Source organism: Electrona antarctica (genome assembly GCF_951216825.1).
Source record: "Electrona antarctica genome assembly, chromosome: 16".
Taxonomy (NCBI): domain Eukaryota; kingdom Metazoa; phylum Chordata; class Actinopteri; order Myctophiformes; family Myctophidae; genus Electrona; species Electrona antarctica.
The window spans coordinates 6426242-6553250 of record NC_136797.1 but is presented as its reverse complement, the minus strand read 5'-3'; the positions used below and the strand labels follow the sequence as shown (position 1 = coordinate 6553250).

The window sequence follows — 127009 nt, the reverse complement described above, 5'->3', positions numbered from 1 at the left end:
GAAAATGTTTTGAAATAATAATTAATTAAAAGACAAATGTAGGAAACTAAAACTAAGGGGACCCATAACAATGTGTCCGCGACCCACAAAAGGGTCCCGAGCCACTGTTTGGGAAACCATGATCTAGAATAAGGTCATCTGCATTGAGAGCTTGCAGATCTACAGTAGATCTGCATTGAGAGCTTGTAGATCTACAGTAGATCTGCATTGAGAGCTTGTAGATCGGCATATTTTATCGCTACTTTTCGGAAAAAGTGAAAGTGGTTAATAAGAATGTGTGTGTGGGTTGTTAAATCAATATTTAACCAATGAAGTGTTTAGCCTTATTTATTTATCATCATGATGTGCATACTGTAACAGTACTCTAACAGCCTACATGTATTTTTGTATTATATTTAACCTTTATTTAACCAGTAAAAAACACTTTTACAAGTGTGAACTGGCCCAGCAAAGAGGCAAATAATGTTACACAGCTCTGCCAGTATACCAACAAATACAGGACAATTTATCAGCACGATCTGCATATTGTTTGTAACAGTACTGTAACAGTCTACATGTATGTGTCATCTGCATATCACCTGCATACTGTAAACATACTGTGAATCTACATGCATTTATCATCATGATCTGCATATCATCTGCATACGGTAACATACTGTAACGTCTACTGTATGTGTTTAAAACCTACTTGTATGTACAGTAGCTACAGCAAATAAATTACATAACTGTGTATGTGTGTCGTTTTATAGTCCAATTTGACTTAAATGTTTAAAATGACAAGCTCCTTTTCCCTGAACATGTCCTCTTTTTTTTGGGGGGGGGGGGGGGTCCGGGGGAGGGGGGGGGGCTGTCCGGGGGAGGGGTTCTAAAATCCTTCAAAACGTCTAGTGTTTTGACTTTCGGTAGCGTCAAAGTGTAGAGTAGGAGAGTAGCTTTGATCTCGCTGCAAAGCGGGTGCCTATGGGCTATAGTTCCAAACATTGCTCCTATGGCTGGAACTCTCCCATTGAGATAGAATGAGCACTTCCGCATTCCATTGTTACAATGGGAATCAACTCTAGTGTTGCCACTCTCTTACTATATTACTCAGGGTAGCGTGTACTGTGATATCTGTGTATCACTCACCTGACTGACAGACCAGCATTGTATTTACAATGCTGAAAAATGCTGAAACTTCACAGATGATGTGGAAAACGTATCCTTGTCAAAGTTGTCAAAGTCGGCAACAGCAGGAGACGCCATCAGAAAAAGAAGTCGTCAAAGTCGGCTTCGGCAGGTAATTTAAAAAAGGCATTCAACAAACAAAAGCGAGATTAAAAAAAATTGCACCAGTGATTAGAAATTGATAATTCAAATTATGCTCCTCATTGACTTACATTGTACACTGAAACTGCTCTCAAAGTCACTATTTTAGTACGTAAACAATTCAGACAATAGAGCATCACCAAACCTGGTACTGTTTTTAGTTTTTCTTTCTTTTTTCTGTGGATCCGGATCCAGATCTTCAAATAGTAAAAAATAAAGCAATGTACTGACCTCATGTTTCCTTCTATGCATGAGGAATCCAAGCTGCTTCTTATCACCTGACAGGGAGGAGTTTGCCCGGTTGGACGTATAGCGTACGGAAGGAAAATGTTATTCCAACCAGTTCCTTTCCCCTCCATCAGGTGCCCGGATGGCCAGGAGGAGGTAGCATAGAGACCAGGAATCCGGATTACTGCATGTTTTTTGTGAGGGTACCTACCCTAGGAGGACACAGGGAGAACATGTGAGGGTACCTACCCTAGGAGGACACAGGGAGAACATGTGAGGGTATACCTACCCTAGGGGACACAGAGAGAACATGTGAGGGTACCTACCCTAGGAGGACACAGGGAGAACATGTGAGGGTACCTACCCTAGGAGGACACAGAGAGAACATGTGAGGGTATACCTACCCTAGGGGACACAGAGAGAACATGTGAGGGTACCTACCCTAGGGGACACAGAGAGAACATGTGAGGGTACCTACCCTAGGAGGACACAGGGAGAACATGTGAGGGTACCTACCCTAGGAGGACACAGGGAGAACATGTTAGGGTACCTACCATAGGAGGACACAGGGAGAACATGTGAGGGTACCTACCCTAGGGGACACAGAGAGAACATGTAAGGGTATACCTACCCTAGGGGACACAGAGAGAACATGTGAGGGTACCTACCCTAGGAGGACACAGGGAGAACATGTGAGGGTACCTACCCTAGGGGACACAGGGAGAACATGTGAGGGTACCTACCCTAGGAGGACACAGGGAGAACATGTGAGGGTACCTACCCTAGGGGACACAGAGAGAACATGTGAGGGTACCTACCCTAGGGGACACAGAGAGAACATGTAAGGGTATACCTACCCTAGGGGACACAGAGAGAACATATGAGGGTACCTACCCTAGGAGGACACAGGGAGAACATGTGAGGGTACCTACCCTAGGGGACACAGGGAGAACATGTGAGGGTACCTACCCTAAGGGACACAGAGAGAACATGTAAGGGTATACCTACCCTAGGGGACACAGAGAGAACATGTGAGGGTACCTACCCTAGGAGGACACAGGGAGAACATGTGAGGGTACCTACCCTAGGGGACACAGGGAGAACATGTGAGGGTACCTACCCTAGGAGGACACAGGGAGAACATGTGAGGGTACCTACCCTAGGGGACACAGAGAGAACATGTGAGGGTACCTACCCTAGGGGACACAGAGAGAACATGTGAGGGTATACCTACCCTAGGAGGACACAGGGAGAACATGTGAGGGTACCTACCCTAGGGGACACAGGGAGAACATGTGAGGGTACCTACCCTAGGGGACACAGAGAGAACATGTGAGGGTACCTACCCTAGGGGACACAGGGAGAACATGTGAGGGTATACCTACCCCAGGGGGACACGGGGAGAACATGTGAGGGTACCTACCCTAGGAGGACACAGAGTGAACATGTGAGGGTACCTACCCTAGGAGGACACAGGGAGAACATGTGAGGGTATACCTACCCTAGGGGACACGGGGAGAACATGTGAGGGTACCTACCCTAGGGGACACAGAGAGAACATGTGAGGGTACCTACCCTAGGGGACACGGGGAGAACATGTGAGGGTACCTACCCTAGGGGACACAGAGAGAACATGTGAGGGTATACCTACCCTAGGGGACACAGAGAGAACATGTGAGGGTACCTACCCTAGGGGACACGGGGAGAACATGTGAGGGTACCTACCCTAGGGGACACGGGGAGAACATGTGAGGGTACCTACCCTAGGAGGACACAGGGAGAACATGTGAGGGTATACCTACCCTACTGGACACAGAGAGAACATGTGAGGGTACCTACCCTAGGAGGACACAGAGAGAACATGTGAGGGTACCTGCCCTAGGAGGACACAGGGAGAACATGTGAGGGTATACCTACCCTAGGGGACACAGAGAGAACATGTGAGGGTATACCTACCCTAGGGGACACAGAGAGAACATGTGAGGGTACCTACCCTAGGGGACACAGGGAGAACATGTGAGGGTACCTACCCTAGGAGGACACAGAGAGAACATGTGAGGGTACCTGCCCTAGGAGGACACAGAGAGAACATGTGAGGGTACCTGCCCTAGGAGGACACAGGGAGAACATGTGAGGGTACCTGCCCTAGGAGGACACAGGGAGAACATGTGAGGGTACCTGCCCTAGGAGGACACGGGGAGAACAGGTGAGGGTACCTGCCCTAGGAGGACACAGGGAGAACATGTGAGGGTACCTGCCCTAGGAGGACACGGGGAGAACATGTGAGGGTACCTGCCCTAGGATGACACAGAGAGAACATGTGAGGGTACCTGCCCTAGGAGGACACAGGGAGAACATGTGAGGGTACCTACCCTAGGGGACACAGAGAGAACATGTGAGGGTACCTGCCCTAGGAGGACACAGGGAGAACATGTGAGGGTACCTGCCCTAGGAGGACACTGGGAGAACATGTGAGGGTACCTGCCCTAGGAGGACACAGGGAGAACATGTGAGGGTACCTGCCCTAGGAGGACACAGGGAGAACATGTGAGGGTACCTGCCCTAGGAGGACACAGGGAGAACATGTGAGGGTACCTGCCCTAGGAGGACACAGAGAGAACATGTGAGGGTACCTACCCTAGGAGGACACGGGGAGAACATGTGAGGGTACCTGCCCTAGGAGGACACGGGGAGAACATGTGAGGGTACCTGCCCTAGGAGGACACAGAGAGAACATGTGAGGGTACCTGCCCTAGGAGGACACGGGGAGAACATGTGAGGGTACCTGCCCTAGGAGGACACAGAGAGAACATGTGAGGGTACCTGCCCTAGGATGACACAGAGAGAACATGTGAGGGTACCTGCCCTAGGAGGACACAGGGAGAACATGTGAGGGTACCTGCCCTAGGAGGACACGGGGAGAACATGTGAGGGTACCTACCCTAGGAGGACACAGAGAGAACATGTGAGGGTCCCTGCCCTAGGAGGACACAGAGAGAACATGTGAGGGTACCTGCCCTAGGAGGACACAGAGAGAACATGTGAGGGTACCTGCCCTAGGCCCTAGGCTGGGAACCCCTGCCCTAGGGGACACAGGGAGAACATGCTAACTCCACACAGAAAGGCCCTTGGGAAAACTGTCAATCAAATTCAACCCAAGGTACCCACGCCCCTCCCACAGCATAGCCTACGACCATAATTTACTAAAAAGCACATCATGGGGATTGAAATAACACTTTAAAGTAGTGACTGGAAGCATAAAGTATTTGTGACCATGTTTATTAAGGTTAATAAAATCAGGGTTAAAGTTAAGACAAAAACTAGTCTCACATAGCCAGACAAATATTCCACAATCCCTGAATGTTAATATATAGAATTCTGGAACTACACCTCCTGAAATCTGAGTAAGGAAGCTGCCATTTCCATTCACGAAAATATATTTTAAAATATCTTTAAAAAAAAAATCCCAAGCAACAAGCTATATATATGCGTGAATGATTTCTATTTATATTGGGATAAATGTGCGCGACTGTAAAGATGAAACAGAAGTGGGGAGGAGGCTTCACTTCCGCTTTATCGCTTACTCATGATCAGAGCTTCCGTTGCTCCAGACTGTATGACGGAAGCATTTGAACTTTGCGAGAGGCAACAGTCTGGCAAACGCGAGACTAGCCAAAAACCTTTACACTTGCATAGAGCATTGCCATGTTCTGGGCACAGCACAGCGGCCCCTACAGGCCATTTCATGTGAACTTTCCCGTTAAACCGGTACTTCCGTATTGGCTTTCAGGCAATAACCCAGAGGTCTACCCAGGCCCACCAAAAACCCATAGCTGTGTAAAGGCCCACCCAAAACCCATAGTGTGTACAGGCCCACCCAAAACCCATAGGTGTGTACAGGCCAACCCAAAACCCATAGGTGTGTAGAGGCCAACCCAAAACCCATAGGTGTACAGGCCCACCCAAAACCCATAGGTGTGTACAGGCCCACCCAAAATCCATAGGTGTACAGGCCCACCCAAAATTCATAGTGTGTACAGGCCCACCCAAAACCCATAGGTGTGTACAGGCCCACCCAAAACCCATGTGTGTGTACAGGCCCACCCAAAACCCATAGGTGTGTACAGGCCCACCCAAAATCCATAGGTGTGTAAAGGCCCACCGAAAACCCAGTGTGTACAGGCCCACCCAAAACCCATAGTGTACAGGCCCACCCAAAACCCATAGTGTGTACAGGCCCACCCAAAACCCATAGGTGTGTACAGGCCCACCCAAAACCCATAGGTGTGTACAGGCCCACCCAAAATCCATAGGTGTGTACAGGCCCACCCAAAACCCTGAACGCCACACAGAAGCGGCTTTTATACAAAGAAAAGGGGAAAAGGAAAAAAAATAAAAATAAAACGGGTCTGTTCTGGAACGTCTTTCTGTCAGTTGTCCATCCTAAATTAGACAAAACAATCTTTGATCATGCGGCTTAAAATCCATGACTGTGCGATTAAATATGCTGGGGTTTTAATGTGATTTCATGCGGTGAAATAAGCAGGAAGTTGCAAAATATGCGAAAAGTTGCAAAATATGCAGGATTTTATGAGGTGAAATATCCCTCGCAACAACCCGAGCACTAGTCCTAGTCCACTAGTCCCTAACATTTTAGTCTAGTTTTTATCTTGTTCACAAAATTGTCAGTTTAGTCAATAGTTTTAGTCATCGTAGCCTACTTATCTTTAGTTTCCATTTAGTCTTGTCAGTGTAAAAAAGGTAGTCGACGAACATACTTCGTCATAGTTTTAACCCAAACTAAATTAATGTCTTCTAAATCATGACAGTTTTCTGAAAAACCTATGTTTCTGTCTGTCAGTGGTTCTCAAACTATTTCATGTCAAGGACCCCCAAGAATGATCTGTATTTGGCCGCGGACCCCCATCTGAAAATCTGTTATTCCAGGCAACCCCCCCCCCCCCCCAGAAGCAAATACCGGTATTCGAGTGAAAAACGTTCACTGTGAAAGAATATATATTCAAAGATTTGTGTCACATTTTCACGATTTTTCAAAAAAAAAAAAAGAAGTTGCATATCTACACGCTCTGAGCTTGTAGATCTGCTATTTTCCCCCAACAGCTACAGTTTAAAATAACGGTTAAAAAGCTATAAAGGTGACACAGACGCTTAATGGGTTAAACCTGACGAAACCAACACTGTCTCTCTGTCATGTCTTTATGTCAGTTGTCCACATCCATGTCCATCCTGCGTCGAGCTCTCCACCTCCGCCTCCACATCCTCATGGCCAGCGGGTCCAGCTCCCAGAACCTCCTCTCGTCCTCCCAGAGTCTCCCGCGAGGATCCGGATGAGGAGGAGGAGGTGGTGGAGGCTCCGCTGCTGCCGCCGCGTCTCCGATATCCGGCGACGGCGTCTCTCCCGCGTCCGTAGTGTCCGAAGTGTCGCTACCGCTGACCGCGACGCGTCCGTCCCTCCTCAGCCGGAGAGACACACAGCCGAACCAGCTGCGGCCGCTGGGCATGTCCCCCGCCGCGTCCCACGAGTCCTTGTCCTCGCTGTACCTCTCCATGGTCTGGTGATACCTATACATGAAGAGAGAGACCGACAATATGGTGATATAGCCTGGCCCCACAGACATACAGTATAAAGGTCAGCCTGGCCTAGCCAGCCTGCTGACTGGCAAATTATTTTGCGAGGTCCCCAAATTATTAAAAAAAAACTGAATGGATGGAAAATGGAAATGTAGCGTTTACAATAGGGTAGGATGGGTGACAAATTCCAAATGTACTTTGTCAATGAATTTAGCTTTCTCTCTCCATTCTGTCATAAACTATAGTAAAACCAAACCAAAACAGGGCGGCGGTGGCTCAGGGGTTAGAGTGGCTGGATGGTAACTGCAAGGTTGCCAGTTCGAACCCGGGCTCCCCCAGAGTTGGTGTCGAAGTGTCCTTGCACTATATATTTCTAAAACTATGAAACATTTCAAAGATTCCATTTCAGGCAAACATGTCCACCGTAAGATGAACCTAAATAGGTTTGAATGGGGTTTCTAGGTGTAAGTATGTAGGACTAGTAGCATGCCAAAGTTTGTGCTATTGCCATTGAGAATGCATTGGGCGTTTAAGTTAAATAACTCCGAAACTACAAATCATTTCAAAGTAAGCATGTGTCTCCACAGTAAGCTGAATTATAAAAAGTGTGAATGGAGTTTCTAGGTGAAAGTGCTTTTTTGACGTGCCAATATCTGCCATTGAGCCCCATTGTGAATTTCTCAAATTTGAAAGCACTATATTTCTAAAACTATGAAACATTTCAAAGATTTCTTTTCAGGCAAACATGTCCACCGTAAGATGAACCTAAATAGGTTTGAATGGGGTTTCTAGGTGTAAGTATGTAGGACTAGTAGCATGGCAAAGTTTGTGCTATTGCCATTGAGAATGCATTGGGCATTTAAGTTAAATACGGGGGGGGGACATATTTTGACAGCAGAAACTGCCTGTCATAATTTCTCCCCCCTTCCTATTCCAAACCGCTGGAGAACATTGGTTCACCGATCTGAGCCCCATCCCACCCCGGGATCACGGAGTTGGATCCTATTGGTTCAGCAATCTGAGCATGGGCCTTTTGTGGCGGTTCTGGACAACCGTGGGTCCGACCGACTCAAGGACACTGCACTCCCTGAATCTGAAGTTGGTGGAGCGAACGGTTGTCGGGTTTACGTGGATTACATGGTGCATTTATAGATAGAAGATTAGTATTAGTATTATAATCACTCCAGTACCTGGCCAGGAAGCCCTCCTTGCCTCCCAGGATGTAGATGCTTCCGTCCAGCACGGCGACCCCCGGATGGCAGCGAGGGTTCCTCATGGAGGAACACACGGTCCACACGTTGGTCTGAGGGTCGTAGCACTCCACGGAGTCTGTGGTCTGGGTGGAATGCCACCCACCTGCACGCACGCACGCACACACACACACACGCGCGCACACGCACACACACACACACACACACACACACACACACACAGAGCTCTATTTTTGTATCTGAGTCTATAGCGACAGTGCTACAGACTGAATGGAACCCAGGTCCTTCTAGCCGTGAGGAGACAGACTAAAAACGCCGGGACAACGCTCCACATGTCCCAAACTCTTCTCCCTTCTGGCTCCAAAACTATGGAATGCACTTCCCATTACAATCAGAACTGCAGCCTCACTCCCCAATCTTCCGCCGTAGTCTGAAAACCCACCTTTTCATACTCCATCATGGCCCGTAGCACTTGCCCTAGCCCCTTAGATAGCACTTTATGTAGACTTAGATAGCATTTTATACAGACTTATAGCATGTTACGTAGATGTCATGTAGTCATAGCACTTTATAGCACATGTGAATAGTATAGTATAGTACAGTATGTATAGTTTTATTATATAGATATTCCACTGTTACGTTCTTAGCTTACGCATGTTTCATGATAACTACTTTTTATGTATGTGATGTATTGCCATGCTTTTTGTTCTTGCTTAATGTAAATCGCTCTGGATTCAGAGCGTCTGCTAAATGCCTACATTGTAAATTGAATGGAACCCAGGTCCTTCTAGCCGTGAGGAGACAGACTGAATGGAAGCGCAAGAATTACTGTCACATTATAAAGCTATGCAACACTTAAATCACGTACCCTAGCTTTAAGAACAGGTATAAAGTGTATGTGTAGGTATAATAGTTAGAAGAGGTATCTTAGATATACTGAAGGTAGAACCGGTATCATAGATACACGGCATATAGATCAGGTATTAATGGTGTTACCCATGACGTAGATCTTTCCGTTCAGAGTGGTGGCGGCGGCTCCGAAGCGTGCCACGCTCATGGGAGCGAGCTGCGTCCAGGCGGGGACGGGCTTCATCCTGGGGTCGCAGCGGTACGCCGACGACACGTCTGTGCGGTAGCCGTGCTCCATCACAGACCCTCCTACAGACAGACACATAGAAGACATTGTGGTATTGATTAATAATGTAGCCTACTAGTAGAGAAAACTTGTAACCCCCTGATTATCACCTGTTTGTCCATGCCAAACTTTGATTTGATTAGATTTTTATTAAGGATCCCCATTAGCTGGTGCCATAGCAACCAGCTAGTCTTCCTGGGGTCCACATAAGAATAAACAATACAGTAGACATACAATTACAAATACACGTGTTAAAGTCAGTATTCAACTTACATTAGTTCTGATAAAAAATAAATAAAAAAAACTCATTACAGACTGCCGACTCATGCGAACCCATTTCAAACATGGAGGGAGACACTAGTCTCTCTCTCTGACGTAGAACGTCTACAATTAAAGAATGAAGTTTAAATCTTGACGGTTGAGTCCTGCATCCTTTTGCTCCGTATATGACTGACTTATTGTAACATCAAAAACTTCCATTATCCCATTCAGGCCTGACGTCGAAATTAAAAAAAAAAAGTTTTCTAAATCATGACAATTTCCGGAAAGATTTGAGGCACATTTTAACGATTTTTCAAAAATAGCAGACCTACAAGCTCATAGCGCGCCACTCGGTGGCGCGCTATGAGCTTGTAGATCTGCTATTTTTCAATAGCTAAATTATAACATAATGTTTAAAACACCAAAAGGGGTTCCCGCCCCAAAATGGGTTAATGGTTAATGTGGTTAAACGCTAACGTGACATGGATGCGTTCCAGGTCTCAATGGGTTATACAACACTGTCTTAGTGTATTATTTATAATGTCAAGATATAGTAGTAGTTCTATAATGTCACAATATAAAATATAGTTCTTCTTTCCGGCATCTAAACTACTACCACATACTTTGTGCTAGAGATCTAGTTCAGCTTTATGCATTTATTTATGCTTGTATTTTTTTTCTCCTCTTGGAATGTGTAAACAGTTTTTGCACGACGACGATGTGGTTGCTATAACAACGCAATCAATGGTCGTATATGAGGTACATTTTCTGCTGTACATCCTATACATTATAGCTCACGATGCGTCGCGATGCGCAGTGTTGATTTCGTCGACTAATACTAAGACGAAAAATGTTCGTCGACTACCTTTTTTCACTGACGGAAACTAAATGGAAACTAAATGAAAGCTATGATGACTAAAACTAAGACTAAATATATTGACAATTTAGACTACAATGTTATGAAGGGACTAGTGGAAGAGAGATCCAGTATAGTCATTTTACACTTGGTTGCATGCTGAAAATAGCAGATCTACAAGCTCACAACGCGGAGTGCTGCGACGCGTTGTGAGCTTGTAGATCGGCTATTTTCAGCAAGTGTAAAATCAGCCATTACGACGACGTCAAGGCCCGCCAAAATACATTTTAGTCGACTAAAATCTTATGACATTTAGTCGACAAAAACTAGACAAAAACATTCCAGGTGACTAAAATGTGACTAAAACTAAATGAAAACTATTCAAGAGGACTATGACTAAAAGTAAGAATAGAAATTTGCTGCCAAAAACAACACTATAAAATAAATAATACATACCTATATAATAGAGGAATCCGTCCAAGGCCACCACAGCGGGGGAGTCGCAGTAAGAGAACACGCCCACCGACGCCACAAACTGCCAGGCGTTGGTCTTTGGGTCGTAACGCTCCATCCTCGACTGGCCCTCCCTGCCCCCGACCGCAAACAGACAGCCGTCCAGCGCCACCAGACCTGTACGGATTATTATTATTATTATCCCATTCTGGACGGGAACCCCTTTTGGTGTTTTAAGCATTATGTTATACTTTAGCTATTGAAAAATAGCAGATCTACAAGCTCGTAGCGCGGCACTCTGTGCCGCGCTATGAGCTTGTAGGTCTGCTATTTTTGGAAAAGCGTGAAATTGTGGCGCAAATCTTTGAATAGATATTCTTTCAGAGCGAATGTTTGTAACTCATATCTTTGCTTCTGGAACAACATATTCTCAGATGGTGGGTCGGCGGCCAATTACATTTATTTTTGGGGGTCCTTGACATGAAAATGTTTGAGAACCACTGAAATAGAAACATGGGGTTTTTCAAAAAACTGTCAGGATTTAGAAGACATTTGTAGAATCGTCCTCAGGTCTAAATGGGTTATACGCCCTGAGGCTATTTCAGATCAACATACGGAATACAATATGGAGCGTGTCTTGAGGGTACAGGGTTTGATGAGGTCAGATCAACATACGGAATACAATATGGAGCGTGTCTTGAGTGTACAGGGTTTGATGAGGTCAGATCAACATACGGAATACAATATGGAGCGTGTCTTGAGGGTACAGGGTTTGATGAGGTCAGATCAACATACGGAATACAATATGGAGCGTGTCTTGAGGGTACAGGGTTTGATGAGGTCAGATCAACATACGGAATACAATATGGAGCGTGTCTTGAGTGTACAGGGTTTGATGAGGTCAGATCAACATACGGAATACAATATGGAGCGTGTCTTGAGTGTACAGGGTTTGATGAGGTCAGATCAACATACGGAATACAATATGGAGCGTGTCTTGAGGGTACAGGGTTTGATGAGGTCAGATCAACATACGGAATACAATATGGAGCGTGTCTTGAGGGTACAGGGTTTGATGAGGTCAGATCAACATACGGAATACAATATGGAGCGTGTCTTGAGTGTACAGGGTTTGATGAGGTCAGATCAACATATGGAATGTCAGAACAGAAGATGTCATCTTTACCGAAATCACATCGAGCTTCGTTCATGGGACTCCTCTCCAACCAGGAGTCGCTGGAAGGATCGTATCTCCACGTCTCTCTGCTCACCGAGCCGTCGGCCAGCTCTCCTCCGGCGAGGTACAGAGTGGAACCTGGAATATAGAATCATATTAATGACTAGAAACAACATTCCAGGTACAGACCGGTAGAACCTGAAATATCAAACCATATTAAAACACTTTCCTCGCCGCGTTTAAAAGGTAGATTTTAGTCACTTGTCTCCCGCGCTTTCCAGGGGGTGCATACTTAGTTTAGACTATTCATTGGTTAGACATGGGTTAAGGTTAGTGTTTAGGTGTGCTGCCCCGTGGGAGGTTAGGTTTAGGGTGAGGGTTTGAGATAGGTTGTAGTTGTAGGACTAATGACTGGTCTAACCCAATGAATAAACTAAGTACTGTCTAAACAAAGTACTGCACCCGCTTTCCAGCCGCCATTTCGGTACCGCCCGCCAGCCCCGCCACTGACCTGACACCACCATGCAGTGCCGGCGTACAGCGAAGGGCAGACACGCCAGGGTTTTCCACTGGTTGGTTGTGGGTTCGAAGCTCTCCACGCTGTGCAGCATCTCCTTGTCCTCCTGGCCGCCCACCGCCACGATCACCTCCGTCACTGCAACGAGTGGAAACAAACACAATGAAGTCGGTGGGGCGAACGGTTCTTGAGTTACGTGGATTACAGACGTACAGACATACGTACAGAGACTTGGCGCATTTATAGATATAGACAGCTAGCAGGGTACCTGTGGAGGTCTGCGGTCGGGGTCATTTATAGATATAGATAGCTAGCAAGGTACCTGTGGAGGTCTGCGGTCGGGTTCATTTATAGATATAGATAGCTAGCAGGGTACCTGTGGAGGTCTGCGGTCGGGGTCATTTATAGATATAGATAGCTAGCAGGGTACCTGTGGAGGTCTGCGGTCGGGGTCATTTATAGATATAGATAGCCAGCAGGGTACCTGTGGAGGTCTGCGGTCGGGGTCATTTATAGATATAGATAGCTAGCAGGGTACCTGTGGAGGTCTGCGGTCGGGGTCATTTATAGAAATAGATAGTTAGCAGGGTACCTGTGGAGGTCTGCGGTCGGGGTCATTTATAGATATAGATAGCTAGCAGGGTACCTGTGGAGGTCCGTGGTCGGGGTCTGCCGTCCTTGGCCTCGGAGATGAGTCTCTGACAGCCCTGAGACCGTCTCACCACGTCCACACACTCTATGACATCACGGAGGTAGGTGGGGCTTATGAGAGGCAGGCGGATGTGTTCTAGGACCTGGTTGGACGACAGACGCGACACTCATTACTCTAGGGGCGTAAAACGAATCGTCTGCCAACTCAAGATGGGATTCGATTCTGATTCTTGGGGTCACAATTTGATTAAAATCAATTTTATTTTTTTTAATCAAAATTATTCTCGATTTGATTCAGTTTATTGGGGTCAATTCCGCGCACACACAATCTTTAGTGACTTTAGTGACTTTAGAGGCTTAGATTGAGATTCTATCGCTAGATTAGGGTCCCGGCGGTGATTAGAAAATGGCCGATTACTACTTCCAGTTACTACGGAAGTAGTAACCGAGTGCCGCGCTACGAGCTTGTAGATCTGCTATTTTAGAAAAATCGTAAAAATGTGGCACAATTCTTTGAATATATATTCTTTCAGAACATTTTTAACTCAAATCTTTGCTTCTGGGGGTCCATGGAACAGTATATTTTCAGATGGGGGTCTATTACATATAATTGTTGGGGTCCTTGACATGAAATATTGAGAACCACTGATATATAAACATGAGGTTTTTCAGAAAATTGTCATGATTTAGAAGACATTTTTTTTATTTCGACATCATGCCTAAATTGGCATATATTATGTTGACTGACCTTTTCAAAGATGGGATTGCGGGTAGGACACTTATTCAACCACAACATGGCCGCCTCGAACACCGTCTCCTCCTTGGACACGTTGAGGTCGTCGTCAGAGAGGATCTCCGTCAGCTTGTCCACAGACAGCGACAGGAGTTCCTCCTGTACAAGACAAATATATGTTACCTATTAAAAAGGGTATATTTGAAAAACAATGAAAAGGTCCCGCACACTGTCAGACACTTGCCAAAATGTTGCTCTTTATTAGGTCGATCGAAGGTCTAATCAAAAGCAAAGGTCTAAACAAAGCCAACAATAAACACAATACATTAGAAAGAAGATAAAAAGGGCAGGGTACAACACTTTTGTCGTATCCTGGGTTGAGAACACAACGGAGACAGCACTTCTTTCACCTGACAAATATCACTATGTGATCATTTCTTGTTTTGCAAAGAGGGCGCATAATCATGAAAACATCCTGCATATTTCACCGCATAAAATCACACAAATTCCCAAAAAAATGACATATTTAGCATTTCTAATTTCTCCACATATTTTGCAACTTTCTGCATATTTCACAACTTCCTGGAATTTCACAGCATAAAAATCACATAAAAACCTGCATATTTCATCGCATAATCAAGCATCTTAGCCCATGTTTTTCTGGAGGGTCTGTCTGTCTGTCTGTCTGTCTGCCTGCCTGCCTGCCTGCCTGCCCGTCTGTCTATCTGTCTGCCTGTCTGTCTGCGTGTCTGTCTGTATGCGTGCCTGCCTGCCTGCTTGCCTGCCTGCCTGCCTGTCTGTCTGTGTGCCTGTCTGTCTGTCTACCTACCTGCCGGTAGACAACACCAAAGTGTTCCAGGATGTAGTCCTTGCTGTGTTTCTCCAGTAGGGGGCAGGAGTGAGCCTCGGCGAAGCAGTGGATGCCGACGCAGTTCCTCTCGTCCATGTGGCGCTGCATGTATGAACAACACGACTGGACCACGTTGGTGATGTTCAGCAGGTTCGCTGCAGCCAGCAGACCCTAGAAATACACATTATACAACAGGTCGTTTCGAGGAAGAAATCTGATTGGTTGAAACAGCCTTCTAGCCGTGCTTCAAACCAGAGTAATCTAGTAAGAGAGTGGCGACACTAGCGTTGACTCCCATTGTAACAATGGAATGCGGAAGTGCTCATTCTATCTCAATAGGATAGTTCCAATGTTTGGAACTATAGCCCATAGGCACCCGCTTTGCGGCGAGATCAAAGCGAGATCAAATCTCTTACTAGATTACTCTGCTTCAAACCAGCATCATGGAACACCTAATTAAAACAAATAATTCAGCCATGTTGTTCTCCCAGAGTGCAGAAGACTCGGTGGCTGGGCTAGCTGTTTCTTGGGACATTTGTGGTCGTAGTGGCTTCATCTGTCATTAAAAGAATACTCAAGGGTGTGCGTTACTGTCATTAATGGCACTCCTGCGCTGCTTACAGAACTCGCCTTCGGCTCGTTCCTGCAGCCACGCAGGCATGCCATTAATGACAGTAACGCACACGTCTTGAGTGTAGTATTGATTAAATATATATCAGCGGTGACCACACTATTTTACAATTTACAATTTAGGCATTTAGCAGACGCTCTTAATCCAGAGCGACTTACATTAGGCAGGAACAAAAGTATGGGAATACATCACATATATAAAATGCATTTATCATGAAACATGCGTAAGCTAAGAACGTAACTAGAACATATCTATATAATGACACTATACATATTAACTATACATATATACTATACTATGCGATACATATGTAGGCTACTATGATGTGCTATGACTATATACAATGCAATTATTATTGTGCTGTCTACATGACATGCTATAAGTCTGTTTCAAATGCTATCTAAGTCTAAAAAGTGCTATCTAAGGGGGTAGGATAAGTGCTATGGGCCATGATGGAGTCTGAAAAGGTGGGTCTTCAGACTACGGCGGAAGATTGGGACACCGTCTCCACACCATAGCGCAAAACTTTCTTAAGCTGCGCACTTCTTAAGCTGCGCGCAGCTTAAAGCTTGAGTTTTTAGACAGCTGGTGGATGGAAAAGAAGCTCCACCTCCGCCGAAGACTTGCGCGACGGCCAGATTCCCGGAAACGCTCTCCTCCGCTCAAGTCTTCGGCGGAGGTGGAGCTTAATTTCCATCCACCAGCTGTCTAAAAACTCAAGCTTTAAGCAGCGCGCAGCCGAGAACGTGCGCAGCTCTTTTGGCCGTGTGGCAGCACCTAGAGTGATGCTGCAGTTCTGACTGCAACGGGGAGTGCATTCCACAGTTTTGGGGCCAGAAGGGAGAAGAGTTTGGGACGTGTGGAGCGTTGGCCCGGCGTTCCTGCGTTGGCTTTCCTGCGTTGGCTGATCTGAGTGCGCGGGAGGGTTTGTAGGGTTCAATCATGCTTGCAAGATATGGGGGAGCCATACCTTTGGTTGCTTTGAATGCCAGCATCAGAGTTTTGTATTCTGTGCGGGCAGCGACTTGAGAGCTACAAAATGACCAGCTAAACAAGATCCACCCACCCAAAAAAGGTGTCCAGAACTCTCCGTTAAGGTTTCTGAAGATAAATATTTCACCTGGACATTGGCCGCGGTGATGAGCACCTTCGAGGTGTAGGCGAAGTTCACCAGGAGGTCGACGGCCTGAGCTTCCACTCCGTTGATGGTCACCCTGGTCTGGTGGGACTCCTTCCACTCTGACTCAAACATGGCCTACAGTAGACAATGAAGAGTTTAGGACTACAAACATGGCCTACAGTAGACAATGAAGAGGTTAGGACTACAGACATGGCCTACAGTAGACAATGAAGAGGTTAGGACTACAAACATGGCCTACAGTAGACAATGAAGAGGTTAGGACTACAGACATGGCCTACAGTAGACAATGAAGAGGTTAGGACTACAGACATGGCCTACAGTAGACAATGAAGAGGTTAGGACTACAAACATCTGCCTACAGTAGACAAGTCATATTGTATAGCTATTGCATGTCCATATCGCACAAATTCTCAAGTAAAAATCACACCTGTGTGAAGTGAGTGGCGCTCTTATCATACATCATCATGACGTAACATGTCGATTGGCTCAGACACATATGACATAAAATCTCCATTCATTGTCAATGGAATTTAATGTTTGTGTTAGAACAAAATAGCCGATTTGCTCAGACACATATGACGTAAATTCACCATTCATTGTCAATGGCATTTAATGTTTTCTGTAAACAAGGAAGTGAACGGCAGTGGGCATGAAACACACACAAGCAACGGGAGCTGTCAAAAAAAGGATTACAGTGATCCCCTTATCATTAAAAAGCTTTATAATGGTCAGAGAAGCAGACAACGATTGGATTTGACAAGAGTATTCCGCCATAAGCAATAAATGTGTTAAGTATTACCTCAAAGTAGGAGCTGAAAGCCGCCAGCACGTTGCGGTGACAGGGGAACTCCAGTCCTCCGCAGCACAGGATCACGTCGCAGAACGCCTGCCGCAGTCGCAGGCGGTTCAGGCCTTCCAGCATGCTGTCGGGATGCGCGTTCTCCGCGAACGCAAAGTCGTCGTCGTTGCGGTGGCTCTCCTCCTCCGATGGCGAGGAGGATGAAGCAGCGGGAGCGGTGTGGTGGTGGGTGACATCCATAAGACGGGGAGGAGGGGGCAGACGGGGAGGAGGGGGACGACTGCCGTTGACGTCCATGGGACAGGGGACGGGGGGAGTACCAGCAGTCTGTAGGACAGCAGAATACATGGTCACACAGGGGTTGACTCTTAAGGTCTCAGAGGCACTTGCCCGTCGGGCAAGTACAGGTCATGTTCTACTTGCCCATAGCTCATGGCCACTTGCCTGAAAAGGTAAATCGTCCATTAAGCTATGAGCTTGTAGATTTGCTATTTTTTAATAGCTAAAGTATAACATAATGCTTAAAATACCAAAAAGGGTTCCCCAGGGCAGACCAAGGCGCAGTTGGAGTTAACACATCGACTCACTGGCCTTGGAATGTCTCGGGATCCCCCAGGAGGAAGTCACTAATGTTGCTCTGGAGAGGGAAGTCTGGAGCACTCTGGTGGAGCTGTTGCCCCTGCGACCCGACTACGGATAAGCGGTTGAAGATGAATGGATGGATGGTTCCCACCCAGAATGGGTTAAAAAAAAATTACCATTCAATTTAACACTATTTATTTTTACTTTCTGGGGCTGTGCGCATACCCATATGACTATGGGTTCACACTTCATTTCTTCAGAAGAAGAAAAAAGCAGGGTACAGAACTTTTTTTCCCCCTTCTTTCTAATTCTTTGTTTCGGACCCCAAAATTGTGTTTAGTGCCAAAGAAATGCTATTTGTCTCAATGTGACTGCAAAACAATTGCTGGTATTTGTTTAAAAAAAAGCTTTACCCTGTATAACATGTAATATAACGACACAATGTGACATATCTCTGTTTACAAAATGCTGTACTGTATATACGTTCCCCGTTTTCAACTGTTAATGTAAACGTATGTTTTCTCATGCCAATAAAGCTCCTTTGAATTGAATTGAATAACAACAACAATGAATTGAGCTCCAAGCAGTCACACAGAATAACAGCATCATTTAAACCGCTGGTTGTCAAAGTGGGACCCCCAGGGGGGTCCTTGAGGGAGTTCCAGGGGGTCCCCAGCTAAATGATAGTTCTTATGAACCCTCTGAGAGTGTACAAATGTACCATTTGGTAAGGTTACATCCCACTCCGAGTTAAATTGAATTACTGTAAAAATGTGGGTCCCATAGAAATACCGTTAAATGGGGGTCTGTAGACTAATGCATGTCAAACTGGGGACATATAAGTTGAAATTAAAATGGTTAAGAATCACTGTTAGAGCCGTAAAGGTATTCTCTTATGGGGGTCCCTGGCATATCTATTTCAAATGGGGGTCCGCGGGCTGATAACTGTCAATTTAGAGGTCTTTGACCTGAAAAAAGTTATAGGGAACTGATTTAAAAGAAAGTCTATTATGTTTACTTTCATAAAGCTGCATAAAAACCTCTGTCCTGCTGCTATAAAGTTAACAAACTGCTGTCTTTGCTCAGCTGGTAGATAATTATACTGGCTTCGACCAAGACAAAGAGTTTAAATACAATAGTTAATACAAACATTCACTGTTGTTTAAACATTCACACACAGATGTATATAAAACGTGTACTTTCATAAAAGATAACCTCTTGTTCTGCTGCTGCTAAAAGTTAACAAACGGCTCTGCTTTGCTTACCTTGTAGATAATTATTGGCTTCGACCAAGACAAGACCAAGAGTTTAAATGCGATAGTTAATTATATAATGTTAATAAACATTCACTGTGAACATTCATGATGTTGTGTACATGAGTAGCATCGTGGCTAACTGCTAACAACAGCACAGTGTTGCCAGATTGCGTGGGAGAAATAAGCGTCCAGCTCCAGCCTCCAGCCAACGTGTTGTGAGTTTGTAGATAATGCTATTTTCAAAAAAGATTTTGAAAGGAAAAAGTGAAATATTTGGAATACATTATTTGAACGTTAAACTTGTTCTGCAGATAAATACATTAGGTTTATAATGTCCTTGACATGCAAATGTTTGAGAACTGATTTAAACTATTACATTTTTTGGAAGTAAGTCAAACTATTAACTACACTTTTAAAACAAGCCCAAAAAACAGCAACCAACCAATATTTACAAGCAACTTCACAGAAAAGAACAAGACAAGCTCAAAGTAGCTTATAATAAGCGGACATGGCAACACTGGTTTTAGCTTCTTCTTCATCTTCTTCATTAGGTTTCCTGCAGGCTGTACACTTTCGTGCAATGCTGCCCTCCACAGGCGAGGATTTACACACACACACACACACACACACACACACACACACACACACACACACACACACACACACACACACACACACACACACACAATATATATATAATGTTGATACTAGGGATGCCCCTATCACGTTTTTTAGAAACAAATTAGAAAATGACGTGATCTGACCCGATTTCCGATCACATGATCGAATCGGGACAACCCTAGTAGGTACCCTCACAAAAAACATGCAGTAATCCTGGTCTCTACTGCCTCCCCCTGGCCAGCCGGGGCGCCTGATGGAGGGGCGAGGAGCTGGTCGGAATAACGTGTTCCTTCCACGCGCTTCATCCAACCGGGGAAACTCCCCCCTGTCAGGGGAAAAGAAGCAGCTTGGACTCCTCATGCATTGAAGGAGGTCAGTCCGTTGCTCTCCCCAGGTTGGCAGCGGGAGTATAGCGCCCAGGATTAATTAAAATAATTGACACTTACTTACAGGTTACAAAATCGTTGGATAAAGAAGATTTATTAAAAATAAAACAGACAGCAGAGATATTATGCTCTGTATTTGCTTTTGACACATCAGTGAATCAACTCTTATAGTTCTGAGTTGTTTTTTTGTACATTCAGAAAATACGTATTCTGGTGCTGGGGGGGTGTGCAAGGTGTTGCCTAGCAACCGGTCCAGTTTTAAAAGTTGATTTTCCTGCGAAACCGTTTCATATTTGATATACGAGATCATATCTCGTACTTGGCATCACGCCTGCGTTGCTGCAGGCTGCCATATGCAGCGCAGTAGTCTACTAATATAAAAGTTAAACAGTACGACTTGCACTCTGAGAGTGTACAAACGGAACCAAATGGACCCTTACAGGGTCTGTAACTCTGAGTGTAACAAATGGACCCTTACAGGTCTGTACCTCTGAGAGTGTACAAATGGAATCAAATGGACCCTTACAGGTCTGTACCTCTGAGAGTGTACAAATGGAACCAAATGGACCCTTACAGGTCTGAAACTCTGAGAGTGTACAAACGGAACCAAATGGACCCTTACAGGGTCTGTAACTCTGAGTGTAACAAATGGACCCTTACAGGTCTGTACCTCTGAGAGTGTACAAATGGAACCAAATGGACCCTTACAGGTCTGAAACTCTGAGAGTGTACAAACGGAACCAAATGGACCGTTACAGGGTCTGTAACTCTAAATGGACCCTTACAGGGTCTGTAACTCTAAATGGACCCTTACAGGTCTGTACCTCTGAGAGTGTACAAACGGAACCAAATGGACCCTTACAGGGTCTGTAACTCTAAATGGACCCTTACAGGTCTGTAACTCTGAGAGTGTACAAACGGAACCAAATGGACCCTTACAGGTCTGTAACTCTGAGAGTGTACAAACGGAACCAAATGGACCCTTACAGGTCTGTAACTCTAAATGGACCCTTACAGGTCTGTACCTCTGAGAGTGTACAAATGGAACCAAATGGACCCTTACAGGGTCTGTAACTCTGAGTGTACAAATGGAACCAAATTAACCCCTACATGTCTGTACCTCTGAGAGTGTACAAATGGAACCAAATGGACCCTTACAGGTCTGTAACTCTGAGAGTGTACAAATGGAACCAAATGGACCCTTACAGGTCTGTAACTCTGAGAGTGTACAAATGGAACCAAATGGACCCTTACAGGTCTGTACCTCCGAGAGTGTACAAATGGAACCAAATGGACCCTTACAGGTCTGTAACTCTGAGAGTGTACAAATGGAACCAAATGGACCCTTACAGGTCTGTACCTCTGAGAGTGTACAAATGGAACCAAATGGACCCTTACAGGTCTGTACCTCTGAGAGTGTACAAATGGAACCAAATGGACCCTTACAGGTCTGTACCTCTGAGAGTGTACAAATGGAACCAAATGGACCCTTACAGGTCTGTAACTCTGAGAGTGTACAAATGGAACAAAATGGACCCTTACAGGTCTGTACCTCTGAGAGTGTACAAATGGAACCAAATGGACCCTTACAGGTCTGTAACTCTGAGAGTGTACAAATGGAACAAAATGGACCCTTACAGGTCTGTAACTCTGAGTGTACAAATGGAACAAAATGGACACTTACAGGGTCTGTAACTCTGAGTGTACAAATGGAACAAAATGGACCCTTACAGGTCTGTAACTCTGAGAGTGTACAAACAGAACCAAATGGCCAAAGTTTTCTGAAAAACTTCAGATATTTATATAGCAGCATCACATTTTCTAATAATCTTTTGAATACTGTACAATAGAGGGTATGCGCGTGACATCATCATCAAACCAGGAAGTTATGCAGGAACGCCTACTGAGTGGCAAAAAACTACTTTCTGGCCTTGACAGCCCAGCCATCCTCACAGAAAAGTCTTATCTGATTGCATTAAACAACATTAAACAATGTTAAACTCACTTTGCCTGTTGCTTTGCCACTCGATGTGCCATTCACTTTAAGCATGCGCATACTCTCTATACTGTACAGAACCCCAGAATGGGATAAAACACCAAAAGGGGTTCCCATCTAGCCTGATTATCAGACTGTAGCTTCAGTCCACTCAGAGAGTGGGCGGGGTCTTTGGGCTGGATCCAGGCTAGTTCCCATCCAGAATGGGATAAAATCAGGTGTGGTTTTTAGGTCTTTAGGTTACATAATAGCCTAATCACAATTTTCCATCAATCATTTTCATGTTGAAAAATGTCATTTTTTTACATTTAAAATTTTTTGTAGAAATAGCAGATCTACACGCTTAAAACACGTCACGATCAACTATTTCCACTATTTCGTACATTTAGTTTGGAAATAAAAATATATTAAAAATTATTAAATGTGTCAGTGATTTCTTTGTATATTTAAGTTATCTGCCCTGTGCAATTTGTGATTACGAAGCCTAAAAGACAAACAGAATTACAAATTGTAACATTCCAATGATCAATATAAAAAAAATATTAAAATTAAATTAAAACAGAATTAAATCGTTAATCGCAATTATTTGTGACAATTAGTCATCAACTGGTTGTGGTTTAGTGTGGCCCCTCCCACCAGGTGCATTAGAGGGTGTGGTTTAGTGTGGCCCCTCCCACCAGGTGCATTAGAGGGTGTGGTTTAATGTGGCCCTTCCCACCAGGTGCATTAGGGGGTGTGGTTTAGTGTGGCCCCTCCCACCGGGTGCATTAGGTGGCGTGGTTTAGTCTCGCCCCTCCCACCAGGTGCATTAGGGGGTGTGGTTTAGTGTGCAGAGGCGGGGTCGAGGTGCTTCAGGGCGCCTCCCACCAGGTGCAGGCTTCCAGTGATCAGGACGTGGATCTGCGTCGCCTCGTGCAGCAGGAGAGGCGGAGCTGTGGCCACACCCCTCTCCTCCTCCTCCTGCGAGGAGGAGGCGGGGTCGAGCAGCACGGGGTCGCGACCCTGGCTGAGCCAACGCAGGGCGCTCAGGATACACGGGAACACGGCCGTCGCCTGCTGAGCCCTGCTGCTGCGCTCAGCCATCAGCGGGCGAGACGGAAGAGCCTGCAGGCAGAGAGATTAACACTGTTATGTTATTATATCAGCCATCAGCGGACGAGACGGAAGAGAGAGAGATGACATGCATTTTTATGCAGATGATATAATGATGTTTTTTTTTTTTACACTTTTATTCTATATCTCTGCTGTATATGTACGTAGATGGCAATAAAATAGTTAATTATATGATATACTACATTTATACTTGAACCTTGATTCTTTTCATTTATTTTTTCACAGAATCAAAGGTGTTTCACAGAATCAAATGTGCCCTGGATGGCTTGATTCCAGGCTTAAAAATAATTTATATTAATATTTGTTCTCTGTGGGAAAGAAATGAATGGCAAATTTTCCAGTGGGTCCAGAAGAAAACCATGCCACACCACTGCTATGCCCTATTATGGTCCTAGCTGTAGTAGTACCTGTATGAGAAGCTGTTGCTGGTCCTCTGGCTCCCCCTTGTGGAAGGTGTGGAGGCGCCAGCTGCTCTCGTTGTCCAGGCAACGCGTCAGCATGTTCTCCACGGAGACGTTGTAGTTCTGCAGGTCTGAAGAGAGGGGGCGACAACGTACCATGTAGGCATTTACTATGAAAACCTGCATCTCTCGTCAGTTGGTCGGGCTCCATATATGGTCACGCCTCGTGACATCACGCCTCCATATATGGTCACGCCTTGTGACATCACGCCTCCATATATGGTCACACTAATACAGTACAGTACAATACTCACTCACTTCAGACGTGTCTGATTTACACACGTCTCAAGATTTTGCCATTGACAATAAACAGAGAAATTAGGTCAAAATTTCGCTAAATGTGATGTAAATTAAACATCAAAACATTAAACGCCATTGACATTGAAGGGAAAATGTACGTTATATGTAAACGAGCAAATCAGCTAACCAATCACAGGCAACAGGCCTTCTGATTGGTCAGTATGAGATACTGACCACATGATGATGTATGTATGATGATAAGAGCGCCCCTCACTTCACACAGGTGTGATTTTAAAAAAAAAACTCATTTGGCGCAAACATACATACATTTTAAAACCAGCGATCTTATCGTTTTTAGAAATGAGCCGCAAATCAGGCTTGTTTTGATCCAAAACGCAGCCTGGAAGAAGAATCCGAGATATTAGCATTCTAAAAACTGCGTTCCAATCAAGGCCCCAGTGAGGCTCTCCAACGTTGAAGCACTGGGCCCTAGTGGTAAGAGGAGGGACTGCAGGCGGACCCGTGGAAGTATGACGAGGAAACCCCGTGCAGCTGGGCTTTAACGTTGAGCGCGTTTGTTCTTCCGGGTGCTTCAAAACGCCACTGAGCAACTTCCACTGACATGAATAGCGGGGGTGGCGGGGCTATCGCGCCGGTTCAGTATCCTTCTTTATACTCTATGATTCCGACAGCATAAGCCAGCGGACATTTCACTTTCGTTTTTTCCTGTTTTGTTTTTTCGGAACCCGAGTGTTACAAGCGCGTACAGAACAGAGTCGTGAAGCGTTTACAGTTCTCACCTGCATGAGATGCAACCGTCTCACTGATGTTTGGGCAGAAAACGGCAAAGTCAAAGTGGCACGGCTGAAAAAAATACAAAATAAAATACACTAAACTTTATTTTGAAATGGTGGTCACAAGGAAAGCAAACAGGATATAGTGATACAGAGGTTCCTTCCTATAACAGCATAGCATATGATAATGATTACAATTCACAATGTAGGCATTTATCGGACACGCTTTATCCAGAGTGACTTACCGTAAGCAATTACAACACATTGTAGTAAACTATAGGATCATAGAATGCAGAGAGACAGTGTAGCGTCTCAGTAAACTATAGGATCATAGAATGCAGAGAGACAGTGTAGTGTAGTGTCTCAGTAAACTATAGGATCATAGAATGCAGAGAGACAGTGTAGTGTCTCAGTAAACTATAGGATCATAGAATGCAGAGAGACAGTGTAGTGTCTCAGTAAACTATAGGATCATAGAATGCAGAGAGACAGTGCAGTGTCTCAGTAAACTATAGGATCAAAGAATGCAGAGAGACAGTGTAGTGTAGTGTCTCAGTAAACTATAGGATCATAGAATGCAGAGAGACAGTGTAGCGTCTCAGTAAACTATAGGATCATAGAATGCAGAGAGACAGTGCAGTGTCTCAGTAAACTATGGGATCATAGAATGCAGAGAGACAGTGCAGTGTCTCAGTAAACTATAGGATCATAGAATGCAGAGACAGTGTAGCGTCTCAGTGAACTATAGGATCATAGAATGCAGAGAGACAGTGTAGTGTCTCAGTAAACTATAGGATCATAGCATGCAGAGAGACAGTGTAGCGTCTCAGTAAACTATAGGATCATAGAATGCAGAGAGACAGTGTAGTGTAGTGTCTCAGTAAACTATAGGATCATAGAATGCAGAGAGACAGTGCAGTGTCTCAGTAAACTATAGGATCATAGAATGCAGAGAGACAGTGTAGCGTCTCAGTAAACTATAAGATCATAGAATGCAGAGACAGTGTAGCGTCTCAGTAAACTATATGATCATAGAATGCAGAGAGACAGTGTAGCGTCTCAGTAAACTATAGGATCATAGAATGCAGAGAGACAGTGTAGTGTCTCAGTAAACTATAGGATCATAGAATGTAGAGAGACAGTGCAGTCTCAGTAAACTATAGGATCATAGAATGCAGAGAGACAGTGTCTCAGTAAACTATAGGATCATAGAATGCAGAGAGACAGTGTAGTGTCTCAGAATAGGATCATAGAATACAGAGAGACAGTGTAGTGTCTCAGTAAACTATAGGATCACATAGATATGCGTAACGTAGATCTCACCAACAGTAGTTTCAGCATGGCTGCACAGTCTCTGTCTCCTGTAGCGTTGAACAGCAAAACTCTGGCCACAGGTCCTCTATAATAATAATAATAATAATTATGGATGGAAACAAAACAATCACTCCTATAGTCCTAACACTATGGACCACAGATACCCTGGTTCAGAATACAGCTGCTACGTTGCTGACCAGGTCCAGGAGATCCTGTCATATAACACCCGTCCTTGCCTCCCTACACTGGCTCCCAGTTAATTACAGAATAAGATTTAAGATTCTAGTCATTACACACCGAGCCCTCCATGGCCAGGCACCTCCTTATCTCTCTGACCTGCTCCAACCGTATGTGCCCAGAAGGTCACTGAGATCCACATCACAGGCTTTGCTGGTTGTTCCTCAGACAAAACTAGTAACTAAAGGTGATCGAGCCTTTGCAGGTTTTGCCCCTTGGCTATGGAATGAGCTCCCACTCCACCTAAGAACCTTAGGCCTTTTGCACAAATCGCCGATGTTCGGAGGTCATTTGTGATTATCCGGTGATCATTTGTGATTATCCGGTGATCGCGATTGGAACATTAACGCTAATAAAGAATATTTATGTATTTATTTAAACATACTTACAGAGCATGTATGTATTTATTTATATAAACATACTTACACGGCTTGTCTCTCGTGCTCTACGGCAGTGTCTCTGAACCATTCCACACAGGCCTGAATGGAGGGGGGGGAAAATTGGAGATGGAGAAAAATTCAATATCACAATATTGTTTCAGGCAGTATCACGATACACAATATACATATACACATGCACATATATTTATGGTCTGTAGGGGGCAGTACCTGCATGTTCTGCGTGGTGTGATATTTATATTTATGGCCTGTAGGGGGCAGTACCTGCATGCTCCGTGTGGTGTGCGCTCCGTCCAGGAAGTAGGTCACCGATCCGTGACTCATGGTCTGAGTTCGGCCCGGCCACAACGTCTCTGCCAGACCTGAGCAATGGATGGAGAGATTCATCGGACTTCCCACAACGTCCTGATACGAACAATAATAAGGCCATCACACAGCTAGCACTTTTTTGGACGGGAACCCCTTTTGGTGTTTTAAGCATTATGTTATACTTACAAATAGCAGATATACAAGCTCATAGCGCGGCACCGAGTGTCGCGCTATGAACATGTAGGTCTGCTATTTTTGAAAAATCGTGAAAATGTGCCACAAATCTTTGAATAGACATTATTACAGAGTGAGCGTTTTTAACTCAAATCTTTGTTTCTGGGGGGGGGTCCCTGGAACAACATATTTTCAGATGGGGGTCGGCGGCCAATTACATATCATTTTTGCAGATCTTTGACATGACAATATTTGAGAATGACCGACATAGAAACATAGGGTTTTTCAGAAAACTGTCAGGATTTAGAAGGCATTTGTAGAATCTGTTGTCTATAAATGGGTTAACCTCATGCCATCTGGACAAAGCTTGCCATGAAGATGGCGCCATAACTGAATTATCTAAAAACACAAATTGCTCACATAAAAACCCCAGGAAAGTGTTTCTTCATCATCAAAATAAGACCTGGTGAAGTGGCCCTTTAATATTGTCATTATAGTGTCCTCAAGCTCCGTGTGAGTGCGTGCGTGCGTGCGTGCGTGCGTGCGTGCGTGCGTGCGTGCGTGCGTGCATGAGTGTATGTTTGTGTGTGTGCTGGACAGACCTTTCACCATAACAGGACTTGGGCGGAACCCTTCGGCCGGAGGCACCGATAGGCTGTCAGCGTTGATGAGGCCACACACCCCCTCTGTGAAGCCACGCCCCCTCGGCTCTGTGAAAACACCAGATCTGTGACATCAGTCAATCAATCCATACTTCATTAAAGATGGGGTGCCGTGACTTTGTCCCCCCTAAAACATGATCATCAGGTACTATGATTATACAAGAACAAAGATTGATTTAAAAAAAATGTACAGAAAGAGTTAAAATTATGTTTTTTATGTGGCCACACCCACCAGTTCATTAAGTATGCCTGGTTTGCCTGGTGGGTGGTGATGGGTGGTGATCCACCTGAACTGAAGCAGCACCCACAGCTGTTTTTGTATGATGAAGGGTGTAAGCACACATGGGCGTCAATGCGCGCCGTTGCGCAGCAAGAAGCTGCTCGTGGCAGGCGTCTCTTCCTGGTTTTTAGACAGCTGGTGGATGGAAATTAAGCTCCACCCACACGTGGCAGAATGCCCCGTCGGCCAGATTCCCGGAAACACTTGCTCCCGTGGCAAATGGAAACCGCGCACGAGCTTCATTTTCCATCCACCAGCTGTCTAAAAACCAGGAAGAGACGCCTGTCGCTCGCGGCTTTTGGCATCTCCGTGACGCTAAAGTGACACTGAGCGGGGGAGAGGTTAGGGGAGGGGTTGATATTGTGATGTCACTATATCACTGTATATCACTCCGAGAGGCGGGATGGAAGAACGGCCAAAACTGACGGATTTCTTGGTAACGACTGGAACGGACACAGACAAAGATTCTTGGATTATGAGAAGATGCAGGTGTGGGTGGGAGAAGGTGACCACTTTCAGAGGTTTGCGGATCCACCAGGGAAGGAAAAAGTGCGAAGAGGGAGGCCATCAGCAACATTGCACTGCAACCGCAGGTCAGACAAGAGGAACCCAAAGCCAGGTCGCAAACCACAGCGCTGAGGGATCCACCGTTGCTGAAGAAAGGCAGGTGGAGGACACAGGAGGGCCCTCGGTGGACACCAATGCCTCTGAGAGTGGCACTGGTGAAGACACACACAGAACACAAAGCAACCCCAACAACCAGGAGCAAAGCCAGAGAACAGAGAGGAAAGAACCTGGAAGGAGGCAGCTGGTCAAATGACCTAAAGCAAACGAGGTTGCAGTCTGGCAGAAGCTCGACAAGGACCTCAGCCTTATCCTGGAGCATTCACTGCGTGGCCAGGTGGAAACCAAGCTGAACCGCATTGGAGACATCCTGTATGAGGAATGCAGAGGCAGATTTGGAGTGACTGCTGAAAAGCGGAGATCTTGCCCAATGCAGAAGGGGAGGAGGGAGATAGAGATCGAGCAGTTGGTGAAGAGGCAGCGTCAACTCCGAAAACAGTGGAGGAAGGCAAGCAAAGAGGAGAAGGAGGGCCTGAAGCCACTGTGGGACGAGGTGAGGAAAAATCTTGCCGGCCTACGGAGGGCAGAGCGCATTCGCAAACGCAGAAGGCGGAAGGAGAAAGAGAGGAGCAATTTCTTCAAAAACCCATTCAAGCATGCGAGACAGCTGCTAGAGGACAAGAGGAGCGGAAAACTGGAGATTACCAAATCTGAGCTGGAGAATCACATCAAGGAGCAGTACAGTGACCCAGCGAAGTCAACTCCGCTGGGATCCCCTGGTTATGTTCCTCGCCCAGCTCCACCAGCCGTCCTCTTTAATGCTGCCCTCCCCAAACTCAGCGAGGTAGCAGAAGTGGTCCGGAAGGCAAGAGCAGCCTCAGCCCCAGGCCCTAACGGGATACCATACAAGCTGTACAAGTACTGCCCAGGGGTCCTGAGATACCTCTGGAACCTGCTGAGAGTGGCTTGGAAAAACCAAGTCATCCCTTCAGAGTGGCAAAGAGCTGTCACAGTTTTCATCCCGAAGGAGCAGAACTCCAGTACGATCAGCCAGTTTAGGAGCATTGCTCTCCTGAATGTCGAAGGGAAGATCTTCTTCTCCATCCTGGCCAAGAGGTTGACCAGCTACCTCACAAGCAACGGGTTCATCGACACCAGCTGCCAGAAGGCAGGTGTGCCAGGCTTCCCAGGGTGTGTGGAACACTCTGCAGTAATATGGGAGCAGATCCAAAGGGCGAAAAGAGAGAGAGGTGACCTGCATGTTGTGTGGCTGGACCTTGCCAACGCATACGGGTCTGTCCCCCACCAACTCATCGAGTTCGCCTTGGACTTCTTCCATGTCCCAGTCTGCATTAGAGCCCTGATAGCCAAGTACTTTGGAGACCTCCAGATGTGCTGCACCCATCAGGACTTTACAACAGGCTGGCAACAGCTGGAAGTAGGCATTGCCATGGGATGCTCAATCTCGCCCATCTTGTTTGTTGCAGCCTTTGAGATCATCCTCATAGGGGCTAGGAAGATGGTCGGAGGAGTGAAACTGCCTTCAGGTCAAAGGCTACCAGCAGTGAGAGGCTACATGGACGATATCACCACCATACTCCAGACGGCAGCATGCACAACAAGACTGCTGAAGAGGATAGACGAGCTTGTGGGCTGGGCGAGGATGAAGATCAAACCCCCCAAATCACGCAGTCTGTCTATCAGGAAAGGAGTCAGAAGCGACAAGACCATCTTTGTTGCAGGCGGTGAGAATATCCCATTGCTGGCAGATCAACCTGTTCGTAGCCTGGGTCGTACCTACACAGCAGAGCTCTCTGACAGGCAGATGGGGCAGACAGTGAGGAAGCAGCTCGCAGATGGCCTGGCTAAGATCAATCAAAGCCAACTCCCTGGGAAGTACAAAGTATGGTGTTACCAGTTCATACTGTACCAAAGGGTGATGTGGCCACTGAAGATGAGCGAAATCCCCTCTTCAGTGGTAAGCAAGATGGACGGGCTGGCTAACTCATTCATCAGGAAGTGGCTGGGACTACCAAGATGCCTTTCAGACGTAGGCCTCTTTGGTAGGAACACGCTACAACTACCACTGCGATCCATCAGCATGGGATACAAGCAAGAGAAGGCTCGGCTGGTGCTGGAGCTGAGGGAATCCACTGACCAGCTGGTGAGAGCAGCGGGCACCCAGATAAGAACAGGAAGAAAGTGGAAAGCCCAAGAAGAGGTCGACATGGCAATCGGCAGGCTGAAGCACCGCGAGGTGGTTGGCAGAGTCCAGGAGGGTCGAGCAGGCCTTGGGAGGGGCGACACTCCCTTGTTCTGGTCAAAGGCTTCCAAAGAAGACCGAAGAGCCATGGTGGTGGCAGAAGTGGCAAGAACTGAGCAGGAACGCCTTAACATCAAAGCGGTGTCCCAGGGCCAGCAAGGACGTTGGACGTCATGGGAAGGCCTCACAGACAGATCCATGTCATGGTCTGACCTGTGGAAGATCCCCCAAGCTAGGCTCAGCTTCCTGATCAGAGCAACATATGACACCTTGCCTTGTCCCCGAAACATCCACCAATGGTTCGGTGCCGAAGAGACCTGTCCCCTTTGCAACACCATCAACGCAAGCCTCCAGCACATCCTGTCGGGCTGCAGGACAGCGCTGTCCCAAGGCCGCTACGGATGGCGACACGACCAAGTTCTGAAAAAGCTGGCAGAGGTGTCAGAGTCATGCAGAAAGGAAGCAAACAGCAGACCTTCCGCTCCAGGCAGACATCCCATCCAGTTTGCGAGGGCTGGAGAGGGTGTCAAACCCTCCCGCCAGAGAGATACTGCAAGACTCCTCTCACCGGGAAATGAGTGGACCATGAGGGTCGACCTGGGGAAGCAGCTCCAGTTCCCCAGGGAGATCGTGGAAACATCGCTGCGGCCAGACCTAGTCATGTGGTCAGAGGCTTGCAAGACAGTCCTTCTGGTCGAACTCACCGTCCCATGGGAGGGAGGTTTGGAGGCTGCTTATGAGCGGAAGCGAGCCAAGTACTCAGACCTGGCGGCAGAGTGCAGGGAGGCTGGCTGGAAAGCTGTTATCTGTCCTGTGGAAGTGGGGTGTAGGGGCTTCGTAGGTTCCTCAACTGCTCGCCTACTCCGCGACATGGGATGCACAGGAGCGGGGCATCGGAAAGCCATGAAAGAGCTGGCTGAGGAGGCGGAGAAAGGCAGCTTCTGGCTGTGGCTAAGGAGGAAGCATAGGAGTTGGGGGACAAACACCTAGGGCATCAGCAGGGGGTGGCAGGGAGAGATCCCTGCCACCGCTCCGCCACCATGAGACGTACTGGGGTTAAAGGAGCGAAACGTTGATGAATGGTGGTCCCCAGCTGATGACCCGTTTAGGCCCACAGAGGTGTTCAGTGAGGTGTCACAGCACACCTGTTCAAAAGGCACTGGAGGAGGTGCGTCAGGCAGAAATGCCCAGCAGGAATACCAACACCTGTATCTGATATGTCAAGCCTTGAAGAGACAGACAGACAGACAGACAGACAGACAGACAGACAGACAGACAGACAGACAGACAGACAGACAGACAGACAGACAGACAGGTACCTGTCTCACAGCGTCTGTGTAACCAGCAGGAAGTGAGCTGTAATGCCAGTGATGCGTTGGAGTGTTGGTGTCGTCCCGCCAGACCCACCACTAGGTGGAGCTGTTCATCCGACGCATACTGCCCGAGGTCTGGACACGCCCACAACGGACACTGTAGCATAATCACACATCATTAGCATAAACAAGACACACCCACAACGGACAATGTAGCATCATGACACATCATTAGCATAATGAGGACACGCCCACAACGGACACTGTAGCATCATGACACATCATTAGCATAATGAGGAGTTGTGAATTTTGCTAAAAAGTTGTGAATTTTGCTAAAAAAATTGAAAATTTGCAAAAATATGCAAAAGGTTACAAAAAAATCACACCCGTGTGAACTGAGTGGTGTAAGGTCTTATACAGACTGATCAGCTGTGGTCTGACGTAATGTCTGACGTAATGAAATCACACCTGTGTGAACTGTGACCATAGCAACCATGCTCATTTTTGAGTGGTGTAAACCACTCCTACAACTGGCTTTTGTGTGCATAAAAAAATGACCGTGGTTGCTATGTTCAAAATAATTTCTGACGTAATTAAATCACACCCGGGTGAACTGGATGACCGTAGCAACCGTGGTCATTTTCTCTGCGCAAAAAAAGCCAGTTGTGAAATCACATCCAGGTGTGATACATACATTTATCAAAAATGATAGCTTTTTTTACTTAACATATTTTGTGTGATTTCATTACGTCAGACATTACGTCAGACCACAGCTGATCATGCTATATAAAACCTTACACCACTCAGTTCACACGGGTGTGATTTTTTTTTTGGTACAGACAGACAGACAGACACGTAAACTAACAAAGCCAGTTGTAGGAGTGGTTTACACCACTCAAAAATACTGTCCGAGTTGTGACTGTGCGTGTCCGTGCGTGCGTTTGTGTGTGTATGTGCGTGTGTGTGTGCGTGCGTGCGTGCTCATGCGTGTGTACACTTGCCTGTATCTCTCTAGCTCGCTCTCTCAGAACATTCATGCAGCTTTCTGTCTGTTTGACAGTGAATGCTGTAACTCCACGCTGAAAAAATCACAACAAGTTGTTATTCCTCTGCCGGTCTCCATTTGGGTCGCGGGACGGCAGACCTCACTTTTCTGTCCTCACTTTTTTATGGCATCCCTCTCCCAGCACCGGCACACCTGAACCTCCATGCGCGGCCAAAAGAAGCTGTCTGCCGGGGTCTCTTCCGGGGTTTTTAACCCATTTTGACCTGAGATCAGATTCTAAAAATGTCTTCTACATCCTGACAGTTTTCTGAAAAAGCAGACAGCGGAAAACGGCTGCACCTGTCTGCCCAGGTCTGGAAACACTGTCTCTCTGCCACTTGTGTGGCACACCCCTTATGCGATGCTCAGCCAATCACAACGCAGAATGAAAGCTTCCAGCCAATCGCAAATGACTTTTCCGTCTTCACTTTTCTGCTCATATTTTACTACTAAAATTATTAGTTAAGACATAAGATACATATATTGTAATATATTCTTATTTCTTATATAGAATATAAGATATATAAATATTATATTATTATAATATTACTATTACTATCTGAATATTACTATTATTATCTGAATGTAGAGATGTATAATCTTTTTGTCTGTACCTTGAAGATGCCTCCTTTCTGCCAGGCGATCTTTTCCTCTGTGTCTCCGAGGATCTGAGTGTGATCGATGCCCAGCGACGAGATGCCACACACCCACGGCCTCCTGCAATGTAACGGCACGGGGGGCGGAAATCAGACTCTTCTCCCTTCCCTAAAACACCCTGGACAACGCTCCACACGTCCCAGACTTTACTCCCTTCCTTAAAACACCCTGGACAACGCTCCACACGTCCCAGACACTTCTCCCTTCCTTAAAACACCCTGGACAACGCTCCATACGTCCCAGACTCTTCTCCCTTCCCTAAAACACCCTGGACAACGCTCCATACGTCCCAGACTCTTCTCCCTTCCCTAAAACACCCTGGACAACGCTCCACACGTCCCAGACTCTTCTCCCTTCCCTAAAACACCCTGGACAACGCTCCATACGTCCCAGACTCTTCTCCCTTCCCTAAAACACCCTGGACAACGCTCCACACGTCCAAGACTCTTCTCCCTTCCTTAAAACACCCTGGACAACGCTCCACACGTCCCAGACTCTTCTCCCTTCCCTAAAACACCCTGGACAACGCTCCCCACGTCCCAGACTCTTCTCCCTTCCCTAAAACACCCTGGACAACGCTCCCCACGTCCCAGACTCTACTCCCTTCTCTAAAACACCCTGGACAGCGCTCCCCACGTCCCAGACTCTTCTCCCTTCCCTAAAACACCCTGGACAATGCTCCACACGTCCCAGACTCTTCTCCCTTCTCTAAGACACCCTGGACAACGCTCCACATGTCCCAGACTCTTCTCCCTTCTCTAAAACACCCTGGACAACGCTCCAAACGTCCCAGACTCTTCTCCCTTCTCTAAAACACCCTGGACAACGCTCCACGTGCCCCAGACTCCTCTCCCTTCCCTAAAACACCCTGGACAACGCTCCACACGTCCTAGACTCTTCTCCCTTCCTTAAAACACCCTGGACAACGCTCCCCACGTCCCAGACCCTTCTCCCTTCCCTAAAACACCCTCGGCAACGCTCCACACGTCCCAGACTCTTCTCCCTTCCCTAAAACATCCTGGACAACGCTCCACACGTCCCAGACTCTTCTCCCTTGTCTAAAACACCCTGGACAACGCTCCACACGTCCCAGACTCCTCTCCCTTCCCTAAAACACCCTGGACAACGCTCCACACGTCCTAGACTCTTCTCCCTTCCTTAAAACACCCTGGACAACGCTCCCCACGTCCCAGACTCTTGCCCCTTCTCTAAAACACCCTGGACAACGCTCCATACGTCCCAGACTCTTCTCCCTTCCCTAAAACACCCTGGACAACGCTCCACACGTCCAAGACTCTTCTCCCTTCCTTAAAACACCCTGGACAACGCTCCACACGTCCCAGACTCTTCTCCCTTCCCTAAAACACCCTGGACAACGCTCCCCACGTCCCAGACTCTTCTCCCTTCCCTAAAACACCCTGGACAACGCTCCCCACGTCCCAGACTCTACTCCCTTCTCTAAAACACCCTGGACAGCGCTCCCCACGTCCCAGACTCTTCTCCCTTCCCTAAAACACCCTGGACAATGCTCCACACGTCCCAGACTCTTCTCCCTTCTCTAAGACACCCTGGACAACGCTCCACATGTCCCAGACTCTTCTCCCTTCTCTAAAACACCCTGGACAACGCTCCAAACGTCCCAGACTCTTCTCCCTTCTCTAAAACACCCTGGACAACGCTCCACGTGCCCCAGACTCCTCTCCCTTCCCTAAAACACCCTGGACAACGCTCCACACGTCCTAGACTCTTCTCCCTTCCTTAAAACACCCTGGACAACGCTCCCCACGTCCCAGACCCTTCTCCCTTCCCTAAAACACCCTCGGCAACGCTCCACACGTCCCAGACTCTTCTCCCTTCCCTAAAACATCCTGGACAACGCTCCACACGTCCCAGACTCTTCTCCCTTGTCTAAAACACCCTGGACAACGCTCCACACGTCCCAGACTCCTCTCCCTTCCCTAAAACACCCTGGACAACGCTCCACACGTCCTAGACTCTTCTCCCTTCCTTAAAACACCCTGGACAACGCTCCCCACGTCCCAGACTCTTGCCCCTTCTCTAAAACATCCTGGACAACGCTCCACACGTCCCAGACTCTTCTCCCTTGTCTAAAACATCCTGGACAACGCTCCACACGTCCCAGACTCTTCTCCCTTGTCTAAAACACCCTGGACAACGCTCCACACGTCCCAGACTCTTCTCCCTTGTCTAAAACATCCTGGACAACGCTCCACACATCCCAGACTCTTGCCCCTTCTCTAAAACACCCTGGATACATTTTGTAAATATGTATTAGTGTGATCTTACTGTATAATGTTGGTGCAATCGTAAGCTCCACCGATGCCCACTTCAATGACAGCTACATCCACCTGTTAACACAAAGATATTAATACAAATACATTAACGTATCTCATCATCAACCAATCAGAAGAAGATGTGGGCGGTCCCTAACATATACCTTCTCCTGTAGGAAGACGTGGAAGGCCATGATGGTGAGGAACCTGAAATACGCCGGCATGCTGCCTCCATGAGCCTCCTGTGGGGGGCGACAGAAACACCACATTTACACTACAACATGCTGCCTCCATGAGCCTCCTGTGGGGGCGACAGAGACACCACATTTACACTACAACATGCTGCCTCCATGAGCCTCCTGTGGGGGGCGACAGAAACACCACATTAACACTACAACATGCTGCCTCCATGAGCCTCCTGTGGGGGGCGACAGAAACACCACATTTACACTACAACATGCTGCCTCCATGAGCCTCCTGTGGGGGCGACAGAGACACCACATTTACACTACAACATGCTGCCTCCATGAGCCTCCTGTGGGGGGCGACAGAAACACCACATTAACACTACAACATGCTGCCTCCATGAGCCTCCTGTGGGGGGCGACAGAAACACCACATTTACACTACAACATGCTGCCTCCATGAGCCTCCTGTGGGGGCGACAGAGACACCACATTTACACTACAACATGCTGCCTCCATGAGCCTCCTGTGGGGGGCGACAGAAACACCACATTTACACTACAACATGCTGCCTCCATGAGCCTCCTGTGGGGGGCGACAGAGACACCACATTTACACTACAACATGCTGCCTCCATGAGCCTCCTGTGGGGGGCGACAGAAACACCACATTTACACTACAACATGCTGCCTCCATGAGCCTCCTGTGGGGGGCGACAGAAACACCACATTTACACTACAACATGCTGCCTCCATGAGCCTCCTGTGGGGGGCGACAGAAACACCACATTTACACTACAACATGCTGCCTCCATGAGCCTCCTGTGGGGGCGACAGAGACACCACATTTACACTACAACATGCTGCCTCCATGAGCCTCCTGTGGGGGGCGACAGAGACACCACATTTACACTACAACATGCTGCCTCCATGAGCCTCCTGTGGGGGGCGACAGAGACACCACATTTACACTACAACATGCTGCCTCCATGAGCCTCCTGTGGGGGGCGACAGAGACACCACATTTACACTACAACATGCTGCCTCCATGAGCCTCCTCCTATTTTTCAATAGCTAAAGTATAACATAATGCTTTAAAACACCAAAAGGGGTTCCCGCTCAGAATGAGTTAAATACCTTGGTGTCATTTAGGCGTCCGTAGACGTGCCAGAAGGATGAGGTGAACAGGGCTCGGCTGATGGGTTTCCCGTTGATCCTGATCCTCTCTCTGACCTGGACCAGATGGGGAGAGCTGGGGGCAAAGGTCACGGCAAGGTCACAGCAAGGTCACATGCATCACTTTAAACCCATTCTACAAGTCTTCTACAATTGAGTCTAAATCGATAATTTATTCTGACTCCTCCCCGAAAAGGCCGATCTGTCTGAAACCTTATCTATAATTTATACATTGTGGATAATTAGTATGGACTTAGACTGTTATTCTGCTCAATTTACAATTTAAGGTACAATTCTGTAAGGTCGTCGAGGCTAGAGAGTTTTCTGACATACTTTGGGTAAGTCATATCCCTGAACGGATATGGATTAGTCATATTATTTATTATCTATGTATTATTAGTAATACTAATTATAATAATTATTATTATAATGTGATTTATTCGTACCTGTAGAATCCTGTTCGGAAGCCGTAACTCCTGAGGATCTGTTCGGTGAACGCACACGTTGACCCCTGAAAACACATGACCTTTAATGACCCTTGACCCCTGAAAACACATGTCCCTTGATTCAAAATTGCATCTTTGTGTAAGACATATATACAGATTTGCTCAGACACATATGACGTAAATTCTCCATTCATTGTCGATGGGGATTTAATGTTTGTGTAAGACGAAAATGTACACTAATAGCTGAATATAGGAGGGGCTAGCATCCCTCAAAAAACAATAAGGGACCAAGAAGCCTCTTCGGGCTTGGTCCTTTAATAATTGAAAAAATCACACCCTTGTGAACTGAGTGGTGTAAGGTCTTATATAGACTGATCAGCTGTGGTCTGACGTAATGTCTGACGTAATGAAATCACACCCGTGTGAACTGGGTGACCATAGCAACCATGCTCATTTTTTGGTACGAACAGACACGTAAAGTAACAAAGCCAGTTGTAGGAGTGGTTTACACCACTCAACAAAAAGTAATTATAAGTATGATGTAATGCACAGTTTTATACCAGTATAATGTAGGAAAACAATGACAGGCACACGCAGGCAGAGCGTGACTTCCACACAGCTGTGCTCAGAGAACATATCATCTACATCTGGGGGGGATTTGATGATAACATGACATACTGCAATGTGCTTTATGCATTTGATGCCGACTCCCACAGATGGTTTAAACCCAAGGTTTCCGGTATTGTTCCAGAGGGGAGGGGGGGCCACTCGGCCTGTGTCTTGGGGAAGGACATGTACATCTATGGAGGTCAGAACAATACTGGACACACTGATACCATCTACAAGTTGGACACCTCTACAATGGTCTGGTCCTTAGTGAACACATGGGGCACTTCGGCGCCTGCTTCAACACGTCACACCGCCACAATCATCTGGAAAAAGATGTATGTGTTTGGGGGTACAGCGGGGTATGTGTTTGGGGGTATAGCGGGGCCCTACTACAACAACGTCAGAGTGTTTGACACAGAGACCAACCTCTGGCTGAGCCTGCCGCCTTCTATAGCGCCTCCAGGAGTACGCTTGAGTTACTGTGCCTTTTCCTACAATCGAGAGCTATACATACTTGGTGATGATCTGTGGAGATTTAATGCCGTAAACTTCTCCTGGAAGAAGTTTGAGCCCAATGGGAAAGATCCGGGTTCCCTGCGTCTGATGTGCTGCTGTGTGGTGGGAGATCGTATCGTCGTCTTTAGAGGATTCGACAACCAATGGGCTGATCTGTACATCTTGGACTTGAGTCCTAGTCTGAAGACGTTATGCAAGCTGGCAGCTATTCGGTATGGCCTGGAGCAGTCGGGACTCACGCGTGACGTCAGGTGGGAATTGGCAGCCATGACTACGGACACCGGGGCGTTACTAGCGTGACGCAGACAACGCGACTGCGTGGGGGCCCAGAGGCAAGGGGGGCACACGGCGTGGGGGCCCAGAGGCAAGGGGGGCACACGGCGTGGGGGCCCAGAGGCAAGGGGGGCACACGGCGTGGGGGCCCAGAGGCAAGGGGGGCACACGGCGTGGGGGCCCAGAGGCAAGGGGGGCACACGGCCGGTCGCCCACCCGTGCCGTCTGTAAAATAAAATTATAAATACATACAGAGATGCAATGACAGTTGAGTTGAACAATGTTTGGCGGAGCCTGGTGGTGCAGGCTGCTGCTAGCGCACACACACGCATACATTACATTACATTACATTACATTACATTACATTACATTACAGTCATTTAGCAGACGCTTTTATCCAAAGCGACTTACAATAAGTGTATTCAACATAGGTAGGGAACAAAAACTACTAATCACCAGAAGTCTTTAGTGCATTTTCTGCAAAAACAAGCAACCAAGAGTATACCTAGCGCTAAGGTAAAAGTGCAATATATCAGCTACCTATTTCCTTAAACAGATGAGACAAAATAGCTAAATCAAATGAGCATGAGCTAAAACAATTAAGTGTATCGACTAAACAAGATCCAATAAACAATACAACAATAGAAAACAAGCGTTCGTACAACTAGTTAACAACAAGTAGGTCAGGCAGAGAGGAAGGGTAGTGTTTCCTGAAGAGGTGGGTTTTCAACCTGCGGCGAAATATGGGCAGTGACTCTGCTGTCCTAACATCAGTGGGAAGTTCATTCCACCACTGTGGGGCCAGAACAGAAAAGAGTCGTGACCGTGTGGATCGGCCAGAAGGACCCTTGAGTGACGAGGCAATCAGTCGCCCCGAGGTGGCAGACCGAAGTGGTCGGGCAGGGGTGTAGGCATCGACCATAGCCCGGAGGTAGGAAGGAGCTGTTCCTTTCACTGCCCTATAGGCTAACACCAGGGTTTTGAACTGGATGCGAGCCGCTACGGGGAGCCAGTGTAGAGAACGGAGAAGGATGGTTGTGTGGGAGAACTTGGGGCGGTTGAACACCAGACGAGCCGCAGCTTTCTGAACAAGCTCCAGAGGTCTGATGGCAGATGCCGGAGCACCAGCAAGGAGGGAGTTGCAGTAGTCCAGGCGGGAGATGACGAGAGCCTGGATGAGCACCTGGGCTGCCTTCTCCGTGAGGAAGGGGCGAATCCTCCTGATGTTGTAGAGGAGGAATCTGCAGGACCTTGTCACTGATGCGATGTTTGCCGAGAACGTCAGTTGATCGTCCAGGGTCACACCCAGATTCTTCGCAGTCCGAGTTGAGGTCACCACAGCATTATCAATGGTGATGGCCATGTCTCGGTGCGGACAGCCCTTCCCCGGGAGGAACATCAGCTCGGTCTTGTCCAGGTTGAGCTTCAGGTGGTTTGTCGACATCCACTCCGAGATGTCAGCCAGACAAGCAGCAATGCGTGCCTCCACTTGGGTATCAGAGGGGGGGAATGAGAGGATCAGCTGGGTGTCATCGGCATAGCAGTGGTAGGAAAAGCCATGGGAGCACATAGGCACACACATAGGCCCCGCCTCCCAGGCTAAGAGAAGAAGGCTGTAGGCTAATAACGTGAAGGAAGTCAGAAGTGTCTGTGGCGAGTGTGCAGTGGGCTTTCCCAGTCTCGAGTCCCGACAGCCAGGTGCATGCACAAATCACAACTACAACTGTACAGTGCCCCACTGTTTATAATCGGGGGCACTTGCTGATCAGCCTGCTCGCGCAAAATCCGTTGCGGTGGATGTTGAAGATGAAATTGAAGTGTCTGGTCATTATTGTGTACAATGTATGCAATAATTTCTCCACACGGCAAAAACATTACTATCTATTTTATCATGTGTAAGATGATGATAATACCCGTGTGAAGTGAGGGGCACTCTTATCATTATACATCATCATACATCAACTACATGAACAACTGAATTCATGTGATTGGTTAGCCGACTTGCTCGTCTACATATGACGTACATTTTCCCTTCATTGTCAATGGCATTTAATGTTTGTATGTGTTGCCACAAATTTATGTCGTATTTGGCGGACATTTGACCTAATTTCTCCTTTCTTTTTTTTTCTTTAATTTTTATCCCACAATTTTGTAACCCATTTTTCACCCCTGTGTCAATTATCTAATGTGATCCTGGGCTCTACACACACCCTCCGCCAACCTAGCCCCCATATATGGGGGACATGGGGAGAGCAACGGACTTGAACTCATGCTTCCTTCATGCCTGAGTGTCCAAGTTGCTCCTTTACACCTGACAGGAGGGGAGTTTCGCTGGTTGGACGTAGCGCGTGGAAGGAACACGTTATTCCAACCAGTTCCTTTCCCCTTCTCCTTTCATTGTCAATGGCAAATATTGAGACGTGTGAGGACAAAAGCTGTATATGTGATGTACATTTTCCCTTCATTGTCAATGGCATTTAATGTTTGTATGTGTTGCCACATATTTACGTCGTATTTGGCGGACGTTTGACCTAATTTCTCCTTTCATTGTCGATGGCAAATATGAGACATGTGTGGACAAAATGGTGTACATTTTCCCTTCATTGTCAATGGCATTTAATGTCGTCTGTGTTGCGGACATTTTGGGGGGACAAAAGCTGTATATAGGCCCCTCAAAAACATGCAGTAATCCTGGTCTCTATACTGCTTCCCTGTGTGTGTGTGTGTGTGTGTGTGTGTGTGTGTGTGTGTGTGTGTGTGTGTGTGTGTGTAACCCTCACCTTGCCCTTGGTTCCGGTCACATGAATGATATTGAGCTGGTCCAGTTGTTCCACCTTAGACACACACACACACACACACACACACACACACACACACACACACACACACACACACACACACACACACACACACACACACACACACACACACACACACACACACACACACACACACACACACACACACACACACACACACGCCAGTCATGCAAAGCAACGATAATAATCCTTTACATATAACACAGACATTTGATATTGGCCCGGGACCCAAACTAGTGAAAATAGCAGATCTACAAGCTCACAACGTGGTGCGAAGCTACTTCTACTTCACTACTTCCTAAATGTTTGTTCTAACTTATGGAATTTCTTACATGTTTCTTTCAATTCTTCATGGCATTACTGAAGAAAAGGAAATCACTAGAATTTGTTATTAATTCATGAAAAGTGTTGCTTTTTTAACAGTGGAATATCTATCTAAAGGAAACTATATGTGTATACACTATAGAGTGCTATGTCTACATAAAGAGCTATTTAAGTTACGTAAATTGAGCCTATGCATACGCCTGTAGGAGGTCGAGGTTAGGGAAAGTACTACGGCAAGTTCTATGTGCTAATTAAGATGGAGTCTGAAGAGGTGCGTTTTCCGTTTTCCGGAAGTGCCATGTTTTCATTTCCGTGATAGTCAGTGTGCCGTATATAATTATTTCAAGGGAAAAGGCCCGCTCTACTCAGACAGTTTCATATAGTTCCAAAAGGCCCGCTCTACTCAGACAGTTTCATATAGTTCCAAAAGGCCCGCTCTACTCAGACAGTTTCATATAGTTCCAGGGAAAAGGCCCGCTCTACTCAGACAGTTTCATATAGTTCCAAAAGGCCCGCTCTACTCAGACAGTTTCATATAGTTCCAGGGAAAAGGCCCGCTCTACTCAGACAGTTTCATATAGTTCCAGGGAAAAGGCCCGCTCTACTCAGACAGTTTCATATAGTTCCAAAAGGCCCGCTCTACTCAGACAGTTTCATATAGTTCCAAAAGGCCCGCTCTACTCAGACAGTTTCATATAGTTCTACTAAAGGCCCGCTCTACTCAGACAGTTTCATATAGTTCAAGGGAAAAGGCCCGCTCTACTCAGACAGTTTCATATAGTTCCAGGGAAAAGGCCCGCTCTACTCAGACAGTTTCATATAGTTCCAAAAGGCCCGCTCTACTCAGACAGTTTCATATAGTTTCAGGGAAAAGGCCCGCTCTACTCAGACAGTTTCATATAGTTCCAGGGAAAAGGCCCGCTCTACTCAGACAGTTTCATATAGTTCAAGGGAAAAGGCCCGCTCTACTCAGACAGTTTCATATAGTTCCAAAAGGCCCGCTCTACTCAGACAGTTTCATATAGTTCCAAAAGGCCCGCTCTACTCAGACAGTTTCATATAGTTCCAGGGAAAAGGCCCGCTCTACTCAGACAGTTTCATATAGTTCAAGGGAAAAGGCCCGCTCTACTCAGACAGTTTCATATAGTTCCAGGGAAAAGGCCCGCTCTACTCAGACAGTTTCATATAGTTCCAAAAGGCCCGCTCTACTCAGACAGTTTCATATAGTTCCAAAAGGCCCGCTCTACTCAGACAGTTTCATATAGTTCAAGGGAAAAGGCCCGCTCTACTCAGACAGTTTCATATAGTTCCAGGGAAAAGGCCCGCTCTACTCAGACAGTTTCATATAGTTCCAAAAGGCCCGCTCTACTCAGACAGTTTCATATAGTTTCAGGGAAAAGGCCCGCTCTACTCAGACAGTTTCATATAGTTCCAGGGAAAAGGCCCGCTCTACTCAGACAGTTTCATATAGTTCCAAAAGGCCCGCTCTACTCAGACAGTTTCATATAGTTCCAAAAGGCCCGCTCTACTCAGACAGTTTCATATAGTTCAAGGGAAAAGGCCCGCTCTACTCAGACAGTTTCATATAGTTCAAGGGAAAAGGCCCGCTCTACTCAGACAGTTTCATATAGTTCCAAAAGGCCCGCTCTACTCAGACAGTTTCATACAGTTCCAAAAGGCCCGCTCTACTCAGACAGTTTCATATAGTTCTACTAAAGGCCCGCTCTACTCAGACAGTTTCATATAGTTCCAAAAGGCCCGCTCTACTCAGACAGTTTCATATAGTTCTACTAAAGGCCCGCTCTACTCAGACAGTTTCATATAGTTCTACTAAAGGCCCGCTCTACTCAGACAGTTTCATATAGTTCTACTAAAGGCCCGCTCTACTCAGACAGTTTCATATAGTTCTACTAAAGGCCCGCTCTACTCAGACAGTTTCATATAGTTCTACTAAAGGCCCGCTCTACTCAGACAGTTTCATATAGTTCTACTAAAGGCCCGCTCTACTCAGACAGTTTCATATAGTTCCAAAAGGCCCGCTCTACTCAGACAGTTTCATATAGTTCTACTAAAGGCCCGCTCTACTCAGACAGTTTCATATAGTTCCAAAAGGCCCGCTCTACTCAGACAGTTTCATATAGTTCCAAAAGGCCCGCTCTACTCAGACAGTTTCATATAGTTCCAGGGAAAAGGCCCGCTCTACTCAGACAGTTTCATATAGTTCCAAAAGGCCCGCTCTACTCAGACAGTTTCATATAGTTCCAAAAGGCCCGCTCTACTCAGACAGTTTCATATAGTTCTACTAAAGGCCCGCTCTACTCAGACAGTTTCATATAGTTCCAAAAGGCCCGCTCTACTCAGACAGTTTCATATAGTTCCAGGGAAAAGGCCCGCTCTACTCAGACAGTTTCATATAGTTCCAGGGAAAAGGCCCGCTCTACTCAGACAGTTTCATATAGTTCAAGGGAAAAGGCCCGCTCTACTCAGACAGTTTCATATAGTTCCAGGGAAAAGGCCCGCTCTACTCAGACAGTTTCATATAGTTCCAAAAGGCCCGCTCTACTCAGACAGTTTCATATAGTTCCAAAAGGCCCGCTCTACTCAGACAGTTTCATATAGTTCCAGGGAAAAGGCCCGCTCTACTCAGACAGTTTCATATAGTTCCAAAAGGCCCGCTCTACTCAGACAGTTTCATATAGTTCCAGGGAAAAGGCCCGCTCTACTCAGACAGTTTCATATAGTTCCAGGGAAAAGGCCCGCTCTACTCAGACAGTTTCATATAGTTCAAGGGAAAAGGCCCGCTCTACTCAGACAGTTTCATATAGTTCAAGGGAAAAGGCCCGCTCTACTCAGACAGTTTCATATAGTTCCAAAAGGCCCGCTCTACTCAGACAGTTTCATATAGTTCCAAAAGGCCCGCTCTACTCAGACAGTTTCATATAGTTCCAGGGAAAAGGCCCGCTCTACTCAGACAGTTTCATATAGTTCCAAAAGGCCCGCTCTACTCAGACAGTTTCATATAGTTCCAAAAGGCCCGCTCTACTCAGACAGTTTCATATAGTTCAAGGGAAAAGGCCCGCTCTACTCAGACAGTTTCATATAGTTGAAGGGAAAAGGCCCGCTCTACTCAGACAGTTTCATATAGTTCAAGGGAAAAGGCCCGCTCTACTCAGACAGTTTCATATAGTTCCAAAAGGCCCGCTCTACTCAGACAGTTTCATATAGTTCCAAAAGGCCCGCTCTACTCAGACAGTTTCATATAGTTCCAAAAGGCCCGCTCTACTCAGACAGTTTCATATAGTTCTACTAAAGGCCCGCTCTACTCAGACAGTTTCATATAGTTCTACTAAAGGCCCGCTCTACTCAGACAGTTTCATATAGTTCCAAAAGGCCCGCTCTACTCAGACAGTTTCATATAGTTCCAGGCGTGTGCTGGGTGCAGATTCAAAATTAACATATAGAAAATGAATGAAATCCGCACATCCAGTCGAGTAACGGCCGGGCTCCACCGGGCGCGTCAGCGTCGCGTCTCCGTCACCGTCAGGGAATGTTCCCTTTTTAATCAATGAAGGGTGGCTCCACTGCCCGCGTTGACGGAGACGCGACGCGTGCATTAAAATTGAACCGGTGCGTTTTTTGACGCGACGCGAGGGAGACGCAACGCGTCCGGTGGAGCCCTGGCGTAAGAGTCAAAATTGCAATTTTGACACTGACGAAGGCCTGCGCGCCGAAACGCGTTTGTCTGTCTGGTATGACTGCTGCTGCGGAGCACTATGATCATTAAACAAAGACTCTTACTCGACTGGATGTGCGGATTTCATTCATTTTCCACATCAAACTTAAATATTCCCAGATGATTTTGATTGTCCATAGGATGCACATAACAAATATTTTCTTTCACATCAGGATGTAATGATCATTAAACAATGAGCCACCTGTCTCCCCGAATCCCTGCCCCAGATCATGAGTTAGGAGTTTGAATGAATGTACAATTATGTTCAGGATGTAATTTGTAGATGTGAGTGGATTCAATTTAACTATAAACTTTTCTTTTTTTTAAACTTCTCTGTCTCACACTTATGCCAGTGTGCCAGTGATCACCCTCCCCTGTGCCTAAGGTTGCCTACCCCTGGTATATGGAACACTGACCCCCCCTCCCCCCCCCCCCCCCCAGGGGTCAGGGGTCAGGTAGAATACTGACCGTCAGTCCAGATCTCTCCAGGAATCCCCTCATAGCGCTGAGTTGGAGCTGAGGGTTCAGCCTCTCTCTTCTCACCTGATCAGAAAATATTATTATTACTCTTATGATTATGATTATTATGATTATTATTATTAGGGGTCAAGCCGAAAGGGCCTAGGCCCCATTTGTTATCGTGAAAATTCCGCCGTTTTAGCAGTTCTGTGATATCGTTCTTCACGAAATTCTGCAATAATATGGCAGAGGGCTGTGGGGATCCCTCAGGAACCAGACCAACAGGAACGCACCCAGGGTGCCGGCCCGATTCCGGCGAGCCGCCCCGCCTCCGAAACAGTTGAGAAATGACAGAGTTACCGTGTGGGGGTCCCTTTACTGTACCCTCCACTGTACTGTACTGTACTGTACTGTACTGTACTGTACTGTACTGTACTGTACTGTACTGTACTGTACTGTCACACCTGAAATCACCATATATACAGTTAATATGTGCGTGTGTTTGTGTGTGTGTTAGGTTGCGCACAGGTGGTGAAAAACAACCACGCTGTTTTCGTGCTCAGACACACCCAGCCAGCCAGCCACCCACCCAGCCAGCCAGCCACCCACCCACCCACCTACACATAGTCACTTAAGGCAGGGGTTCTCAACCCGTGGGTCGCGACCCCTCGGGGGGTCGCCAAATTATTTTAGGGGGTCCCCAAATTATTTATTATTTTTTTGTCTGCTATTTCAAAAATAGCAGACCTACAAGCTCGTAGCACGCCACTCGGTGGCGCGCTATGAGCTTGTAGATCTGCTATTTTTCAATAGCTAAATTATAACAATGCTTAAAACACCAAAAGGGGTTCCCGCCCAAAATGGTTTAAGGTTATTGTAGCAGTCAATTTATATTGGGGGTCGGGAGGGGGCGGGGCGGGGGTCCCGAGACATTGCCAAAGCATTTCCGGGGGTCCCCGGCCAAAAACGTTGAGAACCCCTGATTTAAGGAAGTGGTTGCACCACTTAAAAAACTGATGTCATCTCCAGTTGACTGATGTCAACCACACAGAAATGAGCAGGTTTCGGGCTGACCTACAGTCAGTATAGGGCATGGTTAGAATCAAATTAAAACCCACATGGGCAAGCCCAATTAGGGTCCACTTGGTTGTCGCATAACAACAGGCTATTTATTGTGCCTTTCAAGCCTTTATGTTTCGTGTCGTATTAATTTATAGATATTAGATAAACATCTTAAAAACATATATAGAGATATAGATAGACCCGAGTCAAGATAGAAGTGAGAGAGCAGATATCGAAGCAAAGCTAATTCTACCATTGTTTTTGAAGGAAAGTGATTCGCAAACAAGGGAAAGTAAAGTACCCATTAGGGAAAGTATAGGCTTTCGTCGCTACAAACAAGATAGACGAAGTTTGTATTTATTTACCGGTAACCTTTATTTAACCAGTAAAAAAAACACACTCTCTTTTACAAGTGGGAACTGGCCAAGAGGCGGAAATAAAATTACACTTCAATACTACATGGTACATGTCTGTCACATCAAATAAACAGCAAATAAAACATCCATGCTACACCTCAACGTGCCTATGAAATAAATACAACTCTTCCTAAGACCTTAGAAGACCTTTTGATATACAGGTGTGTTAACCCATTTTGACAGTTTTCTGAAAAACCCATGTTTCTATGTCAGTGGTATGGAAAAATTTTCATGTCAAGGACCCCCAAGATTATACGTAATAAGCCTATCTCACAGAATTTCCCGCCCCCTTTTTACGCCCCCTTTCGGGACTAGTGGTGATAGCGTGACGTCACTCCATAGACACTACATGTTAACAGACGTTATTTAAGAAGTCTACAACTTTTGTTTTCTCAAGGTAAGGTTTGTTCTATCTGTTCGAGCTGATTTACCATCTTGTTTGCTTCATAATAATATTGGTCTGTCACATTTTTACATTAGGAAATGTACTTAGATTCTCCAGAGAAAAAAACGTGTAAATGCTAATGTTAAATGACACCACTATCTACCGGAAGTGGGCGTGGAAAGTGGGCTGTGAGATAGGCCTATTGGCCTCCGACCCCCATCTGAAAATAGGTTGTTCCAGGGACCCCCCCCAGAAGCAAAGATTTGAGTTAAAAACGTTCGCTCTGAAATAATATACTGTATACTATATTCAAAGATTTGTGCCACAGTTTCACGATTTAAAACAAATAGCAGACCTACAAGCTCGTAGCGCGGCACTCGGTGCCGTGCTATGAGCTTGTAGATCTGCTATTTTTCAATGGCTAAAGTATAACAATGCTTAAAACACCAAAAGGGGTTCCCGCCCAAAATGGGTTAAAGACGTGGGAGACAAACGTGAGGGATATCAGACAGGCTAATTATTGTGCTTTTCAAGCCATTATATATTTTTTTCAAGCCATTATATTTCGCCATTATATTTCGTGTTGTAATTAAACTAATTATTTATAGATAAACATCTTAAAAAACTCACCTGATCCAACAGACTGGCGTTGGTCTGGAGCGTGTTGAGAGCACACACTGCTTCCTGTGGAGAGAAAACACAAACAAATAAAGAAAAAACATTAGTATTGTTTTGTTGAAAAGTACGTTTGTACTTTTACTCAAGTAAATTTAGAATTCCAAAGTATTACTTGAGAACAGAGTAGTTCTACATTTGCAGTATTGATACTTTTACTTAAGTATAAACATGTAAGTATTTTTTCCACCACAATGAAGCAAGGTGTTTGCATGCGTGACCTTAGAATGACATGCCAGTGACCTTTGCTCTACTTTCCATTCATCACTGAACAGAATAATAGTTAATAAAACAACAACACATTAAATCATGTGACCTATAACTGTCACAGTACTATGCCCAATTAATCATTAACACATGCACACACACACACACACACACACACACACACACACACACACACACACCCAAGCAGCCACGCACACATACATACATGTGCGCACACACAGTGAAAGTGTGCGCACACTACTGGAAAGTAGCAGATCTACAAGCTTACAATGTGCGCGCACGCATGCACGCATGCACGCATGCACGCACGCACGCACGCACAGACACACAGTTACTGAGACAGAAGAATGGTATCCATTTGTTTTAGCTTACATTACTAGTGTCTGACAGGATAACAAAATGTAACCAAATGGACCCATTTCAGAGTTAAAGTGACAACAGACAGAGCGTCACAGTCCCGACCAGGAAATAATTCCCCATTCATTTTCCCAATAGACGTTTCAAAAAGTATGTATTCAAAGACCTTGAAAGCCTCTGACGAGGCCAACTCGGACCGTGACAACTCATGACAATAAATAAACACATGTTTTTGGGGCCGAACAAATAATTAGAAAGAAGAAAAACAACAACAACAAAGTGTTGTACTCTGCCCTTTTAGGCTGAATCAACATTGCAATTGCAGATTGATTAGGTCTGATTAGATTTATTGAGTGCTGTTCAGAGGTAAACAGCCACCGCCCCCCCATCGCCACCGGGGGGGGCGATGGGGCTCAAGAGGATAAATACTAGGCCTACGGTCGAATATGACATCAAGTCCATTTTATTTATATTATAGCACATTTAAAAACAACAGCAGTGAGTTGACCCAAAGTCAAAGTCAAAGTCGTACGATTAGTCACAGACGTTACCGCAGTGAAATTTGTTCTCCACATTTGACCCATCTCTTGGAACGGTGAGCCGCAGCGTGCGCCGCGCTCGGGAATCATTAGTTGATTTGATCCCCAATCCAACCCATTGATGCTGAGTGCCAAGCAGGGAGGCATTGGGTCCCATTTGTACAGTCTTTGGTATGTCCCGGCCGGGGATCGAACCCCGACCTCCCAGTTTCCGGGGCGGACACTCTAACCACAAGGCCACTGTCTGGCAAAGTGCTTCCCAGAACAAATAGGCCGTAGTCTATCCACCAGTGTAGTAATAAAAGCATATAACACAATAATAAAACCATACAAGCAAAATAAAATAACAACCACAAAAACAGCAAATAAACAAACACATAATAACTTCAAACTGTGTTATTCTTCTGTCATATTATCTATCCTACGGAACGTTTTGCCAGAGAAAGAAGGGCAGTGGGTTAAGTATAGGCTTAATTTGGCAAAAAAGTGGGTTTTCAAGTTGGATTTAATAGCAACTCAAGTAATAAGTTGCTAATGCTAACCCAGCCCCCCGTGATGCGACACACTGTGGGCTTGTAGATCGGCTATTTTCAAGTAAAGTACAAATACCTCAAAATTGTACTGATGAAAACTTTGATAAACTCTATAATCCATCCATCCATCCATCTTCAACCGCTTATCCGTAGTCGGGTCGCGGGGGGCAACCACTCCACCAGAGAGCTCCAGACTTCCCTCTCCAGAGCAACATTAGTGACTTCCTCCTGGGGGATCCCGAGACGTTCCAAGGCCAGTGAGTCGATGTAATGTAATCCCTCCATCTGCGCCTTGGTCTGCCCCGGGGTCTCCTCCCAGTGGGACGTGCGTCGAGGACCTCCCTAGGGAGACGCCCAAAAGGCATCCTAACCAGATGCCCGAACCACCTAAGGTGGCTCCTTTCCAGGTGAACAAGCAGCGGCTCTATTTCGAGTCTCTCTCGTGTGACTGAACTTCTCGCCCTATCTCTAAGGGAGATGCCAGCCATTCCGTCCGCTTGTATTCCGCAACCTTATTCTTTCGGTCATGATCCACACTTCATGACCATATAGGTACTACTATCTTGATGAATTGAAAAGCCAGCATCACAATGGAAACCAACAAACAACACACTGAACAACCACTGCAACATTATTTAACAAACTCTGTGAGGCTACAGTACCAAGTCGGCCAAACCACCCATGACCAAAATTAGCATTTTAAAAACAAAATGTGAGACACCAGAGGAGGGGTTTAATATGGTCAAATATGACATCAAGTCAAGTCACTTTGATTTATATAGCACATTTAAAACAACAGCAGTTGACCCAAAGTGCTTTCCAGAGCACAGGTAGACCGTAGTCTATCCACAGTGCAGTAACAAAAGCATATAACGCAATAATAAAACAAACAAGCCAAGCAAAAACAACAAATATCGAAGCAAGCTAATTCTACCATTGATCTTGAAGGAAAGTAATTCGCAAACAAGGGAAAGTAAAGTACCCATTAGGGAAAGTAGGCTTACGCCGCTACAAAACAAGATAGACAACCCTTTTTATTTATCTAACCTTTACTTAACCAGTAAAAAACACTGCCTCTCTTTTACAAGTGGGAACTGGCCAAGAGGCAGACATAAAATCAATACTATTACAAATGCAATACTACATCTTACATGTCAATAAAACAAGCCAAGCTAAATAACAAAATAGCAACAACAAAAACAGCAAACAACAAACGATAACTTCAAACTGTGTTAAAAAAGCCAGACTAAATAGGTGGGGTTTCAAGTTGGATTGAATAGCAAGTTAGCAACTCAAGTAATAAGTTGCTAACCCAGCCCAGCCCCCCTGATGTCCCACTTGTCCCACACAAGCTTACAGTTTGGATCTGGTGGTCTGGTCTCCCTATTTTCCTGAATTTAACTTGTAACTGTATTTCTACAGTGCGATATTGATACTTTTACTCAAGTAAATGTTGTATTCCTGACTTATTAGCAACTTATGTAACAAGTTGCTAACCATAAACCCAGCCCCCCCTGTCCTGTCCCCCTTGTCCCACACAAGCGATAGTTCTGTCCCTCAAATGAACGAATTACCAAATGAACAGTCTGTCACATGCTCTGATCCCCCTGCTGTTACAAGTTACTAGTAAAGTAAGTCAAGTATTAAGGCAAGGGGTTCCACACATTTTGTGGAATGAACTTCCTTTGGAAGTTAGACACTTGCTAAAACTCTCCTAAACACTCTCTTCTATAGTATGGCTTTTTTAATAGAGGTGTGTAAGTTAGACATGACACTTGTTACAACATGCACATGCTCTGACTGACTACCACCCCTTCTGTTACGAGTTAGTAAAGTAGGCCTATATCTAGTTAGTAGCCTATAGCAGGCCTATCGGATTCCTACCTGGTAGTCCATGTCTGTAGGCTGTGTGTAGTTTGTCTGTAGTTTGTCTGTAGGCTGCATTAGCTTGTTGTAGTTTGTCTGTAGTGTAGACAGTGGCAGGCTGCATTCATCAGGCAGGCTGTGGCACCATGGGAGCTGCTGCGCCTGCGTCCGCACTGGCAGCAGCAGCCAGCGCGCCAACAGCTCGCGGGAGAAGCGCGCCATCGTGTGGGGGCGGGGCGGCTGCACTGGAGGGAGGGAGGGAGGGAGGGGGAGACCCAACAATAAATTTCATAATTTTCTTTCCGACTGTATTTTGTCCCCTCCAATCCTCCGGGGCGCAGCATCGAGTCTATCAGCAGGGAAATCTGAATTTCTCCAGCAGAGAGAAGAAGACAAACGTAAACATCAGCAGCAGAAGCAGTAGCAGTCAGATGGAAGTGTACTTGTGAAGGTTAATATCACGTTAATAGCACGCTTTATGAATATGTAATGAATTAATATAATGGTGTTATTGATATGCAATGACGATGCGTTGTACAGAGAATAGTATGGTGTTACGAGTGGTTTACTGGACGAGTGCGGTAGAGTTCACAATCATCCATGACCATGATCACAACAACCTCCTGACCTATAGAACATCTAAATAGTAGAATACTGATCTATCTCTAGACAGACAGTCTAGAGTACAGACAGCAGCAAAGCTTTCCTACATTGTAGGAGAGACAGACAAAGGAGGAAAGACAGACAGATTAATTGATTGAACAAGGTGGACCCTCTTGTGTAATGCAGTTTATTGGGTCGTCCACTCACAGTTAACAGTCTTTGTATTGAGTTGTGCTTGAAATGTACTGTAATTCTGCAAACTGTTAATACATATTTAAATCAATCAAAAACAGTTGTTAAGCTGAGAGGGAGACTGTTTAGGAGGGTCACATTGTACCTATAGTTCTAAGACAAACTCAATGAAAAACAACAAAAAACTGTTATTTATAGAGCTATAGTTTATTGGAATAATTTACCACTTGACATTCGTCTAATAAAAACATAAATCAGCCTTCATGGAAAAAGTGCAGGGGAATTGACTTATTAGTGGAAGGAATAACATTAGGCTAAATTAATTTGCATGTTATTTCGTACCTGTTTGTTCTGTTTTATATTGATATTGATTGTAACTGTAATGTGAATTAATGCAATTTAATATCGTCTTTATTTGACAGTGTAGGAGAGACAGACAGGAAGGAAGCTGAGAGGAAGACAGTATAGGTGTGTGTGTGTGTGTGTGTGTGTGTGTGTGTGTGTGTGTGTGTGTGTGTGTGTGTGTGTGTGTGTGTGTGTGTGTGTGGAGTTATTCATACCATTTGATGCCTTTTGCCATAGGTTGCATGCATCAGATTAACCATGGCACCCTATAGAGCCATGAGTTCCCAAATTAGCTAGCCTGAAACCGACCCCCTGAGCAGGTCCGCCTCTCAGGGGTTATATGGCAGGAAAAAGCTATTTTCTGTCTCTTTTCTGTAACAACCTACTGGGGAAACATCCCACAGTGATGAGACCAGGCTTTGCAACCACAAGATTTGAGCCGTGTAAACACACGATCTGACTTCTAAATGGACTAACGGTATGAAACATTCTATTTCTGTATTAACATTGTATCATTGCATATTAGTACAATGCCAGTTAAATAGCTGTAAACATAATGTTTCTTTGTCATCCTTACAGGTTTTAATTACCTAACTAACTAACTGTTTAGACCACAGTCTAACTAACTATTTAGACCACAGTCTACCAACAGTCTACCAACTATTACTGTCTTGTTTTAGTTCTTGCTATTCTCCTAAACTAGAGTTTAGGCCAAGAGGCAAACTGAATCCATCCATTCTGTAATCCTACCAACGTGTGCTTCAATTATATGTGTAATGATAATGACCAATAAATAATGTAAAAGACACTGGTTTGGATTATTTAAACACTGGAGTAACAGTTTCAAGCTTTAGCATTAAACAGTATATGTCCGAGTCATTCGCCTAGTAGTAACTATTTCGTCGTTATAGGCCTTCCCAGGGGCCTTAGGTCTGATATAAATACCTCAATTGTGCACGATTGAACAAATCAATTAATTAGGCAGCAATAAAGGTGAAAATATTAGATTCTGGGACAGTGTGTGTGTGTGTGTGTGTGTGTGTGTGTGTGTGTGTGTGTGTGTGTGTGTGTGTGTGTGTGTGTGTGTGTGTGTGTGTGTGTGTGTGTGTGTGTGTGTTTGTAATAGGTTTTTGTGTGGACCCCAGTAAGACTAGCTGATTGCCATGGCATAAGCTAATGGGTGGGGATCCTTTTCAAATAAACAAATTAGCCAAAAATAGCACACTAGAATCATGTAGACTGGAAGAAGATGGAAGAAGCGGTCCAAGTACCGAGCCAACTCAGTTCCAGTTCACTCCAGACTCAGGGGGTTCATGTGGTCAAGACTAATGTATGCATTGTTGTCTGTTGCCCTGAAAGGAGTGCAGGTGTCAGTATGGCAGGCAGACGCACACTGAAGGCCGTCCTCATTGACCTGAGTGGAACTCTGCACATCGAGGACATGGCTGTTCCGGGCGCACAGGACGCCCTCAACAGGTATATGCCAACCCATGGATCGAACCCCGACCTCCCAATCTCAAGGTGGACACTATGGGCAGATTCACACTATGGTCCCGGGTGCATACTCGGGACGACCACTTGGTAGATGTTGTGGTTGGTGTGAATGCTGTTTACCGTTCCTGTGAGCGGATCACCCAACCGTTCCCGGGACTGCATGGGGACTGGGGAGGTAGTCTCGGGACTCAGGGACCGATTGAAGTGTACTCGGAGTCCGAGTACACTGTATTCACATGCTTTCACATTCCATCGATCCGGATCGATGCAATGTGAAAGCATTGGATACAGTTGAATGAAGTGTACTCGGGTGTGGAAGAATTACAAGGCCAATGTGAATCATGGCCAGCGCGGACCAGGCGATCGTATTCTGGAACTGTTTGAATCAATCAACTGTGTGAATCTGCCCTAAATGTGTGGTGGTATTATACTATACTATATGTGGTACTCTGCAATTCAATAACTGCATCACCTCTTTAAGGGTTCGGTCATTGTTCTCGTTGTTGCCAGGTTACGAAAGGCGTCCGTAGCGGTGAAGTTTGTGACCAACACGACCAAGGAAAGCAAGAGGAATCTTCTGGAAAGACTGACACGACTCAACTTTGACCTCCAGGTGAAAGACACACTAACACCTTCTTTGTTCTGAACCAAATGGACCTTCTTTACCCGTTCTGTAACTTACCCTTATTAAGGGTCCATTTGGTTACACTCAGAGTTGAATGAACACTGAGGTAGTGTACAGATTGTAGATTGGGATCCCAGAGAAAATAAAAAGACAATCATATCCAATGGAGGTATGTGAGACTAATGTTCTCAAAGAGGGATCTGGGGACCCCTAGTGGTCCTTGAGGGTGGTCCAGGCCAGGGGGGTCCCCAGCTAAATTAGTTGAACTGTACCCATGTACATCAAATGTTTAAACCCTACATACAGTACTATTCTTTTCTCTCTTTTCTTTTTTTTAATAGCAGATCTACAAGCGTTTGGCTGCTATTTTTTATTTTAATTTTATTATAAAGTTGTTTTTTATCTTGAAAATAATTAGAAACATCACACCTGTGTGAAGTGAGGGGCGTTCTTATCATCATACAGTACATCATCTCATTCCGACCAATCACAATTTGCGTCCTCACCTTCGTCTTCAGTGTTTGTGTTGTACACACATTAATATTGTGATCCCTGACATGAACATTGTGGCGGTCTGCTGACCTTTGACCTTGCAGGAGCACGAGATTTTCACGTCTCTGACAGCAGCGAGGAGGCTGGTGGAGCAGCAGCAACACAGACCTCTACTGCTGCTGGAACAGCGCGCCCTGGAGGACTTCACCGGTACTGCATCAGCTCACATCAGCTCTACAACATAACGGTTGTGTTTTGCCGTCAGGTGGAAAAACCTTGTGGTATTTTTCCAAGCGCGTTTCTTTTCAGGAGATAGAAGAAAGAACGTGTGTTCCCAGTGGACTTGGATAATGGATAATGTAATTATCATTTAGCCACAACGCGAAGCGCTTGTTAGTGCCTTTCATTGGTTCATTGTTTATGGAACCCACACAGGCACAGACTTAAAACATTTCAACTATTATTATTAGTAATGTCATCAAGAGCGAAAATAGACGGTCTACAAGCTCACAGTCTGCGTGTGCGTGTGCGTGTGCGTGTGCGTGTGTGTGTGTGTGTGTGTGTGTGTGTGTTCAGGTATTGACACATCCGAGCCCAACGCTGTAGTGATTGGACTGGCTCCTGAACACTTCAACTACCAGACTCTCAACACAGCGTTCAGGTTGAATACACTGTTAACTTGTCATAATCTACAGGCATTGATTAGTACAGGACACACTTGGAATACTGCATTAAGACAAGTAACTGCGTTATAGAGCGTCGCAGTCCCGCCCCCGACGAGCGGCCCCGAAGAGCATTTCCCATTCATTGTTCCCATAGACGTTTCAGAAAGTATTTAATTTGAAGACCTGTAAGCCTCGGACAAAGCCAACTCGGATAATAATGTAACTGTTTTTAGATCGTTTTGAAATTTGTCTTAGCTTTTTATTTGTAAACCTTCACATGTAATTCACATGTATATCTTTTGTTTTTCTTTTCCTGATCTTCTGATGTATTGTGATGATAGTGTGTTACTCGACGACACTGAAAATGACTTAGAGAATAAACAAAACTTGAATGAATGAATGAATAATTAGAAAGAAGAAAAAGGGCAGGGTACAACACTTTTTGTTGTTTTTCTTCTTTCTAATTATTTGTTCGGCCCAAAAAATTGTGTTTGTTGTCATAAAATGGTAAATGGTGCATTTATATAGCGCCTTTATCCAAGGTGCTTTACATAGATTGTGCATTACATTCACCCATTCACACACACATTCATACACCTTTACATAGATTGTGCATTACATTCACCCATTCACACACACATTCACACACTGATGGCAGCAGAAACCATGCAAGGCACCAACCAGCACATCAGGAGCAATTAGGGGTTCAGAGTCTTGCTCAAGGACACTTCGACACTAACTCTGGGGGAGCCCGGGTTCGAACTGGCAACCTTGCGGTTGCCATCCAGGCACTCTACCCCTGAGCCACCGCCGTCCGATGTGTCACCATCCGAGTTGGCTTTGTCCGAGGCTTACAGGCCTTTAAATAAATAGTTTCTGAAACGTCTATGGGAAAAATGAATGGGAAATTCTCTTCCGGGGCTGCTCGACGCTCTACAATGAATGACTACTGTGTGTGATGTAGGGCATTAAGCAACTAGTCGACTAGTTTACTAGTCGACTAGTCGACTAGTAAATCCACTAGTCGACCTTGTTGGTACTAGTTGACTAGTTGATAAAGAAAAAATATAAGTTTTTTTTTTCTTCCCGATGTTGTAGGCCTCAAGATCAGGTAGATTATAGTTATAGTTATAGTCACCAATGTACACAGTTTTTAAATGTACAAATATTTATTTCCAAAAAAATAAATAAATTACATAATAGTTAAACAACTAGTCGACTAGTAAACTAGGCAACTAGTCAACTAGTAAAAATGACTAGAAGTGAATGCCCTATGATGTGTTCAGGTTGGTCCTGGACGGAGCTCCTCTCATCGCCATCCATAAAGCTCGCTATTACAAGCGTGAGGATGGCCTGGCGCTGGGCCCGGGGCCGTTTGTCGCCGCCCTGGAGTACGCTGCAGGCTGCACGGCCACCGTGGTGGGGAAACCGCAACAAGCCTTCTTCACACAGGTCGGCATGAACACCTGAACAAGGCCTTCTTCACACAATTTACAATTTAACCCATTCTGAACGGGAACCCCTTTTGGTGTTTCAAGTATTATGTTGTGCTTTAGCTGCTGCAAAACAGCAGATCTACAAGCTCATAGCGCGGCACCGAGTGCCACGCTACGAGCTTGTAGGTCTGCTATTTTTGAAAAATCGTGAAAATGTGGCACAAATTCCTTGTCATGAATATGTTTGACAACCACTGACATGGATCATGGGTTTTTCAGAAAACTGTCAGGATTTAGAAGATTTTTTTTTTATTTCGATGTCAGGTCTAAATGGGTTAAGCATTTAGCAGACACTCTTGATCCAAAGTGACTTACAGTAAGCAAGAAGAACAGTAGTCATCAAGAATCATAAGTAAGCTAAGAACCTAACATCCGTCTAACAGTAGCATATCTAGTATATAACAGTGAAACTATGCCTATACACTATAGAGTGCTATGTCTACATAAAATGCTATATTACATAAGTTGAGCCTTTGCATACGCCTCTAAGGTCGTCAAGGCTAGGGCAGGTACTATGGGCTAAGATGGAGTCTGAAGAGGTGGGTTTTCAGACTACGGTTTAGAATATTGCTCTATAATGTCTAATATTGTTTTGCGTTGCGGCCATGGCCCCTGAAATGTCTGTCATGCACTACTACACATTATTTTATTATTATTATTTTTTTATCCCACGATTTTGCAACCCATTTTTTCACCCAGTGTCAATTATCTAATGTAATCCTGGGCGCTACACTTCCTCTGCCAGCCCACTACACATATTTAAAACGCAGAGAAGCTCACTACTGTTGGAGACATGATGCCGTAGTGATGTGAATGGTGTGGAGCAGGGGTGAGGGTGGCGTTCCCGTTTTGATGTGAATGGTGTGGAGCAGGGTCAGGGTGGCGTTCCCGTTTGATGTGTTTCGTTCTGTCCTACGCAGGCACTGTCGGAGCTAGGATGCAGCCCCGAAGAGGCTGCCATGATTGGAGATGTAAGTATTTCGTGGGCTTTGTGTCATGTTATCATCAGCTTGCCGATGTTATTGCATTGGTGGTGGAATAGGCTCCATCTCACTCTCTCTCCATGACTCACTGACTCTCCCTGCTTCGCCAATCTAGTAAACAAATGGGGAGATTAACACAGTAAATATGTCAGCTGATGCCAGCCCATATTGGACCCCACTTTGGGAACCACTGCGGTATACTACGTTAGTTCTATTGATCCAAGCCGGAACACAATCCATTGATTGATCACTAGGGATATCCCGATCACGTTTTTTTGCTCCCGATCAGATTCCGATCATTTGAAAATTATGTGATCGTCCCCGATTTTCGATCACGCGATCGGATTGGGACAACCCTGTTGAGCACTAATAATCAGTAATCATCTGACCACTTAACACGGCAGCCATTCGGTCCACCCCATTGGTCAGATAGGTGAGCTTGCCGCAAGCACTCACAAGATATTCAAGTGAGCCCTGATCCAGAAAAGGTGGAGAACCACTGGCCAACTGCTGTGTGTGTGTGTGTGTGTGTGCGTGTGTGTCCATTGTTGGCTTGTATCCTAGCAACATGTGTGTTGTGATCTTCTGTCTCCTCATAGGACGTCAGAGACGATGTGGGAGGGGCTCAGCATACAGGAATGCTGGGTATTTTAGTTAAAACCGGTGAGTTTAGTCAAATATTCTCAATAGCACATTTAAGGCCTATTCAGTCCAGTTTTTGCTAAAGAGGTGACCACCGACAGCTACAACATGACGTCACACCACACGCCCATCTCTCTGGTCACCTCTTCACCGAAAACGCAACTATGAATAGCCCTTAATGCTACTACTGTAAATGCTAACTACTGTTCTAAATAAATAATACCACTCCTAATAATGATACTACTACTAACACTACATGTACAACTACTATGACTACTGTTGCTACTACTACTAATTTTGATACTTCTACTACTATTGACTAGTGACTGATTAGTATATTGTCGTCCTTATTTCCACAGGTAAATACAGAGCGGGAGATGAGAGTAAAATCACACCCTCACCTTACCTGACCTGTGACAGCTTCCCCGACGCTGTGGAACACATCCTGAACAACCTGTTATAAATGTTAAACATGGTATAGCATAATAAATGGTAAATGGTGCATTTATATAGCGCTTTACATAGATTGTGCATTACATTCACCCATTCACACACACATTCATACACCGATGGCGGAAGAAACCATGCAAGGCACCAACCAGCACATCAGGAGCAATTAGGGGTTCAGAGTCTTGCTCAAGGACACTTCGACACTAACTCTGGGGGAGCCTGGGTTCGAACTGGCAACCTTGCAGTTACCATTAGGACACTCTACCCCTGAGCCACCGCCGCCCATAATCTGTTATACATAGCTATGGATGCACAATTAACCGCTCATCACAGCGGCATCGAAAAAATCTGCCATTACGCATGAGATTCTGGTGTAAAACCGAACATACTGTACAGGTATCAATTTTAGCCAACAAATTTGTTCATAATATTTAGGTTTGAATGTGAAGTTGAGAAAGTGTTGCGTACGTTGGGGGCTGCAGATTCAGTGTTTTCTGATGACGTTTTCCAAAGGCGTCAGTAAGTTGTAAAATTGCATCAGTAAGAATGTATACTGCTGTTTATTACAACCCAGAATCACAGTTACTGGATTTGACCCAGTGTTTTTGGCAGCAAATTTTGATTTTAGTCAGTCTCTTGAAGTTTTCATTTAGTTTTAGTCACCCGGAATGTTTGTGTTTCAGTTTCAGTCGACTAAATATCATAAGATTTTAGTCGACTAAATCTACAGTTGATTTAGTCGACTAAATTGAATTTTGGCGGGCCTTGATGCCGTCGTAATGACTGTTTGTACACCTGCTGAAAACGGCTATTTTCAGCATGCAACCAAGTGTAAAATGACTTATACTGGATCTCTTGTCCACTAGTCCATTCCTAACATTTTAGTCTAGTTTATTTGTTGACGAAATATTTTGTCTCATAGTTTTAGTCATCATTTTTCGTCTTAGTTTTAGTCGACGAAATCAACACTGATTATTTTGACCATGCAAAGATGAAATAATCGATAAGATAAGGCAACACAAGGTGGTTTTATTTGTGTAGCACATTTCAACTAACCTGACTCCGCCAGATGGGGTCACATTTCAACAGGGCAATTCACTGAATTCAGTGAGCTTTGTGCAGAACATCAAGCAAAGTAAACGGTGAACACAATTATAATTTGACATTAGGATGCGATAAAAAAGTAGTAAAAATAACGGATACAATTACAGAAGAGAAAGGAAAATAAAAAAATGAAAGTAACTCAATGAAAGGCGGCAGCAAACGTCTTAATTTAGTTGCGTTTCAAAAGAGTAAAGAGCCACACTGCAGTTCTCTGAGAGTTTGTTCCAGATTAAGTAGTATTTCACAAAGCACTGCTTGCTGCATCTGGCACCTTAATAAAGTATTTTGTACTCTAAGTAATTTGCATGTGTTTTCTTTCTGTCTGTGTCCCTTTTAACCACTTAACCCATTTTGGGCGGGAACCCCTTTTGGTGTTTTAACTAAGCATTATGTTATACTTTAGCTATTGAAAAATAGCAGATCTACAAGCTCATAGCGCGCCACCGAGTGGCGCGCTACGAGCTTGTAGGTCTGCTATTTTTGAAAAATCGTGAAAATGTGACACAAATATTTGAATATAATATTCTTTCAGAAGACCTTTTATTTATTTCGACGTCAGGCCTAACAGCCATTTGACCGGAGTCCCTCAGGGCCCTACTATACTCGTGTTTTCTGTTAGAAAATAGCAGATCAAAGCGCTGCGGCACGTTGTGAGCTTGTCCATTGGCTATTTCCAGCGAAATTAAGCCTTACCCACAATAAGGATGCTGGTGTTTAAGTGGTTAAAACCCATGTGCTGTATACATGATGTCATCAATATGACATCATAGACTGGCCTATTACAATGACGATGGCTACTGCACCAAGTACAATGGGTACAACAGATACTACCAACAGTGGGTATACAGTAGGTACATGTATTGTGTACCACTGTTATTGCATAACCAAAAGGGGACTGTTAACATACCTAATCTAAGAACAGTGGAATATCTATATAATTAAACTATGTATATACCGGTATACTATATAGTGCTATAGTATAGTGCACATAGTAACAACTGTGAGGCCTCTTCAATCTTATTGGTATTAGACACCTCACTGGGGGTGTGGTGTTGAGGCCGTCTTCTGCAGGGGTGTGACACTGACGATGCCCAGAATGGAGATGCGATTCGGGTCCCAGACGCAACTCTCTTCCAAGCCGCCACTAATGGGGGGCAACCAGGCCGTGTCGTAACCATGGTCCTTCCAGGTGTACTGCTGCGGATGGCCGTCGTACTTGATGGCGATCACATTGCCCACTTCGACTGCCACCCTAAAGACAATGCGCTGGGACTCGTGGAGAGCATGGGGGTAGCGGCTGGCTTTCTGCAGGTCCCGGCTGAGGTACACCCCACGGCCCAACGCCCCGTCCTTGGACTGGAAGAAGCCCTGTGACCGGATGGAATTGGCGTTTTGCCTGGCAGTTCCATGGTACATGACGTAGGTTTTACCAGATATGGGTTGTGACGTGAAGTCAGTCTTCTGCAGGAGTGTCAAACCCAGAATGGAGATGCGATTCGGGTCCCAGACGCAACTCTTTTCCAAGCCGCCACAAATGGGGGGCACCCAGGCCGTGTCGTAACCATGGTGCTTCCAGGTGTACTGCTGCGGATGGCCGGTGTACTTGATGGCGATCACATTGCCCACGTTGACTGCCACCTTAAAGACAATGCGCTGGGACTCGTGGAGATCAGGGGGGTAGCGGCTGGCATTCTGCAGGTCCCGGCTGAGGTACACCCCACGGCCCAACGCCCCGTCCTTGGACTGGAAGAAGCCCTGTGACGAGATGGAATTGAAATTTTGCCTGGCAGTTCCATGGTACATGACGTAGGTTTTACCAGATGTTGGTTGTGACGTGAAGTCAAGGCATGTAATCATGTTGGTGTCACTGTCAAAACAGATATACTATTAGTAGGTGTATAAAATGGTAAATGGTGCATTTATATAGCACCTTTATCCAAGGTGCTTTACATAGATTGTGCATTACATTCACACACACATTCACACACTGATGGCGGCGTGAGCAATTAGGGGTTCAGCGTCTTGCTCAGGGACACTTCAACACTAACTCTGGGGGAGCCCGGGTTCGAACTGGCAACCTTGCGGTTGCCATCCAGCAACTCTACCCCTGAGCCACCGCCGTCCCAATGAGCTGAAGTGAATTGCATACAAAATAAGAATCCCTTTGCGTGGAATATCTGGGGGTCCTCTCCCCGAAACATTTTATAAGAGTAGATGTCATTTCCCGTGTTCTGGTAAATTTTTAGTTTGATACTTTTATCAGGCTTGCTTTTGCATAGCATTGGAAAATGTTTGCTACAGTTTCAGCCATTAAAACGCAAAAAAGTATGCCTAAAGAAATTGATTTTGAAATCAAAAGGGATTTACAACCAAATTCAACCATGTACGTTTCCCCAGGCACCAATTTATACACAAAGTGTAAAAGAAAAAATCACACCCGTGTGAACTGAGTGGTGTAAGGTTTTATATAGCATGATCAGCTGTGGTCTGACGTAATGTCTGACGTAATGAAATCACACAAAATATGTTAAGTAAAAAAAGCTATCATTTTTGATAAATGTACGTATCACACCCGGATGTGATTTCACAACTGGCTGTTTTTGCGCAGAGAAAATGACCACGGTTGCTACGGTCATCCAGTTCACCCGGGTGTGATTTAATTACGTCAGAAATTATTTTGAACATAGCAACCATGGTCATTTTTTTATGCACACAAAAGCCAGTTGTAGGAGTGGTTTACACCACTCAAAAAACACAATACAAACATCAACAAATACACCTCCTCCTCTACAGCAGTGGTTCTCAAAGTGGGGTCCGTGAGGGAGTTCCAGGGGGTCCCCAGCTAAATGATAGTTTGTAACCAAATGGACCCTTGTGGGTCTGTAACTCTGAGTGTACAAAATGACGGGTCCATTTGGTTCCATTTGGACACTAACTAAACTAACAGTGATTTCACAATATAAATTGGGGTTCCAGAGATCGAAATGATCAAATGAAATGGGGGTCTGTAACCTAATTCATGTCAAACTGGGGGTCCTTGAAATTAATCTTCTCTTATGGAGTATATATTCCCATTCAGCTGTCAATTTGATCATTTGATCATTTGGACTCAGCTGTGTGGTGTGGTGTGTGTGCTGCGCTGTGCGTAATTGTGTGGGCATGCATGGCTACCCCGTGAGTGACACAATTTATTCTTATTGTTTTACAAATACAGATGTTTTAAACAAAGTACAACATATCTGTTCCAACGTACACAATCATCAACTTACCTCCTAAAGTGGGACTGTTACTATATGTCGGTATGCAAGCTGACACTGTTCCTGGCTGTCCCTGAGCTCAGCTGGGTGAGCTGAGGGCTTTTTGATTGATTGATTGAAGAATTTATTAACAGTTTGCAGAATTACAGTACATTTCAAGCACAAACTCGGATCGGACGTTTAAGTTTCACCACTTTTCTTACTTTTTACATCGGAAGCCAGTGGGCGGAGTCATCTGTTTTCTCAGAAGCAATCATTGTTAATTTAATGTAGGCCAGTCAATCTAAGATTTGACCCAAGAGAAATTGCAAAAAGTAATCGTTCAAGGTTTTTTATGATCCTTATAGGTTCATCCAAATAACTAAATTAAAAATCACACCCGTGTGAATTGAGGCGGGGGCGCTCTTGTCAAGATGGTGATGTAAAACAAACATTGAGACAAAACAAACATTAAATTCTCTTTATTGTCAATGGCGTTTTTAAAACAAACATTGAACTAAAAACAAACATTAAATATATATAGCCCCTCAAAAATTATAAATTACAAATTACAAGTATAAATTGTGGATCATGGTAAATTCAGCGGTTGACAGTTGGAGTAAGCCTATACCATTAAAAACCTGTAGCCTAAGGCAAAACAAATCTAATTTGAATTATGCTTTAAGAAGCATGTAATGTGTCAAATTTAGGGGGTTGTCATGATTCTGAATCCATTCCAAGCATTAGTTTTGCACGAAAAACACTCCATGGGCTAAGGCCTCTATCTAGCCTCTTGCACAAATGTGGCTATGGCCTAATTTAGCCCAATGCTCAGTCAGAATTCATTCAGAATCATGAATAACCACTAGTTTGACACATTACAATGTTCTCAAAGCATAATTAAAATTTGATTTGAAGAAACACAGTATGAATTGTGATCCTAAAAAAACCCTCTCTATTATTAAATCAAATGTGGTAGCCTGGCCCTAACTGGTCATTCAGTTGAATTACTCATCTTTTTTTTCCTTTAATTGTTTTATCAAACGATTTTGTAACCCATTTTTCACCTCTGTGTCAATTATCTAATGTGATCCTGGGCTCTACACACTCTCCGCCAACCTAGTCCCCATATATGGGGGACATGGGGAGAGCAACGGACTTGAACTCATGCTTCCTTCATGCCTGAGTGTCCAAGTTGCTCCTTTACACCTGACAGGGGTGAGTTTCCCTGGTTGGACGTAGCGCGTGGAAGGAACACGTTATTCCAACCAGTTCCTTTCCCCTCCATCAGGCGCCCCGGCTGGCAGTTTAGAGACCAGGATTACTGCATGTTTTTGTGAGGGTATCTACCCTAGGGGACACGGGGAGAACATGCAAACTCCACACAGAAAGGCCCCTTCGCCAACCCCGCCTCGAGTATGGGCACTGATGACGCGGAGGAGGAAACACGCCGCCAGCACCCACAGCGTCCCGAGCGGGAATCGAACCCAGGACCTTCTAGCTGAATTACTCATCTTTGAGGCTCATACATAGTCTGGATTTTCGGTGGTGGGGTGACCACCGAACTACAACATGATGTCACAAGCCGCGGTGAAGAGCAAACCACCGCCACCGCTCCAGCCCTTCTCTCTGTTTTTACTCACCACCGCTCAACGTTATTTCAGCTCCGGTGGTCAGCTCACCACCGGAGCGGTGGTCACCTCACCACCGAAAATCCAGACTATGAATAGGCCTTAAGCAAACAGTGAGGTCAGAGAACAAGATTTCAACGAGGGTCTCACAACAATTTTGTCTATTCTGTTTATTATGAAGTGTATTAATCACGCACATAGAATATAGCACAATGCACAAGCTTTATGGCCAGAAGACGGAGTCACCAATAGCATTGACAGCAAGTAGGCAAAGCTGGACAGCAACAGAAATAGACACGTACAGTAGTTACATACTGTATCGGCACACTATACCAGAATTGAAATATTCTTTGAAATATAGCCGATCTACAAGTGTGTCGCATTGCAAAGTTGTGAGCTTTATGATCGCTATTGTCAAATAGTTGATTTATATTGCCTTACAGTCAAACCGACCTTGATGCTATGTACCGTATATTAAAGGGCCCCTTTTGCAACCAGAGCTTATGTTTAGGACACAAGAAACACTTTCCTGGGGTTTTTAAATGTGTGAAATGTGTTTTTTCTTTATAGATATTTTAGTCTTGACATGTTCATGACCAAAAACCTGTCATGAAAATGTGGTCTCACTTCCTTCCTGGACTATAAAGTCACACCTCCATGCAGCCTCCCCCTCTCCAAAAGGAGGGGAAGTGCACTAAAGCATTATGGGCATTGTAGGAATTCAGCAATCCAGTCAAACACACAGACTTCATTATTTTTCTGGCCATACGATGCAAATTTCAAATTGTGCTACTGTTATCTGCTACAAATACTGTTAACATTGAGTAGTGACTGTAGTGTCTTCCAGTGGTGAAATGACCCCTTAACTGATATTTGCCAGGGACCTCGTGGAACGCCCTCAAGGACCCCTGGACCTCGCTTTGAGAATCAACTGGTCTATCCTGATCCTATTCTAATATGTCATCTTTTGAACGGGCAAAAGGAATGGGCACGACATTACATTAGTGCCCTGAGTGGATGTCACCAGAGCCTTAGATATAGACAGAGTTACGCAAACTGCGTTCACTTCATGGGGCTTCAGTCCAATCTCCTACATAGACCTAGAGTCCTAGACCGGAAGTAGGCAGAAATGCATTGGACTCAGGCAACAGGCAACAGCCCAGCTTCAATGATCTTAAATCCCTTTGTTTTAGATTGTTTTGTAGTAATAGTACAACATAAACATTAAAGAGACTTTAGTTGTTACTGTACAATACTTTAAAACAGTTGTCATGTTGCACACATGCTTGAAATAGCTCTTATTTGCGCCGCCCTCGTTGAAAACAATGTATTTCCAACTGCAGCTTAATTGTCTCAGTTCATACTGTATGAACAGCGCTCGAGCTCTCAGTTTCTGCCCCCTCAATATCCGTAACTCATGGCTCTGGATGTCACATGCCCCGCGCTGATGACGTCACACGCTTCATACCGGTGACGTCATAATTGCCGCCGTACCGAAGCTGTAAATACACGGCGGCTCGCCCGCTCTCCATCACTTGACTAACGGACGCCAGCCAAGTGTAAAGGAATAACAACGCACTGTTGCAGACATGCCTCAGCTGGCACAGAGGGCCGTCGACCCTCTCGTAAGGGCCAAGGCCCAGCAATTTGCTCAGACCGAACGTGTCCGGAGGCTACACAGCGCCCTGCTGCTGTCCGAGGTGGAGAAGCAGCGGGAGGCGCAGATTGAACTGAAGCAGAGGCTGCTGCGCAGGAAGAAGCTCGAGGACACCAAGGTGGCGGAGGAGATCGAGCGACTATGGGATCATCATCTCTGGGAGCAGGCCATGAAGGAACAGACCAAACAGAAGAACAGGCAGAACCTGAGGCCCCCGCCCGACCTCCCCGCCAGCAAGAGAGACAACATGGCGAGGGTGGCGAGGTACGCGAAGGAACTACTGGAGAGAGAAGATCTGAAGAAGGACGATCTGAAGAAGAAGCAGGAGAAGGACGAGCAGAGGAGACAACACCCGACCTCTCAGGAAATCGAGAAGTTGTGGAAGCAACTGGAGGAGCAGAACACCAGGGAGGCGCAGAAGATACAGAAGGGGGTCTTCGAGAAGCTGTTCGCCACGCAGAGGGAGAAGGAGAGAGGCAGACGTACGAAGACCGAAGAACTGTTCGAGAAGAAGGAGCCGGACTTGACGGAAAGAATCATTTACGGCAACAACAAGCCCGGACTGCTGAAGAAGTTTATTCCGGGAGGCCAGATGGAGCTCGTGAGACAGGAGAGGATACAGAAACAGAGGAATCAGGCAGAGAAACTTTGCTACGAACCAAAGAGAGGGTACGTGTCACACGACACGGGATATGACCATTATGGCCCCACGGAGACGGAGAGCCAGGAGATCGGCCTCATGTCCCTGTCGCATAATCTCATAGACCCCAACGACCCCAGGCTGACCTACGCAAGACAGTACTCGGACATCACCAAAGACACGAGCACAGCCATATTTGAAGATTGGAAGAATAATCTGAGAAGGTACAATATCCTGAAGCGCTCGAAGAGGGTAATGAAAAGCTAACATAAACACCTTTACAATTTCTGGATTTTTACATTTTTGTTATTATTTTATTTATCCCAGAACAGACCCAGGCCTTATTTTATTTTATTTTTTCTTATGATGACCTTTTTTGTTGTTCTTGTTTTCTTTTTGTTGTTTTTCTGTCATGTTTTTTTATCGAGTATTAGGGGGGCCTGCAGATCATAGGTGTTTCCCAAAAGATGTAGTATAGCCTACTTTATTCTGAGCTGACAAGATGTGGTTACAAATACACATGTTCTGAAAATCTTTTTTCATTTGATATTTATCTTGTGTGCTTCTTAGTCCCTTTCACAACTGACATCCACTATTGGTCTGTGTGTGTGTGTGTGGGGGGGTGTAGTCCAGTTATTTTCATTTCAAAGACCCCCTAGCATTAGGCCACAGACCCACAAAAATGGTAAATGGTGCATTTATATAGCGCTTTTATCCAAAGCGCTTTACATAGATTGTGCATTACATTCACCCATTCACACACACATTCACACACCTTTACATATATTGTGCATTACATTCACCCATTCACACACACACATTCATACACTGATGGCGGCGGAAACCATGTGCAAGGCACCAATCAGCACATCAGGAGCAATTAGGGGTTCAGAGTCTTGCTCAAGGACACTTCGACACTAACTCTGGGGGAGCCCAGGTTCGAAATCCAGCCACTCTACCCCTGAGCCACCGCCGCAAAGAAAGATTAGTATCTCTAGGACCCCAATTATCTACACTGAAATCATCTGTGTTGCTTTCACTTGGATAGTGTACACATGTAGGCTACACAATCAATGTTCTGTTTTTACATTATAATTGTGGGCTTGAGTAGCAAGCCCAGTATGTTATCTTCACTATAATTTATTGTAATGCCCCCTGTGACGTCATTTGGGTTCATAGATCATCATCATACTATAGGCTACTTAGATGAGCAGTGTTTGTGGGAAGTGGGGTCCAGGGACTCTATCTATCTATCTTTCTATCTATCTGAAGTGTTACAAAACAATCCAAGGCCTGTAGTTATAGTAGAATGGCCAGTAGGGGGCTCCAGTCACATATTTTGGAGCAGGGCAGACAGCAGAGACAGAATATTGACATTGACCATTAAAGCTGTGAGCAAAATGTGTGTATGTGTTAATATATTTGTATTTTTATATTCATAAAAGACTTTCAAACACTTCCCAATTTACGTTTAGGCCTATAATAAAATATTTAAAAATCACACCCGTGTGAAGTGAGGGGCGCTGGATCTATTATCATCATAATGTATCATCATACATCGATCATCTACATTCCGGCCAATCACAATTTGCGTCCTCACTTTTGTCTTCAATGTTTGTGTTTACACAAACACTCAAAAGTAAAACTGGGGCCATTCATTGTCATTAATGGCATTCAATGTTTGTGTTAGGTTAGTAGGACAAACACTCAAAACTGTCCATTCATTGTCAATGGCATTCCATGTTTGAAATGAAATGAAATGAAATGATTAGGCTACTATATTTACCCAGGGTATCTTGGCTAAGCTCAAGAACTTGTTTCCAGCCAGGCCCTGCTCATAGAACATTTCATCGTAGTGGTTCAATGCCTTGTTCAAGGGCACTTCAGCGGTGGTAATTTTAACGTGTCGGACCGCTGATTGGAACTGGCGACCATCCGGTATCAAGACCGCTCCGCAATCCGTTCGGCCACCGCTGCCACTTGTGTTAGGACAATGTTTGTGTTCACACACACAAACCCTCAAAGCTGGACATAGGCGCCCCTCAAGCCTCAAACATATATATGTATGAATCCCTCAAACATATAATATGAAATGCAATAATTATAACCACGGTCTCCACTCCTGCTGTACCTGCTGTGGAAAGCCAGGATTCTATTTACTGTTGAGCGCTCATATTCGGTCTAGAGCCCGCCTTACTGTATCCGGTGGAATTCCACATACACATGTGGATACTTCGACAAACAGTTTCCGTATCCGCTCTAGTCCGGATGTGCAAAACAAAACGGAACTTGTCCGATTTATACTTCTTCCCACGACGGTGTCGCGCGGCGCAGGGGAAATCTACGGGCGATCTACAAGCTCACAACACGTCGTGAACGCGACAAATTGTGAGCTTGTAGATCTGCTACTTTCGGAAGGAGGCGGGTCCAGGATGATGACGCAGTGTTGGACGGGCGTTGACCGCTGTTGCCAAGTCTGCTTATTATAAGCAGAGTTTTCTTGGCACTTTCACTAGTATTTTGGGGCTCGTTTCTAAAGTGTAGCCTATTGTTGTATCACTTGTATGTAGATGAATTGAATACACAGGAGTTTGATTGATTGATTGATTCATTGATTGATTTATTAACAACAGTTTGATTGATTGATTGATTGATTGAAAAATGTATTAACAGTTTGCAGAATTACAGTACATTTCAAGCACAAACTCAATACAAAGGCTGTTAACTGTGAGTGGACGACCCAATTAAGCATTACACTTGTTTCCAATAGGGTCCACAATGTTCAAATCATCAAAAACATTTATAGACGTACAAATAGACACTTCTATATAGACAAAGGACAGAACAGGAATTCATCATAAAGGAGGTAAAAAGGGAAAAGAAACATATACAGTGAGGGGAAAAAGGGGTGGGCGGTGGGGGGGCAGAATGGGTACATTTCACACAAAAGCACAACTCAATATAAAAACTGTTACTGTGGACGACACCATAATAAATCATTATTACACTTGTTTGGTTGTTTTTGGTCCACCGTTTTCAATTCATCAGAGGAAGAGGACCACAATCACACAATGGAAACAGGCTTTTTTGTGTTATCCTTTAAGCTTTAATATCTGACTGTACCTCGTGCTGTTTACCTATTATTCAATCAATCAATCAATCAAATAAAGTTGCTTACACAAAATGAAAATTCAGTGTCAGGCTAGGTTGCTTCCAAATATTCCTAAAATCTGTGGTTCTCAAACATTTAACGACCTGTACGTACATAATTTGTCCTCAGACCCCCATCTGTAAATATGATTACAAGATTAAAAGAATATTCCATCTACACCGTAGAGCTGCTATTTTCTCTACTTCTTATAAGCATTGTTTTCTTTGTTATTCATGGCATTTTGTTTGATTTATTTAATTTATGAAATTATTTTTTCTATCTATAAATGTACGTCTGTAATCCACGTAACTCGAGAAGTCGACGAGAACCGTTCGTCCCACCGACTTCCAATTTGACACACGTGTTCCACAGTCCACACCCCCACAGGGAGTGCAGTGCCCGGCCTCGAGTTGGTGGGATACACCGTTGTCCAGGACCAGCACAAAAGCCCCTGCCCGGGCTCTGGACCGGGCTCAAATTAGCCAATAAGCCTATCTCACAGAATTTCCCTGCCCCCCTTAATACGCCCCCTTTCGGGGTTAGTGGTGATAGCGTGACGTCACTCCATAGACGCTTCATGTTAACAGAGGTAATTTAATAAGTCTACAACTTTTGTTTTCTCAAGGTAAGGTTTGTTCTATCTGTTCGAGCTGATTTACCATATTGTTTGCTTCATAATAATATTGGTCTGTCACATTTTTACATTAGAAAATGTACTTAGATTCTCCAGAGAAAAAAACGTGTAAATGCTCATGTTAAAGTCACCACTATTTACCGGAAGTGGGCGTGAAAAACGGGCTGTGAGATAGGCCTATGGATCACATCACCCCTAGATCTCCATATATGGAGCTGGACTGTTCTGACATCTGCATAGACTTGCTATTTGCGCATGCCTGACAAATAACTCCATATATGGGCATACAAGGGACACAACTGGGTGGGGCAAGCATTTCCATCTTGTATCGTTCCAAGTAGACCACTGCCCAACGGGCACCGGCACCGCTCTAGTAAAATACAAAATCACACCCGTGTGAAGTGAGGGGCGCATCGTACATCATCATGAATCATCTTATACTGGCCAATCAGAATGCCTGTTGCCACAAATTTCAGTCATATTTGGCGGACATTTGACCTAATTTCCCCTTTCATTGTCAATGGCAAATATGAGAAATATGAGACGTGTGGGGACAAGATGACGTACATTTTCCCTTCATTGTCAATGGCATTTAATGTTTGTGTTGCGGACATTTTTGTGGGGACAAAAGCTGTATAGGTATAGGAGGGGCTGGCGCCCCTCAAACATAAGGGATATTTAATTTACTCGTGTGACCCATGGAAATGTGTTTCGTGGACCTGGTCCACCCACCCCTTCCCCCCCCCTCTTTCTTTTCCCTTTTTACCTCCTTTATGATGAATTCCTGTCCTGTTCTGTGTATATTTGTACGTCTCTAAATGTTTTGATGAATTGAACACGGTGGACCCTCTTGTAAACAAGTGTAATGCTTTATTGGGTCGTCCACTCAGAGTTAACAGTCTTTGTATTGAGTTGTGCTTGAAATGTACTGTAATTCTGCAAACTGTTAATAAATATATCAATCAATCAATCAATCAATCAATCAATCAATCAATCAATGGTTTGCTTATTTCTCTCCTTAAAAAAACCCCAACGTGGCAACACAGGCGTTGAGAGGTCGCTCGCGCTCGCCAGTCCATTTCCGACTGCAGTAGCATCCAGTGGAACAACACCAAGGGAAACAACAATAAAGGATCAGCTCGTTTATTTCATTCACGGAGGAGGAGGAGGAGGAGGAGGAACAATCTGTATTTTAAAATGACAAGAAGTACCAAACGGACGTTTCTGAAGGGCAAAGCCTCCCCCTCAAGGAGTACGTCTTTCACAACACACGTTGGACGAGCTATTATTTTGCGGTAGGGATTTCTTTTTGTGTGTGTTATTGTGTGCAAGTGAGTGAGTGTGTGTCGCAGGAAGAGGAGGATGTTGCTGCTGCTGCTGCACATCATCCAGACGTTTTGATGCGGACTGAACATCTTTGATCGGAATATCATATTCATCAAGTCTATCGGGGTCCCTAATAATATGGAATGTACGTGCGATGACGGCCGCGTTGCCGCCGGGTGCGCCGCCGCCGATGGTGACCGACGAAAGACGCAGTTTTCCGCGGAAAGGTAACTGATGAAAACTCTCAATGAAAGCACCACGGAGGGCTCCACCACCACCGTCACCGCCACCACGGGGGATGTCATGGTCATGGAGGAGGACAGCAACAACAGGGAGGAGGACAGCAACAACAAGGACGAGAACAACCTCAGGACGGTGCGGCTGTGGCGGGACGCCGCCCTCCGCTCGAGGAAGCTGCGGAGCAACCTGCGCCACCTCACCCTGTGCGCCAAGAACAGCCAGGACGAGGAGATCACGTTTCCCGAGGACATAGGCGAGATCGAGGCGCTCAACCTGGGCAACAACTCGCTGCAGGCGCTGCCCGAGGGCCTGGGCGCCACCCTGGGCAACCTGCGCGTCCTTGTGCTGCGCCGGAACAAGTTCGCGGCGGTGCCCCGCGCCGTGTTCGAGCTCGGGCAGCTCGTGGAGCTTGACATGAGCCACAACTGCCTGAGGAGCTTCTCCGAGGACGTGGGCAGGCTGAAGCTGCTGAAGAAGCTCTGCGTCAGTCACAACAAGATCCAGCATCTGCCGTCGCAGCTGGGAGCCCTGCAGGTGTTGGAGGAGCTCGACATTAGCTTCAACGAGCTCAGCGATTTCCCCAGGTCGTTCTCTCAACTGAAGAAGCTACGCGCGCTGGACACGGACCACAACCAGCTGAACCAGTTCCCCCCGGAGGTCCTGGCCCTGTTCGACCTGGAGGAGCTGGACTGCTCCGGGAACAAGTTCGAGGCGCTGCCGGCGGACATCATGAAGCTGCGCTCCATCAAGATCTTCTGGCTCAGCAGCCTTCACATGTCCACGCTGCCCGACACCTTCTGCCATCTCCAGAGTCTGGAGAGTCTAATGCTAGACGGCAACCACCTCAACGCACTGTCTCCCAACTTCGCCAATCTCCAGAGACTGAAAATGATAAATCTGTCCTCGAATTCTTTCGAGAACTTCCCCCAGGCCATTTTAAACATCGCGGGACTAGAGGAGCTTTACCTGAGCAGGAACAGGCTGTCTTTCGTGCCCAAGGAAATCGGGCAGATGGTCAAGTTGGCGAACCTGTGGCTGGACAACAACAACATCACCTACCTGCCAGACTCCATCGTGGAGCTGGAGAGACTGGAGGAGCTGGTCGTACAGGGTAACCAGATAGCCATACTCCCAGACAACTTTGGAAAGCTTTCTAAGGTGAACATTTGGAAGGTGAAGGACAACCCCCTCATTCAGCCTCCCTATGAAGTGTGCATGAAAGGGATTCCTTACATCGCGGCCTATCAAAAGGAGCTCACGCATTCCCAGCATGCGGTGAAGCCCAGGCTAAAATTGGTCCTGATGGGGACGACGGACGCGGGCAAAACGTTGCTCAGGCGGAGTGTGGTTCGCAAAGCGCACGACGCCAAGGGCAACGAGGGAAACAAGGGAATCGAAGTGACCAACTGGGTCGCGGACGCCGAGCGCAGTCTTACGTTTCTAGTGTACGATTTGTCAGGGAAGCAAAACTATGACCTCATCAAACCCTTCTTCCTGTCCCCCGGTGCTCTGTATGTTCTCGTCGTGAACCTCAAAGCATACTCGTCGAAGAACTTTTATGCCCACGTCGGGTACTTCCTCCATCTGCTCGGCGCCAAAGTGCCCCACGCGGTGGTGTGCATGGTGGGCACACACCGGGACCTGTGCGGAGACATGGAGTTGGAGGAGAAGAGCCTGGACATCCACAGACAGATTGCCTTGCAGGAGAAGGGCGACACCCAGTGCCTGAGGAGCCTCTCCCAGCAGGTGGACCAGGCCTTAGAGCAGGGCTACAACGTGCGCACATCCAGCCCCCACATCGTCTTCTACGGCGTGACCGACAGGAACCTGCGCAGGAAGAGGGCCCAGCTGCAGTACATGCTCAACCACCGGCTGCAGATCCTCTCCCCCGTGCTGTGCGTCAGCTGCACGGACAGCCAGCGGAACATCCAGAGGCTCAGGGAGAAGCTCATGTCGGTGGCGGACCAAAGAGAGATCTTCCCCAACCTCCACCGTGTGCTGCCCAGGTCCTGGCAGACGCTGGAGGAGCTGCACTTTAAGCCTCAGGACCTGTGGCTGTCGTGGTGGGACTCGGCCCGCCTGGGCCTCCAGGCGGGCCTGACGGAGGACCGCCTGCAGAGCGCCCTGTCGTACCTGCACGAGAGCGGCAAGCTGCTCTACTTCGAGGACAGCCTCCCTCTCAAGGAGTACGTATTTCACAACCTGCCGCGCTTCATCGCCATCCTCAATGTCTTCTTCCAGAAGGACGAGTCGTCGCTCCTGGAGCGACTCCTGTCCGAGGGCAAGAGGGAGGACGCGGCGGCCGCCAGGGTGAGCCTGGTGATGGAGGACGAGAAGGGAGAGAAGCACAGGGTCTCTCACCTCCGGCACCACGTAGAGGACTTTGTCCGCCAGGGCGTCCTGTCCTCGAACGTCATCCGCCTGCTCCTGAAGCCCCTCGTCCAGACGCAGCAGGACCTCCACCTCATCATGGAGCTGCTGGAGAAGATGGGCATCTGCTACTGCATCAACAAGCCCCGCGCCAAGCCGCTGAACGGAGCCACGGTGTGGTACAAGTTCCCCAGCTACGTGAGCTGCGACGAACCCCACGCGGCGGCGGCCGACGACTGGCCCGGCGGAACGAGCTCTCTGGCCACGTGTCACTTCTTCTCGGTGGAGCAGCTGCAGGTGGACTACAGCTTCCCGTTCGTCTTCCCCCCGGGGCTGTTTGCGCGCTTCAGCGCGCAGATCAACGGCCACGTGGTGCAGCGGTCGGACGGGAGGCATCAGATCTTCGCCTACCGCGGCAAGGTCCCCGTGATGATCAGCCACCAGCCGCCGGACGCCAGGGGGAGGGCGTGCTCGACGACGGAGACCCTGTCCGTGGCCAGCCACGCCTCGCTCCCCAACATCTGGACGGCCTGGCAGGCCATCACGCCGCTCCTCGACGAGCTGAATGTGCTGCTGAGGGAGTGGCCCGGGCTCCACTACTCCATACACGTCCTGTGTTCCAAGTGCCTGAAGAGAGGAGCATCCAACCCACATGCCTTTCCAGGTAATTACCGTCTCTTATGGCCACGCACAGGCACGCACAGACACGCGCACATGGACACACACTCGAGCTGCGTGCACACGCACACACAAACAAACACCACTTCACACTCTTTCACATGCACGCATACAGACAGACGGACTAACAGTGACAGACAGGGAGAGACACACACACCCTCACAATCCCTCTCTCACACTGTCTGTCTGTCCCACCCTCTTAACCACTTTCAGCTTGGCATGCCTATTTTGAGCAAATCATTATAGGTGAACATTTGTTAAAATCTCTTTCTCTCAAAAATAAATTCCCCTTATTTAAATATCTGGTGTACAAGCCTGCATCTCCTCACATTGCAGTGCATTGTGAGCTAGGTCGGCAGGTTTTTGCTAATTTGTCGTACAACATATTACAGTATAAATGGCTTATTACACGTGGTGGCTTCGGGCTATTTATGTTTATTTGTAATTTTAATTAGTTTTAATTTTTGGGGATTGGTTACATTTTATACCAGCTAGTGCAGACAAACACGGTGACGGTGGTGGTGAATTATAGTACCATTCTTCGCAAAGCAGATCCAGATTACATAGATTAGATTCATCAGTCAGTAGGTGAGGCCATGATGTGGCTTCATGACATTAGCTACAGCAAATGGTTCGCAAAACCCAGTCCCCAGTCAGGGGACCCCCATCTGAACATAGTTTATGCCAGACAGGGACCCCATACAACATATTCTGAAAATAGAGAGGTAGAGATGAAGCAGGGACCCCCACTACATGTGCCATGTCATTGTTCCAACAACCCATTATTCCGACATCCCGTTCGACGACTTCGGTCCGACTTACATAGCGATACCAATATCACTGCTTGGATCTCTAACCCAAACCGCATGCGGAAGCCATAGTCAGACTAATGGGATGTCGGAATTATCCCATGTAGGCCTGCCGTCGAAATAAACAAAAAGTCTTCTGAAAGAATATATATTCAAAGATTTGTGCCACATTTTCACGATTTTTCAAAAATAGCAGACCGAGTGGCGCGCTACGAGCTTGTAGATCTGCTATTTTTCAATAGCTAAATAATGCTTAGTTAAAACACCAAAACGGGTTCCTGTCCAGAATGGGTTAAGGGCAGTCCCCCCTACATCATAATGTTCTTTTTCACAGATTTCAATTAGATTCATAGACTTATGATTTGACAGCACTACATACTGTAAAGAAAATGTAAGATGGTCTTGCTCTCCCCCCCTTGCCCCCCCCCCCCCCTCTTTTCTGAAAAGAGACACTCTACCAAAGTTCAAGCTCTGTGCTTGAGAATGTTCTGCTCACTCATGGCTCTTGTACAGTAGGCCATATGCTTGACTTTGTTCCACTTGCCACAGACTAACTTGGCAGGGCGTGGACAGTCTTTGTGGATCTCTTCATGTCTGCAGTGCTGCTGCTGCTGCTGCTGCTTGTGTGAATAATGAGATACAAGGCAGACAGTGTCTTAAGAGCTTTTCTACTGGCCTGCCACAGCTTCGGGAAGGCCTGACATGTATCTAATCACTCAAACAGGCCATGCCGTCGCAGACTAACCCATTAACCCATTTAAGGCTGACATCGAAATTTTAAAACTGTGTCATGACAGTTTTCTGAAATATAATGTTTTTATATCAGTGGTGCTCAATATTTCATGTCAAGGACCCCAAAAAGTATACGCCCATCTGAAAATATGTTGTTCCAGGGACCCCCCCCCCCCCCCCAGGGACCCCCCCCAGAAGCAAAGATTTGACTTAAAAGAGTTGACTCTGTAACAATATTCAAAGATTTGAGGCACATTTTCACGATTTTTCAAAAATAGCAGATCTACAAGCTCATAGCGCGGCACCGAGTGCTGCACTATGAGCTTGTAGATCTGCTATTTTTCAATAGCTAAAGTATAACATAATGCTTAAAACACCAAAAGGGGTTCCCCCGTCCTGAAATGGGTTAAGATCTGAGGCCAATTCTACAAATGTTGCCTAAAACCAGCAGCTCTCACACTATCAAACAACAGTTTTCAAAAAATGTTCAAAAAATAGCAGACATACAAACTTAGCTTGAGCTTGTATATCTGCTATTTTTGAACAGCCAACAGCCAAACATCTAAAATGACACAGCTGCTTTCCCGGTTTTAATGGGCTAAATATGATTACGTGGTACACCCAATGAAGCGGGTCTAATTTGACATGCAATCTAACATAATGTGGCTTGCAAACTGTAGCGTGCCAAAAAATGCCAAGAATATAAAATATAATACAATGGGCTTAATAATAGAGCAATGCTAAGACTGTGGTTGCCACTTTAATCGTTAAAGTATACATGTTGTTACTGAAGCAACCACCATGACACCACACTTAAGTACTTACTAATAAGTCACGAACAATGTGACAGATTCCACACAAACGATCTTTCTTCTTGGTCAAAGAAGCTTTTGACTGTCTTGCAGAAGAGGTTGCTGGCCTGGTTTAACCCATTTCAGGACGGGGGAACCCCTTTTGGTGTTTTAAGCATTATGTTATACTTTAGCTATTGGATAAATAGCAGATCTACAAGCTCATAGCGCGGCACTTGGTGCAGCGATACAAGCTTGTAGACCTGCTATTTTTGGAGAAAAATAATGTGGCGCAAATCTTTGAATATATATTCTTTCAGAGCGAACGTTTTTTAACTCAAATCTTTGCTTCTTGGGGGGGGGGGGGGGGTCCCTGGAAGAACATATTTTATTTTGAGATTGGGTTCCACAGTCAATTACATATAATTCTGGGGGTCCTTGACATGAAATGAGCACCACTATTATAGAAACATGGGTTTTGATTTAGAAGACATTTGTAGAATCTGCTCTCGGGTCTAAGTGGGTTTAACTGAAAAGCTCTGAGACTTTATGAGTAGCATTACAGTTAATCAAATAATTTACAACAATGTATAAAATAGGGCTTAATCCATTTAGACCTGAGGACGATTCTTTAAAAAATGTCTTCTAAATCCTAGAAGTTTTCTGAAAAACCCATGTTTCTATGTCAGTGGTACTCAACCTTTTTCCAGAATTATCTGTATTTGGCCGCGGACCCTCATCTGAAAATATGTTGTTCCAGGGACCCCCCCCCAGAAGCAACTATTTGAGTTAAAAGCGTTCGCTCTGAAAGAATATATATTCAAAGATTTGCGCCATATTTTTAAGCTCATATTTTAAGCTCATAGCGCGGCACTCGGTGCCTCGCTATGAGCTTGTAGATCTGCTATTTTTCAATAGCTAAAGCATTAAAACACCAAAATGGGTTAAGTGATTAATCAGACTTATCAATTTAGTTGATTCTAATAAAATAAAAAAGTAGAATTGCTTTATGTTGACTCCCAAAAACACACTTATTATTCAATTATCTAAAAAAGTAAGCAATATAATAATAATAATCGTTGAAACTAGGAAATATTGGATAGCTGCAGCTCTAAAAAGATATTTTAAAGATCCTGTCTTTGGACCAGCATGTTGTGTTGCATGTTGTTCTGGCATCATCTCTTCTCCTTTTTGGCACAAGGCACATCTTGTTTTGTGAGGCATTACATTTAATTAAACTGGCATACCTTTCATTCATGGTTTATGGGTCGAGTGGAAGCGATACTTAATATTGTGTGAGCAGCAGTGTTGTTTTTGGCAGCACATTTCTATTTTAGTTTTAGTCATAGTCTCTGGAATAAAACTTCATTTGGTTTTTGTCATATTTTAGTCACCCGGCCGGAATGTCTTAGTGTTACTCTAGTTTTAGTCGACTAAATATCATAAGATGTTAGTCGACTAAATCTACAGTTGGTTTAGTCGACTAAAATGTATTTTGGCGGGCCTTGATGCCGTCTTAATGACTTTTTTTACACTTGCTGAAAATAGCCGATCTACAAGCTCACAATGCGTCGCAGCGCGACGCGTTGTGAGCTTGTAGATCTGCTATTTTCAGCATGCAACCAAGTGTAACATGACTTATACTGGATCTCTTGTCCACTAGTCCTTTCCTAACATTTTAGTCTAGTTTTTATTTGTTGACGAAATCGTCAATATATTTAGTCTTAGTCGTCACAGCTTAGTTTTAATTTAGTTTTTATTCAGTTTTCGCCAGTGAAAAAAAGGTAGTCGAGGATCATTTTTCGTCATACAGCTTTAAGTCGACGAAAACAACACTGGTGAGCAGTCCAACTATATGTGAATGTATCACCTAGTGACTGCATGGGCCAGTTCACTATGTGCACAACTGTGGATGGGTGGCAGATCTGGCAGATTTGTTTAAATGAGTCATGTGACCATTTAAACCAATCAGATTTCAATCTTGATGTGGCACAGATCTGATTCAGGCTAGATTTGTCTGCCAGTGTAAATGGGGCCTTAGTGTAGGTGTGTACTATGGTCCTTGAGGGGATTCCAGGTGGTCCCCTGCTAAATGATGGAGAGTTGGTAACCAAATGGACCCTTATAGATCTGTAACTCTTGAGACCAAAACCAAATGGACCCATGGGCGACTGTGGCTCAAGAGGTAGAGCAGGTCGTCCAATGATCCATGGGTCGGTGGTTTGAATCCCGGCTCCTCCTGTCTACATGTCGAAGTGTCCTTGGGCAAGACACTGAACCCCAAATTGCTCCCGATGTGCTGGTTGGTACCTTGCATGGCTTCCGCCGCAATCGGTGTATGAATGTATGTGTGAATGTAATGCACAATCTATGTAAAGCGCCTTGGATAAAGGCGCTATATAAATGCACCATTTACCATTTACCCATTGAATAGCAGATCTACAACCTCGTAGCGTGGCACTCAGTGCCACGCTACGATCTGCTATTTTTCAATAGCTAAAGTATAATAACATAATGCTTTGATTGATTGATTGATTGAAGTATTTATTAACAGTTCCTGACAGGCTGACAGGGGTTCCTGTCCTGAATGGGTACTTAATTGCCATGCTTGCTGTCACAATCATTTATTTTTGCTTCCATAGTGAAGGATTCAGCAGCTGTCTCTTTGACGTTCACATAGCACTGGCAAAAGAGCACACCTAGCACATATTGAGGAGAAGGGTGATGGAGGAGGAATGTTGAGACGACTGAATGTGTGTTGGTTGGTTGGTATACTGTAGCGGAGATGTCAGGAATGCTAGGAATGGAGCTAACTGCTGGAACATTGCCTTGACAGTTACGCTGTGTGTGTGTGTGTGTGTGTGTGTGTGTGTGTGTGTGTGTGTGTGTGTGTGTGTGTGTGTGTGTGTGTGTGTGAGATAGAGCAGTGGTTCCCAAAGTGGGGTCCGGGGACCCCCAGGGGTCCTTGAGGGACTTCCAGGGGGTCCCCAGCTAAGTGATAGTTATAGGAACCAAATTGACCCTTATGGGTCTGTAACTCTGAGAGTGTACAAATGGAACCAAATGGTCCATTTGGTTCCATTTGTACACTCTCAGAGTTAAATTAACATTGATTTTACAATATAAATTGGGGGTTAGAGAGATACAGTAGAAATGCCATTAAATGGGGGGTCTGTAGACTAATGCATGTCAAACTGGGGGGTCCTTGAAATTAAACGGGTTGAGAATCACTGCTAGAGCCGTCTTCTCTCATGGGGGGGTCCTTGGCATATCTTTTCAAATGAGTGTCATGAGTGAGTGTCTTTTCAAATGAGTGTCAATTTGGGGGTCCTTGACATGCAATAGATTGTAGAGGGTATGCGACATGCATAAAGGGAGTCTCAAAGTGAGTTTAATATCGTTGTACATCTTTTATTTGTTTGGATGGATGGCCTGTCAAGGCCACAAAGTAGTTTTTGTAGTAGTATTTGTTTGGATGGATGGCCTGTCAAGGCCACAAAGTAGTTTTTGTAGTAGTATTTGTTTGGATGGATGGCCTGTCAAGGCCACAAAGTAGTTTTTGTAGTAGTATTTGTTTGGATGGATGGCCTGTCAAGGCCACAAAGTAGTTTTTTGGTTATTCAGTAGTACTATGCGTTCCTGCATAATTTCCGGGTATGATGATGATGTCACGCCTGCCTGTGATCTTGTAGATCTGCTATTTTCAGCAAGTGTAAAATCAGCCATTACGACGCCAAAATACATTTTAGTCGACTAAATCAACTGTAGATTTAGTCGACTAAAATCTTATGGGATTTAGTCGACCATAACTAGACTGACACTAAAACACTCCAGGTGACTAAAATGTGACTGAAACTAAATGAAAACGTTTCAAGAGACTAATGACTAATAGGTGAGTTCCAGTCTAGTGCTTTCATAACGCTTGCTATGCATACATTACCATCCCACTGTTTCTCACCCAACGGTCCGTTGACTACTAATACATTAATGTCCTAATAATAATGAGTCAACCAGACAATCCGGTGCACTTCTTCCCCCTCTTGAGATCCCAACTCCCTTTTTCTGTTGAATTTCTTGACCTCCAACTTTGTCAGTAAATGACTACATGGACGGTCATCATAGGTCACCACCAGGTCATTCACTTCACGGTTTCTCAACTGTGAAAATGTAAAAACATCGACATTATTAAATGCGTGGTCAGGGACCACATGCAATACCTCCCACGGACCACGGACCACCTGTTGAAAACCCCTGGTGTATGTGTATCCGTTGTTTAGGTAGGCTAACTAACGTTACTTTCTAGTTCTACTCTATTTGACCGAGTCTTTGTCGTGGCTTATTATCACACAGCTGTAGGCTATTTGTTAAAGGAAGGTAAAGACAAAATAATGTCCAAAATCCCAACTGCCAACAGTGGACAAAGCAGCAACATAACATAACAGTTAACTTTCCCTTTTACCAAAGCATTTGTATAGCCTTGCCCTTATGTTTTAAATTTTCCTGTTCTATTAGATGTTTTTAATGGTGTGGTGTTGTTTCTTTTGCTTTTATTCATTTGCTGTAGCACTTTGAGATTCTGACGAATATAAAGTGCGTTATAAATAAAATCCATTATTATTATTATTAAGGACGTGAACGGCAGTGTGCACGCACAAAGCTCAGGATCGCTCAGAGTAATCTAGTTAGACAGTGGTGACACTAGCGTCGACTCCCATTGTAACAATAGAATGCGGAAGTGCTCATTCTATCTCAATGGGATAGTTCCAGCCATAGGAGCAATGTTTGGAACTATAGCCCATAGGCACCCGCTTTGTCTCAATGGGATAGTTCCAGCCATAGGAGCAATGTTTGGAACTATAGCCCATAGGCACACGCTTTGTCTCAATGGGATAGTTCCAGCCATAGGAGCAATGTTTGGAACTATAGCCCATAGGCACACGCTTTGCGGCGAGATCAAAGTGTGTCGCTACTCTCACAATCTACACTCTGGGATCGCTGAAGAAGGCATGGATGGTTTGATTAGAACGGACGTGTCCACATGGGACCGTTGTGGCTCAGACTATACATGATGTCACCAGCCTGTGATGATGTCATTCACCCAGTCTACCATGACTCATCTAAATGATGATGTACTGTATGACTTCCCAAATGTGGGCCAAGGTTTCAGCCAAGATCACACCAGCCCATTCATTGACTTGTTAAATATTTCAAAAGGATAAGGGGGGGGGGGGGGGGGGGGGGTTCCAACGGTGTGGGAGATTAGCTCTGGCCAGACAGACAGGCAGGCGTGCGGACGCACACACACACACACACACACACACACACACACACACAAATCATTTATTTATGTCCACATAAGAGACACAATACAAGGACACAAATATTTACAAGGTGCTGTATGCACGCACGCACGCACGCACGCACGCACGCACGCACGCACGCACGCACGCACGCACGCACGCACGCACGCACACACACACACACACACACACACACACACACACACACACACACACACACACACACACACACACACACACACACACACACACACACACACACACACACACACACACACACACACACACACACACACGCATGCGCGCGCACACTTCTAGAAAGCCTCTAGACTTCTGAGGAAGTAGTAGATTGCAGCTAAATAATGTCTAAATGTTCCTTACTTGTGTCTGTTGTTATTATGTATTAGTATTAGTAGTATAATTATTATTTATGTTGTTATTATGTATTAGTATTAGTACTATAATTATTATTTAGCTTTTTTCCCTCCTGATGTGTCCCTTATCGGTGCGTACCGTAGCTAACTCCTGATGTGTCCCTTATGGGTGCGTACCGTAGCTAACTCCTGATGTGTCCCTTATGGGTGCGTACCGTAGCTAACTCCTGATGTGTCCCTTATCGGTGCGTACCGTAGCTAACTCCTGATGTGTCCCTTATGGGTGTGTACCGTAGCTAACTCCTGATGTGTCCCTTATCGGTGCGTACCGTAGCTAACTCCTGATGTGTCCCTTATGGGTGCGTACCGTAGCTAACTCCTGATGTGTCCCTTATGGGTGCGTACCGTAGCTAACTCCTGATGTGTCCCTTATGGGTGTCCCTTATGGGTGCGTACCGTAGCTAACTCCAGGTTTGGTCACAGTAAAGTACGGTGCGCTCTGCTCCGTTTCATCTATCCTAATATGGTGGTGATATTTCTGGCTGCAGAGAGTTGGAGTCTCTCTCTCTCTCTCTCTCTCTCTCTCTCATATCACCAGCACACAAAACAAACCAAACTGAAACACAGTGAAGTGGAGACCTCGTCTGTGTGTTCCAGAGGGGAGGCTTTCCTTCACTTTGATGTTTTTGTTTTTCTGCTATCTATCTGGCTATGAAGAACAGTGTTGTTTTCGTCGACTAAAACTATGACGAAAAATGTTCGACTACCTTTTGTCACTGACAAAAACGACATAAAAACTAAGCCATGATGACTAAAACCATGACTAAATATACTGACGATTTCGTCAACAAATGAAAACTAGACTAAAATGTTAGGAAGGGAGGGGTGGACAAGAGATCCAGTATAAGTCATTTTACACTTGGTTGCATGCTGAAAATAGCAGATCGACAAGTAACAAGCTCGGAACGTTTTACGCCCCACCGCTGATCTGCTGTGTGTGTGTGTGTGTGTGTGTGCGCGTGTGTGCGTGCGTGCGTGCGTGCGTGCGTGCGTGCCAGACAGACAGACAGACAGACAGACAGACAGACAGACAGACAGTCTCAAACAACAGACTGAAGGCTGTGTGCATAAGGTTTGTTTTACTCTGACGTGGGTTTGTCATAAAAGTTCTCCATGTTTGTTGTATTAAGTATCTACACGTTTGCAAGGCCTTGTCGGCTTGTAGATTGACTATTATTTTAGTTTACTTATTCATTGTTTCATTTCAGTTAGACGTGTTTCTTTGCATACCACACAGTTATTATTTGTATATTTGGCATTAAAACCCATTTTGGGCGAGAACCCCTTTTGGTGTTAGCATTATGTTATGCTTTAGCTATTGAAAAATAGCAGATCTACAAGCTCATAGCGCGGCACCGAGTGCCGTGCTACGAGCTTGTAGGTCTGCTATTTTTGAAAAATCGAAGAACGACTGACATAGAAACATAGCTTTTTCAGAAAACTGTCTTTAGAAGACATTTTTAGAATCTGATCTGAGGTCAAAATGGGTTAAAGTGGTTCATGTTGTGATGATGACCCTGATACGCCGATGGGACTGTAGATAATGTAGATACACTGATGGGACTGTAGATAATGTAGATACACTGATGGGACTGTAGATAATGTAGATACACTGATGGGACTGTAGATAATGTAGATACACTGATGGGACTGTAGATAATGTAGATACGCTGATGGGACTGTAGATAATGTAGATACACTGATGGGACTGTAGATAATGTAGATACACTGATGGGACTGTAGATAATGTAGATACACTGATGGGACTGTAGATAATGTAGATACACTGATGGGACTGTAGATAATGTAGATACACTGATGGGACTGTAGATAATGTAGATACACTGATGGGACTGTAGATAATGTAGATACACTGATGGGACTGTAGATAATGTAGATACACTGATGGGACTGTAGATAATGTAGATACACTGATGGGACTGTAGATAATGTAGATACACTGATGGGACTGTATATAATGTAGATACACTGATGGGACTGTAGATAATGTAGATACGCTGATGGGACTGTAGATAATGTAGATACACTGATGGGACTGTAGATAATGTAGATACGCTGATGGGACTGTAGATAATGTAGATACACTGATGGGACTGTAGATAATGTAGATACACTGATGGGACTGTAGATAATGTAGATACACTGATGGGACTGTAGATAATGTAGATACACTGATGGGACTAGATACGCTGATGGGACTGTAGATAATGTAGATACACTGATGGGACTGTAGATAATGTAGATACACTGATGGGACTGTAGATAATGTAGATACACTGATGGGACTGTAGATAATGTAGATACACTGATGGGACTGTAGATAATGTAGATACACTGATGGGACTGTAGATAATGTAGATACACTGATGGGACTGTAGATAATGTGACAAGAAGTACATGATCATGTTGTTCTCATGGATTCAAGTCCATGATGTGGATCCAATGGATTCCACAGTCCATAGAAAGCCAGCATGTCTTCTATCTATGGCAGCATGTCGCACTGTGACGCATTCAGAGCTTGTAGATTGGCTATTTTTAGTGATGCACCGAATATTCCAGCTCAGTGGCCTTGTGGTTAGAGTGTTCGCCCTGAGACTGGGAGGTCGGGGTTCAATCCCCGGCCGGGTCATACCAAAGACTCTAAAAAATGGGACCCAGTGCCTCCCTGCTTGACACTCAGCATCAAGGGTTGGATTGGGGCTAAGTCCCTGCGACATACTAGCGTCATGTCCAGGGGGTGTACTTGTACATCAAGCTGCCTCACGCTACAGAAACAGGAGATAGGCTCCTGCCCTATGGGCCTCATGGCTCGGCAAGGCTACTTACTTACCGAATATTCAGCCACAGAAAATATTCGGCAGAAAATGGCTAAAAATGCATTTTCGGCCTATTCGGTTTCGGCCCAAATAGGCAGAAAATATATCACCGAATAGTGTAAGCAATTAATGCATTCAAAAGAGCTGAATAAATGTTTTAAGGACCCATAATAGTGATTATTATTTAAGTTAAGTTTTGCCATAACCATTCAGTTTGCCATAAATCAGGTAGCTTTAAGGTACGGCCATGACAGCAATGGTAGGAAAAAAGATATATAATATTAATCATATTCGGATATTTGGTATTCGGTTTTCGGCCAAAGTTGTTTCCTATATTCGGTATTCTGTTTCGGCCAAGAATGTCCCTTTCGGTGCATCCCTAACACACAGATATGTAACTTTAATCTTCTTCTACGTCTCCTGTGGGGCACGTGCTGACATGTTTTACCATGGAGCTAATAGAGCGTGTCTGCTTGCTCAGGGGATACAGTGAATCTTTTCTATGTACAGATTGGACACAATTACATTTTATTCATTGCCCAGCCCTAATTAGGGATGGAAAAGAATCTGATGACAGGCCTCTTGAGTACCCGTTATCAATAAGCTCTGGGTTTATCAAGCCTGTTATCGAGCATAGCGGCCCATGACGTCATGTTCAAACAATCAAGACGAGAGGCGATCAGGAAATAAATGTAATCATCCATGCTGGCACAAACATGTCGGTCTAAAGGTATATTGATACCTGCCAACCAGCGCTGTCCGTGGGAACAAACTTCTTGAGCATTCTTACCGGGTGCGCGGTCTGGTAAATAACTTAAACAGACATTTCTCTAAAAGAGAAAACCAGCACTCACGGAACTCATGTTTTAAGGCACTCTTAATTTATTTAATTGTAGCTAAAGCATAACATAATGCTAACACCAAAAGGGGTTCCCACCCAAAATGGGTTAATACTTACTAGCTTACTGCTGAGTTACATGAGGTCAGATTTCTTAAAAAAATATATATATATATTTTTTTTTTCTCAACACCCACCATGATAATAAGCAACTTTCATACCGAGCCCTTGGGCAGATATAGCAGTATATCTTGGCTGCCAACATTTATTTTCCCACCGTTTGACAAAAGCAACACTCACACATGGATGTAATCAGCTTTGCGGTTAAATAATAATAATTATTATACAATACAGCCAGGAAACCCTGGCTGGCGGCCAATAAAAGATGCTTGTAGATTACATTCACCTCTACTGTTTCTGCTTCCTGCCTCCGTGGAGGAGAATTTGTCTTTTTTTCTTTTTCTTTTCACTTCAGGCTTCCTCAACAAACAGCAGTGCTTCATTTAGTTTCAGTCACATTTTAGTCACCTGGAATGTTTTAGTGTTATACCGGTAGTCTAGTTTTAGTCGAATAAATATAAGATTTTAGTTGACTAAAATGTATTTTGGTGGGCCTTGATGCCGTCATAATGGCTGATTTTACACTTGCTGAAAATAGTCTATATACAAGCTCACAACACGTCGCAGCGTGACGCGTTGTGAGCTTGTAGATCTGCTATTTTCAGCATGCAACCAAGTGTAAAATGACTTATACTGGATCTCTTGTCCACTAGTCCCTTCCTAACATTTTAGTCTAGTTTTTATTTGTTGACAAAATTGTCAATATATTTAGTCTTAGTTTTAGTCATCTTAGCTTAGTTTCCATTTAGTTCCCGTCAGTGAAAAAAGGTAGTCGACGAACATTTTTCGTCCTAGTTTTAGTCGACGCTGCCTCAGTGGAGGAGAATTTGTCTTTTCACTTCAGGCTTCCTCAACGGTCAGTGTGGATAACAATATAATTAGATTTACAATTTACACTCTAGGCATTTAGCAGACGCTCTCATTCAGAGCGTCTTACAGTAAGCAAGGTGAACATACTGTACACCAGATAATAAGGAGAGACAGTGTCTCAGTAAACTAGCATAATAATACTGACAGACAGTGTGTACAGCACTAGTGCCTCAGTAAACTAGCATCACCAGTAAACCAAGGACCTAGCATCAGTTTACTCTACAGAAAAAAATATATGTGACCAAATCGGACTGAGAGCCTGCCATCGTGCAAATTCCAGCTTTTCACCAGAGGAGAAAAACGAAAAAAGAGTTCCAAAATGAGTTAATAGCACAGGCAGACTCTTCACATACTAGAGGATGTCTGAAATAAGCTGAAATCGAAATGTAAATATGAAATAAATGCTTAAACATGTAGCTAGGTGTAATGTTAGAGTCCACAGAAGTGAACCTTTCAAGCCTGTTTCTCAACTCGCTGTTTTCTGCAAGACATTACTCTATAAGCCATATCTCCAGAACTGGTGGGTCAAACTGAACAACCAATATGTCAATGTGAAGCTATGATTCCCTGCTTTCATATGACACGGAAAATCCAATGGCAGCCCCTCAGTCAAATTTGGCCACATATGTACATTGAAAAGGTAAAATTGGATTAATGAAACAAAGTAGACACACAGGGCTAGAAGACTGCAAAAATAATAATACTATATAATGTTGACTCATTGATGTACAGTATAAGGAAAAAAATCAACATTAACAAAGTGTGTGTGTGTGTGTGTGTGTGTGTGTGTGTGTGTGTGTGTGTGTGTGTGTGTGTGTGTGTGTGTGTGTGTGTGTGTGTGTGTGTGTGTGTGTGTGCGTGCGTGCGTGCATGTCTTATTTTAGAAATGGTTCTAGGGCTGTTAATAAGTTTAGTATTGTTATTTATGTATTGTTTTTATTGTGTATTATGGAGGTTTTTGTCCACAGTGCATGTAGCCTACTGTACTGTACATGCTTGTGACAATAAATCTCTTGAATCTAATAATACCATTCCATGTACAGTAGCATCTGTCAGTGGCGTGCACAGACATTTAGAGGGGCAGGTGCTCAAGTTAAAAAAGGGCACCTTGTGCAGCGCGTGGAACCGGCCGGTTGCCTTAATCCATTTTGGGCGGGAACCCCTTTTGGTGTTAGCATTATGTTATGCTTTAGCTATTGAAAAATAGCAGATCTACAAGCTCATAGCGCGCCACCGAGTGGCGCGCTATGAACTTGTAGGTCTGCTATTTTTGAAAAATCTAAAAAAAAGAAGAAAAAAAAAAGTTTTTTTTTCTTTTTTTTCCAAAAGGGCACATTGCCAAAAGGGCAGGGGGTGCTCTAGCACCCCCTAGTGTCTATCTGTGCACGCCACTGGCATCTGTACACTCTTCTGGGTGTAAAGACAAAACAAACTGGTATAGGCCTAGGGATGGGCAATTAATATATCTAAACAGATTTTAGAACCAATAACCAACTTTACCCATTTACGGAGGACGATTCTACAAATACCTTCTAAATCCTGACAGTTTTCGGAAAAACCCTATGTTTCTGTGTCAGTCGTTAGCAAACATTTTCATGTCAAGGACCCCCAAAAATATATGTAATTGGCCGCCGACCCCCATCTGAAAATAGGTTGTTCCAGGGACCCCCCCTAGAAGCAAAGATTTGAGTTAAAAACGTACATTTTCATGATTTTTCAAAAATAGCAGACCTAGTACAAGCTCGTAGTGCCGCGCTATGAGCTTGTAGATCTGCTATTTGCAATAGCTAAAGTATAACATAATGCTTAAAACACCAAAAGGGGTTCCCGCCCAAAATGGGTTAATCTTGCTCATGTAGTGTAATTGAATAATCACAAAGTAGAGTTTTTTTTGTGTTAATGTTGCTTTTTCCTTCAATGAGTCAACATGATTCTCTAAATCTAATAGAATGTAATTACATTGATTAAGTCTGATTAACCACTTACAATTTACAATGTAGGCTTTTGGCAGACGCTCTCTTAGTCCAGAGAGAGACTTACAGTAAGCAAGAACACCACATGGTAATACATCATATACATAAAAATAGTCATCATGCATCATACGTAAGCTAGGAACCTTACAGTGGAATATCTATATAATGAAACTATGCGTATACACTATAGAGTGCCATGTCTACATAAAATGCTACCTAAGTTAGCCTTTGCATACGCCCGTAAGGTCGCTGAGGCTAGGGCAAGTGCTACGGGCTAAGGTGGAGTCTGAAGAGGTGGGTTTTCAGACGAAGGCAGAAGATTGGGAGTGAGGCTGCAGTTCTGACTGCAGTGGGAAGTGTATTCCATATAGTTTTGGAGCCAGAAGGGAGAAGAGTTTGGGACGTGTGCAGCGTTGTCCCGGCGTTTTTTAGTGAATGCTCTTCCAGCTTCCTGATCTGAGCGCGCGGGAGGAGGGTTTGTAGGGTCCGATCAGACTTGCAAGATAAGATATGGGGGTGCCGTACTTTTGGTTGCTTTGAATGCCAGCATCAGTGTTTTTGTACTCTGGAGCCAATGGAGGGAGCGGAGAAGAGGGGAGACGTGCAAATTTTGGCTGGTTGAAGGGGGTGCATACTTAGTTTAGACTAGTCATTGGTTAGACGTGGGTTCAATGACTAGTCTAAACCAAAAACTGTCTAAACTAAGTACTGCACCCAGTTGAAGACCAAGCGAGCTGCGGCATTTTGGATCATTTGGAGAGGCTTAAGTGCACATGCCGCCGGTAGGCCAGTAAGGAGGGAGTTACAATAGTCAGGTTTTGATATGACTGATGTCTATCTTGGATTAGGAGCTGGGCTGACTCCTGCGTGAGGAAGGGGACTAATTTGTCAAATGTTATAAACATTTTTTGTAAACCTACGGGATCGAGTGACCGCTGTGATCGGTGCACTTAATGTGTCATGTGTGCACTTAACCTTCTGTTATACTTCACTAGACCTGTACGTGCCCGTCGGCCACCGGCCTACTTGAGAACGATGCCACTTTGGAACCTAATAATACCAGTTGTCAACTTGTCATAGCACCCGTTTTAACTGTCTGTCTGTGTCCCACATGGAGATCTCTGTATCTGCCTGTGTCTGAAGCGGGTAAACTTGACTGACTGTGAAAAGTGGACTGGTCAGGTGTGGGGTTGCCATGGCAATCAATTGGCTGAGGCAGAGGCTGGAAATTGCACATGTGAGGGGATTTAGGCTGACTGGCAGAGCCTGACCAGATACTTTTGTGGTGGTTCTGGAGAACCGTGGGTCCGACCGACTCGATACCGGGCACTGCACTCCATGCGGGGGTGTGGGACGCGTGTGTTGAATTAGAAGTTGGTGGGTCAAATGGTGCTCGAGTTACGTGCATTACAACCGTACACACACACACACGTATGTATATGAAAATGGTGAAAATAGGTCCACAAGCTCACAACTTTTGTCTCAATTCGATGTGTTGTGAGTTTATAGATCTGCTATTTACCACTTTAAAAAAAAAAAGAATCCTAATCGAGGCCAAAGTGTGAAATGGTGGTGATGGTATAGATCAGAAGTCATGGCAGCCCTGACTTAACCTCGCCTCGCCAGGCTTTCCACCACCTCGGAGGAAAGCCTGGTCTCTGTTTCAAAAGTCTGTATGATCCTGTCGGTAGCGGATGATATCGTTACGTCATGTTGTAGTATTGTTTTGTAGTCGATCAGGCAGGAACAACAGGCGGTAACTTTATATATATATCTATGGCAACTTCCTTTTCATTTTCTCAATAAAAGCTCTCGTAGCCTGTAGCTTTTATTGAGAAAAATCGGTTTGAGGGAAAAGGAAGTTGCCGCCTGTTGTTCCTGCCTGTCGACTATCATCCACTCCCGACAGGATCATATACCCAAATGAAATGGTGCCCAGGCTAGCCCTGACCTGCAGTGCACCGGGGTGGGTGTCGCCAACACCCCGGACCCAGGCTATCCCTGACCTGCAGTGCACCGGGGTGGGTGTCGCCAACACCCCAGAACCAGGCTAGCCCTGACCTGCAGTGCACCGGGGTGGGTGTCGCCAACACCCCGGTGGGTGTCGCCCACACCCCGGACCGGTGGGTGTCGCCAACACCCCGGACCGGTGGGTGTCGCCAACACCCCGGACCGGTGGGTGTTGCCAACACCCCGGACCGGTGGGTGTCGCCAACACCCCGGACCGGTGGGTGTCGCCAACACCCCGGACCGGTGGGTGTCGCCAACACCCCGGACCGGTGGGTGTCGCCCACACCCCGGACCGGTGGGTGTCGCCAACACCCCGGACCGGTGGGTGTCGCCAACACCCCGGACCGGTGGGTGTCGCCAACACCCCGGTGGGTGTCGCCAACACCCCGGACCGGTGGGTGTCGCCAACACCCCGGTGGGTGTCGCCAACACCCCGGACCGGTGGGTGTCGCCAACACCCCGGTGGGTGTCGCCAACACCCCGGACCGGTGGGTGTCGCCAACACCCCGGTGGGTGTCGCCAACACCCCGGACCGGTGGGTGTCGCCAACACCCCGGACCGGTGGGTGTCGCCAACACCCCGGTGGGTGTCGCCAACACCCCGGACCGGTGGGTGTCGCCAACACCCCGGACCGGTGGGTGTCGCCAACACCCCGGTGGGTGTCGCCAACACCCCGGACCGGTGGGTGTCGCCAACACCCCGGTGGGTGTCGCCAACACCCCGGACCGGTGGGTGTCGCCAACACCCCGGTGGGTGTCGCCAACACCCCGGTGGGTGTCGCCAACACCCCGGACCGGTGGGTGTCGCCAACACCCCGGACCGGTGGGTGTCGCCAACACCCCGGACCGGTGGGTGTCGCCAACACCCCGGACCGGTGGGTGTCGCCAACACCCCGGACCGGTGGGTGTTGTTGTCTCTGTGGATTGTTTTCCTTTCCTCCCTGCAGAACTCTCACCCCCGCTGGACGAGCTCTGGTTAATCCGGTTAGAGAAGCTTAGCTTGGAGGATTAGTCCGAGTTAACCCATTTAGACCTGGGAACGATTCTACAAATGCCTTCTATATCCTGACAGTTTTCTGAAAAACCCATGTTTCTATGTCAGTGGTGCTCAAACATTTTCATTTCCAAAAATATTATGTAATTGGCCGCCGACCCCCATCTGAAAATATATTGTTCCAGGGACCCCCTGCCCAGAAGCAAAGATTTGAGTTAAAAAACATTTGCTCTGAAATAATATATATTCAAAGATTTGCGCCACATTTTCACGATTTTTCAAAAATAGCAGACCTACAAGCTCGTAGCGCGGCACTCGGTGCCGCGCTACGAGCTTGTAGATCTGCTATTTTTCAATAGCTAAAGTATAACATAATGCTTAAAACACCAAAATGGGTTCCCGTCATTAATGGGTTAAGGATGTACTGTAACTGTAACTAGGAGACAGAAAATACACGTTTAGGTCGGGGAGGGATGCCAGTTTTATCCAATCAGGGGAGAGGAGTGAACGCATGCAGGATGCGCGATACGTGACATTTGGGAAGTGACGAAACAGTGATGAGGCAGACAAAATAGACCTTTAGCTAAGCCCCTCCCTAAACGGGCTATGGTCCAATCACAGCTAAGCAATAACATGGGTTAGACAAACCTCTCCAATTCAATTGTAATTTTAAACTTGGTGTCAGTAAAAAGGAACATCAGAGGTGCAGCATGGTGACTGCAGGGCATATCATGTTTGTATAAAATGATGTTTTAGCAATTTCAACATAAACAAGGCGGAACCAGGGGCGGAACATGGCAGAAAGAGCCTGCTGGTTGGTCAGTCAGGGACCAATCAGAGGCTGACAAAGGGTGAATAAATTAGTTGAGCGACAATTAATGGTCAGGTAAAACGATATGCTATCAGCTGATACAGTACAGTAGGTACAGTATTATAGGAACCCTACAATGAAACCTGCCTCCAGTGCAGAGACTGGATGTGGTAATGTGATCCTACAGCTGTGTGTGTGTGTGTGTGTGTGTGTGTGTGTGCGTGCGTGCGTGCGTGCGTGCGTGCGTGCGTGCGTGTGTGCGTGCGTGCGTGCGTGCGTGCGTGCGTGCGTGCGTGTGTGTGTGTGTGTGTGTGTGTGTGTGTGTGAGACGTGTGTGTGTGTCCTGATGTGGGCTAGCTGTTAGCGATAACGTCATGATGTCGGGCTTGTATCTATCTCCATATTTCAGCAATTGTTTTTTATCTTCGTAAATTAATCTACTTTCTATGTACATTGCAAAAGTAGCCAAAATAGCCGCTCTACAAGCTCACAGCTCGTTGTGAGCTTGTGGATCTGCTGTTTAGCTGTTAGCTATTCGTTTTAAACACATTTAAAGTTAAAGTGGTTAAAGCTGCTTTAAGCAATAATGTCACAATTTTAATGACCTATTTTTAGTAGTCTCTGTGTCTGTGACACATCTAGGGGCCACAATCTGCATTCAAAGATTTTACTAGAAGCTTTGCCATTGGTCGATTTGCCTGTCTACTTCCTGATTGGTTTGTCATTTCGACCGGGGTTTTTTTCATCCAATCACAAAGTCTTCTAGGAACATCTTTGAATGCAGATTGCGGCCCCTAGATGTGTCACAGAGACAGACTACATTTTTTTGGGAGCGTTTTACCCATTCATGGCTGCCTGAAAAAATAATAAAAAAAAGGTCATTAACATTTTGACATTTTATTGCTTATAGCAGCTTTAAGTGTGTCTGTGGGTTTTATAAATCTGGACAACCGGTTTCCTGAAAAGTAACCGTTTGGACATACAAGTTTTCTTACAGTGATGCTATGTGTAGTGACCCCCTGTGGTCATTAACACAGACACTAGATCCTAACCAAGGGGCCAGTGATGCTATGTGTAGTGACTCCCTGTGGTCATTAACACAGACACTGGATCCAACCAGGAACAGTCTGAAGGGATGAAATGGGATCCCTTTAACTACTCCAGCTCTATTTCTCGATACGACATATCGGGACGAACGTATTATTTTATTATTGATAGCCTTCACTTCACCTAAGCCTAGGTGTGCGGAACCTTTTCTCAACCGTGAATATTGGAATAACCTCCGTGAGTCGCTTAATTAATGGTTCTAAATATCGGGTTTTGATATATTTTCGGACTGCAATAACGTAGATATGCACTTCTGGACTGCAGGACTGGAGCAGGTGTGCAAGAACAGATGTAGTCTCTCTCTCTCTCTCTCTCTCTCTCTCTCCCACCGTGTGGAAGACAGATGTAGTCTCTCTCTCTCTCTCCCACCGTGTGGAAGACAGATGTATAGTCTCTCTCTCTCTCTCTCTCTCTCTCCCACCATGTGGAAGACAGTTGTAGTCTCTCTCTCTCTCCCACCGTGCATCCATGGCGTGTGTGATTAATTGTGCTACCTGCATATTTCACTGCTGTTCAGCAACTTTTGCATAATACTGTCAAGCGTCTTTATTAGGTCACATTTTTCATCTTCCTCCAGAGTTGTACACTCTCTGGTGATGCAGAAGCTTGTGGTGGTGCATGGTAAATGTACTCATTTAAGCTGCTGACTTTCACTTTGCTACATTTAAAAAAAAATGGAAATATTGTACTTTTTTTTTTTAAACAAATTGTATTCAAAGAGTATGACATCATATTATGCAAGTTTCACAGAAAGAAAATACAACTTTGTTTTTATATTTTCTCCCACAACTCCTTTCCCAATCCTCCCCACCCACCCACCATCTTTCCCCACGAGGCCAAACATACAAACAACATAAATTATATACAGGTATAAAACCAATAAGTTGAGTACATAACTAAGATACACACAACATATATACAGGTATAAAACCAATAGGTTGAGTACATAACTAAGATACACACAACATATATACAGGTATAAAACCAATAGGTTGAGTACATAACTAAGATACACACAACATATATACAGGTATAGAACCAATAGGTTGAGTACATAACTAAGACACAAAGAAAGGGATCACATGGTTACGTTCACAGAAATAATTAATAAACAACTTAAAAGGGGGTAAAATAAGAGACATGAAATATTGTACTTTTGACTGCACTACATTTCAGTCCTATCTTGGTTATAGGACTGAAATTTACCCCAAAAAAGTTTTTGTGTGAATTAACGGACGTACTGTATACGCCCTATTCACTAATGTAGTGAAAATAAGATATCTCTGCTGTCGGGAGGAAACCTCATAACTCCAAAATGTTCATTTTTCAGGAAACTAAGAAAACCTTATATTTTTAAAACAAAGCAATACAGCCTCATCAAAGTTGGTGTTGTGATTTTATTTATTGTCAATTACTTCCATGAGTGGGGGAGAGGTGGTGGAGTTAGTTGCTTTAGCAGACATTTTGAGGGTCCAATGGAGTTAAGAGGTTTTGTCCAAAGCACTTTTTACTACTTTCCATTGGTTCAATATTTTCGAAACAACACACAGACACAGACACAGGGTGTTCAATAGCACTGATTTATGAAACAACACACAGACGTAAAGGGTGTTCAATAGCACTGATTTATGAAACAACACACAGACGTAAAGGGTGTTCAATAGCACTGATTTATGAAAAAAAAAAAAACACTCAAAAATGGAGTTATGAGGTTTCCTCCCGACAGCAACAATGTGCTATTTTCACCATTCCTAGAAAAACAGCGCTGCCGTCAGGAGACATCCTGATTCTTTTACTAAACTACAGAGAGAAGAACAGGAAGAGAGAGGGAGAGATGTTGGTTTTCTTTGAGCGAGCGACAGGGGGACACGACACCTCCCTTTTGTTTACCACGACCATTACTAACACTATCCCAAACACTGTTGAACTTTAGGGCCTGCCTAGGCTACTTAACACGACCATTACTAACACTATCCCAAACACCGTTGAACTTTAGGGCCTTCCTAGGCTACTTAACACGACCATTACTAACACTATCCCAAACACTGTTGAACTTTAGGGCCTTCCTAGGCTACTTAACACGACCATTACTAACACCATCCCAAACACTGTTGAACTTTAGGGCCTGCCTAGGCTACTTAACACGACCATTACTAACACTATCCCAAACACTGTTGAACTTTAGGGCCTTCCTAGGCTACTTAACACGACCATTACTAACACCATCCCAAACACTGTTGAACTTTAGGGCCTTCCTAGGCTACTTAACACGACCATTACTAACACCATCCCAAACACTGTTGAACTTTAGGGCCTTCCTAGGCTACTTAACACGACCATTACTAACACCATCCCAAACACTGTTGAACTTTAGGGCCTTCCTAGGCTACTTAACACGACCATTACTAACACCATCCCAAACACTGTTGAACTTTAGGGCCTTCCTAGGCTACTTAACACGACCATTACTAACACCATCCCAAACACTGTTGAACTTTAGGGCCTTCCTAGGCTACTTAACACGACCATTACTAACACCATCCCAAACACTGTTGAACTTTAGGCCTGCCTAGGCTACTTAACACGACCATTACTAACACCATCCCAAACACCGTTGAACTTTAGGGCCTGCCTAGGCTACTTAACACGACCATTACTAACACCATCCCAAACACTGTTGAACTTTAGGGCCTGCCTAGGCTACTTAACACGACCATTACTAACACCATCCCAAACACTGTTGAACTTTAGGGCCTTCCTAGGCTACTTAACACGACCATTACTAACACCATCCAAAACACCGTTGAACTTTAGGGCCTTCCTAGGCTACTTAACACGACCATTACTAACACCATCCCAAACACCGTTGAACTTTAGGGCCTGCCTAGGCTACTTAACACGACCATTACTAACACCATCCCAAACACTGTTGAACTTTAGGGCCTGCCTAGGCTACTTAACACGACCATTACTAACACCATCCCAAACACTGTTGAACTTTAGGGCCTGCCTATAGGCTACTTAACACGACCATTACTAACACCATCCCAAACACTGTTGAACTTTAGGGCCTGCCTAGGCTACTTAACACGACCATTACTAACACCATCCCAAACACTGTTGAACTTTAGGGCCTGCCTATAGGCTACTTAACACGACCATTACTAACACCATCCCAAACACCGTTGAACTTTAGGGCCTTCCTAGGCTACTTAACACGACCATTACTAACACCATCCCAAACACCGTTGAACTTTAGGGCCTTCCTAGGCTACTTAACACGACCATTACTAACACCATCCCAAACACTGTTGAACTTTAGGGCCTGCCTATAGGCTACTTAACACGACCATTACTAACACCATCCCAAACACCTTCCTAGGCTACTTGAAAAACACTGGCATAAAACAAACTAAAACATAATCGCCCAGACTCTTCAACAAAGATGGCGAAAGCAAACATTCTTTGTTCTCTATTTATACTTACTTATACATACAAAACACTGAAGTCATGAAACCAGAAAGGAAGCCACAGGTGATTTGTAACCAGCAGCACAGGTGATTTGTAACCCGCAGCACAGGTGATTTGTAACCCGCAGCACAGGTGATTTGTAACCAGCAGCACGGGTGATTTGTAACCAGCAGCACAGGTGATTTGTAACCTGCAGCACAGGTGATTTGTAACCTGCAGCACAGGTGATTTGTAACCAGCAGCACGGGTGATTTGTAACCCGCAGCACAGGTGATTTGTAACCCGTAGCACAGGTGATTTGTAACCAGCAGCACGGGTGATTTGTAACCAGCAGCACAGGTGATTTGTAACCTGCAGCACAGGTGATTTGTAACCAGCAGCACGGGTGATTTGTAACCAGCAGCACAGGTGATTTGTAACCCGCAGCACAGGTGATTTGTAACCAGCAGCACGGGTGATTTGTAACCCGCAACACGGGTGATTTGTAACCAGCAGCACGGGTGATTTGTAACCCGCAGCACAGGTGATTTGTAACCAGCAGCACGGGTGATTTGTAACCCGCAGCACAGGTGATTTGTAACCTGCAGCACAGGTGATTTGTAACCAGCAGCACAGGTGATTTGTAACCCGCAGCACAGGTGATTTGTAACCTGCAGCACGGGTGATTTGTAACCCGCAACACGGGTGATTTGTAACCAGCAGCACGGGTGATTTGTAACCCGCAGCACGGGTGATTTGTAACCAGCAGCACGGGTGATTTGTAACCCGCAGCACAGGTGATTTGTAACCAGCAGCACGGGTGATTTGTAACCCGCAGCACAGGTGATTTGTAACCAGCAGCACAGGTGATTTGTAACCAGCAGCACGGGTGATTCGTAACCAGCAGCACGGGTGATTTGTAACCCGCAGCACAGGTGATTTGTAACCAGCAGCACGAGTGATTTGTAACCCGCAACACGGGTGATTTGTAACCAGCAGCACGGGTGATTTGTAACCCGCAACACGGGTGATTTGTAACCAGCAGCACAGGTGATTTGTAACCCGCAGCACGGGTGATTTGTAACCTGCAGCACAGGTGATTTGTAACCCGCAGCACAGGTGATTTGTAACCAGCAGCACGGGTGATTTGTAACCCGTAGCACGGGTGATTTGTAACCAGCAGCACAGGTGATTTGTAACCAGCAGCACAGGTGATTTGTAACCAGCAGCACGGGTGATTTGTAACCCGCAACACGGGTGATTTGTAACCAGCAGCACGGGTGATTTGTAACCCGCAACACGGGTGATTTGTAACCAGCAGCACGGGTGATTTGTAACCAGCAGCACGGGTGATTTGTAACCAGCAGCACAGGTGATTTGTAACCAGCAGCACAGGTGATTTGTAACCTGCAGCACGGGTGATTTGTAACCCGCAGCACAGGTGATTTGTAACCAGCAGCACGGGTGATTTGTAACCAGCAGCACAGGTGATTTGTAACCAGCAGCACAGGTGATTTGTAACCAGCAGCACAGGTGATTTGTAACCAGCAGCACGGGTGATTTGTAACCCGTAGCACGGGTGATTTGTAACCCGCAACACGGGTGATTTGTAACCAGCAGCACGGGTGATTTGTAACCCGCAACACGGGTGATTTGTAACCCGCAACACGGGTGATTTGTAACCCGCAACACGGGTGATTTGTAACCAGCAGCACGGGTGATTTGTAACCCGCAACACGGGTGATTTGTAACCCGCAACACGGGTGATTTGTAACCCGCAACACGGGTGATTTGTAACCCGCAACACGGGTGATTTGTAACCCGCAACACGGGTGATTTGTAACCAGCAGCACGGGTGATTTGTAACCCGCAACACGGGTGATTTGTAACCAGCAGCACAGGTGATTTGTAACCCGCAGCACGGGTGATTTGTAACCTGCAGCACAGGTGATTTGTAACCCGCAGCACAGGTGATTTGTAACCAGCAGCACGGGTGATTTGTAACCCGTAGCACGGGTGATTTGTAACCAGCAGCACAGGTGATTTGTAACCAGCAGCACAGGTGATTTGTAACCAGCAGCACGGGTGATTTGTAACCCGCAACACGGGTGATTTGTAACCAGCAGCACGGGTGATTTGTAACCCGCAACACGGGTGATTTGTAACCAGCAGCACGGGTGATTTGTAACCAGCAGCACGGGTGATTTGTAACCAGCAGCACAGGTGATTTGTAACCAGCAGCACAGGTGATTTGTAACCTGCAGCACGGGTGATTTGTAACCCGCAGCACAGGTGATTTGTAACCAGCAGCACGGGTGATTTGTAACCAGCAGCACAGGTGATTTGTAACCAGCAGCACAGGTGATTTGTAACCAGCAGCACAGGTGATTTGTAACCAGCAGCACGGGTGATTTGTAACCCGTAGCACGGGTGATTTGTAACCCGCAGCACGGGTGATTTGTAACCCGCAGCACAGGTGATTTGTAACCAGCAGCACGGGTGATTTGTAACCAGCAGCACGCTCCCCCAATGTTTTTGTCTCTGTGACACTTCTAGCCGCAATCTACAGTCAAAGACTTTCCTAAAAGCTTTGTCATTGGTTAGACCAGGTTTTTTTTCGACCAATGACAAAGCTTCTAGGAACATCATTGAATGCAGATTGCGGCCCCTAGATGTGTCACAGAAACTCAATTTTTTTTGGGAGCGTTCTACCCATTGCTGGCTGTCTGAATACCAAAAAAGAAAAGAAAAAAAAAGTTAATTAAAATGTTGACATATTATTGCTTATAGCAGCTTTAATCATCTCTGTGATAGTTATGAGTGAATAATGTGCTGTCATCCCAACCCTATGATAAAGGAAGGTCAGGTGTCCTCAGGCTAACTCTAAATCCACTGTGTTGTTGGTGCAACAACAGAACAGCCTTCAAAGCCCCAAATTCAAATAACATGGAGCAGACGAAAGCAACGGGAGTCCCGTCCGTTCCTGCCCCACCACATGCATGCCCTTAAAAAAAAAACAGTTCCACTTCCCCGGCAGAACACACACGCTGTGCACGACGGCTCTGCATCCCCTCAGAAAAAAGTTCCAGTTTGCCCGAGGGAGGAGAGAGAGAACACACGCTGTGTCGACGGCTTGGCTCCTCGTTGACTTTAATTGGCGTCCTGCCCGGGAATGCTCCAGAACAAACATCCGCTCGGTGGCCTCTCCGCTCAGCCAGGGGAGAGCAGCATTGTGCTGGATTTATTAAAAACAACAAAATGTATTAATGTGGAATGCGACACGGAGGCTGCTTGCATTCACTCCATCTAGCCGCGGCTACAAAAGCTACACAATGACCGAGTGCCAAGTGGACGTTGGAAGCAGGGCTTTAACCATTCAGAATGTTGCATTTTGAATCGTTGACAGGTTCATTTTCATACAGATAATTGTGATTAATAATTGAATTGCGTTTTTTGGCATTGGACATTTGGAACATATGAATGAATACAAATTGTATTTGTTTGCCTTGTAGGCTTCATAAAAACATATGACATATGACAAATAACCTAATTATACAAAGAAATTATTTTTTTAATTAATTAATTCAAATAGCGGAAATAGCTGATCTGCAACCTTCAACATGTCACTATGTGGCACGCTGTAAGCTTGTAGATCTGCTATTTATATATACTAGAAAATATACGAAATCTTTTCAACATGGGAACGAAAACGATTATGACAATTATGCAAACATAATTCAAATAATAGCGACTAGATGTAATAATTTGCGTCAGACCTTTGCTGAATAGAATAAAATAGAATAGAATACTTTATAGGCAGTTTTAAAAAATTACATTAATTTAGAAAATGCCAACGTGGACTATAACACAAAAAAAGCAAAAGCTTGTTTCCATTGTGACATAAAACAAAACGCAAACATACTTCTACAAACAGAAACAACAAAGGAAACGGACACAAAACAAACATATATATAAGGCTGGGAGCTTATATATAAGCTCCCAGAGCTTATCATTTCCACTCCCAGAGGAGTGGAAATGATGATGAAAGAAAAACATGGTGACTCTTCGTGATTCTTCGCTGCGTCACTGGAGCGCTGCTGACCAGGAGTTGAAACCGGCTCAACATCGTTTTGTAGCAGCGGGTCAGTCACGCCCGCAGCAGCGCGTCAGTGTGTAGCTTCGATGGCGTCCGTTGAAAATGACTTGTTAAATGATTAGGTGCCGGAGCTCATGGCGGGGCCCATAAGGATATTTACACATGTCCGTCTCTCATCTTAAGTTGTAAACATTCGCAACTACTTTGACACGAGGGGGAGGCGGGGCCTTTTTGCGTAGGAGTCGGATCCAAGCCCCCCAGAAAGGCTGGCCAACGGTGAAGCCGTCAAGCCTACTGGGCAAAGCTGGAACTGCAGCTTCCTCATTTCCTTCATTTAGCACGAGGAAGGTTTAACATTCATTGAGCACTCGTTAGCACTTGGCAACCAATGTTGGTGGTCAAATGCAGTGTGTGTGTGTGTGTGTGTGTGTGTGTGTGTGTGTGTGTGTGTGTGTGTGTGTGTGTGTGTGTGTGTGTGTGTGTGTGTGTGTGTGCATGTCTCAGTGACGAGAAACAGAGTGACATGAAGTGACAGGAGTTGTTTTTCAACCTGACTGTAAGCGTGGTTATTGTTTTCTCCTGTCATTATGACAGTGATGTAATGCATGATGTCATGCATTCATGATGATGTCATGTACTCATTTATGAAGTTAAGCATGTTTTTATCCATGTGCACTTCATGGTAATATGGTGCCACTGAGAGGCAAGGGTTTGTGTGGTTGTTTGCTTCTCTGGGGGTGTAGGGGGGGGGGTCCCAGTTCAAATATGATCCTTGGGGGGGGGGGGGGGGGGGGGGGGGGGTCGCACATGAATGGGGTGTACATGAATCCTCTTCATGTGACCACCGCGCTCTGACTTAACCCATTTTGACCTGAGATCAGATTCTAAAAATGTCTTCTACATCCTGACAGTTTTCAGAAAAAGCTATGTTTCTATGTCAGTCGTTCTTTGATTTTTCAAAAATAGCAGACCTACAAGCTCATAGCGCGCCACTCGGTGGCGCGCTATGAGCTTGTAGATCTGCTATTTTTCAATAGCTAAAGCATAACATAATGCTAACACCAAAAGGGGTTCCCGCCCAAAAAGGGTTAAGGTGCGTGTATCCGTTCAAATCATATCATATAAATAACGGTAACGAGTCGTAACGGTAACGAGTTGCATTTTGGACAGGAGACAAACGTTTGGGCTATCCTGTTCAGTGTTGAAGGCTGGGTAGCCGTTTCAGCTTGTCTCCTGTCCAAAATGCAAGAATAAATGACTGAAATGCAGTCTTGGACGGTGTGTGTGACCCGTTACCGTTATTTACGTGTACGTGATTCATGTGTACATGAATCCAACACAACACGGACGATAGTGCTGCAGTCTAACAAGTCTATTGTTGCGATCACGCGTAGAGATGCAGTCTACCATTCATTGTCAATGGAAGCCAGTGACATGATGTCGCAAAGATGCAATGATGCATGTAGCTGCTCCAGATCAACACACAACGCGTCTTTGCATCTGTTTCATCTGGGAGTTTGCATGTTCTCCCCGTGTCCCCTAGGGTAGGTACCCTCACATGTTCTCCCTGTGTCCCCTAGGGTAGGTACCCTCACATGTTCTCCCCGTGTCCCCTAGGGTAGGTACCCTCACATGTTCTCCCCGTGTCCCCTAGGGTAGGTACCCTCACATGTTCTCCCCGTGTCCCCTAGGGTAGGTACCCTCACATGTTCTCCCCGTGTCCCCTAGGGTAGGTACCCTCACATGTTCTCCCCGTGTCCCATAGGGTAGGTACCCTCACATGTTCTCCCTGTGTCCCCTAGGGTAGGTACCCTCACATGTTCTCCCGTGTCCCCTAGGGTAGGTACCCTCACATGTTCTCCCTGTGTCCCCTAGGGTAGGTACCCTCACATGTTCTCCCTGTGTCCCCTAGGGTAGGTACCCTCACATGTTCTCCCCGTGTCCCCTAGGGTAGGTACCCTCACATGTTCTCCCTGTGTCCCCTAGGGTAGGTACCCTCACATGTTCTCCCTGTGTCCCCTAGGGTAGGTACCCTCACATGTTCTCCCTGTGTCCCCTAGGGTAGGTACCCTCACATGTTCTCCCTGTGTCCCCTAGGGTAGGTACCCTCACATGTTCTCCCTGTGTCCCCTAGGGTAGGTACCCTCACATGTTCTCCCCGTGTCCCCTAGGGTAGGTACCCTCACATGTTCTCCCCGTGTCCCCTAGGGTAGGTACCCTCACATGTTCTCCCCGTGTCCCCTAGGGTAGGTACCCTCACATGTTCTCCCCGTGTCCCCTAGGGTAGGTACCCTCACATGTTCTCCCCGTGTCCCCTAGGGTAGGTACCCTCACATGTTCTCCCCGTGTCCCCTAGGGTAGGTACCCTCACATGTTCTCCCCGTGTCCCCTAGGGTAGGTACCCTCACATGTTCTCCCCGTGTCCCCTAGGGTAGGTACCCTCACATGTTCTCCCCGTGTCCCCTAGGGTAGGTACCCTCACATGTTCTCCCCGTGTCCCCTAGGGTAGGTACCCTCACATGTTCTCCCCGTGTCCCCTAGGGTAGGTACCCTCACAAAAAACATGCAGTAATCCTGGTCTCTAAACTGCCTCCCCCTGGCCAGCCTGATGGAGGGGAAAAGGAACTGGTTGGAATAACGTGTTCCTTCCACGCGCTACGTCCAACCAGGGAAACTCCCCCCTGTCACGTGTAAAGGAGCAACTTGGACACTCAGGCATGAAGGAAGCATGAGTTCAAGTCCGTTGCTCTCCCCATGTCCCCCATATATGGGGACTAGGTTGGCGGAGGGTGTGTAGAGCCCAGGATCACATTAGATAATTGACACGGGTGAAAAATGGGTTACAAAATCATTGGATAAAAGATTATACAAAAAAGAATACATACAGTAGACCTACATGGATCCCAGGGCACACTACTGCTTACTGTACTGTATGTAATGAACCTTCCTGCGTGTCTCGGTATCTTCTCATCACATGACGTGACCTCTACCCACCATCCCACAGGGCTGGGCATTCACTGGCCGTATCATGTACAGTGTGTACAGTACAGTACAGTACAGTACAGTATGGAGGCCTGTTGTCTTTCTGAGAGAAGAGACAGCCTTTGGGGAATAAGCAAAAAAGTATTGTCACTATATAGGGCGGAAACCTTGCGTGTCCTACATTTTTACTTTTCAGGATATGGGGGGGGAAAAATAATAACCTGTGTTCCAATGGAACCAATAGTTATTCTTGTTAAAAGTACAGAAAATAGCTGATCTACAAGCTTACAGTGCCTCACTAATGCGACGTGAGGCACTACTTCAGTGCGACAGTATAAAATAGAGCATTAATTTATAAAAAAGGAAAACAAACATATACTATAGTGTGTGCGTGCCTGCGTGCGTGCGTGTGTGCGATATATGCACTGCTCCGACAGTGACATTATTTTGGTGCATTTCTTGCAGGCCACACGGACATTGTTCAAGGGACTGTCTCCGTATCTCCAGCTGCCCTACAGCATCATTAGTTGCATTCATTATGTTTAAAGAGAGACTGGTCACATTACAGGATGCTTCATCTAAGCTGTCCCCCGTTTCTAAATGATGCTGCTGCTGATGGCCTTACTGCATGAAACCAGTAGCAGCATCATGTGCTCCTCTGCTCTGTAGCATCATGTTAAACCAGTAGCAGCATCATGTGCTCCTCTTCCTCTGCTCTGTAGCATCATGTTGTTAAACCAGTAGCAGCATCATGTGCTCCTCTGCTCTGTAGCATCATGTTGTTAAACCAGTAGCAGCATCATGTGCTCCTCTGCTCTGTAGCATCATGTTGTTAAACCAGTAGCAGCATCATGTGCTCCTCTGCTCTGTAGCATCATGTTGTTAAACCAGTAGCAGAGCATCATGTGCTCCTCTGCTCTGTAGCATCATGTTGTTAAACCAGTAGCAGCATCATGTGCTCCTCTGCTCTGTAGCATCATGTTGTTAAACCAGTAGCAGCATCATGTGCTCCTCTGCTCTGTAGCATCATGTTGTTAAACCAGTAGCAGCATCATGTGCTCCTCTGCTCTGTAGCATCATGTTGTTAAACCAGTAGCAGCATCATGTGCTCCTCTGCTCTGTAGCATCATGTTGTTAAACCAGTAGCAGCATCATGTGCTCCTCTGCTCTGTAGCATCATGTTGTTAAACCAGTAGCAGCATCATGTGCTCCTCTGCTCTGTAGCATCATGTTGTTAAACCAGTAGCAGCATCATGTGCTCCTCTGCTCTGTAGCATCATGTTGTTAAACCAGTAGCAGCATCATGTGCTCCTCTGCTCTGTAGCATCATGTTGTTAAACCAGTAGCAGAGCATCATGTGCTCCTCTGCTCTGTAGCATCATGTTGTTAAACCAGTAGCAGCATCATGTGCTCCTCTGCTCTGTAGCATCATGTTGTTACACCAGTAGCAGCATCATGTGCTCCTCTGCTCTGTAGCATCATGTTGTTAAACCAGTAGCAGCATCATGTGCTCCTCTGCTCTGTAGCATCATGTTGTTAAACCAGTAGCAGCATCATGTGCTCCTCTGCTCTGTAGCATCATGTTGTTAGGCTGCTCTGTAGCATCATGTTGTTAGCCATTGATTCTCAACCTTTTCTGCCATTTTCAAGGACTCCCAGTTTGATATGCATTCGGCCTGTGCTTCCCAAAGGTGTGGTCGTGTCCAGAAACAAACAACACAATGGAGTCGTATTTGAACCAACATTCCTGGGCTGTTTGAAACTGTTTGGACACGACGACACCTGAAGCCTGATTTATATATACTCCCCCTCCAGCAGATTCCCTTTGCAGAAAATAGTTACATTATAGAGCGTCGCAGTCCCGCCCCCTCGAGAGACCCGGGAAAGAATTCCCCGTTCATTTTCCTCAAAGACTTTTCAAAAAGTATTTATTTAACCCATTTAGGCCTGACGTCGAAATAAGAATAAGAATATATATTCAATATATATTTGTGCCAAATTTTCACGATTTTTCAAAAATAGCAGACCTACAACCTGGTCTAAAATATTGTGTTTGTTGTCATGATTTGTCACGACTCGAGTTGGCTTCGTACGACGCTTAAAAGGTCTTTAAATAAATCGTTTTTGAAATGTCTATGAGGAAAAATGCATTGAGAATTATTTCCTGGGACTGGCGTCGTCATGAAAGGGGGCGGGACTGTGACGCTCTATAGACAAACACACTTGGAATAGGAAATAGAGGGGGAGATGGAATTGGCGGGGTTTTTTTTTTTTTTTTTGAGGGGCGCTACAGGACCCCATCTAATGGCATTTCTACCTCTGGGACCCTGACTTATATTGTAAAATCAATGTCAATTTAACTCTGAGAGTGTACAAATGGAACCCAAATGGACCCATTAGGATCCATTTGGTTCCATTTGTACACTCAGAGTTACAGACTCATAAGGGTCTATTTGGATCCAAACTATCATTTAGCTGGGGACCCCCTGGAACTCCCTCAAGGACCCCTGCATGGGGGTCCCCGGACCCCACTTTGGGAAGCACTGAGTTAGAGAACCACTGTTCTAGCGTCATGTCCAGGGGGTGTACTTTTTCTGGTACATGAAGCTGCCTCACATGCTACAGAAACAGGAGATAGGCTCCTGACCGATATGGGCCTCATGGCTCTCTCTGTCTGTCTGGAACCATTGGTTCCCAAGGCTACTTACAGTACTGTCTTATCGTGTTGTTACCAGAGCAACCAGTGGACGACAACATTCTGAATACACAAATCCCACCATCACCACCACCATGGCATCTGATCACTGGCTATGAAGGTCTGCTATTTTTGAAAAATCGTGAAAATGTGCCTGAAATCATTGAATATATATATATTCTTTCAGAGCGAGCTTTTAACTCAAATCTTTGATACTGGGGGGGTCCCTGGAACAACATATTTTCAGATGGGGATCGGCGGCCAATGTCATATATATTTGGGGTCCTTGACATGAATATGTTTGAGAACAACTGACATAGAAACATGTTTTTCTTTAAATTTCGACCCCTCAAAAACCTATTTTCAGCTATTGGTGTAGATTTTCTTCTTACACAAACATTACATTCCCTGACAATGGATGCAGAATTTACTACATTATGTGGACGAGCAAATCATCTATTTTTGTCTTACACAATCATTAAATTCACATTGACAATGAATGGAGAATTTACGTCCTATGTGGACGAGCAAATCGGTATTTTTGTCCTAGACAAATCGACATGTTACTGTACGTCATGATTTTCGGAGAACCGAATCACTTTTGCCCCGCACTCTGAACAAAGCCTGAAGAAAGGCTGCTACTGTTTCCCACATTTTTAGACATCAGTCAGTATTGTTTAGTGTAGGACTAGGAGCCAGTGGTGTCACCAGCTTGTTTAGTGTAGGACTAGGAGCCAGTGGTGTCACCAGCTTGTTTAGTGTAGGACTAGGAGCCAGTGGTTTCACCAGCTTCTCCCCCAGCAGTACCAGGTAGTTAGACATCAGTCAGTATTGTTTAGTGTAGGACTAGGAGCCAGTGGTGTCACCAGCTTCCACCCCAGCAGTACTGGGTAGTTAGACATCAGTCAGTATTGTTTAGTGTAGGACTAGGAGCCAGTGGTGTCACCAGCTTGTTTAGTGTAGGACTAGGAGCCGGTGGTGTCACCAGCTTCCCCCCCAGCAGTACCGGGTAGTTAGACATCAGTCAGTATTGTTTAGTGTAGGACTAGGAGCCGGTGGTGTCACCAGCTTCCCCCCCAGCAGTACCAGGGGAGTTAGACATCAGTCAGTATTGTTTAGTGTAGGACTAGGAGCCAGTGGTGTCACCAGCTTCCCCCCCAGCAGTACCAGGTAGTTAGACATCAGTCAGTATTGTTTAGTGTAGGACTAGGAGCCAGTGGTGTCACCAGCTTCCACCCCAGCAGTACCAGGTAGTTAGACATCAGTCAGTATTGTTTAGTGTAGGACTAGGAGCCGGTGGTGTCACCAGCTTGTTTAGTGTAGGACTAGGAGCCAGTGGTGTCACCAGCTTGTTTAGTGTAGGACTAGGAGCCAGTGGTGTCACCAGCTTGTTTAGTGTAGGACTAGGAGCCAGTGGTGTCACCAGCTTGTTTAGTGTAGGACTAGGAGCCAGTGGTGTCACCAGCTTGTTTAGTGTAGGACTAGGAGCCAGTGGTGTCACCAGCTTGTTTAGTGTAGGACTAGGAGCCAGTGGTGTCACCAGCTTGTTTAGTGTAGGACTAGGAGCCAGTGGTGTCACCAGCTTGTTTAGTGTAGGACTAGGAGCCAGTGGTGTCACCAGCTTGTTTAGTGTAGGACTAGGAGCCAGTGGTGTCACCAGCTTGTTTAGTGTAGGACTAGGAGCCAGTGGTGTCACCAGCTTGTTTAGTGTAGGACTAGGAGCCGGTGGTGTCACCAGCTTCCACCCCAGCAGTACCAGGTAGTTAGACATCAGTCAGTATTGTTTAGTGTAGGACTAGGAGCCAGTGGTGTCACCAGCTTCCCCCCCAGCAGTACCAGGTAGTTAGACATCAGTCAGTATTGTTTAGTGTAGGACTAGGAGCCAGTGGTGTCACCAGCTTCCCCCCCAGCAGTACCAGGTAGTTAGACATCAGTCAGTATTGTTTAGTGTAGGACTAGGAGCCAGTGGTGTCACCAGCTTCCCCCCCAGCAGTACCAGGTAGTTAGACATCAGTCAGTATTGTTTAGTGTAGGACTAGGAGCCAGTGGTGTCACCAGCTTCCACCCCAGCAGTACCGGGTAGTTAGACATCAGTCAGTATTGTTTAGTGTAGGACTAGGAGCCGGTGGTGTCACCAGCTTCCACCCCAGCAGTACCGGGTAGTTAGACATCATTCAGTATTGTTTAGTGTAGGACTAGGAGCCAGTGGTGTCACCAGCTTCCCCCCCAGCAGTACCGGGGGAGTCGGGACAGAGCCCGTCTGAAGACGAGGCCCCGTTGGCACCGCACCGGGACAGTGCCAGCCTGGAGTGGAGACAAGGCCCTGGCATATACTGCTGCCAACGGGCATGCCAACCTTTTGTCCCCCCTGGCTGGCCTCGTTTCAGAGAAGGGGCTCCTGTTGTACATTCACGTGATTATTATTATTCTGTTCTGCCCCTTTGCACATCTTCTATGCTCACACACACTCTCAGTCACTCACGTGACGTTGTTGACACATTCTGCTTGGTAAACACTATTGTCTGCTCTTTGCGGCATGCAAAGAAATAGCACGATATTATTGTCTGTTGCCCAAACTGGGAGGCCGGGAGGATATTCCCAAACAACTCACTGGACCCATCACAGATTTATCGTGCCAAGTAGGCCAAGAACCCTTAACTTAAATTGTATAATTGGATGCCATCGGACTAAAATATTGAATTGTAGTGTAGTCTTCTCTTTGGGTTCAAAACTAAGCCTTTTGGTGAGGTTTAGCCTAATGTAATTATGAACAAAATAAAATCCTGAAAGAAATAATTTTGAATATCTTTTTTAAAATCTTTTTTAACAACACAAATCTTGTATGGGGGGTCCCTGGCACAACATATTTTCAGATGGGGGGTCTGCGGCCAAATGCATATGAATTTGGGGGGTCCTTGACATGAAAAACGTTCATGTCACGACTGATTTAGAAATCTAAAATCAGCGGTTTAGGTACAATACAAATCTAAATGGAAAGTGGGATTATTGAAAACCGGTTTATTTCTAAAGATTCATTGTATATTATGACTGGAGACTATAGTCTAGAAGACGACAAGAAAAGGTCTTTACTCCAAAGCACCGTAGACTTAAACCAGAGCATTCCTTTTGTGGCAACAAGTTGCTACAAGGATCATGTTATGTTGTGAATGTTTGCTGTTCAGAATGAAAACGCTTCAGGCAACACCCAGGTGACCAGTGTTGGGAAACAGACTTGGTTCCCAAAGTGTGTGTGTGTGTGTGTGTGTGGGGGGGGGGTCCTTGAAGGAATTCCAGGGGGTAAATGATAGATAGTACACTCTCTGAGTTACAGACCCATAAGGGTCCATTTGGTTCCCGACTGTCATTTAGCTGGGGACTCAAAGACACCTGGGGGTCCCCGGACTCCACTTTGGGAACGACTTCCCAAACTTTTTCATGTCATGGACCCCCAAATTGACACTAATTAGCCACACCCATTAGAAAACATATGCCAGGGACCACCATAAGAGAAGATTTTTACGGCTCTATAGCATTCTCAACCAGTGTAATTTCAAGGACCCCCAGTTTGATATGCATTAGGCTACGGACCCCCGTTTTATATTGTAAAATCAATGTTAATTTAACTCTGAGAGTGTACAAATGGAATCAATTGGACCCGTTAGGGTCCATTGGGTTCCATTTGTACACTCTCAGAGTTACAGACACATACAAATATCATTTAGCTACCCCTGAGGGTCCCCGGACCCCACATTTCGTTGTATCATGTCATATGAAAGCAGGGAATCATAGCTTCAAATTGACATATTGGTTGTTCAGTTTGACCCACCAGTTTTGGAGATATGGCTTATAGAGTAATGTCTTGCAGAGAAACAGTGAGTTGAGAAAACAGGCTTGAAAGGTTCACTTCTGTGGTCTCTAACATTACACCTAGCTACATGTCGATTTCAGCTCTGACACTTATTTCAGACATGCTCTAGTACAGGGGTCGGCAATTGAGATTGTCCTCGGGCCAATATTATTCCCAGACATTCCATCGCGGGCCGGCCGTCTGGCGCGTGCGCGCGCGCAGCGCGCGTGCGCTCGTGGTGGAGCGCGCGCGAAAAATTTCGTCTAATTCGGGTCTAATTCGGTCTAATTCGGGTCTAATTCGGGTCTATTTGACCAATATAAATCAACTTTTTTCTTTTTTTTTTGCTGGAAAAATATGGTGCTGACACGACGTTATGCTGCTTTCACACGGGCAGATGCAAAGCTACACTAGTACACCTAGTCACAGAACAGTGTCGTCGTTAAGCAGCAGGAGGATCCCACTGGCAGCACCTGTCCGTTTATCATTAGCACAACCACGAACGTCCAACACTAATGATAAACGGACAGGTGCTGCCAGTGGGATCCTCCTGCTGCTTAACGACGACACTGTTCTGTGACTAGGTGTACTAGTGTGGCTTTGCATCTGCCCGTGTGAAAGCAGCATAACGTCGTGTCAGCACCATATTGACTTTAAAAAAAAAAAAAAAAAAAAATATTAAAACAAAAAAAAAACAAAAAAAATTCTCAAAATTATCTCACGGGCCAGATATTATTTCTGGGGGGCCAATTTTGGCCCGCGGGCCGCCTATTGCCGACCCCTGCTCTAGTATGTGAAGAGTCTGCCTAGGGGCGCTACAGGACCCCATCTAATGGCATTTCTACCTCTGGGACCCTGACTTATATTGTAAAATCAATGTCAATTTAACTCTGAGAGTGTACAAATGGAACCCAAATGGACCCATTAGGATCCATTTGGTTCCATTTGTACACTCAGAGTTACAGACTCATAAGGGTCTATTTGGATCCAAACTATCATTTAGCTGGGGACCCCCTGGAACTCCCTCAAGGACCCCTGCATGGGGGTCCCCGGACCCCACTTTGGGAAGCACTGAGTTAGAGAACCACTGTTCTAGCGTCATGTCCAGGGGGTGTACTTTTTCTGGTACATGAAGCTGCCTCACATGCTACAGAAACAGGAGATAGGCTCCTGACCGATATGGGCCTCATGGCTCTCTCTGTCTGTCTGGAACCATTGGTTCCCAAGGCTACTTACAGTACTGTCTTATCGTGTTGTTACCAGAGCAACCAGTGGACGACAACATTCTGAATACACAAATCCCACCATCACCACCACCATGGCATCTGATCACTGGCTATGAAGGTCTGCTATTTTTGAAAAATCGTGAAAATGTGCCTGAAATCATTGAATATATATATATTCTTTCAGAGCGAGCTTTTAACTCAAATCTTTGATACTGGGGGGGTCCCTGGAACAACATATTTTCAGATGGGGATCGGCGGCCAATGTCATATATATTTGGGGTCCTTGACATGAATATGTTTGAGAACAACTGACATAGAAACATGTTTTTCTTTAAATTTCGACCCCTCAAAAACCTATTTTCAGCTATTGGTGTAGATTTTCTTCTTACACAAACATTACATTCCCTGACAATGGATGCAGAATTTACTACATTATGTGGACGAGCAAATCATCTATTTTTGTCTTACACAATCATTAAATTCACATTGACAATGAATGGAGAATTTACGTCCTATGTGGACGAGCAAATCGGTATTTTTGTCCTAGACAAATCGACATGTTACTGTACGTCATGATTTTCGGAGAACCGAATCACTTTTGCCCCGCACTCTGAACAAAGCCTGAAGAAAGGCTGCTACTGTTTCCCACATTTTTAGACATCAGTCAGTATTGTTTAGTGTAGGACTAGGAGCCAGTGGTGTCACCAGCTTGTTTAGTGTAGGACTAGGAGCCAGTGGTGTCACCAGCTTGTTTAGTGTAGGACTAGGAGCCAGTGGTTTCACCAGCTTCTCCCCCAGCAGTACCAGGTAGTTAGACATCAGTCAGTATTGTTTAGTGTAGGACTAGGAGCCAGTGGTGTCACCAGCTTCCACCCCAGCAGTACTGGGTAGTTAGACATCAGTCAGTATTGTTTAGTGTAGGACTAGGAGCCAGTGGTGTCACCAGCTTGTTTAGTGTAGGACTAGGAGCCGGTGGTGTCACCAGCTTCCCCCCCAGCAGTACCGGGTAGTTAGACATCAGTCAGTATTGTTTAGTGTAGGACTAGGAGCCGGTGGTGTCACCAGCTTCCCCCCCAGCAGTACCAGGGGAGTTAGACATCAGTCAGTATTGTTTAGTGTAGGACTAGGAGCCAGTGGTGTCACCAGCTTCCCCCCCAGCAGTACCAGGTAGTTAGACATCAGTCAGTATTGTTTAGTGTAGGACTAGGAGCCAGTGGTGTCACCAGCTTCCACCCCAGCAGTACCAGGTAGTTAGACATCAGTCAGTATTGTTTAGTGTAGGACTAGGAGCCGGTGGTGTCACCAGCTTGTTTAGTGTAGGACTAGGAGCCAGTGGTGTCACCAGCTTGTTTAGTGTAGGACTAGGAGCCAGTGGTGTCACCAGCTTGTTTAGTGTAGGACTAGGAGCCAGTGGTGTCACCAGCTTGTTTAGTGTAGGACTAGGAGCCAGTGGTGTCACCAGCTTGTTTAGTGTAGGACTAGGAGCCAGTGGTGTCACCAGCTTGTTTAGTGTAGGACTAGGAGCCAGTGGTGTCACCAGCTTGTTTAGTGTAGGACTAGGAGCCAGTGGTGTCACCAGCTTGTTTAGTGTAGGACTAGGAGCCAGTGGTGTCACCAGCTTGTTTAGTGTAGGACTAGGAGCCAGTGGTGTCACCAGCTTGTTTAGTGTAGGACTAGGAGCCAGTGGTGTCACCAGCTTGTTTAGTGTAGGACTAGGAGCCGGTGGTGTCACCAGCTTCCACCCCAGCAGTACCAGGTAGTTAGACATCAGTCAGTATTGTTTAGTGTAGGACTAGGAGCCAGTGGTGTCACCAGCTTCCCCCCCAGCAGTACCAGGTAGTTAGACATCAGTCAGTATTGTTTAGTGTAGGACTAGGAGCCAGTGGTGTCACCAGCTTCCCCCCCAGCAGTACCAGGTAGTTAGACATCAGTCAGTATTGTTTAGTGTAGGACTAGGAGCCAGTGGTGTCACCAGCTTCCCCCCCAGCAGTACCAGGTAGTTAGACATCAGTCAGTATTGTTTAGTGTAGGACTAGGAGCCAGTGGTGTCACCAGCTTCCACCCCAGCAGTACCGGGTAGTTAGACATCAGTCAGTATTGTTTAGTGTAGGACTAGGAGCCGGTGGTGTCACCAGCTTCCACCCCAGCAGTACCGGGTAGTTAGACATCATTCAGTATTGTTTAGTGTAGGACTAGGAGCCAGTGGTGTCACCAGCTTCCCCCCCAGCAGTACCGGGGGAGTCGGGACAGAGCCCGTCTGAAGACGAGGCCCCGTTGGCACCGCACCGGGACAGTGCCAGCCTGGAGTGGAGACAAGGCCCTGGCATATACTGCTGCCAACGGGCATGCCAACCTTTTGTCCCCCCTGGCTGGCCTCGTTTCAGAGAAGGGGCTCCTGTTGTACATTCACGTGATTATTATTATTCTGTTCTGCCCCTTTGCACATCTTCTATGCTCACACACACTCTCAGTCACTCACGTGACGTTGTTGACACATTCTGCTTGGTAAACACTATTGTCTGCTCTTTGCGGCATGCAAAGAAATAGCACGATATTATTGTCTGTTGCCCAAACTGGGAGGCCGGGAGGATATTCCCAAACAACTCACTGGACCCATCACAGATTTATCGTGCCAAGTAGGCCAAGAACCCTTAACTTAAATTGTATAATTGGATGCCATCGGACTAAAATATTGAATTGTAGTGTAGTCTTCTCTTTGGGTTCAAAACTAAGCCTTTTGGTGAGGTTTAGCCTAATGTAATTATGAACAAAATAAAATCCTGAAAGAAATAATTTTGAATATCTTTTTTAAAATCTTTTTTAACAACACAAATCTTGTATGGGGGGTCCCTGGCACAACATATTTTCAGATGGGGGGTCTGCGGCCAAATGCATATGAATTTGGGGGGTCCTTGACATGAAAAACGTTCATGTCACGACTGATTTAGAAATCTAAAATCAGCGGTTTAGGTACAATACAAATCTAAATGGAAAGTGGGATTATTGAAAACCGGTTTATTTCTAAAGATTCATTGTATATTATGACTGGAGACTATAGTCTAGAAGACGACAAGAAAAGGTCTTTACTCCAAAGCACCGTAGACTTAAACCAGAGCATTCCTTTTGTGGCAACAAGTTGCTACAAGGATCATGTTATGTTGTGAATGTTTGCTGTTCAGAATGAAAACGCTTCAGGCAACACCCAGGTGACCAGTGTTGGGAAACAGACTTGGTTCCCAAAGTGTGTGTGTGTGTGTGTGTGTGGGGGGGGGGTCCTTGAAGGAATTCCAGGGGGTAAATGATAGATAGTACACTCTCTGAGTTACAGACCCATAAGGGTCCATTTGGTTCCCGACTGTCATTTAGCTGGGGACTCAAAGACACCTGGGGGTCCCCGGACTCCACTTTGGGAACGACTTCCCAAACTTTTTCATGTCATGGACCCCCAAATTGACACTAATTAGCCACACCCATTAGAAAACATATGCCAGGGACCACCATAAGAGAAGATTTTTACGGCTCTATAGCATTCTCAACCAGTGTAATTTCAAGGACCCCCAGTTTGATATGCATTAGGCTACGGACCCCCGTTTTATATTGTAAAATCAATGTTAATTTAACTCTGAGAGTGTACAAATGGAATCAATTGGACCCGTTAGGGTCCATTGGGTTCCATTTGTACACTCTCAGAGTTACAGACACATACAAATATCATTTAGCTACCCCTGAGGGTCCCCGGACCCCACATTTCGTTGTATCATGTCATATGAAAGCAGGGAATCATAGCTTCAAATTGACATATTGGTTGTTCAGTTTGACCCACCAGTTTTGGAGATATGGCTTATAGAGTAATGTCTTGCAGAGAAACAGTGAGTTGAGAAAACAGGCTTGAAAGGTTCACTTCTGTGGTCTCTAACATTACACCTAGCTACATGTCGATTTCAGCTCTGACACTTATTTCAGACATGCTCTAGTATGTGAAGAGTCTGCCTGTGCTATTAACTCATTTTGGACCTCTGGTGAAAATCTGGAGGTTGCAGGCTCTCAGTCAAATCTGGTCACATATGTAAACGGGAGCCTGTGCATTACACTAATAGACGGAGCTGCAAATAGGAGCCAAACGCTCACAGCTGTCCCTGTCTGTACATCCACTGTATCTATAGCTATGAGCAGCAGGCCACTGAGGCCAGGCTATGAATGGCCCTGGTCTGACATGCAACACTTAATCCCCCCTATCAGCTTCTTTGACCCGCCACCGGTGTCCCTCAGGGCTCTGTACTATAGCTACTACATTTCTTTGGAACCTCTCCCTCCGCTGTAGAGCTCCGAGATGACGTTCTCCACATTCTCGGGTGCCGGCAGAGTCAGTGCGACTACTATACTATATACTAGCCTCATGTTGTGAGCCGTTGGGAGATTGTACATCGGCTGTTTTCACAATATTTTATCTGTGGAACCGAGTCAAACTACGTGTGTGTGTGTGTGTGTGTGTGTGTGTGTGTGTGTGTGTGTGTGTGTGTGTGTGTGTGTGTGTGTGTGTGTGTGTGGTGCATTTATATAGCGCCTTTATCCAAGGCGCTTTACATAGATTGGGCATTACATTCAGCCATTCATACACACATTCATACACCGATGGCAGAGGAAACCATGCAAGGCACCAACCAGCACATCGGGAGCAATTAGGGGTTCAGAGTCTTGCTCAAGGACACGAACTCTGGGGGAGCCCGGGTTCGAACTGGCAACCTTGCGGTTACCATCCAGCCACTCTACCACTGAGCCACCGTACAATGATGGGGACACAAGGCTGAAAGTGGTTAAGAGTGATGAGAGAACAAGCATATGCTACAAAGTAACTACTAGGAGAACAGATAAGCTACATACCTGTACCTACCGAGCCTCTGTCTAAACAGTCGACAAGGAAGTGCACACATAATATTAACAAATAATAAGTAACCCATAGGATAATAAGTAACCTAGAATAAGGAGCAGGCACATTCTATTCTATCCCTTTAATAGGAGCGTCAGGTCTAGACCAAGTTAGTCTAGACCTCTGCTTTTTCAACGACTAGACCGGTGCCCGGCTGACTGTAAAGCACAGAGTCGGTAACGATCGATGGAAGTTGGAGATCCATGACCCACCCCAGCTATGCGATACCCGTTGTACCCGTGTCAGAGTACCCGTTCCACCCATCTGTCTGTGTCCCTTTTATGCCCATATATGGAGATTTCTGTATCTGTCTCTCTGTGTCCCTTTATTCCTATATATGGAGTTCTGTGTCAGGCATGCCCAAAAATGGAGTGTTGTGATGTCAGAACAGGCCAGCTCCATATATGGAGCCTGGGGGGGGAAGGTGCCCCATGTCCAGAGCCCGGGGCAGAGGCCTTTTTGGGGAGGTTCTGGACAACCGTGGGTCCGACCGACTCGACACCGGGCACTGCACTCCCTGCGGGGGCGTGGAACACAGTCGTGTGTCGAATTGTCTAGTCGGTGGGGCGAACGGTTCTCGAGTTACACGGATTACACACACCACACCACACACACACACACACACACACACACACACACACACACACACACACACACACACACACACACACACACACACACACACACACACACACACACACACACACACACACACACACACAGAGAGAGAGACAGAAGGACTTTCATAACGTGAAGTTCTGAGATTTTTGTCCCTGTGTGTTTTGTTTCTATCATAGCCTGAACCTTCCCTGAAGGGAGACATGTTTCTATCATAGCCTGAACCATCCCTGAAGGTAGACATGTTTCTATCATAGCCAGAACCTTCCCTGAAGGTAGACATGTTTCTATCATAGCCAGAACCTTCCCTGAAGGTAGAACATGTTTCTATCATAGCCGGAACCATCCCTGAAGGGAGACATGTTTCTATCATAGCCAGAACCCTCCCTGAGGGAGACATGTTTCTATCATAGCCGGAACCATCCCTGAAGGGAGACATGTTTCTATCATAGCCAGAACCCTCCCTGAGGGAGACATGTTTCTATCATAGCCAGAACCTTCCCTGAAGGGAGACATGTTTCTATCATAGCCAGAACCCTCCCTGAAGGGAGACATGTTTCTATCATAGCCAGAACCATCCCTGAAGGGAGACATGTTTCTATCATAGCCAGAACCATCCCTGAAGGGAGACATGTTTCTATCATAGCCAGAACCCTCCCTGAAGGGTACATCATGTAAATCAAAAAATAATTGAAGGTATTAGTTCTCGTTCAAACATGACAACTCCCTTCCCTTAGGGAAGTGATTTCAATCAACAGTTTATTCTGGTTTATTTGCTAGCTACACCATTGAGCCACAGTGTAACACCGCCCCCCAGTGGACAAATGGAGAATAGCTGTCTGTAACAACAACATAGTTGCAGTATTTGGATGTTCATTACAGGTACTAAAGGGCAATAGATAAGGAACAACTTCAAATATTGACACACACTAGTCCATATCTTAGAGGCGCAGCTCCTAAACTATTCCCTGCCCCCTCTGCTGAGTCTTTTAAATACAGGATAAAAACTCTATGTTCACAAGCCTTTGAATCCCCAATGGTTACATTTATGTTAAGGGTTTGCTTTGCTGCCTTTAGTGTTGTTTCTTTGTCCTACTCTTTGACTGCATGTTGTTTAATTATTGACTGTTCCGTTTTGCTGTTTAATTTGGACCTGTAAAGCGTGAGTTGTTTTTAACTGTGCTATATCAAAACAATGATTTCTATTTCATAACTAGACCACATTATAATTTGCTTTTTAAAATAACTAATTATATAATTAGTTACATCATCATCATCATTTCCTCGTCCACATATGTAAATTATCCATTCATTGTCAATGGGAATGTAGTCTTTGTGTAGGACAAAAATAGCTGATTTGCTGAACATGGAACTGAACGGAACCATAAGGGTCCAATTCAGTTCCAATTTTGCACACACGCAGAGTTAAATGATTCCCGGAGATATCAAAATGGGGGTCAGTGGTCACAAAAAGGTTGAGAATCACTTCACTAACGCCCCTACCTCAAAGAATGAGTCTAAACCCTCGACCCGCACCCTCCGCTCATCAAACACATACTGCCTCAACCCCGTCACGGCCAACCTGCGCACCATGGGTGACAGACAGGGCCTTCTGCACAGCTGCCTCTAAACTGTGGAATACCCTCCCCGCACACTTGAGAGCGCCACAGTCAATCGACTGCTTCAAGAGAGGACTAAAGACCTACCTTTTCAATAAGGCTTTCCACCAAACCCACTGATTTTATTCCTTGACCCATGCCCTCATGTTCAATAACTGTTATTCTGTTTTCCTTGATGCTAAATTGTGTGCTTTTAATCGTGTAATGTTAATTTTTTTGCTTTTACCTACTGTTTTATATTTTTGTCTACTGTAGCACTTTGAGATTCTGAGGAATGCAAAGTGCATTATAAATAAAATCCATTATTATTATTATCACTAACACGTCGTGTCCATCTCCCTCTGTGTTTATTTCTCTCCGTCAGGTGAGCTGCTCAACCAGACTCGTCCCGAGGGACTGACGGAGATCATCTGTCCAAAGAACTGTGCGGAGCGTGTGAGCGTGGCCCTGGTCTACCCCCCCACGCCCACCGTGGCCAGTCCCTGCTTCAAGTGACCCCCAGCCTGGCCGCCGGCCGTGTGCCGCGGTCCTCCTGGGGTCACCTGACTGACCCCGTGGTCCCCCTCAGAGGGTCCTCTCTGTCCCCCCCGCACGCTGACTGACTGACACATCTTTTATGAACACGCTGCTGCTTTCTGGCTCCTCCTATCCTTTACACACACACACACACACACACACACACACACACACACACACACACACACACACACACACACACACACACACACACACACACACACACACACACACACACACACACACACACACACACAGCGCTGCAGGCTTTACACTGGATCACAACCTCTGCCCGGTGGATCAACTTGAGACAGGTACGTGTGCTGTAGTACAGGCCGGGTCTGCAACCTTGTTTTAAAGTGCCAAGCTTTTTATTTTCTAGAATATAGTCGGAGTGCCATGTCAACATGAATCTGTATGACACCACATGAAAAAGATCCAACTTATTTTGATAAATAACATTTCCCCTTATTTTTAAATATTTTCTTTCACATTGTTATAAAGATCATTTAGACTAAGAGCAATGTAATGGGATTTCTATCTCTGGGACCCAATTTATATTGTAAAATCAATGCTAATTTAACTCTGAGAGTTACAGACCCATAAGGGTCCATTTGGTTCCTAACTATCATTTAGCTGGGGACCCCCCGGATCTCCCTCAAGGACTCCTGGGGGTCCCCGGACCCCACTTTTGAGAACCACTGGTACTGGTTTACTTCATACGCTGTTATCATGAAATGAGTGTGTCTACATGTCGTGGCGGCTGTGGCTCAGGAGGTAGAGCAGGTCGTCCAATGATCCATGGGTCGGCGGTTAGAATCCCGGGTCCTCCTGTCTACATGTCGAAGTGTCCTTGGGCAAGACACTGAACCCCAAATTGCTCCCGATGTGCTGGTTGGTACCTTGCATGGCTTCCGCCGCAATCGGTGTATGAATGTGTGTGTGAATGGGTGAATTTAATGCACAATCTATGTAAAGCGCCTTGGATAAAGGCGCTATATAAATGCACCATTTACATGTCCATCTCTCTCTGCATTGCAGGATGTGTGTGGGCTGTTCCTCGGCTGTTCCTCGGCTGTTCCTCCTGACAGAACTTGGATGAACAGGCTGGTCTTCATCCATACATAGTTGTACCATAACAAGTAAATCTGTGTCTTTTCAATCAGTCCAACTCATTTTGGGAAACGAAGCTTCTCAGAGTTATGCCTTGAAAGTCCACTAGAGCAGTGGTTCTCAAACCTTTTCCACGTCAAGGACCCCCACATTGACAATAATTATCCCACGGACCCCCATTTGCAGACATAATGCCAGGGACCCCCCCATAAGAGAAGATTTTTTTTTACGGCTCTAGCAGTGATTCTCAACCCGTTTAATTTCAATGACCCCCCAGTTTGACATGCATATTAGTAAGACCCCCATTTAATGGCATTTTTCTACCTCTGGGACCCCCAATTTATATTGTAAAATTAATGTTAATTTAACTCTGAGAGTGTACAAATGGAAACAAATGGACCAGTTAGGGTCCATTTGGTTCCATTTGTACACTCTTAGAGTTACAGACCCATAATAGGTCCATTTGGTCTCAAACTATCATTTAGCTGGGGACCCCCTGGAACTCCCTCAAGGACCCCTGGGGGTCCCCGGACCCCACTTTTGGGAACCACTGGACTAGAACAGTGGTTCTCAAACCTTTTTTTAAATGTTTTTGGCCGTGGACCCCCATCTGAGAAGATGTGCCAGGGGACCCCCATCTGAGAAGATGTGCCAGGGGACCCCCATCTGAGAAGATGTGCCAGGGGACCCCCATCTGAGAAGATGTGCCAGGGGACCCCCTATATGCTTACGAAAATATTCAGATTTTTTTTTTAAATAGCAGATCTACAAGCTCACAACGATTGAGCTTGTAGTCCGGCTGCTTTCAAATAGCCAATGTGTATTAGGCTTAAAGTAGTTAAACATAGTTTATGCCATATAAAAGTGGGGACCCCCCTGGAGCCCTCCCAAGGACCCCTAGGGCAGAGGCGTATCTACAATAAGGCGAGGGCAGGCGTCCGCCTGTCCAAATCCATTTCTGGCCTGGAAGAAGACAAAAACAAGACCTGATAACTATTAGTGGACAGCTGATTGGACGTTGCGGTAGAGCGCGACCCTCAATCACCCATTGGAATGTAAATGCATGCCTTTCAGCCTTTGTATCCTACTCGTCTGGCAGGTATATCTCTTTAAAAACCTTTAGTGCTACGATTGTGCGCGGGGAGACGACAATTAACACATGATCTTGCCTGCCCAAAACGTAATTCCTGGATACGCCACTGCCCTAGGGCAGGGGTTCTCAACGTTTTTGGCCGGGGACCCCCGAAAATGCTTTGGCAACGTCTCGGGACCCCCGCCCCGCCCCCTCCCGACCCCCAATATAAATTGACTGCTACAATAACCTTAAACCATTTTGGGCGGGAACCCCTTTTGGTGTTTTAAGCATTGTTATAATTTAGCTATTTAAAAATAGCAGATCTACAAGCTCATAGCGCGCCACCGAGTGGCGCGCTACAAGCTTGTAGGTCTGCTATTTTTTAAAAATAGGGGGTCGCAACCTACGGGTTGAGAACCCCTGCCCTAGGGGCCCCCAGAACGAACCCACTGCCCTAGGGGTCCCCAGGGGTCCCCTAGGGGTCCCCAGGGGTCCCCTAGGGGTCCCCAGGGGTCCCCAGAACGAACCCACTTTGAGAACCACTGGCCTGAAGTACATCTCAGTATAATCATGTATTGTATGTGTAGTTGTCATGAAGTGTTTGCAGGAACAAACACTTAAAACATGTTGCTCTTTGTCAACAACTGGCAGTATTTGCTAACTTTGACGTTAGTTAGCGAATGCCATACACACTGGCACAGATTCTGGGACTACGTGACACCTCCTGAATAATCTAGTCTGGTGTAGATAGAGGGGAAAAAGGTGTGAGCCCAAAGACACACCTCTGGGGGACACCAGTCAATGAATTAAATACTGTATACTCTAAACTGTATGGCTTGTAAGTGTTTTAATGCAACACAACATTTGCCTATCTGCGGTTTAACAATAGTACATTTATCATGAAACCAAAATGTGAAAGAACACTGACTTGACTGTAATGGCTGTACTTTATATTGTGTGTCCCTTAACTGCAAGAGCTCGCCAAAAAAAAGAGAGAGGGTTGCCAAAATAATTCACAAATACGATTGCCCTCCCCTCCCCCCCCCCCCCCCCTGCCGGGCCAGCATTCACATTAGTAATGCTCGTACCCGAGTACACTTGGACTTTATGTAATAGTACTTGGCTTTCTCAAGGGATGGAGCGCCATGGCGTGGACTACAGGGCTTTGGGAGATAAGAGAATGTCATGTGACAGAAGAAGAGTCACTTTGTCAGAGCTTAGAGAGAATAATAAAGGTCGACAGTGTGCCTGACGTAGAAACAAAACACAACCAAAGCGGTGCGAGCAGGCTGGGGCGCTCTTTGACAGTGGCGTGCACAGATAGACACTAGGGGGTGCTAGAGAAAAACAGTGTACAGTACTGTAAAGTATGTGGACCATGGTGACATTGATCAATTCTTGATAAAAAAGCTTATAAATCTCACACTATTAAGGCAACCGGCCGGTTCCACGCGCTGCACAAGGTGC

At 45.6% G+C, this 127009-nt stretch overlaps 4 protein-coding genes across 6 annotated transcripts; 2 read left to right on the top strand and 2 right to left on the bottom strand.

Annotated features, from left to right (window-relative positions):
• Window positions 1-4796: 4796 nt before the first annotated feature.
• LOC306939751 (kelch-like protein 23) lies at window positions 4797-19736 on the bottom strand. Its single transcript, XM_079524444.1, has 12 exons — window positions 19388-19736; window positions 17541-17867; window positions 16721-16855; window positions 14949-15140; window positions 14135-14278; window positions 13382-13529; window positions 12730-12873; window positions 12228-12356; window positions 11045-11218; window positions 9333-9494; window positions 8316-8481; window positions 4797-7116 (listed from the first exon to the last, which is right to left on the bottom strand). Exons 2-12 carry the CDS (start codon window positions 17835-17837, stop codon window positions 6756-6758), a joined length of 2052 nt encoding a protein of 683 aa, XP_079380570.1. The 5' UTR covers window positions 17838-17867; window positions 19388-19736; the 3' UTR covers window positions 4797-6755.
• Window positions 19737-23078: 3342 nt separating this feature from the next.
• On the bottom strand, window positions 23079-53238 carry fpgs (folylpolyglutamate synthase). Its single transcript, XM_079524269.1, has 18 exons — window positions 53118-53238; window positions 49532-49585; window positions 47048-47122; window positions 42484-42537; window positions 38306-38370; window positions 37821-37935; window positions 36664-36741; window positions 36513-36574; window positions 34163-34265; window positions 33505-33582; window positions 32510-32660; window positions 28024-28131; window positions 27203-27300; window positions 26967-27019; window positions 26313-26388; window positions 24996-25059; window positions 23902-24026; window positions 23079-23485 (listed from the first exon to the last, which is right to left on the bottom strand). Exons 1-18 carry the CDS (start codon window positions 53175-53177, stop codon window positions 23204-23206), a joined length of 1701 nt encoding a protein of 566 aa, XP_079380395.1. The 5' UTR covers window positions 53178-53238; the 3' UTR covers window positions 23079-23203.
• Window positions 53239-53427: 189 nt separating this feature from the next.
• hdhd2 (haloacid dehalogenase-like hydrolase domain containing 2) lies at window positions 53428-61479 on the top strand. 3 transcript variants are annotated; one of them, XM_079524195.1, is made up of 10 exons: window positions 53485-53550; window positions 54644-54717; window positions 55599-55715; window positions 56244-56346; window positions 56955-57060; window positions 57427-57511; window positions 58802-58967; window positions 59932-59982; window positions 60594-60657; window positions 60996-61479. In XM_079524195.1, the coding sequence occupies exons 3-10, from the start codon at window positions 55615-55617 to the stop codon at window positions 61097-61099; spliced, it is 780 nt and encodes a 259-aa protein (XP_079380321.1). In that variant the 5' UTR covers window positions 53485-53550; window positions 54644-54717; window positions 55599-55614; the 3' UTR covers window positions 61100-61479. The 3 variants fall into 3 exon arrangements, with proteins under 3 accessions (XP_079380320.1, XP_079380321.1, XP_079380319.1); XM_079524194.1 differs by lacking the exon at window positions 54644-54717 and having other exon boundaries at window positions 53428-53550; window positions 55607-55715; XM_079524193.1 differs by lacking the exon at window positions 54644-54717 and having other exon boundaries at window positions 53498-53550.
• A 13163-nt stretch (window positions 61480-74642) lies between these two features.
• mfhas1 (multifunctional ROCO family signaling regulator 1) lies at window positions 74643-124791 on the top strand. Its single transcript, XM_079525029.1, has 3 exons — window positions 74643-77739; window positions 123203-123668; window positions 124396-124791. The coding sequence occupies exons 1-2, from the start codon at window positions 74700-74702 to the stop codon at window positions 123331-123333; spliced, it is 3171 nt and encodes a 1056-aa protein (XP_079381155.1). The 5' UTR covers window positions 74643-74699; the 3' UTR covers window positions 123334-123668; window positions 124396-124791.
• The last annotated feature ends 2218 nt before the right edge of the window (window positions 124792-127009 follow it).

Coding starts and splice junctions, on each gene's coding strand:
- LOC306939751 (XM_079524444.1), bottom strand. CDS start 17,837: ATGGACGTCAACGGCAGTCGTCCCCCTCCTCCCCGTCTGCCCCCTCCT. Junction 14,279..14,948: donor TTGGTGTTGTCTACCGGCAG/GTAGGTAGACAG, acceptor TGTCTTGTACAG/GAGGAACTCCTGTCGCTGTC. Junction 8,482..9,332: donor CGGAAAGATCTACGTCATGG/GTAACACCATTA, acceptor GCGTGCGTGCAG/GTGGGTGGCATTCCACCCAG.
- fpgs (XM_079524269.1), bottom strand. CDS start 53,177: ATGCAGCCTACAGACAAACTACAGACAAACTACACACAGCCTACAGAC. Junction 32,661..33,504: donor AGCGAGCTAGAGAGATACAG/GCAAGTGTACAC, acceptor ATTATGCTACAG/TGTCCGTTGTGGGCGTGTCC. Junction 27,020..27,202: donor ACACCACACGGAGCATGCAG/GTACTGCCCCCT, acceptor CCCTCCATTCAG/GCCTGTGTGGAATGGTTCAG.
- hdhd2 (XM_079524194.1), top strand. CDS start 55,615: ATGGCAGGCAGACGCACACTGAAGGCCGTCCTCATTGACCTGAGTGGA. Junction 56,347..56,954: donor GACTCAACTTTGACCTCCAG/GTGAAAGACACA, acceptor TTGACCTTGCAG/GAGCACGAGATTTTCACGTC. Junction 60,658..60,995: donor GGGTATTTTAGTTAAAACCG/GTGAGTTTAGTC, acceptor TTATTTCCACAG/GTAAATACAGAGCGGGAGAT.
- mfhas1 (XM_079525029.1), top strand. CDS start 74,700: ATGAAAACTCTCAATGAAAGCACCACGGAGGGCTCCACCACCACCGTC. Junction 77,740..123,202: donor CAACCCACATGCCTTTCCAG/GTAATTACCGTC, acceptor TCTCTCCGTCAG/GTGAGCTGCTCAACCAGACT.